At 40.3% G+C, this 144,179-nt stretch overlaps 1 protein-coding gene, 1 long non-coding RNA gene and 1 other non-coding gene across 5 annotated transcripts; 1 reads left to right on the top strand and 2 right to left on the bottom strand.

Moving 5' to 3' along the window:
• Window positions 1–38,355: 38,355 nt before the first annotated feature.
• TSC22D2 (TSC22 domain family member 2) lies at window positions 38,356–82,354 on the bottom strand. Its single transcript, XM_064275595.1, has 4 exons — window positions 80,761–82,354; window positions 68,067–68,138; window positions 43,183–43,234; window positions 38,356–42,094 (listed from the first exon to the last, which is right to left on the bottom strand). The coding sequence occupies exons 1-4, from the start codon at window positions 82,230–82,232 to the stop codon at window positions 41,834–41,836; spliced, it is 1,857 nt and encodes a 618-aa protein (XP_064131665.1). The 5' UTR covers window positions 82,233–82,354; the 3' UTR covers window positions 38,356–41,833.
• A 16,772-nt stretch (window positions 82,355–99,126) lies between these two features.
• LOC111752305 (uncharacterized) lies at window positions 99,127–131,528 on the top strand. 3 transcript variants are annotated; one of them, XR_010319156.1, is made up of 6 exons: window positions 99,127–100,055; window positions 102,858–103,103; window positions 105,743–105,886; window positions 106,392–106,533; window positions 108,256–112,342; window positions 124,672–131,528. It is a non-coding gene; the product is annotated as an uncharacterized LOC111752305 (long non-coding RNA). The 3 variants fall into 3 exon arrangements; XR_002787264.2 differs by lacking the exon at window positions 124,672–131,528 and adding an exon at window positions 120,403–121,077 and having other exon boundaries at window positions 112,202–112,342; XR_002787267.2 differs by lacking the exon at window positions 124,672–131,528 and adding an exon at window positions 120,403–121,077.
• On the bottom strand, window positions 112,302–112,372 carry TRNAA-UGC (transfer RNA alanine (anticodon UGC)). Its single transcript has one exon. It is a non-coding gene; the product is annotated as a tRNA-Ala (tRNA).
• Window positions 131,529–144,179: the final 12,651 nt, after the last annotated feature.

Here is a 144,179-nt window from a genome sequence, read left to right as displayed (position 1 = left end):
GGCTGGGTAGGGCTGGAAGCCTGCATTTCTAACCCGCTCGCAGGTGATGGCAATGCTCCAGGCTGTAGAAGACACCTGCCGCTGGGGAAGGCATCCTGTACACATCAGAGTGTGTCTCCTCTTCACCTGCTGGTGGGCATTGTTCTCAGGTCTCGTAAAGCACTTGCTTGTTATTCTGCGAGAAAACATAAGCACTGCCAGTTGCTGCTGAATCGGCTCCAACTCATGGCGACCCCACGTGTGTTACGATAGAACTGTTCTCCACAGGGTTTTCAGTGGCTGATTTTTTGGAAGTAGATGGCCAGGCCTTTTCTCCAAGGAGCCTCTGGGTGGACTCGAACCTCCAATGTTTTGGTTAGCCCTTGAGCGCATTAATCTTTTGCACCACGCAGGGACTCCTCCAGAAGATGTAAGAGTTGCAGTAATTTCTCCAACAATAGACATTTGCTTTATAAGTATCAAACTTGTGGCCCACGCCTTCCTTACTTAGGCCTTTCTTTGTACACAATGACTTTTTGTTTCAGTGGTGAGTCATAGTGTCAACATTTTAAAGACATTTTGAAAGGCATGTAAGCTTAACATGTCCAAAAGGAACGATGCATGTAACTCAACAGAAGTGACAAAATGGACAGCCATGGCCAAGGCATGGACAGGCAATGACAACTATATCACAGCTGCCACTTGGCTGCCAATGAGCACAGGACATCATCGGTTGTGTGACCAGTCTTGATTTGTGCAATATTAAAATATGAAAAAAAAGACCAGAATTATGAAACATAGTGTATATAAAGAGCAAGAACAAAAGGAGGTCAAGGGAAGACTTCGGAAACAACACTATATACGATGCCTTCATTTAAGATATATTTATCGAGTACTTTATTCTACATGTGGAGCCCTGGTGACTCAGTGGTTATGAGCTTGGCTGCTAACCAAAAGACTGGCAATTTGAACCCACCAGCTGCTCCTTGGAAACCCTATGGGGCAATTCTACTCTGTCCTATAGGGTCACTGTGAGTCGGAATCAACTAACTCTACAGGCAACAGGTACTTATTATACATAACAGTGTGCTCTCAGGAATCCACATTTCTGCACACATAACTTACAACTTTACAACTTAGCAGAGAGACTAACATTAAAGAAATGTGACACAATGATTTAATTACAACTGTGATATGAAGGAGCGTTAGAAGTTTCTACTAGAATATTTAACACTATTCAGCGAACGTATTTGTAGTGTGAAAGAACATACCGCATATCAGAAAAAAGAATCAAGGTAGGATGGGGGAGATTAGTATTGGATTTGCACTTCCATGGGGCCTGCCAGGTATTGATTTGTTCATTTGAAGGCTTTTGTTTTTAACAGATAGGAGTCATGCAATCGCTGGACCTTCGATACTATGTGATTTTCAATCGCAAATTTTGAATCTGCATTAAAAAGTATGAATGCATCCAGGTGTACCTTTTGCAGCAGTGGCTGATTGAGACAGGTGGACCGGGAGGCTATCAGTCCCTGGTAGAAGGCAATTCCTGAATTCAGTTTGAAAATTAGAATTTGGCTCCTCGTAAAGAAGCAAGAAAGAAGCAACGTAAGGAAAGAAAAGCATAGAACTTGTCTTTATTAATTTTCATAATAATTATGTTTTTCCAGTTGGAAGCCATTTTCTGATGAAGGAATCTGACGTCATGGACACGAGGAAGGAAGTGAAATGAGATTTTTTTAGGAGTCATGTTCTGATATCCTACCACCAGGTGGAGACCAAACAAAACTAATTAAAAAACTCCTCACCTGCTTTAACCTGAATTTGGGCAATTCTTTCATCTTGATCGGGGGCAGGGTCTCTTGTGAACCACTGACCTACAGGAAGAAAAGAAATTCCCACAGATCAAAGACCACATGCAAATTAAAAACAAACATCATTTGGGGAAGAGAACTATAATGTGTTCAAATCAATTCCCAAAGTGAAATTGGGAAACATGAATAATAATATTTTAAATACGTTTAACAAAAGTAAATATATTTCTAACCTACATGATGGCAGAGGATGGGGGCGGGGCGGGGCAGGGGGAGAAGAAAGAGGAAGAGAGAAAATGAGGCACAGATAGGCACAGGCAGAGCGAAACACCAAGTTCTGGGGCTGAGCTGGAGTGTAAAATAGAAACAGGGAGAGGAGCCAAGTCAGATGGTCTGCTGCTGGACCAGAGTGGTTTTGTGCCTTCTTCTTGCCCCCGTGCACTGAGTGTATCCGGGTCAGTGACCCCACAGAACTCTTTCAAAAGCTGATTAACCTCCAAACATCCCCTTTCTGCACTGGGAATTAAACCTCAAAGTTTAATTTTAAAATGATTTTTTTCCCACCAAACTGGAAATATTTTCCTATCCTACGTAAAGAAAACACTTGGCAGTGGTTAAAGAGCTTGGCTGCTAACCAGAAGGCTGGCAGTTCAAATCCACCAGTCTCTCCTTGGAAACGCTATGAGGCAGCTCTACTCTGTCTTATAGGGTCGCTATGAATCAGAATCCAGTCTACGGCAACAAGTTAGGTTTTGGCTTCAGGTTTTTATAACTTTAGAACTGCTGTCTTTGGGGGAGAGAGATTTAATAGTGACAAGCAGTCAGATGGACTTACCTCTTTTTTTTTTAATTAAGTTTCTCAGTCTGTAATATTAGGTTATAATAATTCTGTTCTTGTCCGTTGCCGTTAAGTCAGTACTGACCTATTGGCGACCCCACAGGCACAGAGTAGAACTGAGCGCCACAGGGTTTTCAAGGCTGGGACCTTCCTAAAGCCGATTGCCATGCCTTACTTCTGAGGCACCTGCGGGTAGGTGTGAACTGCTAGTGGCCATATAACCGTTCTGAGCATAAAATCGCTCTGATCGATCATAACTGCCAGTTAAACCTACATGCACGTGAGAGCATGCGCCCAGTGCGTGCACACACGCCTAGTTAGAGACTTGTGAAGATGTTCTGTGATGCCTACAAAGACAAAATGTCCCCTCTGGGAACAGAGGGTCAGAGCAGATCCTGCTCTCTGCCCCTGAGGCATCCAGAAGTTTCAGCTACTGCAGCTGACCACAAAGAGGGGGAAATGGCATTGAGGCCGTGGCTCACTTCTCCTTATTTACCAGGAACTGGACACAATCAAATTAGAAGCCAGATCTCAATAAGGGGCAGAGCGTGTCCAGGAGGGTCTCACTGTTCAGAGGAAACATCTGGCAAACCGCCTGGCACCGTTGTCATTGTCACTGGAAAGTAATGGGGGTGCTGGAACCAGTCTCGTGGCTTCAGAAATGCTTATCACGTAAGTATTGTGAATAACCAGCACGCACCATGTTTAGACTTCTGAGAAGTTACATCATAAGAGAGTTGGTAGCCTTTTAACCAACATGGGACAGGATTTACATTTCTTCCTATACTACTTGGGGATTAAAAAAAAAAAAAAAAACAGGAACAAAAAAAGAAAACTAATACCGTCTTGATTATTTAGCAAGTACCTCTGTCTTTTTAAGAACTTTTTAAAACAAAATTGCTTCAGTGGAAACCAGCTGTGTGACCTTTGGCTACTCATTCAACCTCTCTGGGTGTCTGAGAAGCAGGGCTTCCAACCCCTTAGTTCCGATTTGAACCCCTGAGAGAACTTGCATTTCTAACAAGTTCCAGGGCCATGCTATTGTGGCTGGTTAGGGACCAATTCTGAGAATCACTAGTAGAACAGTGGGTCTCAAAATGTATTATACATAAGAATCACCTGGTGGCTTAGTGGTTAAGTGCTACAGCTGCTAAGCAAAAGGTCAGCAGTTGGAATCCACCACGAGCTCCTTGGAAACTCTATGGGGCAGTTCTGTTCTGTCTTATAGGGTCGCTATGAGTCAGAATTGACAGCAATGGGTTTGGTTTTTTGGGGGCAGACAGAGGCTAAGGGGCAGGGTGCAGGTAGGGCGAGTGCCCTGGGCACCGCTTAGGCGGGGTACCAACGAGCAGTTTCTGTTGGCTATCACAGCTCCATCCCCAGCTGCGAGAGATCATTAAGCAATTTAACACTAATTGCCGTAGCGGATCTTGTTAAAATGTAGATTCTGATTCAGTATATCTGGGAGTGGAAATGCAAATTCTCAGCAGGGGTTCGAACCAGAACAAACTCCTTTGAAGTCCTGTTGCGAAGGAGCCCTGGTGGCGCAGTGGTTAAGCGCTTGACTGCTAACTGAAAGGTCGGCAGTTTGAACCCACCAGCTGTTCTGTGGGAGAAAGCCTGCTTCCGCAAAGATTACAGCCTTGGAAACCCAATGGGGCAGTTCTGCTCTGTCCTGTGGGGTTGCTATGAATCAGAATTGACTCAACGGCAACAAGGTATTTGGTTTTGGGTGTCTGAATCTCGGAGGTGGAGCGTGCATCCTAGCGGGCATGTGCGAAATAATCCACTGGGAAGGTGGCTGGAAAAAATGTCAGAGCCTTTTACATTTTTTTTTCCATCCAAAATGTAACAACAGCTACAAAAAGCTTTACCAGTATTTGACATATGGATCAACAAAATACAAGTACATAATTCGTAAATGTATAAATTTTAGGTGGTTGTTTTTTGTGCTCAGAAATGCTTTACTCGGGGATTGCAACTAATGTCACAAAACAATTTGTATATAAATTTTTGAATGAGAAACGAATTTATGCTGTAAATTTTCACTTGAAACACAATTTAAAAAATTAACCAAAATCCTACCCCCTCCTTCCCAGGGTTAATGTTGGAGCCCTTCTTGTACAGTGGTTAAGAGCTCAGCTGCTAACCAAAAGGTCAGCAGCTCAAATCCACCAGCCGCTCCTTGGAAACCCTATGGGGCAATTCTACTCTCTTCTACGGGGCTGTTATGAGTCAGAATTGACTTGACAGCAACGGGTTTGGTGAGGCCCTGGAATCTTATTTTTAACAAACATCCATGGTGATTCTTGTGATCAGGCAAGTTTGGGAAACACTTTACCAAGAAATAGGGAGATTAGAAAAAGATTTCTGTAGAAAGTAGCTGTTTTTCAGAGCAGAAAACAGAGTGGCAGAGAAACCAAGCATAAGGAAGGGAAAAAAGCAATTTAAACCAGGCCCTAAAAAGCTAAGAATTATCTAAACATTTCTAAACTGAGTGAAATGACCTTTCTCTGCTTTTTGGGTGAGCTGAGACTAAAAGATTCCCTCCTGAAATGCTTGGTCTGGAGTCCAGATGAGCAGTCCAGGTCTAGCACATAGCAGGTGCCCAAGAAATGCTAGCTGAAGTGAGCCATGCACACCTGCGATGTCTGCCTCTGTCATGGATTGAACTGGGTCCCCCAAAAATATCTGTCAACTTAGCTGGGCCATGATTCTCAGTATTGTGTGACTGTCCACCATTATGTGATTTTTCCTATATGTTGTAAATCCCATCACTATGATGTAATAAGATGGATTAGTGGCAGTTATATTGATGAGGTCTACCAGATTAGTTAGTGCCTTAAGCCAATCTCTTTTGAAATATAAAAGAGAGAAGTGAGCAGAGAGACACGAGGAGCTTACACCACCAAGAAAGCAGTGCCAGAGCAGAGTGCATCCTTTTGGACCTGAGGTTCCCGCACCGAGATGCTCCCAGACCAAGGGAAGACTGATGATGAAGACCTTCCTCCACAGCCAACAGAGAGAGAAAGCCTTCCCCTGAGCTGGCGCTCTGAATTCGGACTTCTAGCCTCCTGGACTGTGAGAGAATAAACCTCTCTGTGTTAAAGCCATCCACTTGTGGTATTCCTGTTATAGCAACACTAGATGACCAAGACAGCTCCTTAGGCAGTGCTCCCGGCTCCTGGACTTGGAGAACTTGGGGCAGGAGGGGGAGGGGATGCTGAAATCCTCTCATTGCGCCCATCAGGCAAACTGCAAACATGCTGGTGGGGTAGAGCCCTCACTTTCAAAAGTCACTATCACAGCGGACTTCACGTTGTTACTGCTAAAACGGCATCCCTCGTTAACTCTAATGTTAAAAATCTGAATAATATAAATTAGAAAAGTAACATTTGCATATTACAAAAACATGCAATACAAATGTGTGTAAAAATCTAAAAATACTCGGATACTCTCTCTCTGTCCCAGTTCAAAAGCAATGAATACTAAGATTTTGGAGGGTATTTTTCTGACTTTTTAATATACATACATATAGTCTTAAAAAAATAGAATTATCATTGATGTTATTCTATAATTTTTCAGTGAACGGTACATCCTGGGCATTTTTCTGTGTATTACATAAAAATCTAGCCAATTCTTTTGAACACCTGCAGATTTTAAATGCTTAACATTTACCAAACTTATTTGATCACAGAACACTTTGAAAAACAGAATATATTTTGACTGAATATCCAAATGAGCTTGAAGCAGGTAGTGTGTGCTTGGATTAAAGAGACAGCTAAAAAAATATCTTCTGGACAGATTAATGCCACAAGAAATCATACAAATTTATTTCATTTAAAAATCTTTATGACAGGAAGGAAAATAAAAATGAAAGAAACTAAATCATATTTTACTAAGAACAAAGTATATTGAGAATAAGTAAAACATTTTCATTTTATATTTTGTCATAAGACGTGACATAAAAAAACTCATTTTATTCTAAGACATGACATAAAAACAATGTTTTGGAGACATTTTATTGCATAATTTAATAGCTGCAATACTGTTTGGGGGCAAAGTTTTTAATTTGGTAAGACATTAAGTCTGCTAATTGTTGTCTCATTATAGCACAACACAAGAATTCCATTTTTAAATATAAGAACATGAAACAAAGGAAAAAAGGCATGGATGGAGTACAAACATTTTGCTATATTCATGTATGCTTGATTTATAAGCTCTACAAATTCTGAATTATATCCTCTTTGAGGGCTCTCTGGTGATTTCTCTAGAAACTCCTGGGTACCATCATTCATTTTATGTTGATTTATTCAATCATTTTGCTCCTTGAATTCACACACATCTTTTGGAACTACAAGGCTGTTTTTCATTCAGAAATTTCTTTTTCTTTTTTTTAATAATTTTTATTGTGCTTTAAGTGAAAGTTTACAAATCAAGTCAGTCTCTCACACAAAAACCCATATACACCTTGCTACACACTCCCAATTACTCTCCACCTAATGAGACAGCCCGTTCTCTCCCTCCACTCTCTTTTCGTGTCCATTTCACCAGCTTCTAACCCCCTCCACGCTCTCATCTCCCCTCCAGGCAGGAGATGCCAACATAGTCTCAAGTGTCCACCTGATCCAAGAAGCTCACTCCTCACCAGCATCCCTCTCCAACCCATTGTCCAGTCCAATCCATGTCTGAAGAGTTGGCTTCAGGAATGGTTCCTGTCCTGGGACAACAGAAGGTCTGGGGGCCATGACCACTGGGGTCCTTCTAGTCTCAGTCAGATCATTAAGTCTGGTCTTATGAGAATTTGGGGTCTACATCCCACTGCTCTCCTGCTCCCTCAGGGGCAAAAGTTTCTTTTTCAATGTTAGATCCATGAGGCACAGGTTTGTATAAGTGTTTTTAAAAAACATACATATAAGATACTAATATCAAATGCATGTGGCCATTGAGATAAGACACCTAGCACAGAGCCACAGCATCCAGGAGGGTGTTCAATGATTCAGAGGTACGTGCTTCCAACGCAGCCGTGTGTCAGGAATCACATGTGTATGTCATATCACGTATGAGATATTTTTCTCTTGCAACTCCCTGGCATTCTGGGGTAGGAGTCAAAGTTCACGTTCTTTGAAGCTTTACGATTTAGAACACAGTTGTTATATTCAGCAAGGGTGGCACAACGGTTAAGTGCTTGGCTGGCTGCTAACCAAAGGTTATTGGTTCGAACTTACCCAGCAGCTCCATGGAAGAAAGACCTGGTGACCTGCTTCTGTAAGGATTAAACCAACCAAAACCAAACCCACTGCCGTCAAGTAGATTCTGACTCATAGCGACCCTGTAGGACAGAGTAGAACTGCCCCATAGAGTTTCCAAGGAGCGCCTGGCAGATTCGAACTGCCGACCCTTTGGTTAGCAGCTGTAGCACTTAACCTCTACGCCACCAGGGTTTCCTCTGTAAGGATTACAGCCAAGAAAACCCAATGGGGCAGTTCTACTCTGTCTCATGGGGTCTCTATGAGTCGCTATTGACTCTACAACACACTACAACAGCAAGGGAATAAAGACTGATAAAATGCTATAGATTTAACTTTTGGGTCAGATTTTTCTGATATCAGCATCAGGCTCTTGGATCTAGATTATTCAGCCAGGATTCAGAACCAAGGGAGGAGGCTCCTTTACTGAGATGTCTGTGACTAATTCAATTAATATGGGGGTGGGGGGGTACCCTTTTATCATTTTTAGTGAGGCTTTATAACTTTTTTTTATAGTCTACACAAGCATTTTTCTCTATATTATTTTATTTGGCCCTTAGAAACACCCTCTGAACTAGGTATTATTGCCATTTTACAGATGAGGAAACTGAGGCTCAGCATGGTGAAGTGACTTGTGCAAGGTCTCTAGAATCCAAGATTGTATATGCTTGAGTTCAAAGTCTGTGCTCTATCCTCCAGGCACAGCTTTACTCATTCACCCACCAAGATTTTTGGCCACTGCTTTATTTCTTGGTTAAGATATATTTTTTAATTGGCTTAATTTTTTTGTTTCTATATAATCTTGCTTTAAAAGGAAACTTTCTCTCTCAGTGGTCTTCAAAATGGCGTCGGAAGACTTTGCAAAGGGAACAAGGCAAGAACAGTCTTACGGCAATCGATATTCAGATCCTCACCTTCCATAGGCACTCTTTCCAATCACAAACTTGAGGACATATGCCCTTGCCTTTTTCCCTATCGCCATCCTGTTCTCACTCTGCAGAGTAAATATCCTGGGGCCCCAAAAAATGGACAATTTGAAATATCAGCTTTTATGTTGACTGTAACATGTCCTTTGGCAAGGCAGGTAATTTGCCAGGTTTTTGCTTTTGGTAAAATTGAAGTAAGATCTAATGGCATTTTTAGCTGGTTGGTCACTAAAACAAAAATTTCTGATGCGAGATCCGTAAGTGGACTTTGGCACAGAACTCAATAGAGTTCATCGATCAACTTTGCTGTAACGAAACTTTTCCCATTCCTGTCTACCTATTCACGTCATCAAGGTTTCTCAGAGCTGACAGCTGTAAAAATGAAAAACAGAACAGATGCTGAATCTGTCTCATTCAACCAGTAAGTAATATTCATCTGTGGATACAGTAAATAACTTAAAGAAATTACCAGCCATATTCATCTTAAGATATGTGTTTTCAGTACAACCTTTCTTTTTAAGTCTTTACTTTTTTTTTTTTTAATTATTGTACTTTAGATGAAGGTTTACAGAACAAACTAGCTTCTCATTAAACAATTAGTACACATATTGTTTCGTGACATTGGTTACTGTCATGGATTAAATTGTGTCCCCCCAAAATATGTGTCATCTTGGCTAGGTCACGATTCCCAGTATTGTGTAGTTGTCTTACATTTTGTGATGGATGTAATTTTCCTATGTGTTGTAAATTCTAATCTCTACCTGTGGTTAATGAGGGAAGGTAAGATAATGTTAAAGAGGATTAGGGTGGGATGAAACACGCTTGCTCAGGTCACATCCTAGACCCAATATAAATGGAGTTACCCTAGGGTGTGTCTTGCACCACCTTTTATCTTACAAGAGATAAAAGGAAGGAAGCAGAGAGTGGGGACCTCATACCATCAAGAAGCAGCCCTGGGGAGCAGAGTGCATCCCTTAGACCCAGGAAGCTCATAGTCCAGGGGAAAATTGATGAGAAGGACCTTCTTCCAGAGCCAACACACAGAAAGGCTTTTTCTGGAGCTGATGCCCTGAATTTGGACTTGTAGCCTACTAGACTGTGAGAACATACATTTCTCTTTGTTAAAGCCATCCACTTGTGGTATTTCTGTTACAGCACTAGATGACTAAGACAGTCACCAATCCACAACATGTCAATACTATCCCTTCTTGACTTTGGGATCCACAACTTTCCTGTTCCCTCCTGCCTTCTCATCCTTGCCCCTGGGCTGGTGTGCTCCTTTAGTCTCATTTTGTTTTATAGGCCTATCTAATCTTTGGCTGAAGGGTGAGCCTCAGGAGTGACTTCATTACTGAGTTGAAAGGGTATCCAGGGACCATACTCTCAGGGTTTTTCTCCAGTCTCTCTCAGGCCAGTAAGTCTGGTCTTTTTCTGTGAGTTAGAATTTTGTTTTACATTTTTCTCCAGCTGTCTGCTGTCCGGGACCCTCTATTGTGATCTCTGTCAGAGCAGTCAGTGGTGGTAGCCGGGCACCATCTAGGTATGGTGGATTCAGTCTGGTGGAGCTGTGGTAGTTGAGGTTCTTTAGTCCTTTGGACTAATCTTTCCCTTGTATCTTTGGTTTTCTTGAGTCTCCTTTGCTCTCGATGAGGTGAGACCAGTGGGGTATATTAGATGGCCACTCACGAGCTTTGAAGACCCCAGACACTACTCATCATCTTTTTGAGTTTAAAAATTATTTATCATTTCAAAGCATAGAAAATGACGGAATACTACCCAAGTCATTCTATGATACCAAAACCAGGTAAAGACATTACAAAAAAAGAAAATTATAGACCTATATCCCTCATGAACATAGATGCAAAAATCCTCAACAAAATTCTAGCCAATAGAATCCAACAACACATCAAAAAAATAATTCACCATGATCAAGTGGGATTTATACCAGGTATGCAAGGCTGGTTTAATATCAGAAAAACCATTAATGTAATCCATCACATAAATAAAACAAAAGACAAAAACCACATGATCTTATCCATAGATGCAGAAAAGGCATTTGACAAAGTCCAACACCCATTTATGATAAAAACTCTTACCAAAATAGGAATTGAAGGAAAATTCCTCAACATAATAAAGGGCATCTATGCAAAGCCAACAGCCAATATCACTCTAAATGGAGAGAACCTGAAAGCATTTCCCTTGAGAACGGGAACCAGACAAGGATGCCCTTTATCACCGCTCTTATTCAACATCGTGCTTGAAGTTCTAGCCAGGGCAATTAGGCTAGACAAAGAAATAAAAGGTATCCAGATTGGCAAGCAGGAAGTAAAGTTATCACTATTTGCAGATGACATGATCTTATACACAGAAAACCCTAAGGAATCCTCCAGAAAACTACTGAAACTAATAGAAGAGTTTGGAAGAGTCTCAGGTTATAAAATAAACATACAAAAATCACTTGGATTCCTCTACATCAACAAAAAGAACACCGAAGCAGAAATAACCAAATCAATACCATTCACAGTAGCCCCCAAGAAGATAAAATACTTAGGAATAAATCTTACCAAGGATGTAAAAGACCTATACAAAGAAAACTACAAAGCTCTACTACAAGAAATTCAAAAGGACATACTTAAGTGGAAAAACATACCTTGCTCATGGATAGGAAGACTTAACATAGTAAAAATGTCTATTCTACCAAAAGCCATCTATACAGATAACACACTTCTGATCCAAATTCCAAGGTCATATTTTAAGGGGATAGAGAAACAAATCACCAACTTCATATGGAAGGGAAAGAAGCCCCGGATAAGCAAAGCATTACTGAAAAAGAAGAAGAAAGTGGGAGGCCTCACTCTACCTGATTTCAGAACCTATTATACAGCCACAGTAGTCAAAACAGCCTGGTATTGGTACAACAACAGACACATAGACCAGTGGAACAGAATTGAGAACCCAGATATAAATCCAGCCACGTATGAGCAGCTGATATTTGACAAAGGACCAGTGTCAGTTAATTGGGGAAAAGATAGTCTTTTTAACAAATGGTGCTGGCATAACTGGATATCCATTTGCAAAAAAATGAAACAGGACCCATACCTCACACCATGCACAAAAACTAACTCCAAGTGGATCAAAGACCTAAACATAAAGACTAAAACGATAAAGATCATGGAAGAAAAAATAGGGACAACCCTAGAAGCCCTAATACAAGGCATAAACAGAATACAAAACATTACCAAAAATGATGAAGAGAAACCCGATAACTGGGAGCTCCTAAAAATCAAACACCTACGCTCATCTAAAGACTTCACCAAAAGAGTAAAAAGACCACCTACAGATTGGGAAAGAATTTGCAGCTATGACATCTCCGACCAGCGCCTGATCTCTAAAATCTACATGATTCTGTCAAAACTCAACCACAAAAAGACAAACAACCCAATCAAGAAGTGGGCAAAGGATATGAACACACATTTCACTAAAGAAGATATTCAGGCAGCCAACAGATACATGAGAAAATGCTCTCGATCATTAGCCATTAGAGAAATGCAAATTAAAACTACGATGAGATTCCATCTCACACCAACTAGGCTGGCATTAATGCAAAAAACACAAAATAATAAATGTTGGAGAGGCTGTGGAGAGATTGGAACTCTTATACACTGCTGGTGGGAATGTAAAATGGTACAACCACTTTGGAAATCTATCTGGCGTTATCTTAAACAGTTAGAAATAGAACTACCATACAACCCAGAAATCCCACTCCTCGGAATATACCCTAGAGAAACAAGAGCCTTCACACAAACAGATATATGCACACCCATGTTTATTGCAGCTCTGTTTACAATAGCAAAAAGCTGGAAGCAACCAAGGTGTCCATCAACGGATGAATGGGTAAATAAATTGTGGTATATTCACACAATGGAATACTACGCATCGATAAAGAACAGTGACGAATCTCTGAAACATTTCATAACATGGAGGAACCTGGAAGGCATTATGCTGAGCGAAATTAGTCAGAGGCAAAAGGACAAATATTGTATAAGACCACTATTATAAGATCTTGAGAAATAGTAAAAACTGAGAAGAACACATACTTTTGTGGTTATGAGGGGGGGAGGGAGGGAGGGAGGGAGAGGGTTTTTTATTGATTAATCAGTAGATAAGAACTGCTTTAGGTGAAGGGAAGGACAACACTCAATACATGGAAGGTCAGCTCAATTGGACTGGACCAAAAGCAAAGAAGTTTCTGGGATAAAATGAATGCTTCAAAGGTCAGCGGAGCAAGGGCAGGGGTCTGGGGACCATGGTTTGAGGGGACTTCTAAGTCAATTGGCAAAATAATTCTATTATGAAAATATTCTGCATCCCACTTTGAAATGTGGCGTCTGGGGTCTTAAATGCTAACAAGCGGCCATCTAAGATGCATCAATTGGTCTCAACCCACCTGGAGCAAAGGAAAATGAAGAACACCAAGGTCACACGACAACTAAGAGCCCAAGAGATAGAAAGGGCCACATGAACCAGAGACCTACATCATCCTGAGACCAGAAGAACTAGTTGGTGCCTGGCCACAATCGATGACTGCCCTGTCAGGGAGCACAACAGAGAACTCCTGAGGGAATAGGAGATCAGTGGGATGCAGACCCCAAATTCTCAAAAAAAGACCATACTTAATGGTCTGACTGAGACTAGAGGAATCCCGGCAGCCATGGTCCCCAGACCTTCTGTTGGCACAGGACAGGAACCATCCCCGAAGACAACTCATCAGACATGAAAGGGACTGGTCAGTGGGTGGGAGAGAGATGCTGATGAAGAGTGAGCTAATTATATCAGGTGGACACTTGAGATTGTGTTGGCATCTCTTGTCTGGAGGGGGGATGGGAGGATAGAGACAGAGGGAAGCTGGCAAAATTTTCACGAAAGGAGAGACTGAAAGGGCTGATTCAATAGGGGGAGAGCAAGTGGGAGTACGGAGTAAGATGTATGTAAACTTATATGTGACAGACTGATTGGATTTGTAAACGTTACCTTAAAGCTTAATAAAAGTTAATAAAAAAATTATTTATCATGATTTGTAATATATTTAGGCTATTGATCAATTGTGGACGAATATAATTATAATGATAATTGAGGAGAACATTTTTAGCACCTTGAACTTTAAGGTCACAGGCAATAAAAATGTGTTTCGATTTATAAACATTTTTATCATAGCAAAGTAGAATGAAACCAAAACCAAATCTGTCACCGTCAACTCGATCCCGACTCATAGCGACCCTATAGGACAGAGTAGAACTGCCCCATAGAGCTTCCAAGGAGCACCTTGCGGATTTGAACTGCCGACCCTTTGGTTAGCAGCCATAGCACTTAACCACTAATCCACCAGGGTTTCCGAAGTTATCTCATAGTTGTTCGTTTTATTCCTGTTTTGTTTGATCATCCTGGGGACCCTCCTTCATGGGTAGTTAGTTATTCAGTGATAGCTGCAGACGGGTGCTTACAGGCACTTAATCTAGTGTTAGAAGCAAGAAAGGTTGGGGCTGGTTTTGTTAACTAAGAGTGGGGGTTGTAGACCATTTTCAGACTAACTAGTGTTTGAAACTAATTAGGTTAGAATACACATTTTAAATGTGGGCTCAAAATTAGTTTGGAAATCGTCTTTAATTAGGGTTTGTAAATTTTGTTTGAAAACTGAACCTTATTAAAGATGCATTTGAGACAGGTCTGGGGTCCTGAGGTAAAATTAACCCTCTTGTGAAGAGAGGCCATAAAAATTCCAAAACAAACAAGATATGGCGTAGGCCAGACACGAGGAAATCAGTATCTCAACCTGAGGCTAAATTTTAAACGATAAGCAACCAGATTTCCCTTAACCCTTCCTCTTAGGATTCTTTTTCAGGCAAACCAACTAAAGCCAGAATCCTGCACAGGTGCAGAAACAATTTGGTTGACTGTTGGATGTCCCCATCCCATAATGAGTCCTGCCTAGGAACCATGAAACTCGTGCCAAGGAACTAAAAATGCCGGACATACGTCACCAGATAAAAGCCAAACCCAATTCAAAAGCGAGAGGTCTGGCGCCCACTTCCATGCTAAGCCTCAAACCAGCCCCTCTTTGTGTGTTTTAAACACACATGCTATTTCCCAGGAGTTTAATGAATATGTATAACTTCCCTTTTACTGCATAGTATAAAACTTCTCCCAGCACTTTGTTCTGGGAAGCAGTGCTTTGAAAGCGATCTCCCTGTCTCCTTTTTGCTGTGAGCATTAAACTACGCCTGCTTTAAATCCACTTGACTCTTAGTTATTCTTCCCGAGAGTACAAGTGGTAGACCCGTTGTGTTCAGTAACACATTCAGTAACAATCAGATAGTTTGCATCTATTAATGTGACGCAGTACGAAGCACAGAGCACCATATAGGAAGCATCTTGTCAACAATGTGGAACCTGAATATAATCAAGCCTCTAGAGGTAGCTTCTATTTATAGGAAATGGGGGAGGGAGGAGGGGACAATGTTAAATGACACCATTTAAGCCGGGGTTTGCTCTAACAAACTTCAGCAAAGAACAAAGAGTCAAAAGAATGTATATTAGATTCCTGTGGCTGCCTAACAAATCACCACAAATTTGTCAGTTTAAAACAACAGAAATTTATTCTCTCACAGTTCTGGAGATCAGAAGTCCAAAATCAAGGTGTTGGCAGAGCCATACTCCCTCCAAAGGCTGTAGAGGAGAATCTGTTCCTTGCCTCTTCCAGCTTCTGGTAGTTGGAGGCATTCCTTGGCTTGTGGCTGCATCATTCTAATCTTTGCCTCATGGTTACATTGCCTCATCTGCTTCTATCTCAAAAACCTCTGTGCCTCTCTCTTGTAAGGATACATGTGATTGTACCTAGGGCCCACTTGGATAATGGAGTATAAGCAAGCATCTCCTCTCAATATCCTTAGCTTAATCCCAACTTTTGCCATAAAAAGTAATATTCACAGGTTCAGCAAATTAGGATGTGGACATATCTTATTAGGTACTACCATTCAACCCATTACAAAATTGAAGGCAAAAATCTTGATAATTGATAAATTTGAGTAACGGGCATATATAGGTGTTAGTTTTGGATAAGTTAGTAAATGTTCAAAATAAAAATAGTAGGTTTCTGTTCTGGGACTGATGAAGTAACTGACATCGGATTTAACCTTCTGTCATAACCAAGTAGAAAACTGGAAAAAATAGACGAAACAGCTGTTTCCAAACATTAGACAAAAGACAATGCAGAAATGTCATCAGTGACTGAAGGAAAAGAAATGAGATGAGCCCTATAGTCCCTCGCTTTCTTCCTAGAGGCAATATCCAGACCAAGGAGAGGGAATTCAACAACAGCACAGAAGTTTCACTGAGTTGAGAAGACTAAGATTAGAGTTTGTGAAGGCCAAAATAGCTGGAATTTGCAGGACAGAGTGCTGGAGGAGAGGGAGATGCATGGAGAAAAAGCTTCAGAAAACTGTATAGTAGTCCCCTTGCGTATGTTTCTCAGTACCAAGTGGTGTATGTGTAGGGTGAAAGTGCATGAAGCCGGGCAAAAAACCACCAGGCAGCTGAAAGCTGAATAGTTCCCAGAGCTTACTTTGAATCAGCTAGAGTGTAAAATCTTCACTGAAGACCAGAGCCCATGTAAACTACAGAGGAGGCACACCTTAGAAATGGGGCTAAACTACCTCCAGAGTAAAGGTTACTCTGTAGTTGTTGTTAGGTGTGGGTTCTGACTCATAGGGACCCTACATACAACAGAAAGAAATACTGCCTGGTCCTGTGCCATCCTCACAATCTTTGCTATGTTTAGGTCCATTGTTGGTTGCAGCCACTGTGTCAATCTATTTCCTTGACGATCTTCCTCTTTTTCACTGACCCTCTCCTTTGCCAAGCATGATGTCCTCCAGGGACTGATCCCTCCTCATAATATGTCCAAAGTGCATGAGACAAAGTCTCTCCATCCTTACTTCTAAGGACCATTCTGGCTGTGCTTCTTCCAAAACAGAGTTGTTCATTCTTCTGGCAGTACATGGAATATTTAATATTCTTCACCAATACCATAATTCAAAGGCATCAATTCTTCTTCAGTCTTCCTTATTCACTGTCCAGCTTTTGCATCATATGAAGCAATTGAAAATATCATTTTGTTTTTTCTGGTCATTGTCTCTTTGGCACTTAATTTACACCATTGGTTCTTTCCACCGATCCAGAAGATTATAGATAATATGGGCAGTACAGTCTTTGATTAACTGGAAAATTTTTACATATCTCTTGAGTCATTTGCCCAGCAAAGTGAGTACACCAGTCACTGCAGAAAGTTTTTGGAGCTCCCCAAGTGGGGAAGCTATTCTCAAAGAATTTTGTGGCCACCAAACTGGCAGTAGCATTTTTACATGGAAAAGCTTCCACCTAGTGTGAGAATAAGCACACCATTTACTAAAACATACTTGTGTCCATTTGATGGTGGGGGCTGAATAAATTCTACTTGCCATTCAATCATAGGCCCAGAGGGCAAGGGGTATTTTCGTGAAGACACTTGAAGGTGCTTCCCAGGGTTATAAGGGGAGCAAAGCCAGCAATGGCTGGTGCTGTTCAGCAGCTTCAAAAAATTTATCTCACTAATATTTCTTCAAGGTTTCAATTATTTTATCTTGTCCCATATTAGAATTCATATGGAAAGCCATTGCCATAGGGACAGGTAGAGACCTGGGAAGGACAGGTTTATCATTAGGTCCCATCCATAACCTAGTGGTGATGCTAAAAGAACAACCTGATTGTCTTCAACCTTCAATTTCTGCAATGGGAGCAATCTGTTGTCTTTTAAGAAGACTTTCTCAAGTTACTTCTGGAAGGGGCATATCTTCCATGATCGTGTCATGGACCTCCTTCTCTCCCTCCTTTTCATCATGATCTGAGCTATCATGATTTTGCATTAGAATTCCTTTAGCAATTATAGGGGTAAGGAGGATTTGAAAGGCAGCCTGTTTAGCTGCTTTATCAGCTAAACTGCTTCCTTTAATTTCCTCTGAGGTATTCCCTTAGTTTGATGGGCTTGTATTATTTTGATGATAGCAATCTTGGAAGGAAGCAAAAGTGCTGTTAAGGAGCCATTTTTTAATTTGGGTCCCAGAGGATGTTAGGAACTCCCTGTGTTTCCATAAAATCAAACAAACAAACCCGTTGCCATCGAGTTGATTTGTGTGTTTCATAGCATACCAAAATCACGAACAAACCTGAAACCATACTGTAGTCAGTGTAGAGAGTTACTGACCAGAAGCCTGTGCAGTGTGCAGCCTCTCGTGAGTACAATCATTTCAGCCTGTTGAGCTCAAGTGACTTCAGGAAGGGCACTGGTTTCAAGAGCTTCAGAAGAGGTGGCAACAGCATAACCTCTCGATGAGATCTATTGGGGCTAGTTCTTAAATATGATCCATCCACAAACAGAATCAAATCAAGGTTAAAAAGAGGAGTTTCCAAAGACACAAGGAAAATGTCAGTCCAAAGGACTAATGGACCTCATGAACCACAGCCTGTACCAACCTTAGCCCAAAACAACTAGATGGTGCATGTCTAACACCACTGACCACTCTGACAGGGATCACAATAGAGGGTTCTGGAAAGAGTGGGAGAAAAAATTGGAACAGAATTCAAGTTCAGAGAAAAGACCAGATTTACTGGTCTGAAAGAGACTGGGGGAGTCTACGAGGCTATGGTCCCAGATACCCTACTAATTCAGAACTGAAGCTACTCCCAAAGTCCTCCTATCAGCCAAAGATTAGACAAGCCTATAAAACAAATAATAACACACATGAGGAATGTGCTTCTTATTTCAATCAAATATATGAGACCAAGTGGGCAACACCTGCCCCAAAGCAAAGATGAGAAGGCAGGAAGGGACAGGAAACCTGAACAAATGGACATGGGGAACCTGGGGTGTAAAGGGAAAGGGGGAGAGTGCTCACACATTGCAGGGATTTCAACTAATGTCGCAAAACAATTTGTGTATAAATTTTTGATTGAGAAACTAATTTGCTTTTTAAACTTTCTCCTAAAACACACACACAAAAAAAGAGGAGTTTCCTTCAAATTCTTTCTGGGAGACAAGGGTTGTTCAGTTAAGTCTAAGCAATTGTGTGGGGGTGATTGCTGTCATCTGGAGTGGGTAAAAGGGTGGCTGTGTTTAAGCAGACCACTGTATGTAGCTGAATGTTAGAGACAGCCAGGAGAAGTAGCTCATAAGAAGTCAGCCTGCTGGCTGACAAATGCTTTGTTAACATGGTATATAAAATAGTGGACACTGTGTGAGGAACATAAACATCCAGGAAATTTCCTAAAACTATATTAGCCAAAAAAAAAAAAATTTTTTTTTTTTTTCCCACTAGTCTGGCCACGGCAGCAACTGCTCTGAGGCAAGGACAGTAACCCCTGACAATTGAATCTAGTTGGAGGCTATAGTAGCCAAGTGGTCTTTGTTGTCCTCCATGTTTTTGAGTGAGGACCCTAAGACATCCCCAGATACCTCATGAGTGAAAAGTGAAAAATGTAAATGATAATTAAACCAAAAAACAAACAAAACCAAAAATCCCACTGCCGTCAAGTCATTTCTGACTCATAGGGACCCCATAGGGTTTTTAAGGCCATAAATCTCTATGGAAACAAACTGCCACATCTTTCTCCTGCAGAGCTGCTGGTGGTTTTAAACCACCGACCTTTTGGTTAGCAGTTGACCGCTTTAACCATTGTGCCACAAGGGCTCCTAAATGATAATTAGGGAAACCTAAAGCTGGAGTGTTAGTTAATGACTCCTTTAATGTCAGTATGGCCTTTTTGCCATCTTCTGAAAACTGAAAGGGGTCAGGCTCTAAGCCTTTAGGTATTGACACAGTGGTTGACCCAGCAAAGGAAAATTTGGTATCCAAGTTCAGCAATATCCACTCGTTGTCATTGAGTCAATTCTGACTCATAGCAACCCTATAGGACACAGTAGAACTGCTCTATAGGGGTTCCAAGGAGCAGCTGGTGGATTCAAACTGCCAACCTTTTGGTTAGCAGCGAAACTCTTAACCACTGTGCCACTAGGGCTCCTGCAATATCCACAAAGCCCCCAAAACTCCCTCAGCTGTTTTTTTTTTTTTTTTTTGTACCAGGTACAGCGAAAGGTAGGATGGCTTCTTTTCTTTTGGGGTCAATAGTGATCCTCTTTGCCAGTTGCAATTTCTCTTTAGAGGCTTTGTGTCCACCATCAACCAAATGTCTTAATTAAAAAATGCTGTCTTTGAGACAAGCTTATTGAGAACAGAGCAGACCAGTAAATCATCAACATACTGTAATAAAGTAAATTCATAGGCAAATTGTTAATGTTGTAGGTCTGCATGTAAAGTCTAGGAAAAATAAACGGGGAACTTGATTAAGCCTTGAAGTCCAAGTGTGTTGCCAGTCCCTCCAAGCAAAAGCAAACAAATATTGGCCGAGTGTATGGGAATATTGAAAAAGGTACTGTAAAGTCAACCACTGAAAAGTGGGAAGCTTCAGAGGGTATATTAGAAAGGAGTAAATGTTGATTAGGAACTACAAGATGGCTAGGAACCACAATGCGGTTAATGGCATGTAGATCCTGTACAAACCTCCAGCTGCAAATATTTGGCTTCTTAATATGGAAAACAGGAGAATTACAGGGAATAATTAAATCTTTAGCAAGAAAATCCTGAATTATTGGAGTAAGTCCTTCTTTTGCCTCTCGTTTTAAACGGTACTGGGAAATTTTAGGTAAAGGTTTGAGGTATCAATTTTAATTACACTGGGATCTGCTGACAACACCCAGCTAACATCTGTGGAAGTTGTAGCCCGGAGGGTTTCTGGTAACAAAGAGAGACAATCTAAAGGAGTCAAAGGCACAGAAGAGCTTCTTTTTTGTAGGGGCAAAGTAGCTTCTCATAAGAAATAAAAAGTCTCCTCCCTGTGAAGTTCCCTCAATTTTATGATGACTGTTGGGGAACTCTAATAATTTTTCCCTTTTTCATTAACTTGTATATGACAATTCCATTTAGCTAATAAGTCTCTTCCTATTAAATTAACTAGTGTATCATGACTAGGTAGAAAAGGATGTAGATGCTGCATAAGACTAAAAGATATGGGAATGAGTTTAGAGTGGGTTAGAGTTTGTTCTTGATTAGTGGCCTCCACAACTTTAGAGGTTTTGGTACTCTGGAGCAGAGGCTTCTGTAAACAGGTGCGGTCGATGATAGACCAGTGTCAATTAAAAATTTGCAAGGTTCCCCATTAACTTGAATAATTGTTTTCCTTGAGGATTTAAAGCCACTACAGGAAAAGCCCGTGTTTTGTCCCTGGAGCCCCTTCATTCTGATTTAGATTGAGTTTTGTCTAATGGTAGGCTCTTTAACTTTATACAGTCCTTCATAAAATGCCCAGGTTTTTTTTGCCATAATAACAAGTATGTGGTTAGTGCCTCCAAAGGACTTAAATCCCTTTTGATGAGGAGAGGGTAACTGTTGTAAAGCCATCAATTTATTAGTCTTGGTAGTTTGTTTAATTTCTAAGATTTGAGCAAGTTCATGAGCCAAACTAGTAAGCTCAGCTATGAGGGTGGCCTTCCAATCCATCCAATGCCTTTTTCACTAAAGCTGAAAATTCAGGGTTAAGGCCAGACACAAAGGCTGCATTAAAAGCTACTGATGCCCCTGGGGTAAAAGGGTCAAGTCCAGAATGTTCAGTAAATCTCTGAAGGAGCTGGTTTTAGTAATCAAAAATGCTTTCATCTTTACTCTGTATGTAAGAATGGATCTTAGTCTCATCTATTATAGGGGCAAAGGCTTTACTAAGGCTGCCAAGTAAATGCTTCCCTTTTTTCCAGGATTCTTGGAGCAAATCATCAGCTGTCTTACTGGTATCTATGGCTAGACTAAGTTGAGGGTCTTTCCAATTAGTATGCTCCAACCACAATTGAGCATCCCCAGGGCTTGTTAACATGTGAACCAATTGATAGGAATTAGGTAACCTAGATTGGTAAGCTTCAATAAGGATTTTAAATTCTTTAGCAAATTTATAGGATTCCCTTCGTACATGTGGGAAATTTTTAACAATGGTATGTAATTCAGCATGGGTCCAAGAACAAAGGACATTCTTGTTCCTTTGGGAGTTTCTCTAGTACCAACCCCAGGACTCAGAGGTTGGATTTGAAAAGGCATTTTAGGGACAGGTTTTTCTTCCTGAGCACATTCCTTGGGAAAGAAAGGAAGTTCTAGCAGGGTGTTAGTAGAGGAATAAGAAGGTAGGGACAGATACAGATAGGATACAGTCGGCTAAAGAGCAGAGGGAATGGGCATCGGCACCTGGCATTATAACTCCTTTTGTTTTTAGTCAATTTAGAAATAGTATCTTGCATGGAAGCCAGCCTATTTTCTTGGAGTCTTTTACAGACTTCTATATACCAATCAAAATAAGCATCCTATTGTATAGGCTGAACTTGGGAGCCTTTCTTTTCTAGTTGACTGTGAAAAAAACCTAGTTTTGTCTAGGTCGAAGGAACCCCAAATGGGGTATTGATGTTCTAAACGATCTGTTGTAAAGTCATGTCAGTGCACCAGAAACTTACAGATATGGGGGCTGAAATGTTCGCTGATATGAGCAGCCAGTGTGCCCAAAGGCAGTCTCCTTAGAACTTGCATTCCCCATCTTACTAAAATAGCAAATTGCACGTGCTAGAAAATCTGAATGTGCACTAAAGAAAAATAGGTGAGTTCAAATTTAATGGGCTGAAACTTTGATCCTCCCATACTTTGTGCTTATTACACTCGGGAGTCTCTTGGTAACAGCCACACCAAACGATTTGACAACAAACCCTTCTAAATGTTTAGAACAAGCTGAAAATGAGAACAAAAGAGAAAGCCAACAGTAAATCTTGGAGAACTCAACACCCAGGTCTTTTACCTGGGACTACTTCAGGAAATCCTTGGAGAAACAGATGAGCTTCAAAGGGCTCATACCTGGTAATGAAGCTCCAGGTCCTTGATGTCTCAGGGGCCACTGGAAGAAATACACCTTCAAATCCTACTTACCTGACACTAGAAAATATCAGTGAGTAAGAATGCATACTCTGTTAAAAATAAGAAAGTAAAGAGGTTTATTGAAGGTTCAAGACAGTTCAAACTGGGGACATGTCTGATTTCAGAAAATGAAACCAAATGCTCCAAAATGGTGGAGTTACAGGGGCGTATTTATGAAGTAAAATACAACATTTTCATTGGCGGTTGCAAGATTAGGTAAGCAGGAGGTGAGACAATTCGAAGCAGAGGCTTTATAGTGATTGTTTGGATTGGTTAATTTAAATACACGACTAAGGGGGTTTTATCTTAAAACATTTCCTGAGGGCTGCTGAGGGGATTCCTGATAAGGGTCTTGTTGTCAAGACCCTCCCTGGGAACATTCTTTCCATATCTTTAGTTTAACTGCAGAGAAAAATGTTTCCTTTGTTACGTACTTAAGCCCCTGTAAGGGTTTGGTGGAGCCCTGGTGGAGCAGTGGTTAAGAGCTTTGGCTACTAACCAAAAGGTCAGCAGTTTGAATCCACTAGCTGCTCCTTGGAAACCCTGTGGGGCAGTTCTACTCTGTCCTATAGGGTTGCTATGAGTCAGAATGGAAGGCAACGGGTTTGGTTTTTGGTTTAAGGGTTTGACGGCTGCAGAGGGAATCTTTTGTTATGTATTTAAATCTGACTAACATTTGATGGTTGCAGGGAAAATTCTTTGTTGTGTACTTGAGTCAGACTAAGGGTTTGACAGTTGCAGGGGAAATAAGCAAAAGCTAAGATGTACTTGGGATTCAGACCTGGGCCAATCATTCTGATACAAGCCAGGCAACTCAATTTTGGAACTTTCACACAAGATCAAACAAAGTATGTTCTCTGGCCAACAAAAACCCCAAACCCAGTGCTACCGAGTCGAATCCGACTCACAGCGACCCTATGGGACAGAGTAGAACTGCCCCATAGAGTTTCCAAGGAGCGTCTGGCGGATTTGAACTACCAACCCTTTGGTTAACAGCTGTAGCACTTAACCACTACACCACCAGGGTTTCCTCTCGGACCACAGCAGAATTTAATTAGAAATCTTCACAGAAAGAACTTGAAATGTCCCCAGATATTTGGAAATTAACCAACATACTTCTACATAACCCACGTGTCAAAAAAGAAATTGTGAGGGAAAATAGAAAATGTTTTGGATGGAATTAAAAAAAGAGAGAGAGAGAGAGAAACTTTGTGGTATGCAGCTAAAGCAGCGTAGAGAGAGACATTTACAGCACTAAATGCATACATTAGAAAAGGAAGTCTCAAATCCATAATCTCAGCTCCTAACCTTAAGAACTTTGAATAAGAACAAAATAAACCCAAAGGAAGCAGAAAGAAGGAAACTATAAAGGGTAGAAATCAATGAAATTGAAAAAAGATAAACAACAGAAAAAAAAAATCAATAAAACCTTAAGTTGATTCTTTGAAAAATCAACAAAATTGACAAACATTTGGCTAGACTAACCAAGAAGAGAGAAGTCACATACAGTCTATTCCCATCAGGTGCAGTATTTGTGTTCTATAAAGTCCCCACAAACACTGAATTAGTGAATAAAGAACCAGCCTTGTTTGACCTCAACTGGGAATTTTTTGCTGCTCTGCACAGGTGAGTGTCTGTGATGAAAAGCTCCATGAGAATAGGTCAATTCATAAATAGGAATCCCTGAATAAGGAGGATCAACTATATTTCCAAAATCACAAATGAAAGAGGGATTCATCACTGCCAACCCTAAAGAAATTAAAAAGATTATGAGAGAATACTAGAAACAACTTTATGCCAACAGATTAGACAACTTGGATGAAAGGGAAAAATAATTATAAAGATCAAAGACGACTGAAGAAGAATTATAAAACCTGAGTGTACTTATAACAAATATAGTCATTGAATTAGTAATTTAAAAGCTTCCTGTAAAGAAAAGCCTAGGCCCAGATGGCTCTGTATTAGTTTCCTATTCTGTGTAACAAATTACCACGAATTTAGCAACTTCATATAATACCCATTCATTAACTCACAGTTTTGTAGGTCAGAGGTGTGAAGCTGGATACTCTCTGCAGGATATCTCAAGGCTGAAATCAAGGTGTCAGCTGGACATGGTTCTCATCTGGAGACTTGAGGGAAGAATCCATTTCCAAGTTAATTCAGGTTACTGGAATAATTCATTTACTTGCTGTTGTAGGACAGAGGTTCCTGTTTCCTTGCTGACTGTCGGCCGAGGGCTGCCCTCAGCTCTTAGAGGCTGCGCACATTCCTTGCCATGCAGTCCAATCCATCTTCAAGCCAGCAACAGTGCATTGAATGTCTCATGCTTTGAATCTCTGGCTTCCTCTTCTGATACCAGCCAGAAAAAAATTCTGCTTTTAAAGAACTCTTGTGGCTAATCACCTGGATAATCTCCCTTTCTTAAAGTCAGCTGTGCCATATAACATAAGCTAATCATGGCAGTGATATCTGTCATGTTCACCATTGCAGGGATTAGGGAAATCTCGTGGACCATTTTAGAGTTTTGCGTACAACAGCTTGACTGGTAAATTCTATCAAATACTTAAGAAGAAATAATGTCAATCATTCATAAATCATTTTAGGAAATAGGAGAGGAGAGAAACTTCCCAACTCATTCAATGATACCAAAGCCAGACAAAGATGCCACAAAAATAAGAAAACTACAGGCCAATATCCCTCACGAACATAGATACAAAAATCCATAACAAAATACTAGCAAACTGAATCCAGCGACACATAAAAAGGATGGTACACCATGACTAAGGGGATTTAGTGTTAATACATAGCAATAGAATATAAGACAAAAACCACGTGATTATCTCAATAGATGCAGAAAAAGCATTTGATACAATTCAGCACCCATTCATGACAAGGACTCTCAGCAAACTAGAAATAGAAGGGAATCTCCTCAATATGATTTAAAAAAAAAAAAACAAAAAAAAACCCTACAGCTAACAACAAACTTAATGGCGAAAGACAAAAAAAACCCCAAAACCAAGCCCGGTGCCATTGAGTCGATTCCAACCCATAGCGAGCCTGTAGGACAGAGTAGAATTGCCCCAGAGGGTTTCCAAAGCTGTAATCTTTATGGAAGCAAGCTGCCACATCCTTCTTCTATGGATGGGTTAGTGGGTTTGAACCGCCAACCTTTCAGTTAGCGGGTGAGCACTTAACCACTGCACCACCAGGCCTCCTTAATGGTGAAAGACTGAACAGTTGCTCCCTAAGATCGACACAAGACAAGGATTTCTGCTTGTCACTTGTAGTCAGTGTTTTAATAGAAAGAGGTTCTGGACAATGACAATGCAAAAAAAAAAAAAGTTATTTAATTAATTACAGTCATCCAGATTGGTTAAGGAAGAAATAAAAGTCTTATTTGAAGGTGACATGATCCTTTATGTAGAAAACTCTAAAAATCTCTCTCCCCCGACTCCAAAAAAAAAAAAATGCTAGTACTAATAAATGAGTTTAATAAATGAGTTGAACAGGGTTCCAGGGTATAAGATTAGTATACAAAAATAAAAGTCTATTGTATTTCTATATACTAGTAATGAACACCTGAAAATGGACTTAAAGCCAGGTCATTCACAAAAGCATCTGAAAGAACAAATTTGTAAACAATAAATTCATCAGAAAGAAATAAATTCTAAAATAATGAGGAATAAATTTTACAAGAGAAATGCAAGAATTACTTGCTGAAAGTTACAAACCACTGGTAAGGGAAATGAAAGAAGACCTAAGTAAATGGAGAGAGATTTCATGTTCATGGAATAGAAGATTCAGGGTAAGAGGCAATTTTCCTCAACTGTTCTATAAACTCAGTCCCTATCAAAATCCCATCAGGTTTTATTTTATTTATTTGTAGAAATTGAAAAGATGAGTCTAAATTTACCTGGAAATGCAAAGAACTGAGAATAGCCAAAACAATTTAAAAAAGAACACATTTGAGGATTTACATTATCTGATTTCTAAACTTACTATATATAGCACTTCAGAAATCAAGACTGTGTTGTACTGACGTAAGGATAGGCATTTAAATCAATGGAACAGAATTGATAGGTTAAAGATAAACCATTACATTTACAGTCAATTGATTTTTGCAACGGTACCAGGGTACCAAGGGAAAGGATAATCTTTTCAACAAACTGGGCCAATTGGATATCCATATGCAAAAAGATAAACTAAGGCTCTTCATACTTGTATACACAAATTAACTCAGAATGGATCATAGACCTAAATATAAATACCAAATCTATAAAAATTTTAGAAGAAAACAAAGGAGAAAATCATCATGGCCTTGGGGTAGGCCAAGATTTTTTCTCAGTTAAGACTCTAAAACACGAACCATAAAGGAAAAATTTGGTAAATTGTACTTCATCCAATTAAAACCTTCTATTCAAAATGAAAAGGAAAGCCACAAACTGGGAAGAAATATTTGCTAGGTTTTTTTTTTTTTTATAAACTTCTTTATTGAAAAATTTCAATGACTATATGCTACTTGGGAGCCCTGGTGGCACAGTGGTTAAGAGCTTGGCTGCTACCCAAAAAGTTGGCAGTTCAAATCCACCAGCTGCTTCTTGAAAACCCTATGGGGCAGTTCTATTCTGTCCTATAGGGTAACTGTAAGTCGGAATCCACTTGATAGCAAAAGGTTTGGTTTTCTTGGTTTACCAAGAAAATACACAATTTTGCCAAATATGCAAAATAATCAGCACCCCTTCCCTGCACTGAGGCTGCTGAAATTAGCTATGGTAAACTGATCGTAGTTTGCTTGGTGTTCAATGGATGGCGACTTACCTTTCTTCATTCTAAGGAGGGTATATTGTCATACTGTTCTCATCTTGTCCATTCCATGTGGCTGTCTCTTGAACGATAGGGCCTCCTTAATGAAATCAAATAGATGAATCTATGAATAGAAATAATTTCAGTATTGCTTCAATGTAATTTGTTCCACAGAAGGGTCTCTTTCTTTTTGTGGCCTCTAACGTGTTTGAAGTTGTCAAGGATTTCATTTTACTTGGATCCGCAATCAATGCCCACGGAAGAAGCAGTCAAAAAAATCAAACGATGCATTGCATCGGGCAAATCTACAAAAGACCTCTCAAAAGTGTTAAAAAAAAAAAAAAAGATGTCACTTTGAGGACTAAGGTGCACCTGACCCAAGCTATGGTATTTTTAATTGCCTCATATGTGTGCAAAAGCTGACAATGAGTAAGGAAGAGCGAAGAAGAATTGATACCTTTGAATTATGGTGTTGGCGAAGAATATTGAATATACGGTGGACTGCCAGAAGAACGAACAAATCTGTCTTGAAAGAAGTACAGCCAAAATTATCCTTGGAAGTGACGGTGGCAAGACTTCATCTCACTTTGGACATGTTATCAGGAGGAACCAATCCTTGGACGACGTCATGTTTGGCAAAGTAGAGAGTCGGGAAAAAGAGGAAGACCCTCATAGAGATGGATTGATACAGTGGCTGCAACAATGGGCTCAAACATAGCAATGATTGTGAGGATGGTGCAGGACCAGGAAACATTTTTTGTCATTGTATACAGGGTCCCTATAAGTTCAGAACCGACTCAATGGCACCTAACAACAACAAACCCGTTTGAACATAATGGGTAGAAAACTATGGGATGTGGAGTCACATGGCCTGGAGTCTAGTAGTTCTACCACTAACCAGATGTGAGACCTTGGGCAGGTCACAAGCTCTCTGGATTCACTGAACCTGTTTCTGAATCTATCAAGTGACTAAAATATTTGCTTTCCCAAGACTTACCAGGCTAGTTGTGAAGATCTAATGAGATAAGGAAAACAATGAATTTTTCAGGAGTGCATGTAAAACTTGATAGCATTATCATTATCCGGAGAAGGTGGTTTAACTCATCTTGTCGTTGTTAGGTGCTGTCTAGTGGACTTTGACTCATAGTGACCCCATGTGACAGGGTAGAACTGCCCCATTGGGTTTTCTTGGCTGTAAGGTTTATGGAAGCAGATCACCAGGTCTTTCTCCAGCAGAGCTGGTGGATGGGTTCAAACTTCCAACTTTTCAGTTAGCAGCCGAGCGCTTAACTATTGTGCCACAGGGCTCCTTTTAACTCATCTAGGTAATTATCATAGGAGCTCTTGTCAGGGCCTAAAGAAGCACTCAGTCTTTCCCCCAGTTTCTGATCAAAAGGAGGCCTGGTGGCACAGTGGTTAAGAGCTTGGCTGCTAACCAAAAACGTCAGCAGTTTGAATCTACCAGCTGCTCCTTGGAAACCCTATGGGGCAGTTCTATAGGGTCACCATGAGTCGGAATTGACTACGACAATGGGTTTGTTTTTTTCTGATCAAAAAGTGGTGAAGAAAGAGTGTGGTCTTAACCAGATGGCTACAAAGAGGTCAAAAGTAAAGTAAGAACAAGCATTTATTGCATGCTTCCTATATGTCAGGTCCCAGTAAAGTGAGTGACAGATTTTATCTTTTGTTAATTCTCAAAACAAGCTTATGATTTGGTTACTTTGGGCTACATTTACAGATCAGAAAGGCCAAAATTAAAGAATTCCTAATAGTCATCCCTGAGGTTCACCCTTCAGCCAAAGATTGGACAGGCCCATAAAAAAAAAAAGACTAAAGGGACACCAGCCCAGGGGCAAGGACTAGAAGGCGGGGTGGGGACAGGAAAGCTTATAATATGGAACCCAAGGTTGAGAAGAGAGTGTTGATATGTCATGGAGTTGTTAACCAATGTCATAAAACAATATGTGTACTAACTGTTAAATAAGAAGCTAGTGTGTTCTGTAAATCTTCATCTAAAGTACAAAAAAATTTTTTTTCTGACATAGTACAAACCCTCGTTCATTTGTTCTTTCATCCATTTAATAGGGGTACCAGGGTATGTAGCATATACATAGTCGCTCTGAGTTTGAATCGACTCGACGGCACTGGGTGGTGGGCTGGGTTAGAATATATAGAATATCTTTTCTAGATGCCAGGAACACACACACAAAAAAACCCAAACCCATTGCCGTCAAGTCAATTCCAACTCATAGCGACCCTATAGGACAGAATAGAGCCACCTCATACAGTTTCCAAGGGGAGCCTGGTGGATTTGAACTGACCTTTTGGTTAGCAGCCATAGCACTTAACCACTACTCCACCAAGGTTCTCACCAGGAACACAGCCATAAATAAAACAAGTAGAAGTACCTTATCTTCTAGGGGTTTGATGTTTCCCAGATATCAAAGGGCACATGGGAGATCCTCATTCAATTTTACACCATTTGGCTTCTGGCTCTAGGTGTTGGCAACCTCTGGTCCCAGGTTTCCTAGGCTGTTCACTTTAAATTCCATCTACCTAGAGGCCACAGAACCCTGATGCCCTTCTCCCCTGCCCCTGGGAAATGAACCCCATTCTCCACCCTTGGCTGGCATTCTGGAATATTCAGGTACAGAAGCTTGGTGTTGACCAAGTTTTCCTCACAAGGTGTGATTATCTGAGCAGAGGAAGCCTCCAGGAAACCTGCATTCTCCCATGAGTCAGCTGTCATCAGAGCCATTACCTAATGCTGAACTGGGACCAGTTTGGGAAGCTGAAATCAGTGAAAAAGCTAGACTCACAGGTTTGGGACTCGGAGGCTGGCTGGGTTTCTTCACGCCATGCCAAGTCTTCATTTGTTCACTCTCTCTAGAGAACAGGGCAGGGCACCCTCCAAGAGACTCACTTAAAAAGAGGTCGATATGCCTGGGAGGGCACTCTTTTTAAACCTTTTTCTGTGAGTGCTTTCTTACGGAGAGTCAGCTGGGGGCACAAAGGATGGGGAGACTGGAGAAGAAAGGAGAATACTGGCTGGAGAGAGGTGGCTGAGAGGTGGCCACTTGGAGGACCACACGGATTTCACAGTCTGCAGTGGGATCAATCAACAAAAGCTACCGTGGGCACTTAGGCCAAGCACCTAGGTTCTTAAGTTAATGTTCCCACTACACTGAAACCTATTCTGTGACCAGGAAAAGACCATGAGTTAAGACCTGGTTAACAAAGGCAATCGGACATATCAGTACCAGGACTGCTCATCTTTATTTGCTCTGCTTATACCTCCCACATGTCTTTCTTAGCAAACTTCCTGGCTCTTCCTTGGCTTGCATGGAAAGGATCCTCAGCCTCAGTTTGGCAGAAAGAAAGCACACAAAAGTCCACTGTTCGTCTGTGCAACTCTTCACTTTTTGCATCTTCAGGGCACCCTGACCTGCTTTTTCTGGCTGCAGCTGCCGCTTCTGAACCTGCCCCCACTCTGCCCAGATATGGGCTTCCTGCCCCCAACCCCTCAAGGTATTCTTGACTCAGAAGTCACTCCCGGTATCTGCAGTAAACAGACAAGTCTTCAGGTCGCCATTTCCCGTCAGCAACTTTTTTTTTTTTGGTTATGATTTCCTGGCTTCTACCTACCAACATCTGAAATATAGCACTCTACATCAGCTGACTTCATTCTCTCTCCCTTCTTCCCCAAATAAAATGTCAAAGTAAGTCCTCCCCAATCCCTTCTTACTTGTTGATTTTTTATTCCTTTTTAAGTGCTAAACTCATTTTGAAAATTGGGTAATAAAAGGAAAGAATTCAGTTCCTGCCTTTCCTATAGGAACTGTACCCCAGGGTGACGGAGCAGTTGATAAGGGCAAGTTTCTCTTTAGAGAATTATTGCACTAATGAGTGAGAAGGAATGATAAAATTAATAGGCTAATGGGTTTAGTCAGTGATGGTCAGTGCTGCTAACATCACAAAAACAGAGACAACCAGATATTAAGTGATGGAAATATACACCCCTCCCTCCAGTTGCCCATTCTGACTCATGGCAACCCCATGTGTTTTAGAGTAGAACTGCACTCCATAGGGTTTTCATGGCTGTGACCTTTTGGAAGCAGATTGCCAGGCCCTTCTTCCATGGCACCTTTGGGTGGGTTGGAACCATCAACCTTTCGGGTAGTAGCTGAATGCTTAATCATTGGTGCCACCCAAGGACTCTGAAATATACACCTCCACTTCTGGATTAATCTTGGCAAAAGATGAACCTGAATCTGATTAAGCTGCTAGATTTCACGAACCAATTTACAGGGAATAGGGGAGAGAGGTTTCTACAGAAATGCAATCAATAAAATCCAGACTTTGTGGAAAAGCTGCAGGACATCAATCCTGATTCTTCAATAATTTCAAGGGGAAAAAAGTGAGAGAAAGGGAAGGGAAAAACCTATAGGTTATAACCTATTGCTATACATGGACCTTCTTTTGATCTGGATTCAAACAAATACACTATAAAAAACTTTAAGACAATCAGGGACATGTGGACATTGACTTGTTTATTTTTTATTGTGTTTTAAGTGAAAGTTTACAAATCAAGTCTGACTCTCATACGAAAATTTATATACGCCTTGCTATATACTCCTAATTGCTCTCCCCCTAATGGAACAGCACACTCCTTCCCTCCACTCTCTCTTTTCGTGTCCATTCGGCCAACTTCTGACCCCCTGTGCCCTCTCATTTCCCCTTCAGACAGGAGATGACAACATAGTCTCATGTGTCTACTTGATCCAAGACGCTCACTCCTCACCAGTATCATCGTCTGTCCCATAGTCCAGTCCAATCCCTGTCTGAAGAGTTGGCTTTGGGTATGGCTCCTGTCTTGAGCTAACAGAAGGTCTGGGGACCATGACTTCTGGGGTCATTCTAGTCTCAGGACATTGACTCGTTTTTAATGATATTAAGGAATTGTTAATTTCGAGAGGAATAACGGTATATGGTTATGTGTTAAAAAAAAAAAACCTTATCTTACAGATACATGTTGAATATAACATATATGGACGTAGTGAAATGATATCTTAAGTTTTCTTCAAATAATGCAGAGAAATGTGGGGAAGTGGGTGGGAGCGCAGGTACTACAGGACTGTCCGTGAGCTGATAATCATATAAGCTGGGGGTGACAGGCACATGAGAGTTGATTACCCTGTTTATTTACTTTTGTGTATGATTGGAAATTTCTACAACAAAACTATTAAAAAAAAAAAAACTGTAACCACTGGAAGAACAGGCATGAAATTTATAACTTCCAAACTGTCAGAGGGGTTAAAAAACTTAATAAGAAAGCTTAATCAGTTGAGTAAAATGCAGGAAAGGGGGGGAAAAAAAACCCCTAAAAAGCACTTAAGTAAAGAACACAAAATAAGATGGCAGAAATACACCCAGGTATGCCAGTAATGATAACAAATGTAATGGATTAAAATTCCCCTATTAAAAGATCGACTGGGTTAAAACATTAAAAATTCAGAAATAAAATCTTTACAAGGAATACCCCCAAAACAAAAAGGAGGGAAAATGAAGAGACAGAAAAATATCTACTAAACAAATGACAATAAACAGAAATAAGGCAAACCGTTCGATAAGATAGGAACTGAAAAATGTCAGCTGGAATTAGCAAAAAAGTGATCATGGGCAACCTTGCCAAGAAAAATTTCCGCGGCAATTTCAATGGCGTAGTGGGAGGCGAAGCTGTCTTGGAAGAAGTACGGCCAGAATGTACCTCTTCTCGCTTACTTTGGACATGTTATCAAGAGGGAACAATCCCTGGAGAAGGACGTCATGCTTGGTAAAGTAGAGATTCAGTGAAAAAGAGGAAGACCCTCAATGAGATGGATTGGCACAGTGGCTGCGACAATGGGCAATGATTGTGAGGAGGATGGCACAGAGCGCGGCAGTTTCCTTCTGTTGAACGCAGGGTCGCTGAGAGTTGGATCTGGATCCAGCACCTAACAACGAGTGGGAGGTGAAGCCAGATTGCACTGAGAAGAGCAGCGAGTGGAAGAGGAGGAAGCAGAAGGGAAGAAAGAAGGTAGAGAACAAGCAAGTGCAGGGAAAGCATTCTCAGTCAGGGAGGCTGGTTGCTTATTCATTTATCATTTATTTATGGAGCCTGTATAAACACAGACATGAGGAAGCCAGAGGAGAAGGGAAGTAGAAGAAATGCGAGAGAGGGAACGACCAGTGCGTGGGAGGAAGAAGGCTGAACACGATGGGACCCAGAGCACCAGTGGAGACATTAGCAGCAGACAAGAAGGAAACACCTCCTATTTTATTTTATTTCTAATTTATTAATTTGTCATTACACAAACAATACATGAATGCATACTCAAAAAACATCAGACGTTACAGTGAAAGCTAATGCGCTCCACCAAACTACGGTTAAGTTTGGTTAGTATCCGTCCAGACCTTTCTACATACTTATATAATACACAGGTATGTACTTACAGGAGTACGCTATATATTACTTGTGAGTGTATATGTCAGTGTGTGTGGTGTGTGTTTTAACATCAATGATACCATATGTAGTACAGGCATAGACCTTCGACTTTTTTTTCAAATAAAAAAAAAAAGAAAAAACTTAAGGTTGATCTTAGCAATCTTTCCATGTTAGGCCACATAGAACGCTCTCATTCTTTTCCAAGGATGCTTAATATTTTATAATATATACCACACTCCCTCCTTTTGATGGATATTTTGGTTTTTCCAATTTTATACTATCTCAAACATGCAATTGACGTCATTGTACAAGCCGCCTTGTCAACATGCGTGTGTTTCTAGAGATATATATTAACAATTGAAATCTCTTGGTTACAGAGTTTGTGAATTTTAAATTTCAGTAACTATTTACTCAATGGTCTTTAAAAGAGGGCTTGCCAATTTATAAGCTCACCAGCAATGCAGGATTCCTGGTTTCCCACCCTCTTGCCAGCACTGTATTTGATGCCGTTTTAAAATACTTGCCAATCTGACCTAATCTCTTGTGTGTTCATGTGCACCTCATGCTGCCGAGGTTGAGCATCTCTTCATATCCTATTTGTAAAACTTTTTCTCATGTGCAATTTTGCAAGGAGAGGGTATCCGAGCTTTCAGTTTCTCCAACAGTTATGTGACTCCAAGAGTCTAGGACTCACTGCTACTTTAGCTGGAAATAATTTTTTTGTGAGTTAGAGATCTAAGTTTATTTTTTCTCAAATGATTATACTGCCCCAATCCTATTTGTTGACTAACTTAGTCTTCCTTTATGGATTTGAAATGCCATTTTGAGAACCTGTGTGTTTCTGGATTCTCAGCCCTATTCGAGATTTATTTTCCGGCACCAGGCACCTGAGTTCTTCTTGACTTGGTTCATTGAATGCTGGCTGATTTTGTCAACCAAGATAATGAGTGTGTTGCTTATGTGACAATAGACGGTGTAACTCATGACGCACAAATCCTATTCTAGTTGTTTGATATAAATCAGTTTCATTATCTACAAACTTAGAATATTAAGAAATGTGTAAACTTCTCTCTCATATAAGACAGCTCTTTTTTTTTAGGGGACACCTCACAGGCTCAGTGGAGAGGTGGCATGGACCTAAGCTCTGGAGGCCAGGAGGTACACCACACCTCTACATTGACCCTGTGAGATGTCCCCTAAGAAAGTAGGAACCCCACCTTGGCCTAAGTGAGAGGCTTTTCATCAGTTTCTCTCTAAAAGTATTATTTGATGGTAAAGCTTTTTGGTGATTTTAAGTTGTTTCCTGGCAATGCCAAAGCGTTCCACATGGCATGGCAATATTACTGTTGGCTTATATGAACCTTATTTTATTCAATTAATGATGTGAGGCTCAAAAACTATGACAGGTAGTCTGGAAAAACAATATGGCACTTCGGCTTTTATTTCCATACTGGACTATGAGCTCCTGGAGGGCACGGAGCATGTCCTATTCACCTATTCCCAAACGTCTAGTACAGGGTGTAGTCCCTGAAGTAGCACTGAATTGCATTTCAACGTTTTTTATAAAATAAAAAAAAATAAAACCCAAACTTTACTAAAAGCTTTGCTTTAGGAGCTTTACAAAGTTAGACATATTTATTCATGTACTTATTTTTTTCTGTCCATTCAAGGCTCTCACCTGATCAAATACATATTATTTTTAATAAGAATACTAGAAGTAGACACTGACCTGGAATTATTTTATGCTTTTTTTTTTTTTTTTTTTTTCAAGTGTGGGGGAAAACGTTGCCTTGCTGTCTGTGGAATTCCTCAGGTATGATCTATCTATAGATGTGTGGCTTGTCTGTGAAACGATGGCAAGGACTGTGATCTCTGGAAAACTTCTTGGGATGCAGCAGGCAAGAATACCTTACAGTTGTTAATATAGAAATATTTCAGGCATGCAAAAGAATGCAATGAAAAGGGAAAGCTTTTTTATGGGGAATTTGTGGGAGTGTGGCATTGGACTTCTTATAAAACTCAGTTATTTTTATAGCCTAATTTAGCAGACCTTTTTCCTCCCCACTTCAAAGGGGTAACTATGGCTTCTCTGGGCAATCAAATGTCTGTAAACTTCGGTACTGTTTTCTAGCTGGGTCTATGACATCACACCATGGGAAAAGTCCCCAAACTACCTAATCGGCCGGTCTCCCTGGTGAGGAACATAAATAAAGCTAACTCACCGTCCAGGTATGTTGAACAAATTCAGCAACGGAGTGGATCGTGCCAGTGCAAAACACCAGCTTCTTACTTTACCGTCAGCAGTCGTGAAAGGCTGTCTTATTTTTATTGATGACAACTCCATTAAAAAAAAGCAAAGCTGTCTGTGAACTTCTACTTGCTTTGTATAGTGCCCCACTTAGCATTTTTTGTCTGTGAACACAGCATGTCATACCAGTTGTTTGCCACTAAGGCAATAATTACAATAGCGCTTTTACAGTAAACTGTCCACTGACAAATGGAATACAATGCAGAGTTGATCTTGCTACAGATGGCTTGTGACCTGGGGTAGAAATTTATCGGGGGGGGGTGCATTCTGGACTATCAAGAAGGAGAAAACCAAACCAAACTCACTGCTATCGAGTCAATTCCGACACATAGCCAAAGAGGGTGCAAATACGTATCGCGAAATAATAAATTCTTAGTATTGCTACAGATTGAAACAAGGATCATCGGGAGACTTGAGACAGGAGGTGGGGGCAACGGGCCAGTTCTGTTCAGACAGGGAACTTATAGGGAAGAAAGAAGACTGTCGGGCTGACCTGTCTCAGATAATGAAAGGCTGATGCCTAAGCAAAACTATTCTGAGGCTGTCAGCATGTGCAATAGGGCAAGACCTCGGGGTATGCTTTCCAGAGAGCAAGGAATAGTTCAGAGGGGTAGGCTTTGGACTTTCTAATCCTGGTCACCATAAAAAGACTAAATCTGGTTTACCTTTAGGGCTGAATTTACAGAGGCTTAATGTGACCGCCAAGAACCCTCTATTACCTCCACCCTTTGGTTAAATTCTTGAAATTCCTTTAGCAGGAAACAAGGACTTTTGTTTCTCTGAGATATATAGCTGTTGGATGGAAAAAACTGACCCAAATTTTCACACTTGCATTGGGGTCTCTGATCTGTTCTTGGCAGAGAGCAAGGAAGAACAGGAGACCTGATGTTGGGAATGCAATGTCCATCATGAAGGGAAAAACCCTAAGATCCAAGACACACTTCAAGAACATCACAAGTCTCCCATGTGACCTGGCTTAGTCATCACTTCTCTTCTGGATTATTATTGTCCCTCCTAAGGTATTTCTCAGCTTCCAGTTTCAGCCCCCTCTAACCCACCTCCCCCATCTGCCACTGGAATGGCTAATTTTTCCAAAATCTAAATCTGAACATGAAAAGACCCTGCTTATCATTCAGTAAATCGTTCTTGCTTTCTCAACACACAGATGCAAAACTACTAACGTCATCATCTTTCTGCCTCCGTGAAACACCTCTGTGGCTGCCCTAAAGGGGCTTGGTCTCACTCAGGTTTTTTTTTTTTTTTGTATTTGGGATGAATGCCCTTCCCCTTGGCTAACTCTCGTGTGACCTTCAAGATTCAGGTGTCATCACCTTGAGGCAACATTCCCTGACAAAGCCATTCTTGCCTGTATATAACCCATGCCAAACCAAACCCATTGCCTTTCAGTCGATTCCAACTCTTAGTGACCCTGTAAGAGTAGAAGTGCCCCATAGGGTTTCTTTCCAATTCTGTAAATTTTTATGGAAGCAGACTGCCACATCTTTCTCCTGTTGAGCAGATGGTGGGTTTGAACCACCAACCTCTTGGTCAGCAGCCAAGTGCTTTAATCACTACGCCACCAGGGCTCCTCGTCTGTGTATAGGCAATTTGTTGTTGCACTGTATATCTGTTGGCTTGTCTACATCCTCAACTGGACTCTGAATCTTGAGGGTTGGGCTTTGTTCGTTTAACAAGATCTTGAAGAGACATGAGCCATGTCACAAACACCTACCACCACTGGGCTTCCTTTAAGAGGTACTTGATTTTAAATCATCTTTAACTGTTCCCAGGAAATTGTTCTATTTCTGGTTCCACAAAAGTATAACCTATGAAGTGGAGCAGTATTCTGGTTGTTCTAATTCCACTGTCCTAAGAATGCTTTTTTTTTTTTTTTTTAAAGATTCACTACTGATTAGTTTGAAACTTGGATAAACACCACAATCTCTGATCTGTTTACAATTCTTTGTAAATAATGGCAGGTGTGTCGAACAATCACTGGGGGCTTAATTGTAAAGCATTCTTGACTCACTACTTCTAATTAGCTCACAATATTGGAAATAAAATTTGAAACCTCCAGCTATTTTGGACAAACCATTATGATCTCAATAACTGCAAATGTCCCCCGACCCCTCCCCGCCCCCCTTTTTTTGGTATGGCAAGCTGTAAGATCACATTGGAACTACCAAAAATAAATTCTCTTTGAGGAAAATGAGGTTTGTGTTGCAGACACAATGCACTATCACAAACAAAATTTTCTATGATTTCTGGTTGGTTAAATAAACCAATGGAAAGCTTCTGTGGCACCCTCGTCTATGGGCATTGCGATGAGAAAAAGACAGCTATTTTCCTGTGCCCCCAAACTGGGATCTCAGTCAGTTAATTCCAGTTACATAGCGCATGAGATCCTAAATTTCCAAGGCAATACTGAAAGTTACTTAAGACCCTAGGTGAGCTAGTCAATTGGGAAATGCTTGAAGTTGTTCCCAGAGACAACAGATCTGATAGTGATGAACACAACAGTGGTTCCCACCCTTACGACATTTGTCCCTGACTGGAGTGGGGGCAAGCCTCACAGGAACAGGTTTAGATGTAAGGGCTTCCTTCCACAGCTCCTCCCCAACACCCCAGGGTGAGGTGGCTTCCAACAAAGGGTGGGGATGATGGGAGAGCAGAGGACAGGCACTGTAATTTTGCATTTGTTTAAAATATTGCACCATGAGCACCATCTCATGTCACTGAACTGAAAAGCTTCTTCTTAAATAGCTGTTTAATATTCCATTTTATGGATGGATTGCCATTTAAGTCTTTATTTTTGACACCTAACTTTTCAAATATCCTTAATTGCACTTCTAAATAATTAGAATAGACTCCTAGAAATATTACTAAGTCAAACACTAATATTTAAGGCTTTTCATACATATTGCCAAGTTACTTTCTGCAAGTAGAGGAAAGCCTACCTTTCTAGCACTAAGTCCTGCTGTATAAAACTTATTTCTCTTATGAACTATCCATGTTTTCTCCCTTTTCTATTGTGGCATTAGTGTTTTTTTTTTTTTTTTTTTTTTTAATTAAAAGTGGTAATAATTGCCTATTATCATTTTAAACTTTAAGATACTAATCATTTCATTTGTGACTGCTATTACTTTTGTGTTTATAAAATCTCCACAACCAGAATTTATGTTTACAAAAAAACCTCCAGCATTTCCTAATGCTAGTTGTTCTCCACCTGGATTGGGTATCACGTGGGTGGCACCCGAGGGGCACACCCAGCACACCGTCTGGTAGTGAAGTTTCACGCTCTAGCTCACCTGTGCTCGCTTTACTTAAAATCTCACTCTACATTCTCAGAGCTGCTTAGTCAAGCCTATTCACTTAGTTCCTTTAGTTATTTCCAGTATTCATTAATACAAATTCTGTTTACTGACCAGTATATCCCACAACACAACTAGAATATAAAATATTTGGTAATTCTACCATTTGTACCCCAATTTTATGTTTTATTTATTTATTTATTTGGAGTGGCTAAACTGAGTATTTCAAATAGATAAAGAAAACTATCTTCCTTTAACACGGAGAACAAACTCTCAGTTCTCATTAACTCCTGCTGAGCTAGTTGGCTATAAATACAAAGCATGTCAATTTCCACACGCACCTCTCTGAATTCAAGTAAAAGTTTTGGTAGACAAGGATTTCCTACTTAAGTATCATTAACATGATATGAATATCGAGTACAAATATTGCTCACTTCTTTCATTCCTTTAAATTATTTGCTTTGAAAATTTAAAAACTATCATTAAGTCATTAATAACATTTTCATTTAAGGTTAAAGTATTTTGAAATGTGAAAATACAAATCTAATCAAATTAAGTTTTGAACACATATAAAGCCAAATATTTCAACAAAACTGCAGTTTAATTTCAGAAAATGTGTTAAAATATATATTTATACATCAATTTCTGACATACTTAATGTGTTAGTATACACAAAATGATGCTTTCTCTTGAAACTGTATTTATGAAATGTACATTTTAATTTAAATACTCAGTATACACTGCACTTAATCTGCATGTTGCATTTATTAAATACATTAAAATCTGCAATGTAACAAAACGTTTTCTGCATACGAAATTCAAAACACCATTTTAAATGAACAAAAGATGGCTCACTTCATTTTTTTTTTTTTTTTTACAACTAGTGCATAGAACACTAGCTCAGCTCCGCCATACCACCTGTTCGTTCTTTTTTATTTGACATTGTTCACAGACTAGTACATATTACAATAAGAGTGCTGGATAAAAACATGAGGTACCAAAGTGGTTCAAAGATTATAGGTCATGCAGATCATGCTAGACAGCAAAGAAAATTGTGACCGAGAAAACACTAAAATAAAAATACATAAAGAATGTGCATTATAAAAAAACAAAAACAAAAAACTCCATTACACAGCTTTGCTTCTTTGGTTACAAAGTAGGTTGAACAATTTCACAGCTTTTTATTCCCACCCGAAAAAAAAAAAGTCATACGAAATGTCAAAAAGCAGAGGAATCGTGGCAATTTCTCTATTAGAAAGTAGAAAGAAACGAACAAAGTTTTCTTCATCAAAATAGCCCAATTATTTATTATATCACAATAACCGGTGACTATCTGTACAGTTGCACTATGGTCTTCATACTTACACTATACAAAATTTACATTCAAGCTGGGTCTTTACTACTGAAAATAAATACCGAAGGTAAATTGCCATTAGTGTTAGAAATATGGCAGGATTCTTTTGTTCAATTATTGCCTAAACGTTTTATCTATTAAATGCAATCCTGTCTTTCAATTCCTTTACTGATACTTATATTTAAAAAAATTAAAAAAGTTCTGTGACATTGTTCATGTACATTATGAAAATAGCAGCCCTGTAATAAATAAAACACAAATAAATGAAAACTTATGTAGGCAATGTTACTGATATTGAAAGAAAAGTGGCTCTTTAGATGAACTGTTACTTATCACATGACAGGAAGGCTCGGGGAAATCCACGGGCAACTGGCCACCGGCAGAGCCACCACAGCTCCTACAGACCGCCCCCACGCGCACCAGGTAAGACGCAGACTTTGCTCCCGTTAAGAGAACCCATCCGTTACTCTCCTTTTGTACTGATGACACAGAACTGGACATCAACAGCGCTGCATGACACCTCAGAGAGAGGAAAAGCTCTTGTAGAATGATTGTCTAATACTGAAAAGGCCAAACACACAACCCAAGCATGGCTACTTGCTTTCGTGTAAAGTGGAAAGAACAGCAGTGGCACACAAGGACAGACTGCTCTCGGGTTTTTCTTAATGAGGCAGAAAGCACTACGCTGAGGAGACATTCGGCTGCTGCGGAGGTTGCGATGGCTGCGGTGGCTGTGCGATCGCTGCTTGCTGCTGAGAAGTGCTACCGGCATGGGCCTGCTGGGCTGGGAGCTGGGATAACTGATCACTGTTTGAAAGAGATTTTAACAGTGCATTTTCTCGTTCAAGTAAGGAGTTTCTTTCAACTAATTCTTTTATTTGTTCCTTTAGAACTTCCACTTCTTCTCTTACTGCATACATCAAATGGCTTTTCACCAGATCCTGTGAAAAACAAAATCAAGACTGTAAAAAAAATTCTAAGGGAAAGGTTCCAGCCTACGCGGTGCCTTATGGACACAATGCACTTTCACATCCATCTTCCTGCTCTTGATCTTAACGTTTTCAGTCTATCCTGACTGGCCCTATCAGAGATGGGGTGGAGAAAACCCAGGTCCCAACTAGAGCAGCAAGCCCAAGGCCTGAACGTCATCTGGAGCGATCTGCTGTGATTTCTAAAAATCCTAGCTCTCTAAATTGTCAACTGTAAGCTTAGAATTCAAAGAAGTCTAAAATCACAGGGTTAGGTGTTAAGACTAAGAAACAAAGGAGCAGCACTCCAGTGGAGGTTGTCTGGTATCACCCCAGTCCTACTACTGCGTTCTAGATAAAGTGACTTACCACTTTAAAATTGCAGGATTCACGTTTTAACAGCTTGAAACTAACAGTACTTATTTATAGCCTATCTATACAGTTTTTATTCAAGTTTATGAAAACTTGAATAAAAATATTTATTAAACCTGAATAAAACAGTGCCTGTAAATGACCAAAGGATGACAAAGATTCCCAGATGAAGTTTCCACTTCAATACACTCTTATGTCGTTAAACCATTTTTGATGCTGAAATATTTTTGGAAAATAATGCATTTTAATTACCTATGTCCAAAAAGGAAACCCTGGTGGTGTAGTGGTTAAGCTCTACAGCTGCTAATCAAAGGGTCAGCAGTTCAAATCCCCCAGGTGCTCCTTGGAAACTCCACGGGGCAGTTCTACTCTGTCCAGTAGGGTCGCTTTGAGTCAAAATCGACTCGATGGCAATGTTTTTTTTTTTTTTTAATGTCCAAAAATGGCTCTTATCAGTGATAATGCATGGCATGTGAGATATTCAAATGAGGTAAATATTTACTTAACTGTATTTCTAGACTGTAAGTTCTCACGAGTATTTTAGCATCTTCAACTAAATCTCATTATAGAAAAATATAACTTGGTCATCTTTGGTTTAGAGAAATTAAGCGTTCGTTTTTAACGATAAAAACCAAATGCTTCATCAACCAACCATCTATGAAATGAGAGGACTGTAAACTTTTACTTACCATTGCTTGTTCTATTTTGTTGTCAATGGCTACAACACCTCCCCCAGATGCACTGGAAAAAATTAGAATATTTCACGAATTATTCTAAAAAAATTAACCTTCCTTCCAAGTCTCAAAATAATATAAAAACATTTGTGTTTTACTTAATAACAAATAGAGTAATTTAAAACAGCTTAATAAGTCTATTCTCACAGTTTTAATACTCAGGTCTCTCATTTTTAAAATGAGAACCTCAGTAAATAGATGGCTTCTAAAAATCCTCTGTAGTTCCAACACTTCTATTTGCCTGACATATGCTACTTTGAAGTAATTCTCAAATCTACTGAGGTTCTCAATCCAGCAGTCTTAAAAAGAACACACAGAACCAACAGTACTGTCTCCACAACCGTTAAACTTCATTATCCAACTACATATTCTAATCCCAGACTTTACTAATTGCATTCAAATTCAGGTGACGGTTTTTACTCCTCAAGTTAGTATATTTTAATATCTAGCTTTAAAATTTTTAGATCTGGCTTCTAAAAATGATTCAGGGGGCTTCTGAGCAGTACTTGCACGTTGGTTAATAAGGAACTCAACATTCTGACCATCCTACAGGCTTTGGTTGTTGTAGGTTACTCGGTGTCAAAAGTCATCTAGTATGCGGTTTAGGGCAGTTTTTCCTAGAAAAACTTCGAAGTAGTCTAGCTAGTAAGTACCTCCTCAATTCAAATTATCACCTTAGCTTCTGTATGATAATAAACAAACACCAAAAGGTGAATAATTGTCTTCTCTGGTAGATTATTTCTCACATGAATTAACTTTAGTTAAGAGCAGCAAGAATCTACATCCTCTTCTTGATGTTTCTGTACATTTTGAAAAACAAACTAGGGTTGTTTTTGGAGCCCCAGTGGCGCAGTGGTTAAGAGCTATGGCTGCTAACCAAACAGCAGTTTGAATCCACCAGGCGCTCCTTGGAAACCCTATGGGGCAGTTCTACTCTGTCCCTTTAGGGTCACTGTGAGTCGGAATCAACTGGTAACCAGCTTGGTCTTTTTTTTTTTTTTTGGTTTGGTGGCACAGTGGTTAAGAGCTATGGCTACTAACCAAAGGGTCAGCAGTGCAAATCTGCCAGCCACTCCTTGGAAATCCTATGGGATAGCTCTACTCTGGACTATAGGGTCGCTCTGAGTTGGAATTGACTCGACAGCACCAGGTTTTTTTGGTTTAGGGTTTTTATTACTCTTCTAAAGAAAAAATAAATCTATACAGTACTAAAAGAGGTCTTTAAAACAATTTTTATTCAAAGCTACTAAATACTCATTATAAAGTAGCACTAGAATAGGAGAACACTTTTATTTTAGATGGTGTGGACCCTCAATACTGTTACCAGATTGAGGCTCAGGGTTATCCTGTCCGACGTAGTGGTGCATTTTATATACTGTAATCCAAGTACACCTGGTTATCATCCTGGTTCTGCTACTCACTACCTGTGTGGTCATCAGCAAATCACCTACTTCATTTCCCTGGACCTCGGTTTCATCATCTGTGAGATGACAAACTTGGTGTAAATACCCAATGGACTTTCCGTTTCTCAGCCTCCAAAGTCTGAATCGATACATGAAAACACTGACTTGTTTGTCTAGGCATCAACCACCTTAACTGCAGTACACTACTTCCCTTCTTGCTACTGATACATCTGACAACTGTGAAGGACTAACAAGGCCATACATGTTAGCCTTTAAAAGCTTGTAGAGCCTGTGCAGAGTTATGTATGTCACTACCAACTACAGAAAAGCTATATAAACCCTAAGTCTTCAGTGTCAAGTTCAATGACAGCATGTGGATATCTATCAAATATTGGCCACAATTTGGCAAAACAAAACAAAAGACTCACAGAGATAGCAAGTGTTGTAATTACTGCCATAGAGTCATCATAAAATGAAGAAAATGAAAGCTTAGAATCTCTCTTTTTTAACTATCATGGTAAAGGCAAGGAATAATTTTTAAAAAGAATCTGTTTACTATGGGTCACTTTTTTAGGATAAAATCTAATCTTGATTAGCATTTGTTAAATGAATCATGGGCACAGAGGGAATAGACAGAAATGTAGAACTGCAAAATGAAAGATAAGAATGACTACATTACTTTCTACATGATGAATTGATCTACTGGCATTGAGGCCCCCCAAAAGAACAGAATGAGCTTGAATTTAGTGTTTAAATAAAGCCAAATACAATGGAATTCACTGGAAAAGTAAAACCCATTTAACTTATCAGTGTTGCACTACAGTAAAATAGCCTGGCTTTCCAGGCAGTTCAGCCATCTTTCAATTAATCCCAACTGGCTCCCTGCCTCGGTGTCTCTTTCCACGCCTCCTTACTCTTATTACAAGAGATCACTAGGAAGAGAAGTAGGGACTCAGCTTCCAATTTCACAAGTTCTCTACACCGTCATCTTTCTTACCAGGCAGTTTCATCCATGCTTTCAGCCCAGCAAGTTTGTACCAATCATCACCAGTCTTTTCTCTTTAAAAATTAAAACCAGTGAAGGCAAAGTCAGGATAATTTAACCGCGCATTTTTAAAAACTTTGTGAAAAACTGACCTTTTTCTTTATCTGAAGTAATGTGGACAGAGACATAATGGCTACTTACTTAAAATAAATATTAACAAAGCACTAGGTAGAGGAAAGAACGCTCAATTATTTTAGTGAGTCCTTAAAACAAGCCTGAATGATATTATCATCCTACAACTGAGGAAATTAAGGCCACATAACTTGCTCAAAGACAAAGCTAGTGATAGATTCAAACCTACATGTAAGGTTAAAATGCTTTTTCTACCACGACAGTAAGAGACTATCTATAATGACCTCAAATAAACCCAATGTTGTGTATATTCTTATGAAGAGTGCTTTAACTGAGTGCCAGCGTTAATTATAAAACCATAAGCATGGATCCAAAGATTAAGCCATTTTCATAATATGCCATTTATCTTATTTAGCACATTCCTAGAAGTTCAGCTCTTAGAACAAGGGAGGTAACTTCTTAGAAAAGACAGTTGCTCACGATCTTTAGACAGCCAGTATAGTTCACCTCTTCACTCAGAACTAAAACACTATTTTGGTTTGTTAGAAAGCTGATGATATCTTAAAATTTTATGTACCTATAAGCAAATTACTGTAAAAAAAAAAATTACCTTGCATTACTCAAAGACATCTCTAACTTTGTGTTGAAGGTTAATCACAATTTTAAATCCACCAATTCCCTAAATTACAGAATCAAATCTTTTGTGGTAAGAACTATTCCTTCGATTGAGTTGGGAGTAAATCCTATATAGTTATGCTCACGCCCCCTTGCCCAAATGTGATAAAAATGATTCTTCCTGAACTCACAAGTAGATGCCTCCACCTTTCTATGAGGTCAGTCCTTAGGAATCATGGACTGTTCTCAGTAAATCACCTACCACCTTCATCCCCATCCCTGAAATTAAGTTTTAAGTTCTATAATAACATCATTACTACTAAGATGCATTAATTCTAACCTGGTCAATATTTTGCCTCTCACAAAAAGTATGCTTTGTTTGTTTGCTTGTTACAAAAAAAATTAGGAAAATATAAGTTACTGACTGCAAAAGAGTAAGTCTAACAAATCTATAGCTCAGCAAGCCTGTGAAAGTCAAATTAAAAAAAAAATCCATCACTCTTTTGTAAGAGGATATTAAAAAATAGTTATAGCTTAACACTTATTTTTGAGAACAAATAACAATTCTCCCTCCAAAAGAGCCTACACAGATAAAATTCATGTACACTTAAATAACATTACATTTAACAATGCAGAACTACAGCAGAACCTTCAAAAGCTGGAACCTGTATAAGGCGGAAAACTGTTAGAGAAGGAAAATGCCTTTTCCACTAACAGAGTGTGACAGGAAAGTGCTAAGATTACACCCTGTCAAAGGTGGAACACTAGAGAGACCAGAAAAAACAAGGCAGTCCCACTGAGTTCCGGCTCTCACAGGTTTCCATGCATAATATAAGTCCCATGTACTAACAGCGTTAAAAACAACTGTTTTATGATTAGGAAAACAAAGCTGTACATAATACAATAAGCCCCAATGATTTAATTTCTACATTCACTCTAAATACCAACCTAAACTTTTCTATTCAGTCACCATTTTTCAACCAAAATCTTCTGACCAAATAACAAACCTCTATGGTTATGAATAAAACCTTCAGATGAATAATAAATTAAGCTAAGAACTTAGAATTTAATGTATTCTAATTATTGACCATAAAGTCTACCAATTAATGTTTAATTTCATGAAAAAAAAAATTCACAAAATGCCCCATGTTGATTTTTAAACTATTATTCATTATGAGCAAGCAAATAAAATGGCTACTTAAAAAGTTTTATTAATTCTCTGAAGTAACTAGTCTTACAATGGTGTGAAAAAAAGCTTTTAGTATTTATACAGTTTTATTTATCATTAGCATCTTCTATAAATAGCTTTCTCGTCAATGATCCCAACATATTTTATATTAATCTAGTTAATTTTATGTTAAATTTCTGGGTAGAAAAGAATGTTTAAAAAGAGGAAAAAAAAGATACACACTGTTGGTTGTGTTAATGTTAACTTCCTGGTTGTACTATAGTCATACAAGATGTTACCAGTGAGGGAAACTGGGGGAAGGGCACATAAGGACTTTCCTATGCTCTTTTTGCAACTTATTTGAATCTGTAATTATTTCAAAGTAAAAGTTAAATTCACAATATACACAAAAAGGTATGAAATGAATACAAAGTCTCTCTCCTACCTCAGACTCCCTTTGTCCAGAGAGAATCGCATTGTTTGTATTAAGGGCCTTAAAAAAGGCTACTTTTGGAAGAGTCTTTAATACTCTGGAGTATTTTATGCCTAAAAATATATAAAAATTAAAAACTTTTCCAATAATCTCCTTAAAATATAAAGTACTTTTAGAAATCTCTAGTGTAAGACCCCAAAATTAATATGGGTAGGATTCACATTGACAGTTCACAACACATGAAAAAATACTCAACACCTCACTCAAAATAAAAATACATATTAGAACTACAATGTAATCCCGTTTTCCAAAATAGACTGCTAAACACATTAAAATTTAATGGACTGTTAGTGATTCACTGTCTGTGGGAAAACTGTCCTCGTACGGTGCTGGTGTAGGTGGTATAATGATTAAAGCCTTAGAGCAATTTGGTTAGATCTAACACAATCTTACACACACACATTTATTTGCTCTTTACACATCAGCAATCCTACAACTAACTGGTAACTGATCCTATAGATATTCTTTATACACAGGAAATAATGTGTTTGTAAGGTTACTCATTACAGCACTGTCTGTAACAGCAAAGCATCTACCAGTAGGGGGCTTGTTAAATAAACCATGGCACATGCATCCATTCCACTGACAGCTATGTATCTATAGAAAGCCATTAAGTGTTCTGGAATTCCCATTCTTCTTAATGTCCTCCATAATTTGTTACGATCCACACAGTCAAATACCTTTGCTTAGTCAATAAAACACAAGTAAACTTCTTTCTGGTATTCTCTGCTTTCCACCAAGATCCACCTGACAATAGCAATGCTATCCCTCCTTCCAGTCCTCTTATGAATCCAGCTTGAACTTCTGGCAGCCTCCTAGTAATGTAAGGGTACAACTGTGCTTGAATTATCTTCAGCAAAAATCTGCTAGCATGTGATATTAATGATAAACCAAAACCAAACCAAAGCCGTTGCCATGGAGTCAATTCCAACTCATAGCATTTCATCGCCTTTCTTTGGAAGGGGCATACATAAGGGTCTCTTCTAATCTACCGACCAGGTCTTTCAAGTTTCTTCACAGTGCTTCCAGTGTTGCAACTAATTTATTGAAGCTTCTCAACTGGTATGTAGTCAATTCCTGGAACCTTGTTCTTCACCAATGTCTTCAGTGTAGCTTGAACAAGTTCCTTCAGTACCAGTGGCTCTTGATCATATGCTACTTCCTGAAATGGTCAAACCTCAACCAATCCTCTTTGGTACAGTGACTGTGTATTCCTACCATTTTCTTTTGATGTTTTCTGTGTCATTCAATTTTTTGCCCACGGAACTCTTCAGTATTGCAACTCAAGGCTTGAATTTTCTCTTCAGTTCTTTCAAATGCCAACTGCACTCTTATCTTTTGGTTTTCTAACTCCAGGTCTTCGCACCTATCAAAATACTTTACCTTGTCTTCTCAAGCCATCCTTTGAAATCTGTTCCGCTCTTTCATGCCATCATTTCTTCCATTCACTTTAGCTATCCTGAGGTCAAGAGCAAGTTTAAGAGCCTCTTCTGATATCCATTTTGATCTTTTCCTTCTTTCCTTCTTTTTCATGACCTTTCACTCTTTATGCATGATATACTTGGTATCTTCCCACAATTCTTGACCTGTACACGGATCAAGAGGCAGTTGTTCGAACACAACAAAGGAATGCTGCATAGTTCAAAACTGGAAAAGAAAGGTGAGCGTCGGGGTTGTATCCTCTCTCCTTACTTATTCAATCTGTAAGCTTAACAAAAAATCTCAGAAGCTCGTCTATAGGAAGAAGAACACTGCATCAGGATTGGAGAAGGCTCATCTGCACTATGCAGATGACACAGCCATGCCTGCTGAAAACAAAGGTGACTTGAAGCATTTACTGATGGTTAAAATACAGCTTTCAGTATGGATTACCTGAACGCAAAGAAAATGAAAATCCTCACTGGACTGATAAACGACATTATGATAAATGAAGCAGAACTTGAAGCTGTCAATGATTTCATTCCATTTGGATCAACAATCAACATCTACGGAAACAGCAGTCAAGAAACCAAATAACATACTGCACTGGGCCAATCTACTCCAAGACTTCTTTAAAATTTTAAAAAGCAACAATGTCACTTCGAGGACTAGGGTACACCTGACCCAAGCCATGTTCTTTTCAACTGCCTCATATGTAGGCATAAGCTAGACAATGATAAAAGAAGACAGAAGAACTGATGCATTCCAACTGTGTTGCTCGTGCAGAGTATTGAATATGCCATGGACTTCCAGAAGAAAGAACAAATAAATCTTAGGAAAAATACAACCATAATGCGCCTTACAAGAAGGATGGTGAGACTTTGGCTTATTTTTGGACAAGTCATAAGGAAAGACCAATTGCTAGGATATCATGTTCACTAAAGTAGAGGATTAGCAAAAACGAGGAAAACCCTCAATGGGATGGATTGACACAATAACTACGACAATGGACTGAAACCTACCAACAATCATAAAAACGGCACTGGACCAGGGAACTTTGTTCCGTTATACATAAGGTCACCATGAATTGGAACAAACTCAACTGCAACTAACAACATAAAAAAAAAAGATGTTTTTCTGCGTACTGAGGTGGGAACAACTAACAATTCCTGGACATTTTTAAAGGTGCAGAAGCTTGTATTATATATTACCTTTTGTGTCAAAAGTGGATGCCTGGGTATAATGTATATTGTATTTGCTTGTATATGCATAAAGAAACTGTGGAAGGAGACACTCACACGCACAGAGAAAGTGGTTATCTGGGAAGGCAGGCAGATGGGGGGATGGGATGAAAGCAAGACTACGTTCATCACACTTTGGGGAATACAGAAAAACACATTCCAAAATAAAAATGACCCATGTAGGATTTAATACCCTGTACAGTATGACCTCAAGACATGAACAAATGACAGGAAAAGTAACAACAGGAAACAAAAAGAGAGAAGGAAGGGAAGAGGAGGCATTAACTCCTCCTCTTTCTCTAGGGAACTATTTCATTCTGGTGGATAAGGTACTGTTCAACATATGTGACAACATCGACTCTTATTAAAGAGTGTATTTCCAGCTTTAAATATTTGAGATTCGTGAAGTTTATATCCTTGGTTTTGGCTGAATTGTAACCACCTAAGAATATGGTGTAAGTAATGTTTATAACTCCCAGTACAGTTATTTCTGTTCATTCAAAGCGATTCTGCTAAGTAAATACATTGAAACCTGCGAGAGCTGAAAATCAATAGGACTGTCTTGGTTTTCCAGATCTCACAAGTTTTCTGCTTTCGACAGGGTACAGTCTTAACACTTTTCTATTGCTCTCTCTTAGTGAAAAAAACTGAGTTTTCCTTTTCTGACAAGTTTCCACCTTACACAGGTTCCAGCTTCTGCAGGTTTTACTACGGTGGAAATTTGTGGTAGAAATAAACCAGTAGCCAAACCTGCCGCTCTGAGCCGATTCTGACTCACAGCGATCCTAAGGGACGGGGCAGAACTGCCTCACAGATTTCCCAGGAGCGCACCTGAGTCGGAATCAACTAGATGGCAACGGGTTTTTTAATGATACAACATGTTACATAAAATAAAGTTAAACTAAAAATATATTCCAAAGACTGTGTAGATGAGTATTAACGTTACCTTCTTCTTCCAGATCTCTTTACATTTGCAAGTTATCCTATTTTGGGAGATCATTATAATACGCGGTAGTTAAATCCTGACATAAATACGGCTTTTCCTTGCATAGCCACTCTAAGTACACTTAATTTAAAAATTAGATGAACTAAAATTCTATTAAAACATCCAAGATACAAGATATAAAAATTTAATCTGAAAATATTGCAGACTGATAAAGTGAAATTTGCAGAGCAATTTTAACATTACAGTTCAAATATTCTAAATAAACTAAGAAAGTTTAATTTTCTATTATTTCAAGTTACATACTTTAATCCTACAAGACACACAATCATATCTACTTAAGAAAAGTGAGTTTATACACTAGCTTAGTTATTTCTTATTAGACTAACATCAGGCAGAGTTTGACAGGATGAGAAGATTATTTCCTTCCTCTGAGTCAGACTGAAACAAGAAAGGGTGTGAGAAAGGGGAGGAGGTGGTGGCAGCTCCCCCAATGCTGGGGTGCTCACTTTTAAAGCCAGCTCTCTTGAAAGATCTCATTCTGCTGTTCACACCAGCAAGCAGGTAATCTGATGCTAGGAAAATTCATGACTGGGAACTGAAGGATACATACCCAGGGGTTTTAAGCCCAAATTAAAAATCTGACACTATAGTGCTGGCTACTTAAAATTTCTTCCTTGAGACTGGGAAAACAGCATATGCCTGACAATTACCTAGACTGACATGTATATTAGTACCTCAGACCAAAAAAAGGAACGGTTAGAAAGGATTTCAAATTTCGTCAATTGACTTCTAGCTCAGAACACCTGACAAAAACTTAAATAACATACTAAAAAGGAAGGAAGTAGTTTCATGTATTCATTTTAAACATTCTAAAACCATTTTTTTTAGTCTGACAGAATAGAAGCTGATGGTTAACCAGCTTCTAAAATAAAAAAAAAAATGAATTTAGTGATTAAACAGAACACATCAAAGCTGTTACCGCCGAGTCGATTCCGACACATAGCAACCCTGCAGGACAGAGCAGAACTGCCCCATAGCGTTTCCAAGGAGCTGCTGGTGGATTCAAACTGCTGACCTTTGGTTGCCAGCTGAGTGCTTTAACCGCTGCGCCACCAGGGCTCCTTAGTGATTAAAGTACACTTTAACCTAGTAAAAAGATTTATGTTTTCACTTTGAAGAGTGGCGTCTGGGGTCTTAAACGCTAGCAAGCGGCCATCTAAGATGCATCAATGAGTCTCAACCCACCTGGATCAAAGGAGAATGAAGAACACCAAGGACACAAGGTAATTACGAGCCCAAAAGACAGAAAGGGCCACATAAACCAGAGACTATATCAGCCTGAGACCAGAAGAACTAGATAGAGCCCGGCTACAACTGATGACTGCCCTGACAAGGGAACACAACGGAGAACCCTGAGGAAGCAGGTCAGCAGTGGGATGCAGACCCCAAATTCTCATGAAAAGACCAGACTCAATGGTCTGACTGAGACTAGAAGGACCCTGGTGGCCATGGTCCCCAGACCTTCTGTTGGCCCAGGACAGGAACCATTCCCAAAGCCAGCTCTTCAGACAGGGATTGGACTGGACAATGGGTTGGAGAGGGGTGCTGGTGAGGCGTGAGATTCTTGGATCAGGTGGACACTTGAGACTATGTTGGCATCTCCTCCCTGGAGAGGAAATGAGAGGGTAGAGGGGGTGGGTTAGAAGCTGGTGAAACGGACACGAAAAGAGAGTGGAGGGCGACAGCAATTGCAGTATGTAGCAAGGTGTATATGTAAGTTTTTGTGCAAGAAACTGACTTGATTTGTAAACTTTCACTTAAAGCACAACAGAAATAAGAAAAAAAATTTATACACACACACACAAAAGATTTATGTTTTCCATACTGATTTTAAAGGAGTATCTTTCCTAGAAAGTACAAAATTTAAATAAAAAAGCAGAGATAAGTTCAATAAAAATTCTTAATATGAAGGCATTAAAACCCTGTGAGAGTTCAAAGTTCTTCAGCTGGGCTAGAAAAAGAAATCAAGAAAAAGGCTTCCAGGGAAATAACTATATTTAACATCCATTTTGTAACAGAGATCAATTCTCTTTTAATATATTAATGAAACATTTTTTCCCTTTGACTATGTGGAAATAACAGCACTTTAACCATTTAAGGTGCATAGGAAATTTCCATGGTGTAATTACATGAAAATGAACAAAACTGGAGAAAGAGCATGACAGTAAAGAATGTCAAGGGAAATACATGTAAAACTTTGAAAGATTTGCATTCAATTTCAGAAAACAACAAGCCTTGAATAAATTTTCCCTCAGCAGTAGCCTACTATAAAGACAACTTTATTCACATGCTAAATCCACCCAATATATTTAAAAGTAATTCAGAATTACTTTTAAAGCAAAGACATAGACACAGGCCAAAAAATTAAAATCAGTAACTAGCTTATTAGTGAAAGGCTGTTGTATTTATTTCTAACCCTAACTCTACTTTGTTTGGTCTATTCCAAATGTCCCTTCAACTTTTAAATTGGATATCCGGGAGACCCCTCCACGGTTTAACTCCACTCCTTGCTTATACTGCTTCTCTGAACACTTCTGGGGAGATCCTACCATTTTCATAGGTCAGCTCCAATGCTTTCTGGAAAGGCTTCTCTCTAACTGCGTTATTATATAGTAATAAGCCATGCCTCACACTCCCCTCATGACAGTAACCACTAACAGCTGACCTTATCCCCTACCAGAGAAAACTCCTATGTGCTATACAAAATCTACCATGAGACTGATAGCCATTGACTAAATTCATATGTTGTAGGAGCCTGGACTCACAGATTCGATATTTGGAATTTGAGTCCTAAATATGTTACTTGTTATTTTGACTCTGGGATGTCTTTCTCTAACTACAACACGAAGTAGCTGTTACTAGATCACCACCAAAGTCACTTCCTATACTTCCTGGCAAAACTGACTTTCTCCACAGCGCCCTTGGTACCTAATGGCCACGGGTAATACTATCAATTTTAACTAAACTCAAAACAGATAACTCGGGAAATATCCTTTAATCTCATCCCTCATTTTCAGCCTGAAGCTAAACTTCCTGGTTTTTTTTTTTTTTTTCCTTGCTGCCCGGTATCTAATTCTTGCATCCAGTTAATTCAAATTCTTTTGGGGCAAAAGGTTATAAATCCTGAACAAACTTCTCCTCTTACTTCCTAGATAGCCAAATCTCAGTAATATTAATCTTTGTAGATGAAACTTCTGTACAAAATGACTAATTTCACTGTCTCCTCTGCACAATGCCCAGCACACAATGACCACTGGAAGGACATGAAGTTGGGTGGTGTCTGCCTGTGGGAAGACCACTAGATAGGGAATTTGTGAATACATGTTGCAGTCTGACCTTATCTCAAATTTGCTGTAACCTGAAGCAAGTTAGGGCTTTCTTCCTTTACCTTAAAGGAAAAAAAAAAGGTCATCTAGCCTAAAGCCGGTAACAATACCCTCTCGGCTTGAATATTCTAGTCAATTCTTAGAGATGCTTCCTACGGCTTGATCAGAATTATTAAATCAATTACTTTTAAAGACTTTTAACGGAACTGATTCAAAACACCCAAATGCTGTTGGAAGAGGATGGAAACAGTGGTAAAAAGAGAAGACAGTAATATTCAAGAGAGATCTTGAAAAAAAGTTACCTAGGTTGGCAAGGGGGAAGGAGGAATAGCAGAACACTGTTAAATGCTTGGTCACACCCAGTGCCCAGTGCTTGGTCACAGGTAAGAAAAAGCAGTGTATTGAGGTAAAACAAAATAGTTTGTACAACTATAGCATGGAGAAACTGTGAGAGGTTAGAGGGATGAGAAAGGGACCCAACCATGATGAAGAAAATGTGAAGGATGACAGGGGTTTTTAGCTTGGGACAACTGGGAATGGGGAGCTATTTAGTGTGTCCACAGGAAGAATGCTGAAGACTTTTTTTTTGCAGGGGGGCGGGAGGGGGGAGTGAGCGGTAGAGAAACCTGGAAACAAAGATGAGAAACCGAGAAACTTGAGTTTCACTTGGGAGAGCTGACTTTTGAGATACCTGGGATGCAGATAAATCCTGGCAGCTGTTGGAAACAGGTATCTAGAACTCTACAGTAATCTCTGCCTCAAAGTCTACATTTGAGAGTTGTCAGAAAATGTAGGTGGCTCAAACTGGGGGGCAAGATGAGATCACTTAAACAGGGAGAAGACAAGTGGGCCAAAAGCCCCGGGCAACACCCACATGGAAGAGTCACGGCAGAAGACGCGCTCAGGAATAAACTATCCATCTCGGGAACCCTCTCATGGGATGGCCTCAAGCTTGCCTCCTCTTTCTGAAGCATTCTATGAATGATTTCTTTCAACTAAGCAGCCATTCTTTAAACGAATCCTCTCAATCCCATTTCCTAGGTTGTACCTACCTTAAGGAGCGCTGGTGGCACAGTGGTAAAGCGCTGCTGTGGGGATGACAGCCTGAGCAAAGTGGAAATGAGGCTTCTATACACTTGTATACCAAAAACCAAATTCCAGAGAAGAGCTCTGGTATAATTTTTGCTCATCTTATAGCTAATCTTTTCATTTATGCCCATTTCTTAAAGGTACAGAGATGTTATTTAAAAGAGCTTTATAGAGAAAACATAATTCTATGGATAACATACCTGACAAAGTAAAATTCTATTAGCTTAGCCATTACAATTACCTGACCAAAACACTCATCTTCGGTTCAGAGGTTATTAATTAACCCTTATTTGTTACCTTATGTCCCTTTCTAATCTGTCCCCAAAGTCACGGATAGAAATAAATAGAAATGAAGACTGTAAAGGGTCTGTTTCAAAATAGGGCTAAACCCAGAAGAATAAGAGTATTATGAGGTTTTTAAACAGATAGGTGTTTCATTCTAATTTAGTCTAAAAGCACAAGACTAAAAGCAGAACTACGCACTGTCATCATCCCTTAATGATCTGAACAGAATATCAGTACAGGTGGAAAAAAAATCTGGCCTTACTTTATTTTTTAATAAACCAATGAAAATTTTGCATTTGGAATGTTTTAAAAATATGTCTTAGCTTGGGTTTGAGGAAAGAATTTGATTTTTCATCTTCAACAAATATGGAGAAAGCACTGTGAAACGTGCCTTGAGGAGTTTAAGTTGTCTATGTTATCAGTTTACTACCACTTAGTTCAACCTTTTTTTGCTCTCTACTTCATCCTGGGGGCAGACAGTTTACCTCTTAGTACTTGCCTAAGCAAAAAAGCTGAATTCTCAAATAATAATAATGAAGTGGTTTAAGAGCACAGGCTTTGAATCAGACAAGCTCGTTTCAAATTCTGACTCCACCTTTTACTAGTCTGTGACCCTAGCAAGTTAACATACTGAAGCCACAGTTTCCTCATCTGTAAAATGGGGTCATGGCTGTAACCTATCTTAAAGGGTTACTGTGAAGGTTATGCAAGACTACTTATAAAACAGTAAACACTTTAAAAAGAACAAATAGTCCCTTCTCTAGTGTATGGATCAATTGAGACTTTAGTACTTTATAAGGTCTACTAGCCCAGTGCACCTTAAATTACATATTAAGACTTAAGGTCCTGAGGCAGTAAAGTACAAATGAAAACCAATTATGATTAGTATTAAGAACGGACTTTATATATATGTTCTAACCCAAAGAATAAATTTCTTTTTGTTCCTCCTTAGGATCTCAGTGTTTACTGTTCGTAATAAAAATAATCTTGACTCATTGTGGGAGGGAATCTTTTCCAAAGACCACTGAAATATCAATACATTATTTCAACATAAAACTTTACGAAAAGTTTTAAACAGGGTCTCTTGCCTTCATTTAGTGTAATACGAAGTTTTAAAAATAAGCATTACTAAAACAAATCAAAACAGTGGGACAAAGCGTTGCTTTGCTTCTATGCCACATATTACCCTAGTTGAGAATCACGGCTTTAGAATTACCTACTTAGGGGGAATTCTGGTATAGGTCAATAAGAAAAAGTATAAAGCAGCCCATTACAGAATAAAAGTTTTCAGGCTTTGTCACTCAAGCAGGTACACTTTCAGTGACAAAAAACCTTTTATACCTAACAACTTATTTCACAATCTAAACTCATGTCCCTGAATTTTTCTAAGCAATGAAAATTCTATTAATTTACGCACAGTAAATGACAGAAAATTGCAACAGTCTGTACACGTTTGTGTAAAAAATTTTAAGCTAACTCTAGACTTTTATCATGATCTGAAATTTGTTAAAATCAATTTAGATTCTACAGATCAGATTTATCATCTGAAATGGCATGCTTCACCCATATTCTCTTTAACCCTCTTCCTTTCTTGCCCCAGGGCTCTTTCGTAAATAATTTTGTTTTTGTTATCTTTATCATATGGTTCTCTCTTGAATTAAACCTTAAAGGCATGGACTTAGAAAGGAATCATTCTGTAAACCAAGTGAAAGGCTTCATTGTGTAATCATAACTCATAAATGTCTATCTGTGAGCTCTCTCAACTGACCATAGGCAATTAAGAACTGAATCTAAATGGAAGAAGTGAAAAGCTAGTGTCCTTAATGGGATGGGAGATGGACAGGCTGAAGAAACACTTAGGAGGAAGACTTGGCAATACTTTGTGATTAACTGGCTATGAGGGGTCAGGGAAGTCTTGAGTCTACTGAGAAATATCTAGGCTGGAAGTAACAGGTTTGAAGGTTAGAGTATACAGGTAGCTTCCTAGAGCTTAAAGATGACACTCAAAGCTATCTATACGCTCTTGGCACGATAAAGAATATGAGAAGCAGGTTTGGACAGCATCCTGAAGACACCAGTAATACCGAAAAGGACAGACAGAAAGGAGAGCCTGCCAAGGGAACTGAGAAGGAAAACTAGAGAGGCAGGAAGAAAAACAGGAGGTATCTCAGATGTCAAAATTCAAAACCTATCACATACGGGTGTTAACCCTGTGCAAATGACTAGACATTCGGAACACTAAAAACTAAGAGCTACTTACCCACCACGATTTCAACTATTAATACACACGCATATGTACTCAAAATCTGAAAGGGAACATGCAAACACTGGAAAAGCCGAGTTAAAAACCTGAGACTAGGTATGACTGTTCTTATTCTACTTCCCAAAATTTTAGTTTTGAAAAGGCAAATATATTACCAGTAAAGAAGCTGGGGTACAAATGTATAATCTAAAAGGCTTTCAGAACAGGATTTGTATATTCCACTGACCTATTAAGTCCCTTGTACATTTTTAATGATGGCACTAAATAAATTTTGTATTTGATCTACAGATTATTTCAATTTAACTGAAGAGTAAACAAACTCTTATGGCTTCCCTGTTTTTGTTTTAAGCAGTACTACTTTTTTTTTTTTTTTTTTTCACTGTTACAGATTTAACTTTTAGCCATATTTAGACGCTCAGGAATTTTATTATAAACCACTTAAAAACAGGGAAAAGGTTGTAAGGTTTGGAGACCACCTGAGAGAAAAATTAAACCAAGGGATTTGTACAAAGTGCCTGCTTCATTTAAAAATAAAAAAAGTCCACTTATTCAAAATTTTGGTGGATAAATGTTTTAAAAATAGGTATGAAAGATTTCTTAATAGTATTCAGAACTAGTGAAAATGGTAGACTCTGATGTAGTTTTTAGTAGTGAGGTGTACATGTGACTCACCCCTTGACCCCAAGAAACATTTGCAGTGGCAAGTAGCTTTTTTAAAAAAATGTGTGCAGTGGTGCTATCTATAAACACTAAATATTAAAGGGTGAGCTCCTTAAAAGGTTACATGTAGTAAAATACTACTACAATAAGTACTCTTCTAAAATATACATAAATATAATACACACATACGTTTATATTCATAAGCATTAAATGTAAACAGAAGTTATATTCTACTGCAATAAATAATTTTATATGTTAAGCAACATATAAAACCTATTTCTTGTCAAGTGCTTTAAAAGGTAGTTTTGTAAAAGGGGATGACTCATTTAAGTTCAAAATTTAAGTCAAATTTATGTATCCACATGTTAATTCAATATTAAAGTCTGCCTTATCTTATTCTTCATTTTTCTGGAGTTATGTGCATACCAGCAAATCAAGTGAGAACCCAGGCTCCTGTAAGAAACCTGGATTCAAATCCTAGCCCCACTACTTAATAGGTATGCAGCCTGAGCAAGTTACTTAACCCCTCTAAGTTTTCAATTTCCTTCTCTGTAAACTGAGGATACTGACTGTATCTATATAATACGTCTGTTGTGAAAATTAAAAGAAATAATGTGCAAAAAATACTGGTGTAGTGCCTGACATGTGGTAACCCCTCAAGAGCAAAACACAACTATTTTGTTAAGAAATCCAATGAACATCTGAGCACAGAGACTGACAGTATAAAATTCCTAAACCAAAAATGGCTAGGCTCTGATTTGCCCCACCTAACGGTCTCTTACAATATACTAGGCCTTGGACAAATATCTCAGTGAACTCATTAAAAATTTGCTTTCATTAGTCTCATACTTGGGTGTCTACCAAGGCTTGCTCAGTAGACACAAAACTTACAGTGTTTTACTGAACTATTTCTGATAATCTGATAAAAGCTTTAAACTCTTCACCAAAAACTGAACATACATAAAATTCTACCCAAAATTCCACATGGTTTATGATCCGCAAGAGTCTGTCCACTGACTACTATAGATATCCTACACTAGAGAAATTAGAAATTATTTTCCTGATTACTAAAGTTATGTATATTTATTGTAGAAAATGAAGAAAACAAAGTATACAGAATAAGGACCAATGGTTAACAGTTGGTTGTATTTTTTCCAGACTACTACTGATTGCAATTACTGGTTTAAAAAACTGAAGTTCATAGAATATGATCAACATGAAGTCATGGAATACCATACCAGAAACAATTTAGAACAGTATTTAAAAAACAAATTGGGTGAGTGTGTATGTATGTAAGGGAGACAATAACATAATTCTAGTTAAGGACAAAGTCGGAGATAGATATGGTGGCCTGCTTAGATGCTATTGAGCCATACCTTTTTGACTTTTTGAGGGGGAAAACAAGTAATTTCAAATAATCTTTGATAGAATCACAGTTTAATCCTGCCACTGTATGACCTTGACACCTAACTTAACCCAGGCTCCAATCTGCAAAATACGGTGATCTTCGGACTGAAGATTTTAAGATTTCATCCTGATCTATATTTTGATTCTAAAAGTCCCTCTTACAAAATACAGCTGTGTCAAACAATGCAAAACTAGAAGGTATACAAAACAAGTTAAAATTTTTTTTTTTCTAAGCAGTGAACAATCCTGAAAGGAAATGTTTTAATTTTCAGGGCATACAAAAAATGTACACTGAATCCTAATACAGCCTTTTCATTTGGCATTAGCGTTTTAGGTGTTCTCAATGTTAAGAACTGAGAAAATGTTCTTAGCTTTATTTTAGAGGCATCTAGAAGAAAAATGCCTTGTATTAAACAAATATAATCTCTGGAACAATAAAATTAACTTGTACTAGTTTTATGAAGAAAATGGACGTCAGTTTTTTGTTTTTTTTTTTTAAGTTAAACTCAGAAGACTGAGACATTGTTTCTGAAACAGCTCTTGGAGTAGTAGCTAGAAAGCATAAGGAGCCTTTTACTATACTGTAAGCAGATGTCATAGTAATATGTGAATAATCTTACTGCAATATAGGATCACTCTTTTTAATATACTGACATATTTATTAAATACCACTGCAAAGATATGGCTTTAGCCTCATAAGACTTTCAAAGATTTACACGCTTCAAGTATTAAAACTTACTTTCCAAGTGTTAACTTACATTTACTGTTAGACTCTTACACAATGTGCTCATTTTGTTCATAAATATTCATCTCAATACAATAACATCAGGTATAATACATAAAATCTAATCCATTAAGTCTTACCAATTTATGACCTGATGAGACACTCTTGTGGACAACATTCAGTCCTTAGAAGCTAGAATAACCCTCCAACCATGTGAGGGCATCACAACTCTCTCATTTAAACTTTCGGCTTTCGATCATAATTATGTCACATTCCTCCTCCGATGCTGAATTCTAAAAAAAATTCTAGCAAAGAGTTTAAGTAAATAAGTGTTTTAATCAAATAGCCTTTAAAAATCTTTTATAGCAAACTTTTACGTTTTACAATGATTACACAACTGATATTTTGTACTTAAGTTTTTTTTTTTTAATGTAGAATAATTTCATATTTGATCTGGACACTTTAAATTTCAACATGGACTTCTAGCCATTAGGAATATCTGTCAGTAAAGACCCAAGTAGAAATGAAACCAATTCAAGGTTTACGATCACGATCCAGAAATGATGACTTAGCACCGTAACCTGCTGTAGACGGCTTTGCAGTCCTGTAGAATTGCATTTGGGTTCTACAGTTTGGTCCACATCCATATATGAGTTTCTGGACTTACAGCACAGGTGGCTGGATCAGTAGCAATCTACACTGATCACTTCAATGCTCAAGGTAGCATTCAATTTTTGTAACTAAATCTTAAGTCTGACTGTCCCCACCACTCCCAATTTGAAAAGCAGAAGCCATGACGGCAAGAATAAAATTTTATTATGTGCTTTATGTAACAGATATAACAATGCATTCTATTCAGCAGTGGTCCTAGTGTTCATCTATGTACAGACACAGAAGAAAATGGGGGGTAGGAAGACTTAATGATGGCAAAATTTTTTCATTAAGAATATCATCTTAAATTTACTAAATTTTTTATAAGATTTTCAATTGCACATTTATTGTAATCTCTGAAGGTAATATCATTAAGAATATTTTCTGTCTAGTAAGAATCACGTATCTTTAGTCGCCAGTGGTTCATTAAAAAGGCAACCCATATATTTGTGGGGTATATTTTTGCCTAAATTAACCCCCAAAATAAAATGGCATAATGAGGCAAGGGGGAGGGAGTAAAGAAGAAGGCCATTATTGAGGAAAATTAAGTGTGTATGTGTAACACTACAGAAAACCCTGACAGCACCGTAAAGGAAGCTGCAGTTAGGAGACGTCTGACCTGAATGCAGGGGGGTCTTATGCTGTATAGATTTTAACTTTCAATGTAACTTTTCTATTACCTGTGGTCATTTAAAAGTCTCCCACACAATCTCAAGAACTACTAGGATTTTTCCAATTTAAAAATATAATCTTTCCAAATGTAATCTTACAACACATTTGACTTCATTAAAACCATTCAACTTTACTATGACAATGTCATCACCTGGTGAAGGCAAAAATCCATATTTATGAGGATAAGTAAAAAAAGCTGTGGTCACTTCAACAACACATTATCAAAGGTTTTTAGAAAGTTTTTATGTAACTGTCTATAAGTCAAAATACTGCCATAATTTTTAAAACTTTATTTTGACGATTTACTCATTTGTGGGACCAGTACCACGAGAAGATCAATACCCAGTTATACACTTAGAAAGCTAAACAATTCCCGAAATATTATCTCTATATTGCTGGTAATTTGCTTGTCTGCAAGGCTTTGATGAACTGGTCATTTAAAGGGCAGACTGACCATTCGTTAAAGGGCCTGTCAACAGATAAACACTTTTAAAGGTAAATACCTGGAAAGCATTTGGAAGATAAAAGTACACCGGCCATATAAAGAAAGTTTAGTTATTTTACTATGAAGCTTAAAAGGGCATGTACCTCATCCAAATGCATGGTAAATTTAGGGTTTAGGAATTGTACACGTTTTAAAAAACATAATACTTTTACATCAAAATTTTCCTAAACATAAAATTAGGTAACTGGAGAGCTTACGGATGAAAAGAGTTAAGATTAATCAGCAATCTTTTAAAATTTAATTTAAAATTAGAATTCTTACTCAAAATGAGAATTCACTTAGAAGCTTGTACTAATATATCAATTATAATCTTGAATCTATTCAAGATCACCATCCTGGACACTTCCTATAGCTATTTGTTTTATCATTTCATTCTTTTTTCTATTCGTGAGAAGGAAAAATATCATTTAACTGAGAATGTGTTACTACAAGTTCTTACAGGATAGTCCAGTAAGAACTAGGCTTAAGTTCACCTTTATTTAGCAAAAAAGGCAGATGATGTACAATTTTTGAGTAATTAAACAGATATGCTAGATCAGATAAACCTCATCAAAAAACCCTACCAAGAGACGGGTTAAGGAACCGGCTATTTTAGTGTATTTAGTTGAGCTCAACACAAAATTTTACTCAAGTAGAAACCACATTTCTTAAGTATTCTAAAAATTCTGTAAGACTATTTACTAATTTAGCCACATTTTCACTGTTTTTCAAACAAGTTCACTATACTCTTTTGGGAAATCTTAGTCACAACAAGTCAGTGCTTTTGTCAGAAATGCTTGTCCTTTAATGGCAAAATAGGGAAAATGGGGCAACCTTGTATGCCCCCAATAAACTACACGTAGTCTTTCCACAGATTACGTATTGCGGAAATGAGGCTCGAGACAGACTCAGGAAAAAATTAGTCCACATGTACCAAGCAGAGTAAGGACACTGGTAAGATAGTATGCTCTGAGAAATTCACACGTAGAGACACAAGATTACAGGACACCTCATTTGTCTATATTTTTTAAGACACAGGGATTGGCTACATTGAACACTGTTATGGATTGAACTCTGTCCCCCCAAAATGTGTATCAACTTGGTTAGGCCATGATTCCCAGTGTTGTGTGACTGTCCAACCATTCTGTCTGTCATCTGATGAGACTTCCCTATGTGCTGTAAATCCCACCTCTGCAATGTTAATGAGGCAGGATCAGAGGCAGTTATGTTAATGAGGCAGGACTCAATCTACAGGATTAGGTTGTGTCTTGAGTCAATCTCTTCTGAGATATAAAAGAGAGAAGCAAGCAGAGAGACAGAGGGACCCCATGCCACCAAGAATGAAGAACAAGGAGGGGAGTGTGTCCTTTGGACTCAAGGTCCCTGTGCTGAGAAGCTCCTAGACTAGGGGAAGACTGTTGACAAGGACCCTCCCCCCCGCCAGCCGACAGAGGGGGAAAGTCTTCCCCTGGAGCTGGGGCTTCTAGCCTCCCAGACTGCGAGAAAATAAATTTCCCTTTGCTAAAGCCATCCACTTATGGTATTTTGGTTATAGCAACACTAGATAACTAAGAAAAACACTAAATATAAAAGGTTTTTTTTTTTTATTATTTAAAACATTATATCAAATGCACCTATTGGCAGATGATAAGCTAATTCTGTAGTTAATGTAACACAGCTCTGAGAAACAACCAACAAGCTAGCTTACTGGTATTTTTAAACGATGTTTATCCACAAACGATTTCTATTCCCTTATCTTTTCAAAAGGTGTGGAAATAGCTCATACAGTATACAAAGGGGGAGAAAGTTGAAATTGGGGGTGGTGGCAGAGGAAGACAAAAATGGAAAATAAAGTAAGGGGAGGTCAGTTATACACTACTCAAAAATATGCCATTAAGGAGCTGCACGTCTGTTAACAGAAAGCAGCATATTTAACTTTGAACATAACGATAGTCAATATAAAGAAGTATAAATGCTTCAAAAATTTAAGACATCATTACATATCATGCTTTTGAGTTGATTATCTCATTTCTTGAAACAAAATATGTTACGACCATCCTCGAAATACATTTGGCAACGCTTTCTGGCCTAAATTAGCAATAAAAATTAGCAATATCTAAGATAAAAACAGCTGCTGCAAATAAACACAGTTTTCTGAAGCTGAACGGCTAACAGTCACTGTGAAGAGAAGGGGTGGGTCCAGTCAACACCACAGCTCCTCTCTCTCCTTGTTTCCCTTTCAGTAGTAGGGAAGACTGGGAAGAGCATACTTTCTTTATCTTGATATTACCAAGCAGATATGCAGAAAGGTATGTTTTTGGCTTCCAGGATAAAGGTTGCATAGATTATGAACACCATGCTGCTAGCAGGAAATAGCTAACTGCTGTGGATACCACCATTAGCACCAACACTGAAGAAGTTAAAAAAAAAAAAAAAAACTCATTCTTATGTAATTTTGCGGACAGTGCCGGTCATGCTGCCTGAAAACATACTTTAACTTACTGAGGATGCCATTATTTCTGGGCCAAATATCACAGAATTAAAAACCGAAAACAAATACAATGAAGGCTTTCTAAATCTTTGAGTATTTATAACTAAGGATCCTCTAAACTTTGAAAACAGAAATAAATTGGTATTAAAATGTTACATCTTGAGGATATTCACCAACGGACGCACATTACAAATTGCTGCTGTTGTCAGCTGCTGTGGAGTTGACGCCGGCTCATGGCGACCCCACAGGCAATGGAACCCAATCCTGCCCAGTCCTCACCACCCCCATGACTGGTTGTAGATCAGATAGTTGTAAACCATAATGGTTTTCACTGGCTTAATTACTACTACCTGTTTAAATATATTTCTGTCAAATAAAAAAAACATTTAGGAGTAGCCAACTGAACCCTAAAACACAGAAGCTAATTTTTGCAAGACTAAGGTATTTAAAAGCTCTACACTGATAATAAAAATCTAACATATTTCCTAGTTTGAGTGATTTGGAATTTTAGAGGGCACATGCATACACATACGTACACACAAATCGAGGATGCCAGCTAGAACATGAAGAGTCAGTCATTTCTCTCCCCATCTAACTACTACCTCAAATCTTAATGAAACAAACAAAAAAAAATTAAAATGATTCCATTTAGTATTTTTTCCCCTCCCCCAAACACTGTCAAATTACCTGTAGGTTTGCAATTACTTCAAAAATAGTCAAAACACTTCCTCTTCTTTTTGGTTAGGTGGCACCATTCTCTGAATCCTCTAACCTCTACGACTACTCCCGCTCATTCCCTATAGACTTTCTCTTATTCCCTAAATGCACGTGGTGTTGTCCAAGGCCCTGGCTGGATCCTTTTACTCTGCTCTGCCTCCCTAGCAGCCTCGGCCTTTCCCAAAGCTTCAACTCTTTAAAAAAAAAAAATTATCATACATTTATAAACCACTACCATTACACTTCTAAAGAGCGTTAATTTCTCTTTTCTAAGGGAAATATATAAAGTATATCCCAAAGTACTCACACTCCAGCTATATTTGGTAAAGGAGTTCAATGATTAAACCTTCATGCTGGTTTGTCTTAATTTATACTGCTATAGAGGAGCTATTTAAATTTGATTTTATAAACATGGTACTACAAGCATTAACGCTTCCTGTTCTACACTAAGTATTAAGTGCTTAGCTGCTAACCAAAACATCAGCGGTTTGAACCCACCAGGGCACCACAGGGAAAAGGATGTGGCAGTCTGCTTCCATAATTTACAGCCTCAGAAACCCTATGGGGCACTTCTACTCTGACCTATAGGGTCGCTATGAGTCGGAATCAACTTTTTTTTTTGGATGGGGGGGGGAGTTTAAGGAACACATCACCAACAGTGACACAAACAAGCAAATCAAGCCTAAGACTGTTAACGACTTCTAGGCAATGTGGACCATGTCTTCATATACGAGCACTTAGTCTCTGATGAAAGAGACTAAGTCCATGAATGTTACCCAAAACTATGCCAGGGGACACAAATGCATTGCCAGGCAGAGGGAAGAGAATCTAAGTTTTGTGTGAATTTTAAGAAGACTTTTTGTGATCAACTTTTCTAGTAATTAAATACATAATGATGGAGTGCTAACAATATTCAGCAAAATAACCGAGCAGAGCATACACTACCTAAAATGTTTAGCAAAAAAATAAACCAAAGTATCTCTTGCCATAAATAAACTCCAAGACGTCAGTCTATATTTTAAAATATTAAAAATAGTATCTACGTAGCATTTCTGTAGAAAGCCAACTGTTTCAGTGGTTTACAAATCAGTAATACAGATCTCTAGCAAACAAACTTAACGTTCAAATTTTTCACCAAAAATGAAAAAATGACAACTATTCTGATACCTTCCTTGGTCTTGTCCCTCTCCTCCAATTTCTTAATGTGAAATAACATTTTGCTTTGAGTCACTAAGGCTTTTACAGAGGAACTGCATAAAACGCACAGAAATTAAAATAACTAGTTCATTTTGCAGAATAAATTTCTACATTAAAATAAACACAGATAAATGGGTATTTCATAAGATTCAATGGAATATGTAAATCCTTAAGAAATATACTTAAAGCACACAAAACATGGTAAAAAGAAAAGCACGTTTATATGCTGTATAAAACATAGATGGTATTTTTGGTTTATCCTGCAGCTTTGTCCCATGCTAGATACCGTGTGATTCCCCTCCCTTAAAATAACAAATACAGCTCAGTCTTAATGTTGAGAAACCAGCACAGTGCAAAGCAGTTCATGCATACACTTTTGCATGTATGCATTCCATACATAAGTATTCATACCTATCCCAGAGGCTCTTTGATTCCTGAAAGGTGTTCAAATGGAACGCTTGGTAGAAAGCAGTTGAAGGATTCCTGTGAGATCCAAGAATCAAATGGAAATGAGGTTGAGAATGTACAGTAAAATCACTTTTCAAAAAAAAAAAAAAGATGGAAGACTTTAGATTTCTAATACAGTATAGCTGCTTTAATGAACAAATAAACAAACGACAAATGCATAAGCTTGCTTAAACACTGAAAGAAATTAAAAACGGGAGAAAATCCAGCAGATCATGACAACAGTTTGGGATCACAGTTCTAAAGGAAAACTAACCGGCATTCAATTGTGTACATATTTGTGAATATGTAATACACACATGAATGTGACTAGTTCATATCCTAATTAACACTGCACCTTATCAGATGCCTTTATAAATCCCTCCATGTTTAGCCATTCAACAAAGCTGTTCCCAGGTACAATATTCATGTGCAATAAGTTGTAACTTCACAATGTAAAAATTCTTCTTAGACCTGTTACAAGAGAGAAGGGTTTTCTAACAAGCAATAAAGAATCCTCTCCTGGGTTGGACGTGACACCAGTTTCTACCACTTGACACCAGGATCTTTTTTTTTTTTTTTACGCATAGTTTCTCAAGATTTGGGCAAAAAATGGCGCTGCAATTGTTATGGCTTTCTAACCAGCTGTATTAGTACAGTGCCCCTGTAAGGGGTAAAAGCCTATTTACCATAATCATCATCCATTTCTACCTCGGAGAACAAGGGACACACTCCATAGGGCTATCAGCATTCCCTAAGGCTATCATCATAGAATCTCAACTGATGGGCTCATCTATGTAAGCTCCCAGTATGTATGATTCACGTCATATCTCTAGGAGTGGTTTCTCAGGGGCCTAAACTTTCGACAAACCTGCGGTCTAACAGTCCCCCTCACCTCAGCGTATTTCCACAGTACCCCCTACCCCAACCTGTCATTAGTTAGGGAACTCACAAAAACTTGTCACTATCACTTCTAAAATTCTTAATCTGTGTTGTAGCAGAATAACGGCAGCAGCTTAAGGATGTAAGGACTCATTCTGTACCAGACACTAGTTTAAGTGCCTTATATTTATTAACTCAATCCTCACAACAGCCTCTTTTAAGAGTTAGGTGATTTTATTATCCTTGTCTCACAGATCAGAATCAGAGAGAAGTAACTTGCCTGATGCCACAGGGCTATTAAGAGTTTATGCTCTTAACCCACTATGCTTAAACATATAACCTGTTGCTGTCAAGCTGATTCCAACTCATAGCGACCCCACAGGACGGAGCAGAACTGCCCCATAGAGTTTCCAAGGAGCGCCTGGTGGATGTGAACTGCCGACCTCTTGTTTAGCAGCTTTAGCCCTTACCCACTACTCCACCAGGGTTTCTGCTTAAACACACAGCAGGGTTAAATCTTAACCTAAGTCTGCCTCTTTATCTGTGAAATAGTGGTATTACCATTGATCCTTGCAGAATGGCTGAAGAACAGAGAATATACGGAAAGCTGCTGGCACACAATGCTCATTAAATGACAGCTATTATTTTATCATCAATATAAGGTTCAGATATAGCGCTGAAATTCTAAGGCCCGGTAAGTGTCTTAAGAGAGTTTCTGTACTATCACTAGTACAATAAGAACACATTTTCCAAGGCCTACTTGAACAGCAATCAAGTACCAACCATCAGTAAGCAAAGCAAATCCTCAATGTAATGATTTGAAAACTTAGATTAAGCTTCATTAAATTGTGTTATCTACTGAATTTTTAAAAATTATTTTTTAGGAAGCTTTTTTAATTTTAACCAGCAGTGTGTCTTTTAGAAGATCCAAAATCAGGAAGGGTAGATAGACATCAGGTGCTAAAGTGTCCCTGAGGCAACTGTTTGATTAATTAGGCATCTTTAATACCTGTACTTCTCTCTGCTTGCCCTACTTCATCTCCTTCCTGTTCCTTCGGCCCTTTCTCTATTTTTCTCTTGACCAGGTCTAAGGCAATTCAAGGCACTGACTAGGCTTGCTAATAAATAGCAGGAAAGGCTTACAGGACTGCTAACTACTGTTCACTGTTGCTTTAACAACAGTGCATCCTTTCAGGATATATTCGTTAGGCCACTTTTTTCACTATACTTAGAAATTAGTGTGCCAAATCAAATGAAAATCTTAAAACCAACTGAGTCAATTGAAAACTCTATTTGGCTTTTTTTCCCCCCCTGAAACCAGGCCTGCTGAGGGCCACATGGGAACCAGTTAGCTACCCACAGAGGTCTATCTGGAGACCTCTGGTTGAAAATAAACCGAACTGACTCAAAGAGGAAGGTAGTAAATACAAAAGAATAACAAAGAGTAAACCTGGAGGTTATTCTGCAAGTTTGGAATTAGAAATTCATTAAAGTCACAGTATCAACAATGCATGTATAAGGATGACATTCTTTGAAAGAATGTCAGATTCCCGGACTTCGAAAAAATAAAACAAAATCATGTGATTTAATCTGAATCAAATGCATGCTCAAAATAGATTTGAAATCAAGTCGTATGACTTAAGTTATGAAAGTCCAGCATATTTTTGGCATAGAATCTAATAGTAAAATGTTTATCATAAGACAAATATGGAAGTGAAAAAGAACATAACTGCAGTTATAGTAGTAAATTTTGGGGTGTGAAAAGAACCTGTGAGGTAAAATACTGTAAAGGAACCTAAAGTCTTTACAAAATTTAAGAACAAATACTTAAGTTGCAAAAGCTGGCAGTTAATAATAAATCATTTTTTACATACATGCAAAATGAAAAAGCCATATAGAGTTATACAATCTGTGTACCATATAAAATTTTAAATAGTCTAGATTTTAAGTATAAAAATTTAGGTAGTCTTAGAGTAAAAAGGGGGCCCTGCTGGCTCAGTGGTTAAGAGCTTGGCTGCTAACAAAAAGGTCGACAGTTTGAATCCACAAGGTGCTCCCTGAAAACCCTATGGGGCAGCTCTACTCTGTCTTATAAGGTCGCTATGAGTTGGAATCAATTTGACGGCAGTGGGTTTTATGGGGAAAATTAAGCAATTTTGGGGTTCTGGAAACCCTGGTGGCGTAGTCATTAAGTGCTACGGCTGCTAACCAAAAGGTCGGCAGTTCGAATCCGCCAGGCACTCCTTGGAAACTCTACAGGGCAGTTCTACTCTGTCTTATAGGGTCGCTATGAGTCAGAATCGGCTTGACGGCAGTGGGTTTTGGTTTTTGGAAATACTTCAGCTGAGATGTTATCTATAAACTGAGGGATTTTCAGCAAATAGCAACAATAATTAGTCCCAAAACACTGATTTACAGCAAAAGATTACAGGAGTAAAAGGCTGTGAAACCTAACTGAACTTTGAGGGGCAGAGGTGGAAAGCCATTTTCATGAAAGGCTTCTTTTTTGAAATGGCATAAAATTGGAAAAAATTAAGAGTTGCAGGAAAGTCCTTGCTAATGGGGATCATGTCAGGGTTACAGTACATGAAACCTGAAGACACCAACCTACAACTTTATTTTTGTGCTTTAAGTGAGAGTTTACAAATCAAGTCAGCCTCTCACACAAAAATGTATATACACCTTGCTGTATACTCCTAGTCGCTTTCCCCCTAATGAAACAGCACACTCCTTCCCTCCACTCTCTGTTTTCGAGTCCATTCAGCCAGCTTCTGACCCCCTCTGCCCTCTCCTCTCCCCGCCAGACGGGAGATGCCAACATAGTCTCAAGCATCTACTTGATCCAAGAAGCCCACTCCTCACCAGTATCATTTTCTGTCCTATAGTCCAGTCCAATCCCTGTCTGAAGAGCTGGCTTTGGCAATGGTTCCTCTCTGGGGCTAACAGAAGGCCTGGGGACCATGACCTCCGGAGTCCTTCTAGACTCAGTCAGACCATTAAGTCTGGTCTTTTTACGAGAATTTGGGGTCTGCATCCCACTGCTCTCCTGCTCCCTCAGGGGTTCTCTGTTGTGCTCCTTGTCAGGGCAGTCATTGGTTATAGCCCGGAACAATCTAGTTCATCTGGTCTCTGGATGATGTAGTCGCTGGTTTATGTGGCTCTTTCTGTCTCTTGGCCTCATAACTACCTTGTCTTTGGTGTTCTTCATTCTCCTATGCTCCAGCTGGGCTGAGACCAATTGATGCATCTTAGATGGCCGCCTGCTAGCGTTTAAGGCCCCAGATGCCACTCTTCAAAGCGGAATGCAGAACGTTTTGTTAATAGATTTTATTATGACAATTGACTTAGATGTCCCCTGAAACCATGGTCCCCAAACCACTGGCCCTACTACGCTGGCCTTCGAAGCAGTTTATTCAGGAAACTTCTTTGCTTTTGGTTTAGTCCAGTTGTGCTGACCTCTCCTGTATTGTGTTGCAACTATCTTATAAACTTGGAAATATTGAATTTTATGCAGCTTTGGCCATAAATTATCTTCTGCCCAAGAGGTAAAATCTGAAACCAATTTTCTAACAACATATTTGATGTCAATATAAACTATACCAACCTAACTACAGAGCCAACAAAGCAATTCTTAGGAAGACTGAGGCGTGGTTTATTCAGGACTCATTTTGGCTCCCTAAATGAAAACGTGATTTTCCTATTGGTAGATCTTTATCAAAACCAAATATATTCTTCTCTCTCTGACTTTATATACTAGATAGTCTATCCTGTAAATTTCAAAGTACCTGAAAGTAGTGCATCAGAAAGTGACTCGAAAGGATGTGACATTTATCTACCTGGAAGATATCTATCTTTGTAGGGTAATTAAATACAAGAGGAAGGAAAACATACACACGCAATTAAGCTACAAAAATTAAAGAAGCTTAACGGATGAAGCACATGGCCCTGAACTCAGTGGACACCCTCCTCTCTCATCTACATTAACACTCACCTTCACAGATCTCTACGTGGAAACCAGAGAATACAATAAGCAGAGGATGGGCAAGGGCTACCCATCTTCAACATCATCATCTGGGGACTTAAAAGTACTTAAAATACCCTTTAAGGTAAAAGGTTACAGTACAACAGATCAGTGGCTACAGCAGCTTTTCCCTCCTCCCATTCTATAATCTGCCAAGCAATAAAATAAAAACTTCTAACTCTGGGAATATCCAAGAGTGCTGGCTTTGGCTATGAAGGCCTGCCTGAGTTTGAATCTCTACATTGCCACTTAATAGCTGTGTGACTCAAATTCTCAGAGCTTTAGTTTCCTTAATCCATAGAAAAAGGGAGGAAAACCCTTTCCTTATACATTGTTGAAAAGATGAATGAGATTATACACACAGAGGGACTGACAAAATTCAGTCTGGTTTGTATATTTAATACAGGATTATAGTTTCCAAATTATGCCATATGAAAATCAATTTTTGGCTGAGTATCTTAACATGCACTAGATATTGCACCATCATTAAGGTAATATGGAGGCAAACACAATACTTAATGAACTTAAACTCAGAGCTACGTATACCAAACTATTTAGTAGTTCATTCCACTAGACGAGAATCCTGACTTTTGGGGCTTGGTGCTCCCTTCAGGTATTCCTATATACAACTTTATCACAAGATTTAGTTAGAAATGCAATAATCACTAAAAGGGTAAAGACATGGTTCTAAGACACATTTAATTTAACAATAAAAGCTTCAAGAAACATCTTTCACAGCAATCCTAACAGTAAAATCTAAATTCCTTACCATCACCTTTAGAAGTCCTTCACTCTGGGTTCTGTCAAATTAATTACATCATTTCCCAAATCTGACATTCTCACTCTTCCATAGTCACATAAGCTGGGTTCTCCCTCTGTGGAAAATCACCCCCTTCACTTATCACTGACCTACTAATGACCCTATTAGGACTCAGTTCAAGAATTAGTTAGCCTCAGAAGAATGCACAAGTAACAATGGGTTGTTTCTGAAGAAAGAAATTGGTGACTGGGGGACAGAGGTGACAGGGACACTTCTCATCTCCTCTTCTGTGTATTCTGAACTGTAGAAATGTATTACCTATGCAAAAGAATTAATTTTTAGACAGAAAAAGTCAGTTTACCTGCTACCCCCATCACAATCTGAACTGATGTCTTAAATACTCCTGTCGACACCTTACATTTACTCCATTGCAAATCCACTGAACAGGATACACATGATAATTGTTTTCTTGAGCATTCAACTTACTTAAACAATATCTGAAAACTTCATTTCTTATCACACAATACTCTGGTGACAGGAAGAGGGCTTGACAAGAGGAAGGTTTAAGCTAGCCCTCTCTCATGAAGCATGTCTAAAGGTATGAACTCATACACAGAGATAGAAGAAACCTATAATCTGACCAAGTCTCAAATTTTGATTTTACCAATGAGGAAAAATGGGAGATGTGAAAGGACTCAACCAAAGGAAGCTAAGTGGTAGAACACCCAGAACTACAACACGGTTTGTTGCACTTCTTACTACATCATGACTTTTCTGGCCTAAAACAATGTCTCCTTTTCTCTAATTACACATCTATATCAGACAATTTATACTCATCATATGAAGTATTCCTCTCGGATCAAAATTGTTATTATTTGTGCCATTTCAAGGTGATCTGGAATAATAGTTTGGACACTGAAATACTGACATTTCTGTGATGTATGAGGAGCTATGGTGGCGCAGTGCTAAAGCAATCAGCTGCAAACCGGAAGGTCAGCAGTTCGAACCCACCGTCTGAACCCACGAGTTGGTCCACAGGAGAAAGATGTGGCAGTCTGCTTCCGTAAAGATTTACAGCCTTGGAAAACCTTACAGGGTTATTCTACTGTCTTACAGGACTGCTATGAGTTGCAATCGACTCAGTGGCAGTGGGGTTTGGTGTGTGATTATTCACAAATTACTTGCATACTTCATTTAATCCTCTCAAACTCTCCAAGAGAGGCATTACCCCCATTTTGCATATGGGGAAGCAGAAGGCTTAAAGGGCCAAGCAACTAGCTCAAGGTCCAATGCCTCAAGCTGTATGTAGCACAACTGGATTTCAGCCAGGCATGTTCAACCCCACTATCTGTCACTCTTACGCTACACTAACACAAATTTAAACACACAATTGATTTTATAGAGAGTCCCCCTCCCTGTTTTTGTTTTGGTTTAAAATACAAAAGTTGGTAAAAACTGGATTCTAATTCTACCTTAGAACTAGTGGGCTTTGACTTTGCTTTGAGAATCATTTGTTCCCACATTAAACTACTTGTGTAAATAATGAAGAGACATAGCCTAAAATATTAGAAGATAGCATTTTAGAATACACTAGCATTATTTACAATTGATAATTATAAAGTCTTTCTTCTGTAATATTCTGGCAATATTCTTTAGTCAAAATTTAGCGAAAGCTTATGGGAAAGGAGGCTTTAAATAAAGCAATTTAATATTCAGACTTCACTAATCTGGCCTGCCTACTCTGGTTAGTACAAATTTGCAAGACTTTTACTAATAGCCTATGTTCTAGGTAAACACTAATAAAATATTTAGCTCAATGATCTGAAGAATTTTCACTTAACCATCATATACAACCTAAACGATGAGTTTTTTTTTTTAAAACATCTATTAGCTTCATTTGTGGCTTTAAATTGGAAAGGTAGGCAAAGCATCCAGAGCAGCACTGCTCAGATCTGAGTCACCAATTTAAAACTAGAAATTATGCATACATTTATTAGAGATAAAGTAGCCAATCTGTGTAACTTCAACACTACCAAATCTGATGTAAAGACATTAAAGCATATTATGAAAACATATAGAATGATATATCGGAATGATACAAATTCGCCCTAAGCAATGACAGATTAAGAAAATAAATACTGAGTAACTTGGTATGTTCAAGAATTGCTACGGGAAAGGCGTAAATTATACCAATGATTCAGGTATACATATTCTTCGTGGATGCAGTAATGAGTATTATACTAAAATAGCCTCAAATCACAAGTCTACCAGGTTGAGATAAAGAAAGACCATACGCTTAAAGAAGTTATTCTAATTCAGGTGTTTTGTTACTATGCCCCTTAAATACTGTCAAGTATTAAGATTTCTTCCTAAAAATCTGCTTTCTCCTCTAAGGCGGCTGCATTTAACCATACAGGTCTGCTTTTCTAAAGCTTCTCTTCCTCCTCACGGTAACATATTTAAAGAGTAATACAATGAAGTAGTACACAGTATCTGTTCCAGAAAGGAAATATACCAGTCTAAAACAAGAGAAGGAATTAGACCACTGTTCTATTAGCAAGTATTCCTATTCCTTCCAAGGCCACGTTTCATGATGTTTCACTGTGTTTTCTCCTGTTTGGCTTATCTGCCACCCTTTCCCCCTTCCTCCAACTCCTGCAGTTTTAGCAAAGTCAAGATCCTTTTATACTCCCCTACTAACCATTCCTCTACTAGGAAAGAGATTAACTTTGGTTTCTTTGCCATCTAATGGGTGGGGCTTCTCTTTGTTACTGGAGGACACTAGAGACTGCTTTCAATCTCTTCTGGTGCAGAGAAAAGACTGAACTCCAAACGACTAAACACCAGGTCCATACACCCAGTAATGTGTTTTACTATTTCCAAATTAGCGCTACAAGAATTCCCCTCAGTAACAGCACACTCTCAAAGCCTTAGATATGGACAGGGTGGTGGGTACTGTGTGATTTTGGTTTATTATAAAGCTGGGAGGGCAAAATTACCTTCGCAGTTAAACAGATTTTAAAAAAAGGGAACTTTTATTTCTAAGGACTAAATGCACTGTGACTTTCAGCAGAGCTCTAAGTTCTTTTTAAGTTTAACAACAGCAAAATTTAGAGTGACTGCATTAAATGTTCCTTTCTGTCTCCTGGCATACATTTGCATAATCCTTTCATTTAAACTTCAAAAAATAATAACAATAAATAAACAGAATCTCATATACACACACACACACATATATACATATACATATGGAGTCCTCATGGCATAGCCGTTAAGAGCTTGGCTGCTAACCAAAAGGTGGGCAGTGTGAATCCACCAGCCACTCCCTGGAAACCCTATGGGGCTTTGTCCAACAGGGCCGTCATGAGTCAGAATCGACCAAATCGACTCGAGGGCAATGGGTTTTGGTTTATACATACATATATATATGTACACATTTATGCAGAAACCCTGGTGGCTTAGTGGTTAAGAGTTGGGCTGCTAGTCAAAAGGCTGGCAGTTCGAATCTACCAGGTGCTCCTTGGAAACTATGGGGCAGTTCTACTCTGTCCTATAAGGTCACTATGAGTCGAAACTGGCTAGAACGGAAATGGGCTTTTTGGTATATACATATTTATGTATACACAAACTGGTATAAGCAAAATTTGTAACACAAACCAGGACGTACCAATTAACATTCACAATCTGTAATACTTTACCAGGAGGCATTATCAAACTACACAAATAAAACATTAACAAGATATACACATATGTCCCTCTAAGGGATCCTTACACATATGTGCCTCTAAGGGATCCTTACAGTAAGGTTCTCAGCAGTCTTTTTCGGCTGCAGTTGACAGTTCACAAATTGCAGCCCTTCGTGAGAGTTCCTGGAATGCAGCCTACAGAGTTCACACTGGTCACCTATCTGTGGAAAACCATCGGTACTCTGTTCCTTTTCCAAAAAGGCCAGAAATATTTTGCACCTCTCCCATTTACGGAAAAGGAGTATATTAACGTGTAGGTAGTTTAAACAACATTTTATAATGTTCACCATGAGACTACACATTTTTCTAGGAGCCACATTTTCAACCACCATTATATAACCCAGTTTACAGAAAATCAATTTGAAGAGTCTCAATGACTGACCATAAGCCATTCTACTCAGAAAGACTATAATGATTACCACAAAGCGATATGGTCACTAACGAGATAGGGTCAATAGCAAAGCAAACTGAGAAGAACTTTCAGACTTTTTTTTTACTTTTGTATCATATAACCAACCACCTGTCCTTTTAAAGGTATGACATTATTATTAAGATCCATAAATACAAGGCCTGGTTCTTTAACACAGATGGTTTCAAAATTGAGCCAGCATGTATAGCCTTGCATTAGGTAATGGAAACAAAACCACAAAACAAGTTTCCCATATCAACTTCAAGAACCTCAATATCTTTTTGTTAATCTCCCATTTTCCCTCTTCCTTCTCAAATATTTTCACTAACATCTTTAAAAAAAAATTTTTTTTTAAACAAAGATTATTTACAAATACTTCCTTAGGATCTGAAATCTGTCAACCTATTTACAAAGTTTATGCCATAATAATTCTCATAAACGACCATATCGTTTACCTAGTATCATTCTAGCCATTCTGAAGAGAAAGGCTTAAGGTCACCTCAACTTGTTTTATATTTGAATGACTGCAATTAAAAGTGCAGATTTTAATTTGAGAAGGCAACCCAAAATCACCATATTAAGATTTTTAGTCAGATAGTACTGTCTCCTCAAAAGTTCTCAACTCTGTAATTAAACATGCCTCTAAAAACTGTCACTGAATTATAAACATCAAACTTCAAAACGCCCTTTTCTTTTACAAAGGCTTTCTATTAAAAACAAAAAACACTATTTCTACTTAATGGATTTATTCCTTCACCAGGCGTGTTGGTCTAATGACAAAACAGTCAAATGTGTAAGATTACATTTTAGAAACTGGCATGTTAAGTTAAAAACTATCAAAGACAATAAAAATTAGGAAGGAATACTTGATATGAGATGCAGATTTTAAAAGGCTGGAGGAGGAGGGTCAAGGAACTGTACACCCATCAGAACCCCTGCCCTGAAATAACGGCTACAACGGGTATGAACACTGATACAGTAGTATACGTAGTTCAAACATTCACATGTTTGGAAATGAGATTCTTAACTCTTTTTAATGAAAAAATAAATAAATACATTTTTGAGGCCCCTACAGAACACGGCCAGGAGTTTCCATTTGCCAACAGATCTGCTTCAGGCCATGTCATCACATTAAAGTTCTGGGGAGTGTAATTTACTTATGCTGTAAACTCAGAGATGTGGTGAAGAGGAGGGACAGTCACGGTTATGTGTGTGGGGGTGGGGGAGGAAGAGGTTGGGAAACCAGCCATCCTTTCTTGATGAGAGATGAGGGCAGTGTAGAGGAGCAGAAAGGTAAGCAAATGGTTATTTACTAAACCATGAAAAAAAAATTGGCTTCCGGCAGCTAGAAAAGGGAAGTTGCCTGCTACCACCAAAGGTGATAAAATAACCTAAATCTACATTCTGGGCATGCCCCTGTGTGTGAAGAGTGAAATATGGAAGCAGCTATAAAAGAACTGAGGGATTTTTTTTTTTTCTGAGTAGCTTTTTTTTTCTTTTACTTGGTAGCAGTGACTAGCTAGTTGAGCTCACTCCTGGACTTGTGGTATCTCTAAGAGTTCTAAAATGGAAGAAGACTCCCCACAACCAAGGCACCTACAAAAAAAGATGAGCTCTTGATTACAAAAAGCAGAGATGAGGAATTTCGGTGAGCATTTTTCAAACCAACAGAACCATGTAACAAATCCAAAGCTAATTAGAACAGAAAGAAAAGCATGTGAAGGAACTCAGAAGAGAAAGTCTGAACAGATTTCACCATCCTCCTCTGCACACCACTGATTCCAGAGATCCATAAAACAGTTTCGACCCTTGAACACATTTAAAATTAACCTCTCTCTCAAAACTAAAACCCCGGCAAATAAACGTCAAATATCTGAAACTTTCTCTGTAATTTTTAGCACTTCAAAGCTTGGTGACAACTCCGTTTTAAAAATTTGTTATACACAGTCTGCCAAATTTTCATGAGACATTTCCTCAAAGCCGCTAAAAATCCTCATTAAACCGTAACCAAACATCAGCTGCTGTGGAACCCATGTGACAATACAGCGATTTTCACTTAACCACAGACAACTGCTGGCATTTACACTTTTACTCTAAAATCACTCCAATTTCAAAAAAGGACAGCTCTTACTGGTGTTGAGACTAAGGCCACACCTCCCTCGGAGAGCGGAGAATAATGGCAGCTCAGAACATCCTCCTGTCCGTCTTTCGCCTAACGAACCAGACCAACAGACCATGGCAGCCTGGAGAGGTCCCTGGGAGGCCGCCTGGCCGCCTCCTCCCTTTTAATACAGGGCTGAAAAGGAAGCAGGCTCTTCAGAGCTGGCCTGGCCGTTTCATCGCTCTCTCTCCGGCCTCTGCAGACCCTGGACAAGGCTCCTTATGCGGATCTTTGCTGCTAGAGCTGCTGCTGGCGTTCCAGAACGGGAAACTTTCCCAAATAACTTCATCCCTCAGCCTGCAGCTCACACTGACAAACATGCCACCCGTGTTCCAGTGCGACTGACGCCTGAGAAAGGGATAACCCTAGGGAGCGTAGCCGGCTACTCCCCTACACTGAATCAGCAATGCTGCGCTCTGCCCGTTTCAGTGCTCGGAACGACTCGGCCGGCCAATGCGCCATGACGCAGCTTTACGTGGGCCACCTAAACCCAATCTCCTCCCGGGGACTGGTGAGGCGACTTTGCTAAACACAAACCACTTGGTATCAAAAATAAATAAACGAATAAATAAACCAAAAAGCCAGGGGTTCCCACTGGAAACAGACACCCGCCCAAGCGGGGTGCTAAGCGGCAGTGCTCGGCAAGCAGTCTAGCAAACACGCAGAAGGGACTGCTCCATACCTGTCCTCGTCGCCGTCCACAGGAATCGCTATGCTGAAGACAGAGGTGGCCAGGCTGTTCATGGGTGTCAACTGGAGGGCGTGCGCCGGGGCCTCGGGCCCGGGGGGCTTGCCGACAGGCTTGTTTTCAGCGAGGAGAGCGAGCGGCGCTTGAGGTAGGGGTTCCGACTTCCTTCTGGCCTCGTCCACCGGCCCGGCGGCCGGCGGGCCCTGCGCCTGGAACTGGCTGAGGTCGGCCTGCGGCAGGCTGCCGGGGGCGCCGGGCGCGAGGGGCAGCGCGCCGTGCGCGGGGACATTTGGCATAGGAGCAGAAGTGCTGGGCGCACTAGGCACGCTGGGGGCGGGCGCGGCCGCGGGCACGGCGGGCACCCCGGGCACCAGGGCGTGGGGCCCGGCAGGCACGACCGCCGCCGGCCCGGGGCCCCCCATCTGCGGCGGGGGCGCGGGCAGGCCCAGGCCCGGCGGCACCACGCCTCCCGCGGCGGCCTGGGCGGCGGCGGCCGGCGGGCCCGGGGCGTCTGCGGCCTGGGCGGCGGGCGGCCCGGGGGCCGGCGCGGCGGGGCCGGGCGGCGGCAGGTAGTCGCCGGGGCCGGCGGGCAGGCCGGGCAGCAGGTGCGCCGTTGGCGGCGGCGGCGGCGCGGCGTAGGCGAACGGCGGCGCCAGGCCGGGCGCCCCGGGCCCCGGGGTCGCGCCGGGCCCCGGGGTCGGGCCGGGCCCCGCGGTCGGGCCGGGCAGAGGCGGCGGCGGCGGGCCCGGCTGGCTGGGCTTCTCGGGCGGCGGCGGCTGGGTGGCCGCGGGCACCGAGCTGTCAGCGGCCGCCTCGGGCCCGGGCGCCCCCTGCACGGAGGCCACCACCACCACCACCGACCCCGCGGTGGCGCCCAGGCCGCTGTCGCGCTCGGCCGTGGGCTCCAAGGTGCTGCTGTGGCGGATGCAGTCCCCGGAGCGCGTGAGCACGCTGCTGTCCGAGTCGCGCTCGTAGTACTCCACGCACGTCCATCGGCCGCGCCGGTAGGGCTCGCCGCTGCCGTGGTCCAGCTTGATCACGCGGAAGCGCGAGCTGCACGCGGCGGCGCCAGGCGGCGGCGGCGGCGGCGCTGCGACGGCCGGGGCGGGAGGCGCGGGGGTGGCCGGCGCCCCGAGCGCGCTCCGGGCCGCCCCTCCGTTGGCGGGCGCCACCGCGGCGGCCGCCAGCTGCCCGTCCAGCAGGAGGTTCGGGGAGACGGTCCCGGGCGTCTCGGCGTCGCCGACGTTGTTGAGCGTCTCCTCCGAGGAGCTGCGCTCGCAGACCTCCTCGGGGCCGTAGTCCGTGGCCCGGGAGACGTCGAAGATCTCGGAGGAGACGTCTTCGGTGCGGGACTCGTCCGGGTCGTCCAGGCTCTCGGTGTCCTCGGTGATGCTCGTGGCCACCTGGGCCGTGGTGACACTGGTGATCTGGAAGCAGCTCTTCTTCTTGGCCGGCATCTTGGACATGGTGAGGCGGCTGCGGCCCGCGACGGAGCCGCCGGGAACCGGGAAGGGCCGGGCTCTGGGGCCGCCGCGCCGCCGCTCAGGCTCTGCCCCCGGCCGCTCGGGGCCGCATCCTCCGCGCGCTTCCTCCGCAGTCGCTGCCTGGGCCTCGCGCGGCTCCTCCTTCCTCTGCGCCGCCCGCAGCCGCGGCGCCTCGATTCGGCGCCCTCAGCGGCGGCGAGGGCGCGCGCAGGGGCGGGCCGGCGGCTTCCTCCCGGCCCCGGCCCCGCGGTCAGCAGGCCTCGGCCGGCGGGCGCGCGAGGCGAGGAGGGGCGGCGTGAGGGGCGGCGCCGGCTCCGCTCTCGGACGCTGAGGGGCGCAGGCGGAGGGGCGCGGGGCCGGGCCGGGTGGCTGGCTCCGCCCGGCCGGCGGCCCTCCCTCCCCGGCTCTAGCCGGAGCTCGGCCGCGGGGACATGTCGACCGTCCCTGGCGGAAGCCCGCTCCGGGGGAGGGGAGAGCCGGCTCGGTCCTCCCCTTAGGGGGGAGCCGCCCCGCGGGCGGGCAGGCGGGCGGGCGGCGGTCTCGGCCTCCCCTCGCGGCTCTGGAGAGAGGGGCGGCGGCGGCGGGAGCGCTGGCCGGCGAGCGGAGGCGCTCGGGCCGTGGGAGGGAGCGGCGGCGTCTTCTCCGGCCTCCCCTCGGTGCGCTCTCGGTGCGCGGACTCTGGAGAAACTCAGATTCAAAACTGCTCAAGCGGCGGCTGCAGCTCCCTCTCCTCGGCCAAGATGGGGCTGAGATGGCCGCGCCGAGGATGCTGGGAGGAGCAGCAGCCCCGCCGCCACCGCCGCCGCCGCCGCTGCTGCCGCCGACTAAAATGCCGCGGCTGCCGCAGCCACCGCCGGCGCCGCAGCCGCCGCCGTTCCCTGACGCACCGACGTCGTGACGTCACCGCCCCTCCCCCTCCGGTTTCCTGCGGAGTTTCGCGTGGAGGCCGGGCGGGGGGGGCGGGGCTAAGGGTGAAAAGGGGGAGCGGTTTCCTTATTTTAAATTTTTTAAATTTAAATTTGGGGCTGGAGGTCCTTTAAGAGTTGAAGAGTGGGCGCTCCTAGAAATAGTAGGCCCTGCTTACAGTTCCGTTAATGGAACGTCTTTGTATCGGTTCGTGCCGAGACACTGGAAGATGCGAGGTCATGGGCTGTGTCTATAATACTTAGCAAAATCTCCCTGAAAGGAGGGCGATAGGGACGGGGGTTGGGATTTAGTGGAGATAAAGAGGAGGACGGCTGGAGGAATCGAGTCACTTAAATCTGTGCTGAAGATAAATGTGGACACTATAGTCAGAAGTGATATGTCGAGAGACGTGGGGAGGATTAGCTAAAAATTGCAAGCCAAACTGAGTCAGAAAAATCGTCTTTCAGCCAAAAGTTCTGTCTCCAACAATGGCATCAGGGAATAGTTAACTTGCCCAGGGTGAGGTCAGTTTAAAAAAAGGCTAGGGGTTACCAACATATTCCCAATATTCCTGAATTTCCTGTGATTTCAACATTGGAGACCACACTTAAACTCTTGAGACTGTTTTTACTTGCAGCACGAAATCAGCTTATGGGCTCCATAAATGCAGAACCTACTGCGTTAAATAGTTAAGAGTTCTTCCTTTTGTTTATTCTAAAACCCTTAGCTGGATACAGAGTGTTGTATGATTTGGATTGGGCTATGAACAGCCACAACGAGTCAGAGAGCACTCTTTCCTATCCCAGTAGGGAGAACAGCTATGAAATTACTGGCGATTTTTATCTTCTTTTAGCTACTTTCTGGTAAAGGAAGAAAATGGTAAGGCCATTATTTTGCACGGTTAAAAAATGAGGGCTGAGGGAAGCAGAGGTCTTGAACTTTGACCTACTAATGCAGCCATCATTTAGATAAAATATAAGAAGTCTTGCAAGAAATCAAGATTTTATATTTGTTACATCTTCAGCAGTCCCATCATGATTTACATCAACAGCTAAAAAATTCATAAAATTGTTACATGCAGTTCTCTAATCTTTGAAGAATAGAAATACTCTTTCTCCCACAGGATGTTTTGAGAATTAAAATTTATAAAGATTTTTTTTTTTAGGTCCTTGGTTGTAAATAAGTTCTAGAGATATGTCTTTTAGCTTTGCTGTTGTTGTTGTTAGGTGCCGTCGAGTCGATTCCAACTCATAGCGACCCTACGGGCAACAGAACAAAACACTGCCCGGTCCTGCGCCATCCTTACAATCCTTGTTACGCTTGAGCTCATTGTTGCAGCCACTGTGTTAATCCACCTCATTGAGGGTCTTCCTCCTTTCTGCTGACCCTGTACTCTGCCAAGCATGATGTCTTTCTCCAGGGACTGATCCCTCCTGACCACATGTCCAAAGTATGTAAGATGCAGTCTCGCCATCCTTGCTTCTAAGGAGCATTCCAGTTGTACTTCTTCTAAGACAGATTTGTTCGTTCTTTTGGCTGTCCATGGTATATTCAATATTCTTCGCCAAGACCACATCTTTTAGCCTTAGTAGAAACCATGTCCTCCAAATCCAAGTGACTGAGGTCAGGATGTAAAATAAGACCACATAATAACATCCCTGTTTCTTAAGGGGGTGGGAGGAAGTAAAGGAACCAAGTGTAACATTATGCTGCTCTTGTGGCAGAGATAGCTCATGGAATGTTTTGTTTCTAAATCCGTCATTTCAGTCATTGTAAGAGACAGTTCTCCATCAATAAGTTAGTTCAACTGGTTAAATCTAATATGAACTTATAAAAGCTTAATTTAACTTTGGATCGATTTATTAGATTATGAAAAATAGTTATCAATGGGTGGTATTGAGCCTAGGGCTTTTGGAAAAATATCTTAAGTCTGCTTGTCTCATGACATGAACTTGTTACATAACTTCTTGAATACTTGTGATGTTAATCTGCAATCACACATTTAAGGGAAAATCTTCAAATAATCTATAAGACTGTTTCTCCTCAGAAGAACTAAATGGTGCTGGGCCACAACCGATGACTGCCCTGACAGGGTACACAACGGAGAACCCCTGAGGGAGCAGGAGACCAGTGGGATGCAGACCCCAAATTCTGGTAAAAAGACCAGACTTAATAGTCTGACTGAGACTAGAAGGACCCTGGTGGTAATGTCCCCCAGACCTTCTGTTAGCCCAGGACAGGAACCATTCCCAAAGCCAACTCTTCAGACAGGGATTGGACTAAACAATGGGATAGAAAAAGACGTTGGTGAAGAATGAGCTTCTTGGATCAAGTAGACACATGAGACTATGTTGGCATCTCCTATCTGGAGGGGAGATGAGAGGGCAGAGGGGGTTAGAAGCTGGTGGAATGGACACAAAAAGAGAGTGGAGGGAAGGAGCGGGCTATTTCATTCGGGTGAGAGCAATTAGGAGTATATAGCAAGGAGTATATAAATTTTTGTGTGAAAGACTGCCTTGATTTGTAAACTTTCACTTAAAAGCACAATAAAAATTAAAAAAAAAAAAGACTTTCTCCTTAGACACAAAGGATTTATTATGAAATTAAAGTGTGGATAAAGATCATTTAGAAGAGATCAAGAAGTAGGCTATATTCCTTGTAAGGATAGGGTTAAAGGTGTTAAAAACATCTTAGGGGGGAAAAAATAAGATTCATAAAATTAAAGCGTTTCATTTAGATTATAAAGATTTGTGTGTATATGTGCTTAGCCTTGACAATGTTCTCCAACAGTTTTAAACGCCTTAGCTGCATTTTATACATTTGCCCTTAAAAGAATATAGAGAATTTATTGTATAAAACTGCTAAGATGATTAGAATGTTGGTTGTTGCAAAAAAATTTGAAATCATTGTACAGAGGACAAATATGACATAACCCATGGCTGTTGAGTTGATTCTGACCTATATCAACCCTTAGGACAGAGTAGAACTGCCCCATAGGTTTTCCAAGGCGCTGCTGGTAGATCCAAACTGCCAACCTTTTGGTTAGCAGCCATAGCCCTTAACCACTACACCACCAGGGCTCCAAGTACAATATAACTATCATCAAACTACAAAATCTGTGTTTACTCATAGTTGATTCACAAAGGATTAAAAGCCTTCAAATAGCTAAAGTGATTGAAGACGGGATATATGTGCAAATGCGTAAGCTCAGTGTGTGATGAGTTGATGATAAGCAAAATGGTAGCCTAGAGTTAATAGCTCAACTCCCTAGAACTGGAGAGATCCCTGGAGACCCAAGTCTCAAAACTAAGGGTCTTAATGCAGTTATCGTGGCTCCATACCTGTACCCAGAAACCAAAGGTAGGGACTGTGGAACCCTCAATGACTGCTCTCAGGGCCCCAATTTGACTGTTTGTCCTACGCTTGGTATTTCCCTCAAAGATTTCAAATTGTAGCAATGTATGGTAAGTACATTTAGGTAGAACAATGCAGAAAAAGAAAAAAAAAAAACTTAGCAACTAAGGATTATTTTCACTGATGGAAAAAGCTGCTGTAGCAAGATCCTTTCATCATTTGTAAGCATTTACCCCAAATTCTACTGGGTTATTATTATTTAATGGCAGCAGTACCAGGTGGTAGTTTCATAGTCACAAGATACTGGAAGTTGAACTGCAGAAACCGCCTCCCCCCGCCAAAAAAAAAAAAAACAGGATCCACCCCCTCATCCCCCAGGAATGCATATTAATATTTAAAATAATAAAGATACATTAATTTAAACATTCCGGGATACAAGCAAAGAGAATCAGACTTTCTGTAGAAATCAAGCAATTGCCTAAGCTAAGAGAACGAACCTTTCAGAATTAACACTATCAGTCAGTCCCCATGTATATTAGGAAACTTGAACCCCAGCTAATAAGTTTGTCTGGGATTTCGAAGTAGCTTATGTTTATTTTCTGTTTTTATCGCCAAATTGTTTTAAACATACGAAATGCAGGAATGGTTTTAGAAATAAATATCCATTGTCTGAATAAGTAGTATTTGATTTATTATTATGATTTTCTTGAGATTACGTTTCTGGAACAATATCACATTAGTAACTCCTTGCAGGGAGACCACGGTGTGCTACCATCCAAAAAGCGGGACAAATTGCAGTGCGAAGAGGGCTAAAGCTGATGAAATTCCATGAATACTTTTATTAAGACAAACATAATCTGATTTGGATGCATAAACACTTGAGAACAAGGTGTTTAAGATTCCCACATCAAAGAAAACTTTATCAGATAATCTTTTAGAGTTTGAGATGCTATGAAACAATGACATATTTTTAATGGTGAAGATTTCCTTGAGTCCCAAAGACTTGAAGTTCAGACAAAACATAGCAATGCGGTGGAAGAAAAGGGTGCATTTTGAGCTAATAAGTACAATGTCATATTAAGGCCTGTTCTACTTCATTATGAAATTTAATTTGGAATCTAAAAAATAAGTTCTGTAGGTCTAAAAACCAAAAACAAACAAAACCTGTTGCCGTCAAGTCAATTCCAACTCATAGCGACCCTAAAGGACAGAGTAGAACTGCCCCATAGTGTTTCCAAGGAGCACCTGGTGGATTCGAATTGCTGGCCTTTTTGGTTATCAGCCGTAGCTCTTAACCACTAAGCCACCAAGGTTTCCATAGGTCTAAAACCTAGCTTAAATAATGCAACTTGCAGGGCAACATGAATACCCGTGTTTGTACAACTAACAACAACCACAACAACCCACTGAAAGAGTACCTGGAGAAACGTAACATGTTGGTAGTGCTTTGGCATCTTTGGAAGAAAGGATAGCAACTCAATGTGATGTTAATGGCAGTAATATTTTTAATACTATTTGTTGATAAAAAGGAAAACAGCCCTTAGATCTACTTGAATTTAAGAAGCAGGTATGTTCCCGGAAAGTCACAAGTAAATGAGATATTTATAAGAAGAATTATTTTAACCTCAAACAGGAGCTAGTTATTCACGAGCATTCAATGGCAAATCCTTCGGTAAGGGGAACTGTTACTATCTATTATGTCTTTCTTGTATGTATGAATTTGGTGTGTGCACAAGTATGATTATGTGTAGTTTTATGTAGTAATGTACCTGTAATTTTAAGTTGTAATTTTAACACTCCCAAAGAGAATTGAAAGACGTTGCCAATTTCTGGACTTTGGGGTTATAGTTTTCTCTGCGTGTTATTATTACCAGCTTATAAAGTTTTAAAAAAATGTGTTTGAGTGTATAAGCTTGTATAAACTGGATTTAGACATGAAAATGGACTAAATGTTCTCGACTGATGATCTGAAGGTCATTCTAACCTGGCTGATTAAACCAAAGCAAAACAAAACAAAACCCGTTGCCATCCAGTTGATTCCGACTCACAGCGACTCTGTATAGAGTAGAACTGCCCCATAGAGTTTCCAGGGAATGGCTGGTGAATTCGAGCTGCTGACCTTTGGGTTAGCAGCTGAGCTCTTAACAACGATTAGACTGCTTTTAATTCATAAGACTCAAAGGTTGAAACGCACAGATAGAATCTTGACTACCTTGTATTCCCACTGATGTTTTAATTCCAAAATAACTAGCTCTTTAGTCACTGGAAACAAAACGCTTTTAGCATTGAACTTTAGGATACTTGAAATCCTGCTTTGAAGGCATTCATACTCACTAAATGATCCACACAGACCCAAGTTTGCAGGAGGACTTGGGTACTACTTAAAATGGCCATGTAATGAGTTTCTCCCACCTCCTACTGCTGTACTGGGGTCTTTGGAAGAGAAGGAAGCTAGTAAGAAATAAAGACATGGGGGGGTGGGGAGGGAATGCAAAATCAAGGTGAAATGTTAACTGCAGGGTCACTCCAAATTTAACCATCAAATCCCTAAGGCAGTAATAACAGCATGAGTAGGACACACATTCTATAGCCTTTAACTATTTTTTAAACTAAAATTGACTAGATCCAAATATATTTTTATCCTGAAAAATTTAGAATGATTTATCCATTTTTCATCTACTTTTTTTCTGGATTTCTTACTCAAGGACTGACCTAATTCTAGAGTCTTTGCTTCTAAATATTGTATTATTACTTGTTTCATAGGTAGTCCATTGATGTAATTGTTCAACCCTCCAAGGAAAAAGAAATATCAACCTCTGCCACAAAAAATGCCTATTTTCAAAAAAGATAAATTGTGTGGTGATGATTCATTCACATTTTCCAAGAATTTACCATTGAATTTCTTTAAGCTAGCTGAAAATTGAAAATAATTTTATTTATAGACATTTTATTTAAACTATTTTATTTTGGTGTAAGAAAGAAACAATTCTTCTGGTAGCATCAAGCTGATATTTTGCATAAACATCTCCACATATGATGATACTGACTCTACTTCTCCATTTAATGGACATTTAGAGGCCTGCTTAAAAAAAAAAATTTTTTTTTTTTTTTACTATGTACTGACTTATTGCTAGACTCAGGGAAAACAATTTTAAGGAAGACAAGAAAAGGAGGTTTCCTGTTCTAAGGGGAAAACGGACATCAGATAAATAAATACGGCAATGTTAAATAGTAATGCGTGTTAAGAAAGACAACAACAATGTGGGAGGGAGTGGGGCACTCCAGGTCAGTAAGAAGCAGGTCTGTTTGAGGAGGTCTCTTTGAATCAAGGCCAAGCTTGTCTAGAGCCAGAGGTGGAGCATTCTGGGAAGTGAGGCAGGCAGGGACAATGGACCCGCGGTGGAAACCAATACACAGTGTGGAAGTAAGGTGGGGGCATCTGAGAGGGAAGCAGGGGCCATGTTATATGGATCTTGCAGATCAAAAGAAGAAAATTTTTTTTTTTTTAATATAATGGGAAGCCGAGGAGCCCATGCTTACCTTGCTCATTGGATAATACGTCCCTGCTAACAATCCATATGCCTTATTTTTTATACAAAATTCAACGACGTTTTAGAAAAACAACTAATTACGTACCTGTAAGAGAGAAATCTTTTCCTCAATGAAATGGTAACTCTAATGTAATGACGGTGATTTTGTTTACTCATAAGAACCTTAAAATGCCCCACTTTTTTTTTTTAATTCTGAGCAACAGTGGGAAAAAAATCATTTTGTTTACATGTAATTATTAGATTAGTATGATAGAACCACCCGAGAAAGAGAAATATTGTCCTTTTAACAAGTAGAGCTTAGGGATGAGCCTCATTTTTCCAATGAGACAAAAATTTTTTAAAAACCAAACCCAGTGTTGGCAACTCAATTCTAACTCATAGCAACCCTAGAGGATAGAGTAGACTCATAGCAACCCTAGAGGATAGAATAGAACTGTCCCATAGGGTTCCCAAGGAGCGGCTGGTAGATTTCAACTGCTGACCTTTTGGTTAGGAGCCAAGCTCTTAACCACTGTGCCACCAGGGCTTTATATATATATATATATATGTGTGTGTGTGTGTGTGTGTGTGTATGTATGTATTTTCTACAATGATCACGTATAATTTTTATCTGCATGTTACTTTTATAGAAAAAAAATGTACCCGTGAACTCCAGCATAAACCGAAAGTAAATGTATAACAACAGAGGAAACTATAGTTTTAGTTATTGAGATGTGATAGATGACACTTTATAGTTGCTATTCAGAGATAAATTTCCCCTCAGGAATAGTACATATTTCAGTGCCATCAAAAGATAGTATTTGGAAGGATTAGAGCTTTTCCATTCGAATCAAATTAATGCAAAGACACTTTAAAGAGTTAATTCATGAAATAAAGGAGGGGTTTAAAAAGGAATTAGAAGGGCATAAAGGACAAAAAATATAATTAAAATGTGAGAAGAAAAGTTGGAATAAAATGGGATTTCAGGAAGCCTTTATTCTGTTACAGGCTCTGTAGTCTACTATCTGGCTGTGTGTCCTTGAATAGGTCATAACCTCTCTGGGTCTTAGTTTCCTCTTCTGTAAAATAAGAGGGTTGACTGTTAGGATGACATTTTAGTGCTAAGGTTTTGTGACTCTAGATTTCCAAAGGACAAGCTTGGATTCTTGGTTTAATGTGTGACAGCCAGCATAGAGATGGGTCCACAAAACATCTGTGCTTCAATTCAGCTTTGCTAACACTGAAGTGTGGTGGTTATTGACCTGCTTCTATGCCCACCCCTTTCTCCACTTCCCTCAACCCTTTCTCTGCTCTTCTTTGCCCTCCTCCATGTTCCAGGGATGAGGTGCTATGGACTTCATCACCAGGGATCCTTTGTCCTCTGGCTTCCAGTTGGGTTCAGCCAATGAGAGGCACTGGCAGGAGATCGGATAACAGGACAAGAGAGAGCTTGGAGTATTTCTTCCCCATCCCCCATCATCGCTGTCCTGAGATTCTGGTACTGACAGCATCCTTCTACTGTAGCTCCTATTGGCACCTCTTTCAAGGCTCCAACACTCCTTGGGCTCCTTTGGATCCAAGTGTGGTAACAGCTTCCCAGAGTACCAGCCCTTGAATGCCTCAACATTCCTTGTTGGGTCTGGCTAAGAAACTCTCCCCACGTTTCTGTAATTATTCCTTTCAATAGTTTGCCCTCAAAATCCCCTTCGAATGGTACCTTCAGCTTCCTGCCGGGGTGGAATGAATACATGCAAAAGATTTAATTTTTTTTTCTGCTTTTCACAACTTTGCTCAAATTCAGGGTTTTCCATCTCCCTCAGCGTAAGAGCTGAAGTCCTGATGAAAAGCTACACGATCCGTGCTATACTCACTCCGCGCCAGCCACAATGGCTTCCTTGCTATTTTTCCAGCACATCAAGGTACCCGCCTGCCTCAGGACCTTTTCACTTGCTACACCCATTGCTGTTGAGTCGATTCTGACTCATAGTGACCCTACATCATAGAGCAGAACTGCCCCCATAGGGTTTCCGAAGAGCAGATGGTAGATTCCAATTGCTGACCTTTTAGTTAGCAGCTATAGCTCTTAACCACTATGCCACCAGGGCTCCTTTGCACTTGCTATACCTTCTGCTTATTCCCTGAGATATTCGCATAGCTGATCCCTCACCTCCTTCAAGTCTTTGCTTATATGTCACATTTTCCGTGAGGCCTACCCTGACTCCACTATTTAAAACTGCAAGTCTCCCACCCTTCTTATTCCCCTTCCCTGATTTTTTTCTCTGCAACACTTACGACCTTCTAGTATACTATATCATTGACTTTCTTGTTTGCTGTCTATTTTCCCACACTAAAATGTATTGCTGTAGCAGAGAAAGAGGTTTCATCTGTTTTGTTCACTATTTTATCTTCCAGGTTTACAGTGGAGCCTGGCATATAGTAGGTTCTCAATAAATATTGCGTAAATAAATTAATTTTTCATTTTTACAACACCCTACAAGATTTTCATTCAATGTTACAAAATTAAAGCAAGAAGCATGCTCAAAATCTTGAAACATTGGTACAGGGGGAAATTCCCCACGAAGAGAGGTACTTTTGTCAACAAGTGTCTTTAAAAGAAAAAGAAAGATCGTTTTAAATATTACACAGAAGTGATTTCTTTACCTTTTTATTGAAGCAATTCCACTCTTTGCAAAAGAAAAAAATTTCCGACGATTTGAAAGCTGTATTTTGGATCGTATGCAGAAGTTCTGGAGAATACGACACCTTTAGCCCTCTGTAGAAAGCAGAGATTGAAATTTTGATCAAGAATACACATTAGCCATTCTTCATCATACCTCATACAAGGCACATTGAGCTATTTTAAATATTTGCTGTAAGAGCGTAGTTTAAATAACATTGCTTTTACATAGGAAATTTTAATAACCAGAGCCACTCTAGGGGAAAAAGTCTTATCATTTAGTTTTTTAAATATATGTCTATAGATATGTTACTATAGTAACAAACTATTGGGGAAAAGGCTCTATGTTGAATACACAGAGTCTAAACGCTCTGGATTAATGAATAGCTAGGTTTAAAAAAATGTCTTTTATAGACTCCTTGTGCTTTGTTTATTCATCTGTTTGATTTGGCTGCTCTCATTTACATACTTGTTCTCATTAGGGTTTGAATTTCAGAGCTGGCCTCACTCAGCAATGGGAACAAATGTCTTGCCATGTGATACTAACTTTCCATTACATCCTGAAGCATTTGCAGTTCCAGAGGCAAAGAATTTATGGTTGGTACATGAGAGGTGGAGCCATCACATAAAAGAAGCCAAATTAGAAAACATATTTTTCCTTGGTGCCAGTGTAGTTTCAGGACGCTGAGAACGCAGAATAATAAGCTAATGACCAAAAAATGAATCATTGGTAAAACACTGTCTATTTGGCATAAAATAGCTAATGTTTCTAGTTGGTTGATAATTTTCATAGCAACCATGGGATTTGGCACGTTCTAAACACCTTTCCTTGGAAGCCCTCAGACCCTTTGAAGCAGCTCATTATACCCTGAAAGAGTTCTGAGGGTCAAGGAGTAAAATACTTAAGTTTGGCTGATCATCTGGGGCTCTGTAGAGAGCATCGTGGAGCAAGTAGGTAAAACGCACTACTGCAAGATTTCTCGGTAATTCTCTAGCCAAGTAGGAAATTGAGTAGATGTAGCAAGAGCGGCTCAGAAGTATTAAAAGTCAATCCCCAAGTTAGAATTTGGTCAGAATCCCAAACTTCACTGGTTTGTTCTTCAGAAAATAAATAAATAAAAGAGTCTTACAGGCTCTTTCAAAACTAGAGTCACTATTAATATAAAATAAAGTGGCATCGCATTTCTAAGAAGTTCTGTGTGCTTCCCCTAACTTCTCATTATTCCTCACTGTGTCTCTATGAAAGTTGTTGGTGGCAGCTATGGTTTTCATTATGGCCAGAAAGTCCAGGAAAAAAGTATTAAAAACAGCAGCCAATAATGGTAAGAAATCATCACACATCTGTTCACATCTGTGGCCATACCTTCCACATGTGTAGCCCTATGCAGTTATCACACTCTTGCCATATGCCGTATCTGGTTCTTTTTTTTTTTTTAATTTTTATTGTGCTTTAAGTGAAAGTTTACAAATCAAGTCAGTCTTTCATACAAAAATTTATATACACCTTGCTATATACTCCTACTTGCTCTCCCCCTATGAGACAGCACACTCCTTCCCTCCACTCTTTTCATGTCCATTCAGCCAGCTTCTGTCCCCCTCTGCCCTCTCTTCTCCCCTCCAGACAGGAACTGCCCACATAGTCTCATGTGTCTACTTGATCCAAGAAGCTCATTCTTCACCAGTATCACTTTCTATCCCACTGTCCAGTCCAATCCTTGTCTGAAGAGTTGGCTTTGGGAATGGTTCCTGTCTTGGGCTAACAGAAGGTCTGGGGGTCATGACCTCTGGGGTCCTTCTAGTCTCAGTTGGATCATTAAGTCTGGTTTTTTTTACAAGAGTTTGGGGTCTGCATCCCACTGCTCTCCTGCTCCCTCAGGGATTCTCTATTGCATACACCATATCTTTTGATCCTTATAACCCTATATCTGAGTGAACTTAGGCAAGTCATTCAGCCCACGGCCATGATTCCCATTTGGTAAACTTGGTTTAATAGATGCCCTCCACTAAGTCTACAGGAATGCTTCAGAATTCCTAATAAAGTAGTAGGAAGCATCATGAATGCTTTAAAAGAAAGGTATTATTAGGTACACACATATATACGTATATATGTATGTATACATATGCATGTATAACAAAACAAGGAAGAAATACTCATAACAATTACAATTCTCATTTTTGCAACTGGTCATGTGGTCGTAGCTGCTATTTAGAACTATCTTCTTCCACCAACCATTCCATATCCCCCTTGCCTTCAACAAGCACCTCAGCTGGTCATGGTTCTTTGCCTAGTGGGGTGACCCAAACCTTCCTTCTTGAGGGGTCTGAGCCGTTAGTAGCCATGTTAGAACCGGGTTGTTGTAGTTTTCCATTGACTTTAATTGCAGGGCATGGTAATACTAAGAGATTTTCCACTGGATCTTCTATGTTCCAGACATACTTACTCTCTTCTTTATCTCCACTATGTAGTATCAGCCCAATTTCCCCTTGGTAATCAGGATCAATAACACCAGCCAATACGGTAAGTCCCTTCTTTACCTGTTGATTCCTAGTCATTAGGAACCCAAATTGGATGGATGACATTCTTAACTTCCAGTTTTTGGAAACCCTGGCGGTATAGTGTTGAAGAGCTACGGCTGCTAACCAAAAGGTCCACAGTTGCTCCTTGGAAACCTTCAGGGGCAGTTCTACTCTGTCCTTTAGGGTCAGTATGAGTCGGAATCGACTCGATGACAATCGGTTTTTATTATTCATCTGGGGAACCAGTGGTGCAGTTGTTAAGAGCTCAGGTTGCTAACCAAAAGGTTGGCAGTTTGAATCCACCAGCAGCTCCTTGGAAACCTAGGGCAGTTCTACTCCTTGGAAACCTAGGGCAGTTCTACTCTGTCCTGTAGGGTTGCTATGAGTTGAAATTGGCTCAACGGCAAAGTGTTTTTATTATTCATCTAGTTTGGAAGACTAAAATTTAGAGAGACTACTTAAAGTGAATTGGCACTAAGTATTGACAACCACATTGGTGCCAAGAAGCACAGAGAACCATGGATTAAAAGGTCATGTTTTACAGCTAGTTAAAAAACATGAGGTTGTATCACAAACGGCAAAATATTACCTCATAAGTGAAGAATAATACTTCCTAAGGAATGCATCCAAATATTCAGACTACAAAGTCATAAATTTTATTTAAATGTACCAAACTGAATGAATTAATTGGTTATTGATCATGTTGTGACAACTGATGAGGAAACCAATTTGTTTGAAAAGAGTCCCAATTTGGGGGCTATTAATCCCAGAATTATTATCACTTTCATAAACTGAGAAATATATATCATTGATAGAAATAATATTTCCAGAATATATACATATAGAATAATCTTGCATAAGCAGTAGTTAAGGTGGTTAGCTACTAAATTGCCTTCACACTAATATTATTTCATGTAGCTTACATATTAGAATAAAACCTCCTTAAGTATCCATAAAACTTATTGCTGTTGAGTTGATTACGACTCATAGTGGCCCTATAGGACCGAGTAGAACTGCCCCCATAAGGTTTCTAAGGAAGAGCTGGTGGACTTGAACTGCCAACCTTTTGGTTAGCAGCCAAGCTCTTAACCACTGCACCACTGGGGCTCTTCCTCAAGAACTTTGGCTGCTTTATAAGATGTCTCAATTTTACTTAATTTATGTTCCATAACTTCTAAAATACTGTTCTTTATTTAAAATAGCATTACCTAAATCTATGTGATTAGAAGATTATTTGTACTTACTAAACATGATTAATAACAGAAAATGATCATTTTAAATGATCTTATTTAAAACATTTTTATGTTGGAAAATTTCAAACAGATATATAAAAGTAGGTAGAATTCTCTAATGAATGGCAACACTCCCATATCATCTGGGTTCCTAGAAAATGAAGGAAAAGTGGGCAGCAGAGAGAGGGTATCAGTAATGGGTATCTGGTACGTGCAGACATTGTGATAGACACTTTATGAATGTATCTTCATTTAATCTCTGCAACAACTGTATGGGATAAGCATTATTATCTACAATTTAGAGAGAAAGAAATTGACTTTTTTAAAATTGTACTTTAGATGAAGATCTACAGAACAAACTAGTTTCTCATTAAACAGTTAGTACACATATTGTTTTATGACATTGGTTAACAACCCCACAACATGTCAACACTCCCTTCTCGACCTTGGGTTCCCTATTAACCAGCTTTCCTGTTCCCTCCTGCCTTCTGGTCCTTGCCCCTGGGCTGGTGTGCCCCTTTAGTCTCGTTTTGTTTTATGGGCCTGTCCAATCTCTGGCTGAAGGGTGAACCTCTGGAGTGACTTCATTACTGAGCTAAAAGGGTGTCCAGGGGCCATATTCTCAGGGTTTCTTTAGTCTCTGGAAATTGACAAATATTTAAACAGTCCGGGCTTACTGGACAGTTGAGACTAGAGGACTCCCTGAGATTGTCACCTTGAGATACTCAATAGACCTTGAACGGAAACTACTCCCGTCATCTTTTAACTAATAACAGATTGGCTCATAAAATAAGGAATATTGCCAGTGAGTACCGGGCACACTTTAAAAAATCATCTCTATGAAACCAAACGGTCAACAATTACTCTAAAGCAGAGATGAAAGGGTAAGGGGACAGGGAAACCAGATGAGTGGAAATGAAAGAAAATTAATAAGAATGTTAGCACATTGTGGAAAATGTAACTGATGTCTCTGGACAGTTGGTGCAGAAATTGTTAAATGGGAACCTAATTTGCTGTGTAAACTTTCACCAAAAACACAATAAAATATTATTAAAAAAAAAATCAAGACTCAGAGAGATTGAGGACTTTCTCAAGAGTTTAGAACCAGTATCAGATCTGAGCTGGATCTGAGTGATTCCAAAGTCCGTGTTCTCTCCATGACTTTATTTCATAATTTATGAACCATTGGATCAGATGTTCCCAAACTTGTGAAGAAGAACTACTTTCTGATTTCTTTTTTCGTTTTGAGATCCCATGATGGTAGATAGAGAGGCTAAGAGAAATGGGTTGAACATGGCAGGCATGAATGTGAGATGAAGGACTTACAGTGAGGTTCTTAGTGGGGGCAGCAGTGGGCAGGAGGCAGCTGCTCGCCATGTGGAAGAAGCAATGAGTCAGGGCAAGGTTTGGGGTGCACCAGTTAAATAGACTGATGTATAGGGTCGCTATGAGTTGGAATCGACTCGATGGCAGTGGGTTTTTGGTGTTGGGAACCAGCGTTGTGGTTGGATAAGTCCCTCTGCAGAACTTTCTGTTCACTTCTATTGAGAACAGATTGTATAATATGAGATACAGAATTTCATTTTTCTATTCTCAAAAATAGGGTATTGGTCTGTCAGTCTATTTCAAGTGAAGATACATCTTTTGCTGGAATTTATGTGGAACTGTCTTGGAATTAGATCCTTCAAGGCCAGACAAGCAAACTCCCAGGATACAAGGCAATGTTTTCAGCAGGCTGCTACTGCTTCCTGACCTGGAGAAGAGGGAACTTCGGTTCTAGTTCCAGCTCAGCAGCTGGCAAATCACCTCACCTTTCTCGGCCTCCGTTTTTTCTGCTCTGAAAAATATCAGGCTGAACCTGGTAACTTCTGTGCCCTGTTCCAGACCTTCCACTGTGTGGTTCCATGAGAGCAGAAATCACAGATTATCCCCACGGCCCTCTGGGGGGAAAAGACCACAGCAACTATCTTCCATGGCAAAACTCTCCAAAGATTTAAAGTCCATCCGTCCTGTAGACTTACCTGATAACAGATGAGTTGGCATTTCCATACACTTATTTTGAATGGGTTTTTGTGTTGTTACAAAATTTTTCTGTAGGCAGAAACTTTGCTAGGAATTTATTATTTTTACATCTTACTTTGAAATTTAAAATAAGTGACTTGTTTTGGGTGTTCTATTTAGGTGCTTTTTTAAACCTCAAATAATCTTGTCAAACACTCCAAAAATTACACTCATCCTCTGAAGTTATTTTAGGGAGCATTGCTTGCTATGTGAAATGGAATAGATGAAAATTTAGATGTTGTAATATCTCAGTTATCCAAACATTTATATCTCAGTGATGAATTCATGCTCAGTGGAAATGTTTTACTACTGTATTATTTCACCCTTTTCTGTGCATAAGATTCATAGGTGCACAAATGGTTGAATAATCTTAGTAAGAGAATGAAAAGACTAAATTGTGTGAAAATACATATTCATCTTCGTCAGGACTTCTTGTTTGCTCAGCAGACAAAGGTTGGAGTTCCTGCTAAATTGACAAGCACTAGGCTAAAAAAAAAAAATTTTTTTTTTTTTTTTAGGCTAGTTGCTAGTGAGCCCTGGTGGCACAGTGGTTAAAGTGCTTGGCTGGTAACCGGAAGGTCTACGGTTCAAACCCACCAGGTGTTCTTCAGGAGAAAGACATGCCAGTCTGCTTCTGTAAAGATGACAGCCTTGGAAACTCTATGGAACTGCCCTGTCCTATAGGGTCGCTGAGTCTGAACTGACTTGTCAGAAATGGGCTTGGTGCTAGTTGCTGTTTGGTGCTAGTTGCTGAGGCTACAAAGATGAGTAAGCTATAGCCCTGCCCCTGGGAAATCAAAAACTCGTGGGAGATACTTGTAGCTTGTCTCAAAAAAGAGAGCTTATAAATTTCTTCCACTATATTGCCTCATTCGAACCTATGAGGTGGAAGTCTTGTTTTCATGTCACGCACCAGGAAGCTGAGTCCAATAGGTTAAGTTATTGTAATCGTCAACGTGTTATTACTTGCTCAATATCTGTTGACCCTATTAAACAAGAGGTGGGACTATGGCAGTCTTTTCCACTGGGCATCTCCAATGCCTAGCACAGTACCTGGAACATAATAGATGCTCAATGCATATGTGATGGATTAACAAATACTAGATCACAGATAAGCATTAGTAGCACCAAGTTCTTAGCCTCCTCACCCTTCAAGCAAATGTTTTTTCATTACACCTTGCTGCCTCTTTAATTATACCTGTTTACTATTAACAGATTCGATGCCTAAGGTCTGGGAAAAAAAATGAAGCACTGCTCAATTTTTTAAATGGGGGAGAAATAGCCTTTGGAAAGTAGATTTGCAAGACCTCGCAAATATACCAGGATACAGCCCTCAGGACTCAGACACTTCAAAACTCAACTGCGAAAGCATTCTTTTTTTTAACGAAGGAACAGCAAAGTCATATGTGTCAAGCGCTCCCACTGTTTAACGGTTTGGAATAATTTTGAACTGGATGTTAGAAGTGATGGAAGCAAGTTTGAAGGTCCAACGGTACTTTGTGGGTATGTGTTACCAGCAATCTCTATGGTATGTATGAGGCTCAGTTTATGGCTGCTAAGGAATGGGGTTATTAGCACTTCACAATATAAGAATGGATTTCAGAATGACCTTGGCAAAATTGAGAGTTGTTAATCCTAAACAGGAACATGTGTAGGCAGGAAAGACAGATGTACAATAACACAGTTGCAATCTGTGGCTGGAAGAGATTTAGAGTACCAATTTCAGGAACCACAAAGTAATTCTTGTATTACATTCTTCAGGCTGTTACTGGAATACTCTGGCCAGTTTTGGGCCTACCAGTTTAAGAGATTTGCAACAAATTACATAAAATCCAGAGGATATAGAAAACAATTAGAAGGATGGAAATTTGGGAACGTGAAAACATTTCAGTCACGGAAAGTCTCTAAATTTTTTACCTCTCACGTACACATTCTCTAATGCTGTTTGAAGACGTGTTCCACCAAGATGAAGGAATGAAGCAGAAAAGGAAGATACACGAGACAGCCCAAAGACATTCCCAGGAGATAGGGAAGGAAGAGCTCAGGTGCCAAGCACATATCTGGTGTACAAGGCCATCTGCCCAGGTGATGCCTGTGGCAAGATGAGAGGAGACACTTTTTAAAGAAGATGAAATTGGAAAAATTCTGATGTGTCTAAACATTATCAGAAAAACGTTAAACAGCTGATGGTGAGTTAGGGGTTAAATTAGCAATAGTACATGGAATATTTGGCACGGCAAACAAAAACTAACTCCAGGGAGACAAAGAGTTGAGCAAAAAAAAAGAAAAGAAGAGGAGGCAGAATTATAGCATATATACCACAGGGCTTAGCTATAAATAACATTTACATACCTACAGTGATAGAAACAGCAAGCACTGATGTAGCCAAAATGATGTTTCAATGATATTGCGCGGATAAAGAGATGGGAGGGATGCACGTGTGTGCTGAGGAGGGAGATGGTGTGATGAAACAAAGCTATGTCCTCAAACTCCGCAGGGAGAGGTCATGGAAACTGCCTGCACCTGAAAAACCAAAGCAGCAACCTAAACACACACAGCATATTTAGAGTTGCAGAAAAGTCCCTGGGTGGTGCAAATGATTTGCGCTCTGCTACTTACCAAAAGGTTGGTGGTTCGAACCTACCCAGTGGCACCGTGGAAGAAAAACCTGGTGGTCTATTTTCGTAAGATTACAGCCAAGAAAACCCTGTGGAGCGCAGTTCTACTCTGACACACATGGAGCCACCACGAGTCGGAATCAGCTGGAAGGCAATGGGTTTAGAGTTGTAAAAGTAAACAGCAAAAACGCCAACCAACCAGCCAACCAACAAATCCAATGAAACAAAACAGCTAAAAGCGTTGAATGTGGTTGCCTTTGGAGTGGGGAAAATGGTGCTGGTAGAGAAGTGGAAGAAGGGACTGCTATTTTTTCACAACGAACTTATATATTGGATTCTGTAAACTACTTGCATGTAGAACTTTAATTTGAAGAAAGAAAATTAAATTTTTAACTACATAAAAGTATAGATGATGGGGGGCCTAGTAATATCCAAATGTGGGGAAATTTGTCTTAGGATGACTGCTGTGTTTGTGAAGTCAAGATGTTGGCTAGCTGCTGTGTCCTGGTAAGGGCTGAGCTGTAAACCAAATCAAACCATTGCCATCAAGTCAATTCCAACTCATAGCGACCCTCTAGGACAGAGTAGAACTGCCCCATAGAGTTTCCAAGGAGCAGCTGATGGATTCAAACTGCCAAACTTTTGGTTAGCAGCCATAGCTGTTAACCACTGTTCCACCAGAGCTATAGGAGTTTGTAAACAGAGGCGGCACTTCCTTTCCTGGAGCTGTGTGGGAATAACCATCCACACTTCGTGGTTGTGCATGCTTCGTGAGGCCCAAGGGCATTGCCTTGGTCATCTTCTGGCTTCCTTATGACTCCGTGGGCCTCTGGCAGAGGAGTGGTGAGAAGGACAAAACACTGGCTTTGTGGACACGAAGGCCTAAGGTCAAATTCCAAGTCCATCGGTGGTTATTTATGTGACCTCGGAAAAGTGACCTAACCTCTCTGCACCTTAATTTCCTCATCTGTAAAATGGGTTTTGTGATACCTGCCTCACAGCAGTGCTGAGTGATTAAATGAAATTATGTCTGTAAAGCACCTGGCAGATGCTCAAAAAATGTCAGTTCTGTCCCCTCTGAGGTAGTAATCTCTCCACGGGTTCTGAGCAGTAACCATTTGAATCATATTATGATGGTATCTACTAAACTCTGGAGCCCTGGTGGCTCAGTGATGAAGAGCTCGGCTGCCAACCAAAAGGTGGGCAGTTCGAATCCACCAGCCGCTCCTTGGAAACCCCATGGGGCAGTTATACCCTGTCCTACAGGGTCACTATGAGTCCGAATTGACTCAACGGCAATGAGTTTATTAAACTCTAACATAATCAGGTAGGGAATTAATATATATATATTTAAATATCTAATTAAAACAACTGGTTCTTGTACCCTAGATGGTTATGCTTTAAAAATAATTGAGTTGCTCAAATTAGATAACTATTTTGATGTCTTGTAGACATAACTTGAATGTTTATGTGTTACATGGGGCCTAGTACCATGAGAAGAGTTCAGAAATGCTCAAGGCCTGGAGATGGTAGAATAGTCAAAACATGCCCCATCCAACCAGTCGCCCAAATTGCTACATCACCCCCTGAGACCCTGTGAATCATAGTTTATAAACAGCTCTTCATAGATACAGGTATTTCCCATGGGTATTATTTATGTGAGGCTGGTAAAGAGCAACTTTCTTTTTTTTTTTTTTCCCTTGCTGAGAAAGGGCAGGGGTGAGAGTGAATCCACTTGGGAAGAAAGGCTAAAGACGTCTCTTGCAGAGAGGCAAAGAAAAGCCAGCGTTTCAAGAAAGGCCTTCCTGAGGAACAAGGGCTATGAGGTCCTACAGCCTGCCATAACCAAGGTGCCAAGACTTGGGGCCAGGAGTAAATACCATAATCCTGGTTGATGAAGAGCAACCTGTCATTTACCCAGCTTTGTGATAGCCACCAAATAGATTTCAGGATGAAAGGTCAGAAAACCGTCTACTTTTCTGTTTTGATGTTGATACTTTTTAAATCTGCTTGGATATTAACAATTTAGTGGCTGTGGACACAGTGCCTATTTTCTCACTGAAAGCCTTTCATTCAATAAAGATATTTTCATTTTTTACATTTAAAAAATGCAGCCAGTAAACATTTTTATTTTTTCCGGAATTAGCTCATTGCAAAATAGATTCTGCACCTTTATCTAGGGAAAGAGCATTGAGTTCCTATGTTATTCTGTTTTCTCTGTCTCAAACAGGAACAGAAATACTTTCAATCGTTCCTCAGGTGAATTCATCAGTTCCTTGAATTGAGCACCTACTGGACTCTGGGGACACCAAGATGACTTTGCCAGAGTTAACTGCCCTCTTGTTGTTTTTAGGTGCCATGGAGTTGGTTCCAACTCATAGTGACCCTACGTACAACAGAATGAAACACTGCCCAGTCCTGCACTATCCTCACAATCGTTGTTATGCTTGAGCCCATTGTTGCAGCCACTGTGTCAATCCATCTCATTGAGCGTCTTTCTGTTTTTCACTGACCCTCTACTCTACCAAGTGTGATGTCCTTCTCTAGGGGCTGATCCTCCTGATAACACATCTAAAGTATGTGAGATGAAGTCTCGCCATCTTTGCTTCCACGGAGCATTCTGGTTGTACTTCTTCTAAGACAGATTTGTTCATTCTTCTGGCAGTCCATGGTATATTCAATATTCTTCACCAACACCACAATTCAAAGGCGTCAATTCTTCTTTGGTCTTCCTTATTCGTGGTCCAGATTACCCATGCATATGAGATGATTGAAAACACTTAGTCTTCAAGGTGACATCTTTACTTTTGAACACTTTAAAGAGGTCCTTTGCAGCAGATTTGCCCAATGCAATGCATCTTTGATTTATTGATTGATTTCTTATAATTGCCCTGGAGGAGTTCATTTCCTCTTTCGGGTTGATGGGGGAGGGAGGGGAATCCAGACGTGGAAGTAGACAATGGTGATAAGAATGGCATAAAAGCAGGTACAAGGTGTTAAGAGTGTCAGAAGAACACTGCTGACAGGGAGGATGGTCTACAGTGAGGCGAGAGACTAGCTAGGAGTAGTCCAGGTGAGAGGTCCTGAACTATGGCAATAAGCATCTCAAGGAGAGGATAATAAATAATGATAAACCATTTAAAAACCTAAAATACTAAACAAAATCGTAAAACTATATTAATTGTTGAATTGAAATGGAAGAGCCAACATTACTTAACTGATCCCAGCCTATCTGTCCTAACTTGGAGTTTGTTGTGACAACCTGTCGTTGTCAGATGCCATTGAGACCAATTCCAACTCATAGCCACTCTATAGGACAGAGTAGATATGCCCCATAGGACCTCCAAGGCTGTAATCTTTACAGAAGCAGACTGCCACATCTTTATCCCAAAGAGTGCCTGGTGGGTACAAACTGCCAGCCTTTTGGTTAGCAGGTAGAGCTTAGTAGGTCCTTTGTAATGACCTACCCCCCAATTTGGTAAATACTTCTTGTGACCAGTCTAACGCACAATGCCATCTATAGTAGGTATGTGCTACCAACACACAGTCCTTTTGTGACTTCTCAGAATTTATATAAGGGCTATTTGTGGAACAAGCTCGTTGTAGTCTCTTTAAAAAAAAAAAAAAAGTCTCTTTAAACATCATAAAATAAGCTTAGATTGGCCATTTTATTTTCTTAAAGTATCCTGTAGAAGATGATGAACTTTGCTTTTAGCACAAAAGATAATGTTAACGGTGAAGAATGTAACCAGCATCACTGAACAATATGCATCCAAAAACCCATTGCTGTTGAGTCAATTCCAACTCACAGCGAGTGACTCATACCAACCCTATAGGGCCCCATAGGACAGAGTAGAACTGCCCCAGAGGGTTTCCAAGGAGCGGCTGGTAGATTGGAACTGCTGACCTTTTGGTTAGCAGCCAAGCTCTTAACCACTGTGCCACCAGGGCTCCAAAGAATTTAACAATATGTTACATGAGAGCCTAATTTCCTCTGTAAACTTTCAACACAAACACAATAAAACATATTTTTTTAAAAAAGTTAAAAAAAAGATAATATCAATATAACTTTTGTGGAATTGGTAAAATGGTGAAATTTAATGACATGGCTAACGATCTCTGGTATTTTATAGGCTTTTCATTTAGATGAATGAATCGATAGCTTTGCTACATCATTTTCAGCCTTCCAGGCTTGTGATAAAATGGGATCTAGCTCAAGATTCTTTTAACCTTCATTTTAAGGAGCCAAGTGGTAGTTGTGATTAGACACATAAACATTTGTCAGTATACGAGTGTGGATTTGACGCTGATTTTACATTCTGACCAAATAAAAAAAAACAAATAACTATGCTAAATCAGTTGAGGAAATAATTTCTGCAAGACTTTTTGCTGGTCTTTAGTGTTCCTCAGGCAGGAAGCGCGAGAAAGAATGTATTGTGGTGCATATTTCCCTGTGGGATTCGGTGTGTCATTCATTGTGGAGAATTTTGCTTCCCACCTGCTTGTAGTTCACGTATTTGTATTTGCTTTCCCCTCCAGGATAATTCGATGAAGTCAGTTCCTCAAAGATAGAAAATGCTTTTTTATTTTTTTTAAGGTCAGACTTGTTTTTCCTCCCCCGCAGCGGGGAGAGAAACTTGATCAAAAAGAAGGAAAATGGAAGTAGCCGGAATCAATTATTTTGACATTTGAAATAACTACGATGGCAATATGAAATAGTCATTAAATGATTATTAAGAGGGTAAGTGCTTTTGGTTAAATGAAAATAAGGTCTGTCAAAATATTGGAGCCATTTAAGATATAATACCTTAGTACGTGGAATACGGTAGTGAAAACCACCCTTTTCTGAGGGGAGCTATTAGTTCATTAGGTATGGTTTTCACTTTAAAATTTATTTCCCTTCTCTTTCTTCTCACTTCCCTGCACCCTTTTTTTTTTTTTACGTGGCAAGTGAAACATTTTTCCACTCTTAGATGGGAAAGTAGTAGAATAAAGCACTTTTTAGAGAGAATTAATATACTGGCTTTAACCAGCAGTTTTATTTGAACACCTGTACCAGTGGTTTTTCAACCCTGGCTGCACATTAGAATCACCTGGGGAATTTAAAAAAAATCTCTGTGCCCAGACCTCGCCCCCAGAATTACTGATTTGATCCGGCATGGGGTGGGACCTGAGTGTTTACACTTCAAAAAACCTGACTCCTACAACAGGGTTGGGACCACTGACCTTTTCTGTCCTCTATACAGGTGTCGCCAGGCTCATTTTCAACCACCACACCTGACTCCATAGTCACCGACTTCAGGCTTCTCTTGAGATAACTCTGAGAATTCAACACAGTGATTTCCAAAGTGAGGGGCCCGTGAAAATCTGCTGGAGTGTAGAAACAATGTGAGAACTCTGTTTCTACTTTTTTATCTCATCCTGTAAAAGTATCAGTTTTTAAAATATCTTTTGATGTATATAATATATGAGTATAATAGGCTGCATGTGTCATTTACAAACACTCTGTGGTGTTCGCTCAAAGTTTTTACTGTCGAGGACACACCATCAGAACCTTCATAATTGCTGGGGTAGGCAGGATAGAGAACATTCTTTTTCCCATTACTTAAACCAAAAAAACCAAACCCACTGCCGTCAAGTCAATTCTGATCATAGCGACCCTATGGGACAGAGCAGAACTGCCCGTAGAGTTTCTAAGGCCATCAACCTTTACAGAAGCAGACTGCCACATCTCTCTCCCACAGAGTGGCTGGCGGATTCCAACCGCCAACCATTCAGTTAGCAGCTGAGCATTTTAACCCTTTTATCACCAGGGCTCCTCAAAAACTCATTGTCACGGGGTTGATTCTGATTCATAGAGAGCGACTCCATAGGAACAGAGTAGAACTACCCTATACGGTTTCCAAGGAGCGCCTGGTGTATTCGAAATGCTGACCTTAAAAAAAAAATTCTCTGCTGTCACAGAGAGCAGTTCAGATATTGGCTTTTTGACGTCTAGTGATTGCCGCAGGCTCTTCTAGAGCTTTGTACGGAGTCTTACAGGATATCTGGTCTCTATTTCCCAGCTTCTGCCATATGGGCAACTGTGTAGTACCACCTCTCTTGCTGGGTCTCTTTGTCCTTCCCAGATTTCCTCAAACAGTTTTACCTCCCGATCCAGTCTCTTGTAAAGTTTTTCTCGCACTGCCAAATTATTTTAAAATGTGTAAGGACTTGTGGGTACAGCCGTAGGAGAGGATTTAAGGTAGAGATGACTTTAAACTATCCACTGATGTTTGATGACATTACGAAATAATTTTTATAGCTATAATAATGATATTGTGGTTATTTTTAAAAGAAGAAAAGAAATAATTATCCTTTAGTGATATGGTAATATTTATGGATAGAGTGGTACAGTGTCTGGAATATGCTTTAAACTAATATGAGAAGGGTGGAAATGGATGGAGGCTGGATGAGGCACGACTGGCCAGGATTTGTGAATTGCTGGATTAGAGCAATATGACTGTAGAGGCCATTACTGTATTCCATTTACTTTTTTTGTAAGTTCAATTTTCCATAATAAAAAGTTCTAAAAAATAGTTTGGTTCATTGATGGTTCATTTATTTTAAAAAAGAAAACCCTCAACCCAATATAATTACGGCACCCCAAACTAGGTAACGATTGGGCCTGGACACTGTCTGAATCTCCTTTCCATCTGGGTCTCCGTTTGTGGTCAGAAGTGAATTCCGCTCTTTCGGAGACTGTTTTCCTCCTTCTCTATTTCTGGTAAACCCTGGTGGCGTAGTGGTGAAGTGCTACAGCTACTAACCAAAAGGTCAGCAGTTTGTAGCCACCAGGTGCTCCTTGGAAATTCTATGCGGCAGTTCTACCCTGTCCTATAGGGTCGCTATGAGTTGGCATCGACTTGACGGCAGCGGGTTTGGTTTTCTTTTTGGTCTTTATCCTTACCCACTTTTTTTTTTTTCAGTGCCTCTCTTCCTGCTGATAAGCACTTTTCTACAGGTAGCACTTGTACAATGTGTACATCTCCTATCTTGTCCCTTTCATCTGCCTTTACAGATTTCTTATCAAATCATTTTGTTCTCTACCCCACCCTACATACCCCTTAGGTATCAAAGAGTTGAATCTCATCAGCCCCCAAGCACTAACAAATGTTGGAGGTTGGAGTCCACCCAGAGGCACCTCAGAAGAAAGACCTGGCTATCTATGTCTGAAAAGTCAGCAACTGAAACCCTATGGAGAAGAGCTCTGCTCTTGACACGTATGAGGTCACCACCAGTAGACGTCAACTCCACAACAACTGGGTTTTTTTAGTGGCATCCTCAGGCCATTTTCTTACCTCCCTATCTAATTTTGCCATGTTTCTGTGCTGGGGGGCTGGTAAAACAGCAGGATCAGAAAAGCAGCTTCCCTCAGTCCCTGCAGGGCAATTCTCCATTCCCTGGCTCTGGCCTGAGGTCTCATCCTGGGTGCCCTGAGTCTTCCAGCCTCCTGTTGACATGGAGGGGATTTCAGACAGTTGCAGGCTGGGAGGAGCTGACCTTTCTGCTCTCCTCTGCCAGACCCCGCGGAAACTCCCCCTGTCCCCACCTACCTTCCTAGTCCCTGTGAAGTGGAAACTCTAGATGTAGGTTTCGGAGTTTCTGCTGGGGGAATTTCTAGGATCCCTGTGAATTTTCCTGAGGTTTCGTACCCCTTTGAAAGACACAAGTCCCTAGAGCATCTAAAATCATATTCGTAATCTCTGTTATTTGGATAATTTCAAGGTTTTCACACCACTTGGCTACATACATCACCTCATTCGGACAGTCATTTATTGTTCTTTCGCAACAGGCACAGTTCCTGGTTCGCACTTTATATGACTGTAAGCGAGAAGGGCCACTCTCACTTTGATGCAAGCTCCATTCCACCGTCGGGATTTTTTCTCTCTCATAACTTTCTGGTCCCCCACTCCTAGCAGGCCGATTAGAAATTGCGTCACCCCTCCCTTTTCCCCACTGCTCTGTGACCGACCGCGTGGAAAGCTTGGTCGGCGTGAGCCTGCCCGCCTCCCGGTGGGGGCAGCTGCCTTCGTTCTGACCCATACTTAGGCCCTGGGGGAGGGGTTGAGGGAAAGGGGTGGAGCTGGGGTGGGAAGAAGAAACAGAATTGCTTTTCCTTCCCTCTTTCAACTTCCAATTTTAGAGCGACTAGAGCAAGTCTTCAGCTCTAAGGGGGTGGGGGCACCGCTTCAGCTGGTGAATCCAGAACGCCAGGAGAACCAGGACTGGGACTTTCCAGCCCCACCTGCACCCCCAGGACTGAGGCCAGTTAGGAGAAAGGGGAGAAGAGTAGCCCACCAGGGCAGCCGAAGTCAGTCCTAGGAAAAGACAGAAGAAAGGGAGAGAGGTGGAAGAACAGACAATGTAAGAGGAAGAAAAAGGGAAAGAAGAGGATAAGAAAACACTCTTTCACCTGTTTCTTACTTTTGAAGAAAAATGGACTAATCTGCTGTTCGAGTGGTAGGTGAGCTACTGATACGCCCAGATTTTACCGCCAAAATGAGGCAGTTATTCCGATGGTTCTACAGCAAAAAGTTTCAGTACTGAAGAAAGAGTCATTTGTTGGCCACATTTAAACCACCAAACCCAAACCCACTGCCGTCAAATCGATTCCGACTCATAGCAACCCTATAGGACAGAGTAGAACTGCCCTATAGAGTTTCCAAGGAGCGCCTGGAGAATTTGAACTGCCGATCTCTTGGTTAGCAGCTGTAGCTCTTAGCCACTAGGCCACCAGGGTTTCCTGGCCACCTTTACCCACGTTTATTCACAGCTCCTCAATCAAAAAGAATAAACCAGACTTAGCAACATACCCGTTGCCCTCAGGTCGGTTCCTACTCACTGTGACTCTGTAGGGCAGAGTAGAACTGCCCCATAGGGTTTTCAAGGAGCAGCTGGTGGATTCGAACTGTTGACCTTTCAGTTAGGAGCAGAGCTCTTAACCACTACACCACCAGGGCTCCACTGTGCCAGTAGGGCTATGTATATATATACACACATATAAATATAAAATATTTATTTCATATCGTGAAATACAGATTTCATATCTGGTTGATGTTTTGACTCGATTTTCTAGGGCTCTTTTGCTTGACTGGAGCCTCGGTGGCGCAATGGTTACGAGCTCAGCAGTTGGAATTTATCGGCCGCTCCTTGCAAGCCCTATGGGGCAGTTCTACTCTGTCCTATAGGGTCGCTGTGAATTGGAATCGACTAGACAGCAAAGAATTTGTTTGTTTTGTTTTTCCCCTATGTTGGTGTAGAAACTGTTGTGGTTAAGAGCTCGGCTGCTAACCAAAAGGTCAGCAGTTCAAATCTACCAGCTGCTCCTTGGAACTTATGGGGAAGTTATACTCTGTCCTGCAGGATCACTGTGAGTTGGAACTGACCTGAAGGCAATGGGTATGTTGGTAAGTTTGGTTTATTCTTTTTGCATAAATCCTGGCAGGAATGTGTAGATAATATTTATCTTTTTTTTACTGCAATGGTGATATGTTCAGTTAAGGAAATACAGGGAATGTAGAAAAAGTACAAAAAATAAAATAAAAGGCTCAACCCTCAGAGAGAATAGCTTCTCCACTCCGCTCCACTCCACTCCATTCCGTCTTCTATACGTTCATCCTGCTGTCCCTGTCCTTGTCCTTTTAACTAGGGATGGGGGTGTTCATTCTAGGACTTTGCATCCTTCTTTTTATTTAACATTATGATGTTGTTATCGTTAGCTTCCATAGAGCTACCCCCGACTCATGGCAACCCCATACACAGTGGAAGGGAATGGAAATGCTGCTTGTTCCCGCTCCATCCTCATGACTGGTTGCAGACCGGACTATTGTGGCCCGTGGGGCTTTTATTGGCTGATTTTCAGAAGTAGATTGCCAGGCCTTTTCTAGTCTGTCTTAGCCTGGAAGCTCCGCTGAAAGTTGTTCAGCATCTTATTGTTAGGTGCCGTCGAGTCAGTTCGGACTCATAGTTAAACACTACGCACAACAGAACGAAACACTGCCCAGTCTTGTGCTATCCTTACAATTGTTGTTATGCTTGAGGCCATTGTTGCAGCCACTGTGTCAATCCATCTCTTCGAGGATCTTTTTCTTTTTTGCTGACCCTCTACTAAGCATGAGGTCCTTATCCAGGGATGGTTCCTCCTAATAACATGTCCAAAGTACATGAGATGAAGTCTCACCATCCCTACTTCTAAGGAGCATTCTGGCTGTACTTCTTCCAAGACAGATTTGTTCATTCTTCTGGCAGTCCGTGGTATATTCAGTATTCCTCACCAACACCACAATTCAAAGGTGTCAATTCTTCGGTCTTCTTTATTTATCATCCCAGCTTTCACATGCATATGAGGTGATTGAAAACACCCTGGCTTGGCTCAGGTACTCCTTAGTCTTCAAGGTGACATCTTGGCTTTTGAAGAGGTCTTTTGCAGCAGATTTGCCTAATGCAATGTGCGTTTTGATTTATTGACTTCTACTTCCATGGACATTGAATGTGGTCTGTGACAGTGCCAATCTTTTCTCCATTTATCATGATATTGCTTATTGGTCCAGTTGTAAGGATTTTTGTTCTATGTTGAGGTGTAGTCCATATTGAAGACATGGTCTTTGATCTTCATCAGTAAGTGCTTCAAGTCCTCTTCACTTTCAGCAAGCAAGGTTGTGTTATCTGCATATCGCAGGTTGTTAATGAGTCTTCCTCCAATCCTGATGCCCTGTTCTCTTCATATAGTCCAGCTTCTTGGATTATTTGCTCAGCATACAAATTGAATAGGTATGGTGAAAGAATATAACCTTGCACACACCTTTCCTGACTTTAAACCAATCAGTATCCCCTTTTTCTGTCCGAACAACTGCCTCTTGATCTATGTAAAGGTTCCTCATGAGCACAATTAAGTGTTGTGGAATTTCCCTTCTTCACAATGTTATCCATAATTTGTTATGATCCACACAGTCAAATGACTTTGCATAGTCAATAAAACACAGGTAAACATCTTCCTGATATTCTCTGCTTTCAGCCAGGAGCCATCTGACATCAGCAATGACATCCCTCGTTCCATGACCTCTCCTGAATCACGCAATTCACAACTGACAGATGGGTGGTAGCTGCGCATGAGGTGTATTGGCTGGGATTCAAACCCAAGTCTCCTGCGTGCAAGGTAGGAGTTCTACCACTGAGCCACCAATGCACCCATATAACACTTTCTCATGGAAATATTCCTATGTTTATAACAGGAATAATAATTATATATAATAAATACAAATTTTATTGCTGTATAACATACAGAAAATACACAAATTGTAAGAGTGCTGCTTTATGATTGATATTTAACATTTTCATATGATTAGAACAACCATTTGGTAGGGTTAGATGTATTAGGATAGAATGAATTGGGAAGTGTAAAGCCAGTTTTCCAAATGGACTTTAAATATATCATAATATAGCCTGGTACTGGGGGAACTTATTCTCAGCTACTGCAGAGTGTCAGTGGTGTTAATTAGCCTTTGACATCGATTTTTTTCCTCCATTAAGTATCTATATTATTATAAAATATAATGTATTTAATTTTTTAGAATTAAAGTGCTTAATAGTTCTACCATTTAAAATGGTTATAATCGAGATGGGTTTGTGAGGAGTAAACTTAGTTTTTTTGTACTTGGCTGAGCAGAAATTACTAATTTTCATTTAAAAGCCCGACTAGTCCGCAGTGCATATAAATGTATTCAAATTGGACTCTAGCCTTTACTGATTAGATTGCTTATTTTTCACAGAATTATATTAGTATATATTTACACATATTTTTCCTTACATGTATTAACCATTTTTAGCTCCGTTGAGATTATCTTGAGGTAAATAAATGTTAAATTCGATTCATTGACTCTCATATCGTTTACTTTCTCGTGTGCAAATGAAACTACCTGTTCTATCTTTCTGAAAATCATATTACCTTATTCATTTAGTGTTTCCACTGAACAAAATGGAACTTGAAGCTAGAAATTACTGCTATAAGGCCTGTGGGCTGTGAGAAGTGATTTAACCCAGGGCTTTCCAAAGCGTTTTTCACAAAATGCTGGTTCATGGGATGGAAGCAGTGTTATGCTTAGAAAAACACAACCAAAAACATACGGTGGTCAAGTTAATTTGGAGTATGATAGGTTCAAGCAAGTTAACCAGACGTCCCAAATGCTGGGCTATCAGAGCCTGTAATATGCTAAAGTACACTGTCATTGCCCTGGTGGTAGAAGGGTTGGGGAAAGAGTTAAGAGGTACAGTGTTTCCCAGACTGAGACTTCATGGTGACTCCAGGGAGTAGTCTAGTGTTTCTAGAATAAATCCTTCAGGAAATGTTAATTTATAGAAAGCTGCTTCACCCTCAGGTCACTAGTGCAGCCTAGCCCCTGACCACCACCCCCAAATCCCCCAGTCTGAAATGGACCTGATAAGTTTGTTGCTTTTCCATGTCTTATGTTCCCAAACTAAAATGTTAGTGTAATTCTGATTTCTGTATGGGAGGAGTTTGAGTCCCCTTTACATCCTTGAACTAGATCCCTACCGATCTCTTCTTTCACTCAAAAATCATTTATGAGCTCTTACTGTTTGCTCAGCCTGGAACAGTCTTGCCCCAGATATTCCCAGAGCTGGTGGGCTCCTCATCCCTTCTCTGCTCAAATGCCAGGGTTAAACCACTTCATCTCATGTCGTCTCTCCCATCCTGGCTACTCTTTAGCACATTGCTCTGGTTTATTATCGTCCTAGCGCTTGTCGCTATCTGAACATTTTTATCTATGCCTTTATCTATTTGTAAACTGTCTGACTTAGCCCAATGGACTGAATCTCTGTGACATCAAGGACTATGTCTCCCTTCTTCTTTGTATTCCCGGTTGCTACAACAGTGCCTGGCACACAGTGGGCACTATGAGAGGTCCAGCCTCTGTTCAGGACACTGGCATTCTAGAGAGAGAAAGATACAAAGATGGGATACCATGTGTTACCAGCTGGGCTTGAGGTAAAAGAGGGGGAACTCTGCTCTTGGGTGGGGGTGCTGGGAGTGGGCAAAGGGTTTCACCAAAGACTTCCTACAAGCAACCTCTGAGCTGAGTCTTGAAGTCCAAGTAAGAGATGTAGTGTTGCTGGCCCAGAAACAGCCCATGCAAAGGGCTGAAGGTGACCGAGATGACTCAGAGAAGTGCGAATGGTTCAGGGGAGGGCAACTGGCAGAGTGCAAGAATTGAGGCTGGCAAGACAGGCAGAGATGGTGCCAGGCTTGGAAGGTTTTACAAAGGGGGTGGGACTTTATGCTGAATTTGAGAGGGAACTGTTCAATGGGAAGGATCCTAATCATATTCAAATTAGTATTTTAGAAGACTCTTCTGGCAGAAGCTAAGACGATAGACAGGAGGGGATGATACTACAGGAGGGAAGGCCAATTGGAATTAATTACTTAGCAGTTAAGAGACGTGCTGTGTGCTTTCTCTGCGCTTTTCTTTGGTCATAGTGTTTCTTTGGTGGAAAACATCTTTTCTTCTGTCTCCACAGGCTCTAATGCTACCTGTCGGTTAAGGCCTGGTTTGACGGCGCAGTGATTAAGAGCTCAGCTGCTAACCGAAAGGTTGGCAGTTTGGATCAACCAGCTGCTCTTTGGAAACCCTACGGGGTGGTTCTACTCTGTCCTGTAGGGTCGTTATGAATTGGAATTGACTCAGTGGCAACGGGCTTGGTTTTGGGCTTTTTTGGATGAATTAACGTGGGCACTGTGGACCAAGGAGAATCAAGTATATACTTGGATCTGTTTCTGGGGGCATGTGTAGGGAAGTTATCCTGACCATTCATGTATTTGCTCTAGGTATTTGTGACTTCATGGAACTATTCAATGTTTTGTTGTTTCCTCTCTGCCAGACACTGTGTGAAATGCTGTGTTTACAAAGATTACTGTTTAATCCTCACAGCTACCTATATACAGTAAAACCTGCAAGAGCTGGAACCTGTGTAAGGTGGAAACCTGTCAGAAGAGGAAAATTCAAATATTTTCCACTAGCAGAGAGGGATAGAAAAGTGGTGAGACTGCACCCTGTCAGAGGCGGAAAGCCTGGGAGACCCAGAAAAACAAGGCAGTTCCATTGAGTTCTGGCTCTCACAGGTTTCACTGTACTAGGTATTATTATTAGCTTTTCGATGGCACTAGTTTTTTTTTTTTTTTTTATAATATGGGTTAATCTACTGAAGCACAGCTTCATAAATAATTTGTTCACAGTCACACCACCGTTAGTAAAGATTAGAAATGAAATCTTGGAAGACTGGCCCTACCACTGTAATAACAGCATTACCTTATAAAGAGCATTTACCTAAAAGTCAGTAGAGCTGGATTCTAGTTAATAATTAATGACAACTGTATACCCTACTGAACAGCCCAGTAAGATAGGTGTTACCATCCCATTTTAATAGGTAAAAATATTGCAGATCAGAGAGCTTAAACTAAATGCGTAAGACCAGCCAGCTGGGATTTGAACCCAGATCTGTATGATTCCAAAGTCAGTGATTTGAACCACTTAGAAATGCTCTTCCAGCAGCTCTGAGGGTAATTCCTTTGAACCTCCTGTAGCTTTAGACTCTGAGGTTCCAGCTTTCTCATCTCTAAAGCGAAGAAACTGGACTAGATGGCATCTAGGGTGCCTTCTGCTCTTAGATTCTATGATTTAAAAGCATCCCTAAGTCCCTGTGCTTTTCTCCCCCTGTCATGCATCTTCATTGCCTCTGGTTGGGTTTATTTTCTCAATAGGGAAAGAAATATGAATAAAGATGATGACTTGGATAGGTAGCTTACAAGGTGAGCATGGGACAGAGAGCAGAGGACTGGCTCCCAGCCAACTGGAGACTAAAAATGCAGTTGAGGTGATGAGTAACCTGAAGCCAAGCTCCATACAGCCAGAGTATTGGAGGAGAACACTGGGGGGAAATGACCATGGAGTTTCACGGCCACAAAGAGGCCCGATGAGAATCACCAGGGGATAATAAAAAGTATGTGAGCAACGAGTGCATGTGGCAGGACTTGTGTGGGGATAGGGCTGCGAATGAAATTCAGTGAAGTGAAACCAGGACTTAGTGGATTGTCTGTTGAGACAACATTGTCTTGAGAATAAAGGTGGAGAAAAGCAGGTCAGTTGGGTGACACCTGATCAAGGAAGCTTGTCGACAGTGGAAAGATCACATGCCGTTCAGGGACCTTTCCAGGGAAATGTTTGTAGAAAACTCGAGCTTTGGTGTGTAAATTGCTGGAAGGCTTTCAAGGCAGGAGATGTAGGTCGTCTTTATGTGGCTAATTATATCATGTTTATTCATGTTTATGTGGCTAATTATATCATGTTTATTTGGGGTTTTGGGGCATGTAGTTAGTAACTTGCTTTCTTTTGGGTTTTTTTTTTTTTTTCATGTCAGGTAGATAAAAGCATAAGAGATGAGAAGGGTGAGGTTTTAAGGGAGCGAAGTAGAAGAAGAAGAAGAAGAAAAAAAGGCCTAATTGGCACATGATAAAGAAAAAAAAAAAGGAGGAAAATGGAAAGCTTTGTTGTGCAATCCGTGTGCAATACAACTGCCATAGATCATTAGGGAGGGAGGCACCATTTCCAAGTTGTGCAGGCCTCTCGACAATTGCTTAACTGTCTCTGTCTGAAATATTGAGGCAAAGTTATAAAGAGAACGAGTTGAGAGACCCAGAAAACATTCTTGCACTGGAATGCTTCTCTGTGTTATAAATTTAATGAGATTCCATTCTTCTAGAGGGTTAACCTTGGGGCCTGATGATTAAAGATGCTCATTTCATCAGCTTTCTGTCTGTTTTTCCCCACATAGAATAAAACTTAAGTAAGGCATGCTTACATAATTGTAAGTCAATTAATGTAAAAATAAAATAAAATAAAGATTGGAGGTTTAGCAGCAGCAAGCAGATGGAGGGACAGACAACTGAATTTTACAATTTTAGTGTACCAAGGGATATGAAATGAAGTTCTGAAAAGGTGACGTAACTGTGATAGTGATATAACCAACCAAACTGGTATGTCACGATTAGGAGTCAATAAAGATAAAAACAGGGATAAAGACACTGTTTTAGGGTGGATGATGATATAATGTAAGATAGTTCCTATCTTAGTCATCTAGTGCCGCTGTAACAGAAATACCACAAGTTTGTGGCTTCAACAAAGAGAAATGTATTCTCTCACAGTCTAGGAGGCTAGAAGTCTGAATCCAGGGGAAGGTTTTCTTTCTATGCTGGCTCTGGAGGAAGGTCCTTGTCATCAATCTTCCCCTGGTCTAGGAGTTTCTCTGCACAGGAACCCCAGGTCCAAAAGATGAGCTCTGCTCCTGGCATTACTTTCTTGGTGGTCTGAGACCCCCCCGTCTCTCTTCTCCTTTCTCTCTTTTGTATCTCAAAAGAATGACTTAAGATACAACCTGATCCTGTAGATTGAGTCCTGCCTCATTAACATAACTGCCTCTAATCCCATCTCATTAACGTCATAGAGGTAGGATTTATAACAAATAGAAAAATCACATCAGATGACAAAATGGTGGCCAATCACGCAATACTGGGAATCATAGCCTAGCTAAGTTGACACACATTTTTGGGGGACACAGTTCAATCCATGACAGTTCCCAAGAGGCAAATGCATTGATAATAAGGTAGACACTTGAGTCACTTTACATATGTTTAAATGTGTTAGGAAAATAGGAGCCTTTCTTACATGAGTAACATATAACATAGAGCCTGATTCTCAGTACAGCCTCTGTAAGCCTTCCTTTTTTCTTCCTTGCTGTACTTCTAAATACTGAATATGAGAAAAGAAAGACTGTGGCTCCCTTATTCCTCCAACACTTTTATCAAACTGAAACCAGGTTTATGTGATGATACTATAGAGAAGAAAACTAATTTTTATGGAGCCAGGACAAGTATCACAAGTATCACTCCACTTGATTTGCAGTCTGATTTTTGCTTTTTCAAACATATTGCATGTGAAAAAAGTTTTTCTATGTTCAAATTATTAGGACTGGGTATTTCAACAATACACTCGGTTAAAAAAAAGAATTCCATTTTGCATTAATGAATATAAGTTATAATATTTATTAAATTTATTGAGAGTGCCAGACCTGTTGCCATTGAATCGATTCCAACTCATAGTGACCCTACAGGACAGAGTAGAACTGCCCCATAGGGTTTCCAAGGAGCGGCTGGTGGATTTGAACTCCTGACCTTTGGGCTAGTAACCGAGCTCTTAACCACCGCACCACCAGGGCTCTGAGAGTGCCAGAAGAGAAATAAAATTAATAAAAATGTCAAATTCTATAAGAAGTATATGGAAACTTCTAAAATAATATTTATTACGTGAAACATAATAGCTCCATCTCACATGAGTTTGATGTCCAATGCTAATATCAGTCCTGAATGGGTTGGGTACACAAAGTTCACCTTATTTTTATATTTGAATCTGGAATTTTTATATACCCTCAATCAGCAATGAAGAATACCAGAGTAACTTCTTCTTCACACATTGTGAGACCTCAAATTATCTGTTATTAAACAGCGAAAAAGAGGAAGACCCTCAACCAGGTGGACTGACACAGCGGCTGCAACAATGAGCTCAAGCGTAGCAATTGTGAGGATGGTGCAGGACCGGGCAATATTTTGTTCGGTTGTACACAGGGTCACTAGGAGTCAGAACTGACTCGACTACACCTAACAACAACAAGCAGGCTTGAAAAGCAGCAACATAGAAACAGAAAAGTAGACGGTTTTTTGATCTTTCATCCTGAAATCTATTTGGGGCCTGTTGCTCTTCATCAACCAGGATTACAGTGTTTATTCTTGGCACCAAGTCTTGGCACCTTGGTTATGGCAGGCTGTAGGACCACATAGCCCTTGTTCCTTAGGAAGGCCTTTCTTCAAAGGTTGGCTTTTCTTTGCCTCTCTGCAAGGGACGTCTTTAGCCTTCCTTCCCAAGTGGACTCTCTCTCATCCCTGCCCTTCCTCAGCAAAGCAATAATAATAATAATAATAATAATAATAATAATAATAATAATAATAATAATAATAATAATTAAAGTTGCCCTTTAGCAGCCTCACATAAAATACCCAGGGGAAATACCTGTATCTATGAATAGCTGTTTATAAACTATGATTCACAGAGTCTCAGGGGGTGATGTAGCAATTTGGGTAGCTGGTTGGATAGGGCATAACAACCATGGTGAGGATGGCGCAGGCATAACAACCATCATGAGGATGGCACAGGACGGGGCAGTGTTTCATTCTGTTGTACATAGGGTCAGAACAGACTCGACGGGACCAAACAACAACAAACAAGCCTGGCTGCAAGAAATAATATTCAGAGAACACTTAGTGGCATGCTATTCACTGACTCCTCTATGGTACTGTAAGTTCTGTCTTTGGATCAAATAAGGCCTTTAGGCTATAGTGTCTTTATCCGTCTTGAAACCCTCCACTGACTTTAACGAGGATCCCTGCAAGGAGCAGGTATGTGACATTCACTCCTACATTTGGTGAAAAACGGTACTGAGGATGCCCCCAGTATTAAACCCTTTGAGAGAATTTGTTTTAGCTTACAGCACCGGGGGAAAAATGTCCTGCTGAGTAACTCATATGCTTCTTCCTTTGTCATCATAACAGCAATTTATTATTTTTTTTAATAACAATGATTTTAATGATTGTGATCCCTAACCTCCTCCAACCTGCAACTAGGAACTTTAGAGCCAAATTTGATGCCAAATTAAAAAAAAAAAAACATTAAGTTAATTCTTAATATTAACATGTTCGTACTTTTTTTTAACTTTTCCTTGGTATTGTTTTCTTTCTTTTTTATCCTTATGGTTATATTTGCATATAAAGGACAATTCTTCCTCATTTCTTTTCTCTCTTGATAAAGCTGAAACAAAGATATTTTTGGTTTTTATTGTGCTTTAGGTGAAAGTTTACAGAGCAAATTCGTCTGTCATTCAAAATTTATACACAAATTGTTTTGTGACATTGGTTGCAATCCCTGCATTGTGTCAGCACTCTCCCCCTGTCCACCCCGGTTCCCCATTTCCATTCATCCAGTTTTCCTGTCTCTTCCTGCCTTCTCATCTTTGCTTTTGGGCAGGTGTTGCCCACGTGGTCTTGGATACTTGATTGATCCAAAAAACAAGTTCCTCACATGTGTTACTGTTTTATAGGCCTGTCCAATCTTTGGCTGAAAGGTGGACTTCAGAAGTGGCTTCAGTTCTGAGTTAGAAGAGTGCCTGGGCCCATAGTCTCAGAAGTTTCTCCAGTCTCTGTCAGACCAGTAAGTCTGATCTTTTTTATGAATTTGAATTTTGTTCTACATTTTTCTCTCGCTCTGTCTGGGACCCTATATTGTGATCCTTGTCAGAGCAGTTGGTGGTGGTAGCCGGGCACCATCTAGTTCTTCTTGGTTCAGGCTGGTGGAGGCTGTGGCTCATGTGGTCCATTAGTCCTTGGACCAATATTTTCCTTGTGTCTTTTATTTTCTTCATTCTCCTTTGCTCGGAATGGGATGGGACCAATAGATGTGTCTTAGATGGCTGCTTGCAAGCTTTTAAAGCCTCAGACTAAAGCAAAGATCTTTTTTTGTTAAAGGAACATGACTTTATGAAGTGGTGTGTTTCACATCTTTATTAATTTATTTTGTTCATTTTAGTTTGCTGTGTATTTATCATCTTGTAGGACTTTTTCTCTTGAGATTTGGAATTTAAGAAAATTCATCAGGACATAGCTAGCTGTGGCTCTCTTTTCAATAATTTTAACTCACCACTAATGAACCCTCTTGAGCTGAAGACTAAAATCCCTCTTCATCTTGGAGAAATTCTTTTCTATTATTATTTTTTGATTTTTACTTTACCTTCATCTGATCTAGTCTCTCATGAAGCTACTTTTTTCTTCAAATTAAACACTTCTAGGGTGACCAGCTTGTCCCAGTTTGCCTGGGACTTTCCCAGTTTTAGCAAAAAATGTTAGTCACTCTTAGTTGAGCTATTGTGCCCCTGAGGACAGAGATTGTCAAACTATTTGTAGTAACAGAGGAAATTAAAAAAAAAAAAATTTTTTTCCTAATCAATTATGGGCTGATATTGTTGAAAATAAAATTCAAAGTGAATACAACAGAAATTAAATTTAAAAAGACATGCAAAATAGAAGCCCAATTTTAATAATTGTTATTAGATTTAGTAGACATACAATTACTCCATCAAATTGCTCTAAAAGTTTCTAAATCCTTGTTAGCTTTCTGTAAGATCTTGTGTCAGCTTGTGGAGCACACTTTGAGTAACCCTACACTAGGATTTCTCTAGAATTTTCTATTATGCTCTTTCATCCCCTTCATTCCACCTCTGTTCTCTCCACCTTGGGCTGAATGCTTCTCCTTGATGTTCAGATGCCTCGTTACATTAAGCTGTGTGCTTTAATGAGGGGCAGAGATGGAGTCTGTCTTTCTATGTCCGGCATCCACCACACTGCCAGGCAAGGAGTTCGTTAGACTGTTGTATTCATTGAATCTTTATCGGGTGCTCAGGCCTGAAGGCAGGAAAAGGTGGGTTGTTTGGGGCCTCTGCTATGGAGTTGGTATCTTATGGAAGACCCACTGGGCTGATCCCACTTCTGGAAGTTCAGCTCTTGTAGATGAAACTCTCATTTTCTCTTTATTAGAGCTATCCTTTCTAGTGAATCCTCTTATCCAATGAACTCAAGCATACCAATGATCGTGAAGACAGCGCAGGACCAGGCAATATCTCATTATATTGTACATAAGGTTGCCATGAATCAGAGCCAACTCAATAGCAATTAACAACAACAACATCCTCCCTTTAGATGGAGAGAGAGAGATGTACTAACATCAGGAACATTTCAGACACTCAGTCTTACAAAATTCTTTTAACCAAGCACTGGGAAGATAGCCAACTCTTCCAAACCCTCTTCTCTCTCTCCGTTGGAGTCACTTTCCCATCTTACAAGTTGACTCATATATGGCTCTGTTCTATTTCTTAGTTCTCTCCGTACTTTGTCTGAGCCCCAGGCTCACTCCTTGGATTTCTAACTGAAGCTATTTTCCTCACAGCCATCTGATCCCCTAGGCTTCCCCTGGTTCGGTACCATAGACTGTAAGGAATAACCCCAGAAATTCCTTTACTAACTTTCATTTTGAATGTGGTACTCTTTCCACATGTCCAGAACATGAATACATACTGAGCTACTTGTACCACTCATGTTAACTTCCCTCTGCCTTCTCAACAGCTAGATCTCCTTCAGCCACCACCCCTACCCCCGATTTTTCCAATTATCCCTTCTCATCTAACCATCAGAGGTTTTAAGGTTTATCTTCGACTTTCAAGAAATCCAATTCCTTGCCCCTAATTTATGGACTACTAAATTCCTGAAGGAAACATTAGCATATTTTTGTAGCATCTTTAAAATATAATTACATATCCATTTCTGGGGAGGACTCACCCCCAAATCAACAAGAATCTTTTGGAGAGGATTTTATTTTGTTGCTCCTCAATATAGGAAAGATGTGAGTGGAAGGAGAGAGAAAGTGTAAAGGAAAGTGGGTAGGGTTAATAAGGTAGCAAATTCTACTGAGAGAAGTGCCTTGGAGGTCAGAAGGGTATCCAACAGGAGATAAGGATGGAAGGAGAAGGAGGGACACGTCTGCTGGGCTGAAGGTGCTGGGATAAAGCTTCGTTGTTGTTAGCTGCCACTGAGTCATCCCTCACGGTGATCTCAGGAACAAAAGAATGAAACGCTGTGGGGTCCTGTGCCATCACCATGATCGGTTGGAGATTAGACGGTTGGGATCCATAGGATTTTCACTGGCTGATTTTCAGAAGTAGATGGCCAGGCCTTTCTTCCTAGTCCGTCTTAGTCTGGAAGTTCTGCTGAACTCTGTTCAGCATCATAGCAACACCCAAGCCTCCACTGACAGACGGGTGGTGGCTGCACTTGAGGTGCATTGGCTGAGGAGTCAAACCCTGGTTTCCCACATGGAAGGCAAACATTCTATCGCTGAACTACCTAGGGCTGGCTAACTCAGAGATGAGTGGAACCCAGACATGGCTCCATGGTGCATTCTGTGGTTACATTTCATTATGCCAGACACAAGTTCTAGGAAAATAACATGGAAAGTCAGGCAGTAGATATTCCGATGAGTAGGTGATTCTGGACCAAGCAAAGACAAGGTAATTACCTCTACCTTCTTTTGTTTGCAGGGGTGTGGACTGAAAAATTCCAGCTGCCTCTGTACTGGTGTAGGAGTTTGGTTGGAAACAACATCCTTCATATTTACAGCCCTTCCTACCCTGGTGGTGCAGTGGTTAAGAGCTTGGCTGCTCACCAAAAGGTCAGCAGTTCAACTCCACCAGGCCTTCCTTGGAAACCCTATGAGGCAGTTCTACTTCATCCTATGGGGTCGCTATGAGTAGGAATTGACTCTATGGAAATGGGTTTTTGGTTTTCTACACAGTCTTCAGGCACTGATTCACCCTTGAGAAATAATGATACATGGGTCACTTGTCCTCTGCAGGTTTCTGGAGTGAGTCGTTATTACTTTTAGGAAAGTAATTTGGCAGAAATCTTTGCCGGGCTCGAAACCAGTATTTCCACTTCTGGGTCTTTTGTGTAGAAATTAATCTGAAATGTTGAAAAAAGCATGACCTCATATATAGAAAAAAGTAATAGTAACTATTTTTGTAATCAAAGCACTGGAAAAATTAATGCAATAAGGGAAAAATTAAAATATTATATATCTCGATGAAATATAAACACTACTATAAAGGCTGTACCTCAAAAATGTGTGATAATAGAAAGCTATAATATAAAATTATACATGCAACCTGATTACAAGTGTGTAAATTTGTAAAGAGAGGGCTGGAAGGATATACAACAAAATTTTAATGATTGGTTGTTTTGGGGGAATGTGGTGTTGAGGGGGAACTTACCTTCTTTATGTACTTTCTAGTATTTCCTAATTTTTTTCTAAGATACATATCCAAAATAAATCTGACTCATAGTGGCCCCACAGGACAGAGTAGAACTGATCCATACTGTCTCCAAGGAGCAACCTGGTGGATTCGAACTGCTGACCTTTTGGTGAGCAGCCGAGCTCTTAACCACGGTGCCACCTGGGCTGCAAGACACTAATACTACTTTTTAAATGGGCAGATTTCAGCATTATTTTTAACCACTGATATTGCGGAATAAGCGATGGCTTCTGGTGAGCAAAACATCCTCTCTCACAGTGTGATTGAATTTCAGGACGGAGGCCAGCTTGTGTGAGAAAAAGAAAACAACACTAAACAATCCCTGTCATGAATGAGGAGCAGGACCCTATTTTCATGCTATTTCGTTTGGGAAAATCACCAAGAGATCAAAATGACTCCTAAGAAGACAGTCAATGAAATTTTTTTTTTTTTTATGGATTTTCCCCTTAACAGAGAGAAGATAGAAAGTACTTCCTTTTTACACTGTGTCCCTGTTCAAGTGGCCTGCAACATGGTGAAGTTCCATGGCCCCATTTGCATTATTCAGACTCTGGAATAACTGGATGTGATCATTTAAATGATGACTGATGGGCCCTGACCTCCCTACCCAGACGATAGTGCTGTTTGAACTGGCGGTTAATCACAGTTTAAAAGTGACTTATCTGTGAAGTACAATATGACTAATTTAGCAGCTAAGCAGTTTCGTTGTGATCCTGGTGTCAGTGGAATTCTTGTCACCTATCCAACAGTTAAGTCATATTGCATAATTGTGGGGTGACATCACTGCGCTCCCAGATTATTGGCTGAAGAAAAGGAAAAAAAAAAAAGTTTCCTGGACTGTAAGCCTTTCCGGTATCTGAAGGAATGACTTGTCCTGTTACTGCAGTACAGCCAGAGACCAAAGGAAAAAAGCAAACAAACAAACAAAAAACAGTGCTGTGAAGTGGCTTGGTTTTGGTGTGTCATTGAAAACCCCTGAGTCTGAGCATGCGGGGTCCTGTGGGAGATTCCTGATGGAGCCTAATTGCGAGGTCTCTTCCCTTTGTGTGAGACTCCACGCTACCAGTCATTAAGGTGTGGCTCAAAGAGCTGGAGACAATGGCACTCGGGTGTAATGAGGGCATTTAATGTTTCTGAGAACTTTACAGCCTTCTCTTTGGATCGAACAGTTTAAAACGCAGCTCACCATCTGCTAGATACATAGACACTGAAGAGAAGGTCAGCTGGGACCCAGTTGAAAACCTTTTATGGCTGAAAGCCTGGCTTATTTCCCAGGGAACTGGTAGTCTAAGTTAATCACCATGGAATATATAAACTTTAACATCGTTTATGTCATTGTGTAAAACATCAAGGTTTAAAATTATCCACGGAAATGTCTAGAAACTGGGTGCAAATTTATGATAGTAATGGCTACAATGTTTTGTTTACATGTGCCAGCACTGTTCTAAAGAAAAATCTAAGCACTTCACATATATTAATTCATGGGGTAGGTAATATTGTTATCCCCAATTTACAGCTGAGGGAATCAAAGCTCCAAAGTCAAAAAACTGGTAAAGAGTGGAACCAGGATCTGAACCCAGGTAATTCAGCTCCGGAGCACATTGTCTTAGCTGTTGCCCTCCACTGCATCTTGTACAACAACAACAAATGCAACTACTATTTCCATTTGCCAAATGTTTTTTGTGTGACAGTCACTGTATTATAACCACTGCATTCTTGCATCAACTCTGTGAAGTAGAAACTGTGCTATTATTATCCCCATTTTATTGATTAGGAAAGTGAGGCACAAAGAAAATAAGACACACATAAGCAAGTCTGCAAGGATTCAAACCCAGAAAGCCTAGATCCAGACTCCATGCTTTGAACCACCACGCTGTTCTGCTTTTCGATAGCTACCCTTTATTGTGTACCTACTATTATGTAATCCTCATAACAACCCTCCATTGTATTATTATCCCCAATTTAGAGATGAGAAAACTGAGGCTCCAAGGAATGGGGTCATTTGTCAGCTTCCAAGTGGCAGAGCCAGAATTCTTCCAAGTCCATTGGAATCCACCATACCACACTAAAACAAACAAACCACCCAACAAACCCAATGACTTCGAGTAGATTCCAACTCATTGCACCCCCTTATGCTACATAGTAGAACTGCTCCATTGGGTTTTCTTTTCCTTTCTTCTGTGGTGCTGCTGGGTAGGTCTGAACCACCAACCTTCAGGTCAGTAGTAGAGCACAAACCACTTGTGCCACCCAAGGGTCTTTTCCATATCACACTGCCTCCTCCCCAAATCCAAAGCTACAATTCCCAGGCGGGGTGACAGAGGTCTGTCAAGAAAAGGGCTGGTATCTCAGGATTCACCCCGTGCTGGAAGTGATATCTTGGTCCGGGCCGTCCTTATCTTCAAAGGGTGGGGCCTGGTGAAGAGATGCCAGAGGGTTCTGGAAGTCAGCCGTTCACCAAGGGGTGGTGCTTTGATTGAAGGGCACCCTTTCTCGAGGGCCTCCTCTCCATTTGTGTATTCTGGGGGATTTGCTGATGTGATCAGACTCCCCTCTCTCCCCTAAATTCCCTTTCTCTTTTCATTCCGCTGTTATTTCTGAAACTGCGCTCCCCTGCCCTCCTTCGGTTACCACAGCCTGGCACATGCTCAGTTCTCTCGCTTGTAAGGATTTTCACCCCACCCCACCGCGCCTCTCCTTTTGATGCACATATTCAATTCTCTGGAATGGGGCCACCCATAAGCTTGACACACATTTTCAAAGGGCTTTAGAAATGCATGTGATCAGTACATTTAATTGTGTTAAAGAAGCATATCAACTGCTTGTTACCTGTTAATTTCACAGTATGGGTGCCCCACCTCCAAGACTGCAGTAATTTTTAGAAATCTGAAATTACAATAAAAAACAAAAACAAACTTAAATCAACACCAAAAAAGATTGAAAAACAGTTCGACTATTATGAAAGTATTTACACCAGAGCTTTCAAGAATGAAGAGCGCCTCTAGTGAATTTAAACTCTTACTCTTTGAAAGGAAATCAAATGTATCCAGTTAATTCGCTTAATATTTATTTGGGAGGAGATCGAGAACAAAAAATACGTGTGACTTGCCCTGCATGCACCTAAATACTTAAAATACAAAATCAAACATCATTAAGAGTGAAACAAATTGAGACGTAGAGTTGGCCCAATAAGGAAGCAAGCAAGCAAGCCAGAGGAGATGATCCGGACAGCTTTTTGAAGGAGGAGAGACCTGGTTGGAACTGGAAGAACTGGTAGAATTGTGATAGGTTGAGATTAGAAATAAAAGAGGACAATCCATATAGGAAACTTGTTGTTGGCTACTGTTGGGTCGGGTGTGGACTCATGGGAACTCCATGTACGTCAGGATCCAACCATTGTGATTCATAGGGTTTTCGTTGGCTTATTTCCAGGGTAGATCACCAGGCTTTTCTTCCTAGTCTATCTTAACTAGTGTGAGACAAAAAGAGAAGACGAAGGGACAAAGCCATGAATCTTTCTCTAAGATACACAGCAATTAAGTAATGTTCAGAATCTTCTATAAAAATTAATAGTAATGGACAGTTATTCAGCTTTATACTGAAGAGTAGAATGTAATGTAACGGGAAAGTGTGTTTCATTCCAAAATAGAGAAAAGGGAAAATCTTAACATATAGAATTATAAGCTGGCCATCTTCCGGACCCATGAATCTTCCTTTAATGAAGATAAGCAAAGATTCAGCATTGTAAACAACTCAACAGCACCCAGAAAGGGTGCTCATCTAAAACTCACTCTGGTAGATCTCAGTGGGCAGGGAGTCTACTCCTGGGTCATCTGACCTTCAGAGTGACCTCAGCTCAATCACCCCATCTTCCCTGCTCTGTGTCTATCCATATTCCTGAAGAATGACAAGGTCCTTTTATTCAGAGGGGATGAGTGATGCATGGGAGTCTCTCTCCAGTGCTCTTTGTGGTCCTAACCATTGCCTGCGAATGACTTTATTATAGCAAAGAGTGTCTTATGATGAATGAGTTCATTCTGGTACTTTGGTCAATAAGTACCTTGGAATATGGTCCAGAGGAGGTCATTCTATTTGTTCATTTGTTCGGACATTGAATGAGTGCCTACTGTGGTAGCCAGCCTCCAAGATGGCCCCCAGTGATCCTGCCTCCTGGTATTCATGCCCTTGTGTAGTACCCTTCCACATCTATCAGAGTTGGTCAGGGTAACCAAAAGCATGTGTCAAAAGCAACCGTATGTCACCTCAGATGGTATGTCTGAGGTAGATTATAGAAGGAATTACGGCTTCTGCTTTGTGCTGTCTCTTGGATCTCTCTCTCTGGGAGAAGCTAGCTGCCGTGTTTAGGTATGACACACAGCAGTCTATGGAGAGGCTCGTGTGGTGAGGAACTGAGACTTCTGTCAACAGTTGTGTGAATATGTCATCTTGGAAGTGGGCTCTCCACACCCAGTCAAGCCTTGGGTGACTGAAGCCCTGACTGACACTTGATTCACGTCTTATGAAAGACTGTGAGCTGGAACCCATCCATCTAAGCTGCTCTTGGGTTCCTCACACTCAGAACTGAGTGAGATAATAAATTGTTGTTTTAAGCTGTTATTTTTTGGGATAATTTGTTACACGGGAATACATAACTAATACATCTACCATTTTTCTGTTTCTGTGCCAGGTACTGGGAATGAATATGGCTTAGATTTTTCCCTCGAAAAGATAACAGTCCTCAAAACAAAACAGATCTCTAAGTACCTACTTACAACATGATACAACATAAGCTACAAGGGAGATGCCTACCTAATGCTATAAGAAGCGGGAGACAAAAGAGTTAAATCTATTTGGAGAGAAAAAAGGTCGAAAAAAATCTTTACAGACATTTAGAGATTAAAAAAAAAAACAAAACAAACCTGTTGCCGTTGAGTTGATTCCAACTTACAGTCAGACCCGATAGGACAGAGTAGAACTGCCCCATGGGTTTCTAAGGAGCTGCTGGTGGATTTGAACTGCTGACCTTTTTGTTAGCAGCTGAACTCTTAATCACTGCACCACCAGGGCTCCATTTGGAGATTAGTCTCTAAGAAAAATCAGGAGTTTTCCAGGCAAAGAAGAAAGAATGGCGTATGTAAAGACCCAGAGGTGAGAGAACCAGGGCATGTCTTAGGGCATGTGTTCAATTCCATCCAGCTGTGACCTAGAATTCACATGGAGGTTCCTAGCCAGGGAAGTTGGGTTTTAGTCTAAGATATGGGGAACCACTGGCAGATTTTTTGTATGGGACTGACACAATCCTTTATGTATTTTAGACACACAGCTGTTTGTGGACCTGGCAGGGCTGGAGACAGGAAAGTAAAGTAGGAAAATACAGTGGTTCTTCCCAGCAGCCACTCCTATTAGAGACTAGTGAGCTTCTGACGTGATTATATCGCTCATGTTTTTTATAATGCTTTCTTATTAATGCTTTCATTAAGATAGTTTTTATTTTTGTTTTTTGTATTGGTTTCTATCTTTAAGTTTCCATTTGGAAATCATTTCAGACTCACAAAAAGTTTGCAAAAATAGCACGAGGAATTCCCATATATTTTTTACCCAGTTTCTTCCAGTGTTAACATTTTATATGAACCAAACCCGTTGCTTTTGGGTCAATCCGAACTCATAGTGACCCTATAGGAGAGAGTAGACTGCCCCATAGGGTTTCCAAGGAGTGCCTGGTGGATTCGAACTGCTGACCTTTTGGTTAGGAGCCATAGCTCTTAACCACTATGTCACCAGGTTTTCAATTACAGTACAATTAGTAAAATCAGGACATTAACATTGATACAATACTTTTAGCTAATCTACTGACCTTTTTCGAATTACACCAATTGTCCAGTTAGTGTACTTTTTTCTGGTCCAGGGTCACACCTAGCCATGACAACTAATTATGCTTAGTTGTCATGTCTCCTTTAATCTGGGACCATTTCTCAGTCCTTTGTCTTTTGTGACCTTGACACTGTTAAAGAGTAATGAACAAAAAACAAACCTGTTGCTGTGGAGGCAATTCCGGCTCATAGTGACCCTATAGGACAGAATAGAACTGCCCCACAGGGTTTCCAAGGAACTACTGTTGGATTCCAACTGCCGACTTTTTGATTAGCAGGCAAGCTCTTAGCCACTGTGCCACCAGGGCTCCATTATGGAGTAACCAAACCAAATCAAATCAAACCAAACTTGTTGCTGGCGATTTTGACTCAGAGTAGAACTGCCCCATAGGGTTTCCAAGGAGTGACTGGTGGATTCGAACTGACGACCTTTTGGTTAGCAGCCAAGTTCTTAAACACTGCACCACCAGGGGTCGCCATTAAAGAGTACTACCCAGTTATTTTGTAAAATGTTCATCAACTTCAGTTTAGTTTATCAATGTCTCCTACGATTACTCTCAAGTTGTGCGTTTGGGGCAAGAATGGTCCTGGAATGATGTTATGCCCTCAGTGGGCCCTGTTGGAAGTTACATGAATTGGAGTGTCTCAGTACTGCCGATGTTCATTTTGATAAGTTGGTTAAGGTCATGTCCACCAAGTTTTCCAGCTTTGAGTTACCATTATTCCTTTTGTAATGAGTGAATATCTTGTGAGAACATACTTTGAGGCTGTGTGAATTTCCTGTCTCTCGTCAAACCTTCGCCCACTGATTTTAAGATCCATTAATGATTTTTGCCTGAAATACTTATTACTGTGGTGTTTGCCAAATGGTAAAAACCACCCTCAATGAGATGGATTGACACAGTGGCTGCCATAATGGTCCCAAGCACAGCAACAATTGTGAGGATGGCACAGGACTGAGCAGGGCTTTGTTCTGTTGTGCGTAGGGTTGCTATGAGTTGGAACTGACTCGACGGCACCTAACAAGAACAACAACAAAAATCAAGAGATTTATGATTATGTTATGTGATAGATTCAAAATATGTTCTCAAATCCTTCGATATGCCAATCTTTAAAACAAATGGAGCCTAGTTCCCTTCCCCTTGCGTGTGGGCTGTACTTAGTTACTCTTTTATAACAAATAGAATATGGCAGAAGTGAAAGTTTATGACTTGTGAGACAAGGTCATGCACAGCACCCTGGTTTCCTTCTTGCTCTCTCTTGGGTCACTCGCTTGATCTGAGGAAGTTGGCTGCCATGTCATGAGGATGCTCAAGCAGCCCCATGAAGAGGTCCTTGTGGAGGGGAAAGGAGGCCTTCTGCAACAGCCAGCACTCACTTGCAGGGCATGTGAGTGATCCACCTTAGAAGTGAATCTTCCAGTCCCAGGTAAACTTTCCGATTGACTACAACCTCATGAGAGGCTGAATCACCCACCTAAGGCACTTCTGGATTCCTGACCCACAGGAATGGGTGTGTGAGACAACAAATGTCTACTATTTTAAGCCACTAGGTTTTGGTATAATTTGTTATGCAGCAATAGATAACTAATGTTGGTAGACAACCCACATTGGTAGGTAGGAAAGAAATCATCAAAATAAAGTTCAGGAAGAGCAAATACCAGGAAATAATGTGTACAAAGAAAACACAGGGTAGGAAAACATATTAAAATGAGAATAGGATCCTACTACCCACCTACTTAAAAAAAAAAAAAATACTAGATGAGCTAAAATGAACAATTCTGACAGTACCAGGTATTGGGAACTCTTGGACATTGCTGCCCAGAGCATGAATTGGTATACTCATTTAAGAAAATAGTTTGACATTACCTAGTAAAGGTGAGGAGCCCTGGTGGTGCAGAGGTGAAGAGCTAAAGCTACTAACCAAAAGGTCAGCAGTTCAAAGACACCAGCCACTCCCTAGAAACCCTGTGGGGCAATTCCACTCTGTCCTATAGGGTTACTATGAGTCAGAATTGACTCAAGAGAAATGGGTTTGGTTTTTGAGTTAGTAAAGGTGAAGATACATGTATCTACCAGATAGTGTATCAGAGTCCTACTCCTAGGCATACATACGACAGGAGTATGTACACATGTACGTCAAGAGACATGGACATGACTGTTCACAGCAGCGTTGCTCATAGTAGCTTCAAACTGGAAACAACCCAAGTATCCATAAACAGTAGACTGTGTAAACAAATTGTGGAATATTCATTCACTACTATGCTACATGTAAATGAAAACCAACAAATTACAGCTACAGCCAAAGGTGTGGCTGGATCTTAAAAACACTGTTCAGTGCGAAGGGTTTGATATATAGAAATATCTATGATTCTATTTGTATAGGTGAAGTTCAAAACCAGGCAAAATTAGATGATTTTGTTTTAGGATGTGTGCTTAGGAGGTAAATCTATAAAGAAAATCAAGAAAAGTGGATACCATAAAAGGTAGAATAATGGTTTCTCCAGAACCAAACGAAGGATTTATGATTGGCAAGGGGCCAAGCGTGGAGGCCTTCAGAGGTGTTTACAACGTGTGCGTGTGTTTTCCATAAAAATTATTTTTATTGTTGTTGTTAGGTGCTGTCCAGTGGGTTCCAACTAATAGTGACCAAACAACTGCCTCTTGATCTATGTACAGGTCCTTCGTGAGCACAATGAAGTGTTCTGGAGTTCCCATTCTTCGCAATGTTATCCATAATTTGTTATGATCCACACAGTCGAATGCCTTTGCATATAGTGAATAAAACACAAGTCAACATCCTTCTGGCAAAGGTGAAGAACTCATGATGACCCCCACATGTTGCAGAGTAGAACTGTGCTCCATAGGGTTTTCAATGGCTGTAATCTTTACACCAGGAGTCCTGGGTGGCGCAAATGGTTAAGTGCTCAACTACTAGCTGAAAGGTTGGCAGTTCGAACCCACCCAGAGGCACCTTGGGAGACAGGCCAGCAATCTGCTTCCCAAAGATCACAGCCTTGAAAGCCCTGTGGAGCACATTTCTACTCTGCACACATGGGGTCGTCATGAGTCTGAATCAACTTAATAGCAACTAATAACAACAGCAGCAACAACACGTCTTGATGGAAGTAGATCAACGGAGCTTTCTTCCATGGCGCTGCCGGGTGGATTCGAACCACCAACCTTTCAGTTAGTAGCTGAGCATAAACCATTTGCACTACCCGGGGGCCTTATATCCATATCCAAACTCAAAGCAGGCTCTAAAGCCCAGCTTTAATGACTCCTGGTCCAATCAGCGGTATTCCTACCACGGCACACTGGCCGAAGGTATTTGAACCTTAACTTTGTTCTCTGAATATGGGATGATAAATTTTGCATCCTAGTAAAGAGGTTTCTGTTACCAGTAACTGGTATGTGGGGTGTATTTGGGGCAAAGTGAGCCTTTCTGCCCCTGAGGAAGCGACTTGTAGGCTGTCTGGTATGGTATGCCACGGTGAGGTGGTGTCAGGTAACTTAAAAAAAAAAAATCACCTCAGGTGATTCAGCTATGACAACCTGTATGACAACTTGCCTTTTCTCCACACCCCACCCTTCACTGAGAAATACCCGTTTACAGGAAGGGCACTCACTGAGCAGATGTAATATCCATTCACTCACTCATTCAACAATTATTTCTCGAGCTCTATGTGTCCAGCCCTGAGCTAGCGCTGGTGATTCAGAGGTGAGCAAAAACAGACATGGGCCCTGCCTCTTGGTGGGTTTAGTACGGGACACACACAAATCAAATCAAGAAGATAAACGTAAAATTACCAGTTATGTGAACGCAGTCAATCTGGGTTTGTTCATCATGAAGACAGGTGAACTGAGGGGTACCTTAATAGTTTCAAGTGTATGATGAACAAATTATATGGAGAAGAATGGCTAGCTCTCTACATTGGGAAAAGACTTTAGAAACGAGGTTTCCCATGGTCTTGGGGGACATCTTGGTCAATTGACATAACATAGTTTATAAAGAAAATGTTCCACATCCTACTTTGGTGAGTAGCGTCTGGGGTCTTAAAAGCTTGTGAGCAGCCATCTAAGGTACTCCACCGGTCGCACCCCATCTGGAGCAAGGGAGAAATGAAGAAAACCAAGGTCACGAGGTAAAGATATGTCCAAAGGACTAATGGACCACAGCTACCACAGCCTCCACCAGACTGAGTCCAGCACAACAAGATGGTATCCGGCTACCGCCGACTGCTCTGACAGGGGTCACAATAGAGGGTCCCAGAGAGAGCTGGAAAAAAATGTAGAACAAAATTCTAATTCACAAAAAAAGACCAGACTTACTGGCCTGGCAGAGACTGGAGAAACCCCAAGATTATGGCCCTTGTACACCCTTTTAACTGAGTACGGAAGCCATTCCTGAGGTTTGCCCTTCAGACAAAGTTTAGACAGGCCAATAAAACAAACAATAATACATGTATCTCAAGCATGTTATGAGACTAAATGGGCACACTAGCCCAGGGGAAGGATGAGAAGGCAGGAGGGGACAGGAAAGCTGGATGAATGGAAATGGGGAACCCAAGCTTGAGAAGGGGAGAGCGCTGGCACGTCGTGGAGTTGGCAACCAGTGTCACAACACAATGTTTATTAATTGTTTAATGAGAAACTAATTTGCTCTGTAAACCTTCATCTAAAGCACAATTAAAAAAAAAGGTTTTCTGTAGCAAAAAGAATGTAAATTAACAGCTATCATGTATATATATATTTAATATCCTCACAAGAACCCTACAGAGAGAAGGTGAATCTCAGATGAAATAACTTGGCTAATGTCACACAAGTTTTATATCCAATAACAACTTGAAAACCACCAAACGAAACCCAGTGCCGTTGAGTCAATTCCAACTCATAGTGACCCTATGTAACAACTTTACTGAGGTATAGTTCACATACCATAAAACTTACCCTCTTAAAATATACAATTGAGTGGTATATTTACATATAAATGTGACTGTAAATATATGTGTATTTTAATATAGTCACAGGGTTATGAAACCATTAAAAACCCAAACCACACCTGTTGCTGTAGAGTTAGTTCCGACTCATGGTGACCATATGCTACAGAGTAGAACTGAGCTCCAGAGGGTTTTCTTGGCTGTAATATTTCTGGAAATAGATCACCAGACCTTTCGTCTGTAGCACCACTGAGCAGGTTGAAACCATTACCACTATCTAATTTTATAATATTTCTTGTTACTCCCCCCAAAAACTTGTACTCATTAGTCTTTACTCCCTATTCTCCACTTCCTAACCTGTGGCGACTAGTAATCTACTTTCTGTCTTTAGGGGTTTGTCTATTCGGGACATTTAATGTAAATAGTTTTTTTTTTAGAATCATACAACATGTGGCCTTTTGCGTCTGGCTTCTTTCATTTAGTATAATGTTTTCAAGATTCATCTGTATTGTAGACTATATCAGGGCTTCATTTCTTTTTACTAATCAATAATATTCCATTGAATGGTTATACCACATTTTGTTTATCCATTCATCAGTTAACAGACATTTGGCCTGTTTCTTCTTTTTTGGCTGTTAAGAATTATGCTGCTATGAACATGTGTGTACAAGGTTTGTATGGATATATGTTTCCCTTTCTATTGGGTATATACCTAGGTGTGGAATTGCTGGGTCGTATGGTAACTCTACATTTAACATTTTGAGGAACTGCCAGATGGTTTTCCAAAGTAGCTGCACGACTTTACATTCCCACCAGCAGTGTATGAGGGTTCCAGTTTCTCCATATCTTCACCAACACTTGTTATTATCTACCTTTTTGATTATAGCCATCCTAGTGCATGTGCTGTGGCATTTCATTGTGGTTTTGATTTGCATTTCCTTGATGGCTAATGATGTTGATTATATATATTTTTTTTAATTAATAAACTTTTTTTTAGAGCTGTTTTACGTTTACAGAAAAATTGAGAAGAAAGTGCCAAGAGTTTTCACATACTTCCCTTCCCCTTGCCCACGGTTTCCCTGATTATTGACACCTTGCATCAGTGGGGTACATTTGTTCCAACCAATGAACAATATTGATACATTATTACTTACTAAAGTTCATAGTTTACCTTAGGGTTCACTTTTTGTGTTGTAAGACCCACCTACACCAGTATGGCCTCATTTAACTTAACTGGAAACAAAAGAAAAATCTTTTTTCCAAACAAGGTCACTTTCACAGGTACAGGGGTTGGAACTTCCATGTATCTTTTTGGGGGACACAATTCAAACCATAACAAAGTCCTTTATCAGCTATATGATTTGATTTGAATTTTTTTCTCCTATTCTATGAGTTGGCTTTTCATTGTCATTCCTTCTTATGACTAAATAATATTTCATTATAAGGATATCCCACATTTTGTTTATTTGGTCATCAATTGGTGGACATTTGGGTTATATCTTAGTCATCTAGTGCTGCTATAACAGAAATATCACAAGTGGATGGCTTTAACAAAGAAAAATTTATTATCTCACAGGCTAACAAGTCCAAATTCAGGGCACCAGCTCGAGAGGAAGGCTTTCTCTCTCGATTGGCTCTGGGGGACATCCTTGTCATCAATCTTCCCTTGGTCTAGGAGCTTCTCTGTGCAGGAACCCTGGGTCCAAAGGATGCGTTCTGCTCCTGGTGCTGCTTTCTTGGTGGTAATGAGGCCCCTGTCCTCGCTGCTCCATTCTGTCTTTTATATCTCAAAAGAGATTGACTCAAGATACAACCTAATCTTGTAGATTGAGTCCTGCTTCATCAACATAACTGCTTCTAATCCCATCTCGTTAACATCACAGAGTAGGATTTACAACACATCGGAAAATCATATCAGTTGACAAAATGGTGGACAATCACTCAATACTGGGAATCATGGCCTAGCCAAGTGGACATATATTTTTGGGGGATTACAATTCAATCCATGACAGGTTATTTTTATTTTTTTGGCTACTATGAAAAATGCTGCTATGAACATTCACATACAAGTGTTTGTGTACATATATGTTTTCAGTTCTCTTGGGTATATTCCTAGGAGAGAAATTGGTAAGTCATACAGTAACTCTATGTTTAACATTTTGAGGAACTATCAAACTATTTTCCAAAGTGACTGCAAATTTTATAATCCCACTGGCAATGTATGAGGGCTCCAATTTCTCCACATTCTCACCAATATTATATTAGCCATCCTAGTGAGTGTAAGGAGCCCTGGTGGCACAGTGGTTAAGAGCTGGGCTGCTAACAAAAAGGTCAGTAGTTTGAATCCACCAGCCCTTCTTTGGAAAGCCTATGGGGTAGTTCGACTCTGTTCTATAAGGTGGCTATGAGTCAGAATCGACTTGATGGCGACGGTTATAGTACGTAGGGAGTGTAAAGTGGTAGCCCACTGTGGTTTTGATTTCCACATAGCTGATATTTATAAAAGTTAGATTTAAATCCAAGTCTAAAGCCAGAGTTCTTAACCAGTCCACTATTATATCTCTCCCATACTCTTTAGAAATAAGGAAAGATTTCCTGAAAACGTTAGTTGTTGGATTGAGTTTTAATTGTGATTTGTGGACTCACCTCTGGAAGCCTTAAAAAACAAGGTTGCTCTCTGTCTAGGATGTGCTGGTAAGTGGTTAGCGACCCACGGAGGAGCTGGGGTGGGGCTGGGGCAGTAGAAGGAGATCTGATTTGTAGCATTTGCTGCTTTCCATGGCATGAATACTTCCTCCAGCTCCAATTTCAAGCTAAGAGCTATGGCTGCTAACCAAAAGGTCAACAGTTTGAATCCACCAGCCACTCCTTGGAAACCCTATGGAGCAGTTCTACTCTGTCCTATAAGGTTGCTATGAGTCAGAACTGATCGATGGCACCTAACAACAACTTCATATCTGTCAGCCAGCTTGCAAAACTCTTGAAAATTTAACAGTTGTTTCTTGCATCAGGTATAAGCCAGAGCTAGCTGCAGCACACCAATTCCTTAAATTTAATAAGGCACTCTTTAATTGCAAATGTCCTTGCACATTAAAGAAGAAGGCAAAACAATTCTTAGTTGTAGAAGAGGTAATCGTATATGTAGAAAATTTTAAGAGAACTGATGTAAAATTATAAGCAGTAAACAAATTCACTAAGGTAACCAGATACAAAATAATTATACAAATAAGTGTTCCTTTCAATAATAATAACTACTAGAAAATGTAATCGTGAAGACTTCTCAGTCACAGTACCAACTAAACAACAACAGCAACAAAACCATAAAATACCTGGAAGTAAATTTAAAAAGGAATAAGCTGTTTCTAATTTATTAAGGAATATGAAGTTTCTATGAAGTAAGGAAACCCTAGTGGCATACTGGTTAAGTGCTGTGGCTGCTAACCAAGGGGTCGGCAGTTTGAATCCGCCAGGTACTCCTTGGAAACTCTGTGGGGCAGTTCTACCCTATCCTATAGGGTCGCTATGAATCGGAATTGATTTGACAGCACTGGGTTTGGTTTCTTTGGTTTATATGAAGAAAGGAGCCCTAGTGGCGCACAGGTTAAGAGCTTGGCTGCTATCATAGATTGAATTGTGTCCCCCCACAATATCTGTCAACTTGGCTAGGCCATGATTCCCAGTATTGCGTGATTGTCCACCATTTTGTCATCTGATGTCATTTTCCTATGCGTTGTAAATCCTATCACTATGAAGTTATGAGATGGATTAATGGCAGTTACATTGGTGAGATCTACAAGATTAGGTTGTATCTTGAGTCAATACCTTCTGAGATACAAAGGACAGAAGCAAGCAGAGACACAGGGGCTTCACACCACCAAGAAAGCAGCACCGGGAGCAGAGTGTGTCCTTTGGACCCCAGGGTTCCTGCACAGAGAAGCTCCCATTCCAAGTGAAGATTGATGACAAGGACCTTCCTGCAGAGCCCCAGTGCCCCGGGAGCTGGCACCCTGAATTTGGACTTCTAGCCTACTAGGCTGTGAGAGAATAAACTGTTTGTTAAAGCCACCTCCTTGTGGTATTTCTGTTATAGCAGCACTGGAAACTGAAACAGCTGCTAACCATCAGCCACTGCTTGAAAACCCTACAGGGCAGTTCTGTTGTGTTCTAGTTTACTTGAGGGCAATGGGTTTGGTTTGGATATATGAAGAAAAGTCTGAGATTCTTTTGAATGATATAAAAATAACTTGAATTAAGTGAACACATGCTAAACTCTTACAGGAAGACTCAAGAAAACATAAATGCCACTTCTCCCTGAATTATTCAATAAAATAAATGCATTCTCAATTTAAATCCCAGCAAGATATTTTTGGGAACTTTAAAAGATGAATAGATAATAAACCTGGGGGGTGGGGAGGGAGACCAGGATTATTTTGAAAAAGAAAACAAAAGAGGAGAGACCTATGTTAAAAAAAAAAAAATGTTAGCACATATTAAACCTTATTACAGATCTACAGAAGTTAAATAATGTGGTATTGGAGCAGGAGTTTATTGTAGATTAATGGAAAAAGTAAGAAGTCTAGAAATGCACTCTAGTTTGCGAGATAAAGGTAGTATTTCAAATTAGAAGAAAAAATTTAATAAATGATATTAGAATAATTTGCAAGCCATTGGTGAGGGGAGGGGGCAGAATTCCACATGGATCAAAGTTTTAAATATAAAAAAACAATACCCTAAAAGTCCTAGAAGAAAATATAGAAGTAATTATTTTTTGCAATTTTGGCTTAGAGAAGTTATTGCTGTAGTTAAGACAACATGAAACCCAGATGTCATAATTTGACTACACAAAAAACGTCAACTTCTATACAAGAATCAAATCTAATCAAAAGACAACAAAAGCCTAGAAAAATTATTTGTAGGATGTGTCAAAAACTAATATGAATCTGCGGAGTTGTTACGATTAAGGGTGGAAAAAATCCAACACCCTACAAGAAAAAAAACGCAAAGAACAGTTAAGTATATGAGAGGAGTAAAAGCAGCCAATCAAACATATTAAAAAATACCTAATCTCTCTAATAATTAAGATACATTCATGAATTAAAACAATAATGTTAAATATTTTCCCTTCCTTTCAAGTTCATAGATGAAAACAATCTATAATGCCCATTACTGGTGAGGTTGTGAGGTTGTGGTAAGATATTTATTTCACATTGATTTAAGACTAAATTGGTGAAGTCTTTTAGAGCACAATTTTTCTATATTTGGTAAAATTCTAAATACGCATACTCTTTGACCCAAAAATTCTACTTCTCAGATGTATACACAATACAAAAAGAGGCTCAAGATCAATTTTTAAGTTATGAAAAGCAAATTACAGAATAATATTGTCACGGATTAAATTGTGTTTCCCAAAAATGTGTGTCAACGTGGCTAGGCCATGATTCCCGGGATTGTGTGGTTGTTCACCGTTTTGTGATCTGATGTGATTTTCCTACGCGTTGTAGATCCTACCTCTACGAAGTTAATGAGGCAGGATTAGAGGTGGTTATGTTAATGAGGCAGGACTCAATCTACAAGATTAGGTTCTGTTTTTAGTCAATCTCTTCTGAGATATAAAAGAGAGAAGTGAGCAGAGAGACGGGGACCTCATGCCGCCAAGAAACGAGCCAGGAGAATAGCACATCTTTTGGACCTGGGGTCCCTGCACTGAGAAGCTCCTGGACTGGGGAAGATTTATGACAAGGACCTTCTCCTAGAGCTGACAGAGAGAAAGCTTTCCCCTGGAACCGGCACCGGGAATTGGACTTCTAGCGTCCTAGACTGAGAGAGAATCAACTTCTGTTTGTTAAAGCCATCCACGTGTGGTATCTAAGACAAATTCATACATATTTAGATAACATACTTAGATAACTAAGACAAATATGTGTGATATTTTACATGTATATATTGAAATACCGGATACCAACCCTCATAAACCAATACGTAAAAGCCTAAAGACTAGGCACCAAATTGTTAGCAGTGAATATAGCTGAAGAACAGGATTGTAGGAGATGTTCATTTCTTAAGTTCTACATTCTGCACTGCTAGTTTTTGTAACAATAGGTGTCAGTTTCTTTAATAATTAGAAAAACAAAGCACAGGTAATAATAGTAATAATAATAAGCAAGCACAGAGAGAAAGCCTGGAGAGCCAGAAGCTTTCCCCAGGTACTGTGTTCCTGCCTCCAGTGTCCAAAATGGTGGCAAGGGTGGGGGGAGGGTACTAAATGACTTCCCCAGCATTCCTCCATGGGGACAACATTTTAAGTAGTGGTGAGGTTCCAAGGCTGACCCAGCTGTATTATAGGTTAGGTCTGTGCTTCTGAGGCCTGTCTTGTAAACCCAACTACTGTATTTACTATAGATCCCACGGGAATATGTGTTCTAATACCCAAATGCTCAGCATTTGAAAAAACTGCATCTTTACATATAATTGCAGAGAATTGCTTAGACAAGAAAATAGGATGAATAAATACAGGATTTTGAGTGTGAATGTGGCAGGTTGTGGCGACGTGGTTCAATGCTTTTATTCTTTTTCACCACAGAATGTTTCTCCGATTTCTCAGTTGCTATTTGTGTAGCTCCTGAAGGCAATTATGTATCTATTTTAATATTGTGAGAAACAAAATTGATAATGGAATACATAAACCTTCTGAATGCATAATACCTTCTTTTTTGAACAGATCGATTTTTCAGAAAATGAAAAATATAAACCGTTCTTTCTGGAATGTACTACTTTTTGCAGAGATTTATTCCGGAGTGAATATTTATGGGCTAAGTAGAATCCCCTGAAAATAGAAATGTTGTCACATTCTTGTTTATATGTAACACTTAGTTATTACGAATGGCAAGAAACGCTAATTTAAAACTAACTCTTAAAATGAGTGCAGAGAAGCTTAGTTTAGAACTAAGTCATAGCTTGAACATTTTGAGGGACTGTTTGGGTCCATTTATTATTCACTGAGACTGTTGAAAATTTAAATGATGATTATTCTGATTCTATCGCTAGGCAGAAGATGTACTCTCAGTGGACAAAACCCCAACAACATCTAAGCTTATTGAAATGCTACATATATAAGCACCCGTGTGTCATTTGCCATTTGCATATGTATGTGGGTTTTGGTGTGTGTGCCCACATGCACACACAAACAAGCCTTAAAATCCTGGAATATTAACAAATAATGTTCTTCACTTCCCACGTGAGTGCATGAATATATTTGACAGGTAGATGGTTGTTCTGCGAGGCTTTCCAAGCATCTTGCTAATGACTGGTTTTATCCCCTGACTTCACCCTTTGAGGCCCATAGCAGCTTGCTCACATTCAAACAGTGCGTTAGTGACGGGCTGTATGGAGAACAGAGTGCCTCTCTGTCCAGAGAATTCCGGGTGCCAGGATGAACACATATGCACTGTATACTTTGAATATTTTTATATGACTCAGTACAAATGTATACATTCATAGCCTCATGAGTGCGTGTCTGTAAGTACGGGGGTCTCAACAGCTTCCTGCATTTTCCTCACTAGCCACTGTATACTTTGAATATTTTTATATGACTCAGTATAAATGTATATATTCATAGCCTCATGAGTGCGTGTCTGTAAGTATAGGGTTCTCAATAGCTTCCTGCATTTCCTCACTACCCAATGAGTTCCCTGGCATCCTTTATAAATCCTTTCCTATTCCTGGACAGGAAGTACTAAATTTATGAGGTTTCAACAAATACTGTGATTCCCTTAAACAATGTAGAAAATTATCCCAGTATTTATTATTTTTATGCTTGTTTAACGTTTGTTGTTTTTTAAACAACACAAGTAATGCGTGTGCATAATAGGAAACATACAAAATTTGGGGAACCAAAAAGAAAAATATTATAACTAATCCCACCACTTGGAAATAATAACACCCCTTGCTGTTAAGTTGATTCCAACTTGTGGGGACCCTATAGGACAGGGTAGAACTGCCCCCATAGGGTTTCCAAGGAGTGCCTGGTGGATTTGAACTGCTGACCTTTTGGTTAACAGACATAGCTCTTAGCCAGTTTCCCACTGGGGTTTCTGGAAATAAAAATAGCCATAATAAATTTCATATCTGCCCCTTTAGGCTTTTTTTCCTATGTGCATATAGTTTTTTCACAAATATAGGATATCCTACAGATGTCTTAAAGCCTTCAAACCCTGTTTTTAAATTGTAATATACAATGGATATCTGGCCATTTCCAACATAATATTTTATGGTTGTGGGCCAAGGGGATTCTAGTTACATGGAACCCTGAACTTCCTCACCTGATGCCCTCAGCCACTTCCAGGGTCCATCCTCCTGAGGGTGGGCTGCACCACTAGGGCACCAAAAGATAGGAAAGAGGCAGCAGTTTACAGTGTCTGGGTGCTCGTGGGTATGGGTGTGTGTGGGTGGGTGTGGGTTTGGGCGGGACCCCACAGCATGAGCTGGGGTAGAAGGAGGATGGAGAACAGGGTAGACGCCAAAGGTTAAGGGCTAAGATCTGGGTGTCCCCACATTATCACTGAGAATTCTAAATTCAGCCCTGGTCTTACAGATTATTTTCAAGGTAAAAAGATAGAATATATTTTATTTAATATTTTGTTAGTTTGCTTTATACCTTTCAAATATTTTAAATATGGTAAGTATAAAAATCAAAAACCACTGCCTTAGAGTCGATTCTGACTCATAGCAACACTGTAGGACAGAGTAGATCTGCCCCATAGAGTTTCCAAGGAGCGCCTGGTGGATTTGAACTGCCGCCCTCTTGGTTAGCAGCCGTAGCACTTAACCACTATGCCACCAGGGTTTCCATGGTAGGTATGAGGACCTCCATTTGTATCCAGTGGAGGCCCCATAAATATTAGGAGACTAACTTTCTAGAAAGGAGCCCTAGTGGCACAATGATAAGTGCTGGCTGCTAACTGAAAGGTTGGCAGTTCAAATCCACCCAGTGGCTCCAAAGGAAAAGACCCGGGGGTCTGCTCCCGTAAAGATCACCGCCTATAAAACCCTATGCAGCAGTTCTACTCTATCACATGGGGTTGCTATGAGTCAAAACTTGACTCAACGGCACCCAATGACAAGAAGTTTCTAGAATGTATGTTTTGTTTTGTGTA

The sequence above is a fragment of the Loxodonta africana genome, chromosome 23, assembly GCF_030014295.1.
Source record: "Loxodonta africana isolate mLoxAfr1 chromosome 23, mLoxAfr1.hap2, whole genome shotgun sequence".
NCBI lineage: Eukaryota > Metazoa > Chordata > Mammalia > Proboscidea > Elephantidae > Loxodonta > Loxodonta africana.
This window is presented reverse-complemented; position numbering and strand designations above follow the sequence as displayed.

What these genes read in the sequence shown, in the direction of transcription:
- TSC22D2 (XM_064275595.1), bottom strand. Translation starts at nt 82,232, where the DNA reads ATGTCCAAGATGCCGGCCAAGAAGAAGAGCTGCTTCCAGATCACCAGT. An exon ending in GTGGACGGCGACGAGGACAG is followed by an intron (nt 68,139 to 80,760) that starts GTATGGAGCAGT and finishes TGGATCTCACAG; the next exon opens with GAATCCTTCAACTGCTTTCT. An exon ending in ACAAAATAGAACAAGCAATG is followed by an intron (nt 42,095 to 43,182) that starts GTAAGTAAAAGT and finishes TGTTTTTCACAG; the next exon opens with GATCTGGTGAAAAGCCATTT.